The 126,140-nt window shown below is 44.6% G+C and overlaps 6 protein-coding genes and 1 long non-coding RNA gene across 8 annotated transcripts; 2 read left to right on the top strand and 5 right to left on the bottom strand.

Annotated features, from left to right (window-relative positions):
* Positions 1–5,632: 5,632 nt before the first annotated feature.
* stard9 (StAR-related lipid transfer (START) domain containing 9) lies at positions 5,633–43,897 on the bottom strand. Of its 2 annotated transcripts, none has more exons than XM_053433926.1 (32): positions 43,324–43,897; positions 40,570–40,639; positions 37,988–38,104; positions 29,134–29,250; positions 28,847–28,879; positions 28,666–28,727; positions 28,123–28,235; positions 26,066–26,208; positions 25,784–25,851; positions 25,500–25,597; positions 25,060–25,290; positions 24,503–24,600; positions 24,330–24,407; positions 23,973–24,050; positions 23,226–23,405; positions 22,303–22,354; positions 21,691–21,816; positions 21,151–21,233; positions 20,872–20,933; positions 20,187–20,380; positions 19,494–19,974; positions 12,777–19,349; positions 12,307–12,528; positions 12,019–12,205; positions 11,418–11,564; positions 11,135–11,234; positions 10,746–10,912; positions 10,536–10,600; positions 10,228–10,430; positions 9,316–9,395; positions 8,402–8,560; positions 5,633–7,673 (listed from the first exon to the last, which is right to left on the bottom strand). In XM_053433926.1, the coding sequence occupies exons 1-32, from the start codon at positions 43,368–43,370 to the stop codon at positions 7,572–7,574; spliced, it is 10,536 nt and encodes a 3,511-aa protein (XP_053289901.1). In that variant the 5' UTR covers positions 43,371–43,897; the 3' UTR covers positions 5,633–7,571. The 2 variants fall into 2 exon arrangements, with proteins under 2 accessions (XP_053289901.1, XP_053289902.1); XM_053433927.1 differs by having other exon boundaries at positions 23,973–24,047.
* A 1,142-nt stretch (positions 43,898–45,039) lies between these two features.
* On the bottom strand, positions 45,040–57,181 carry cdan1 (codanin 1). Its single transcript, XM_053435029.1, has 28 exons — positions 57,066–57,181; positions 54,527–55,251; positions 54,237–54,437; positions 53,938–54,128; positions 53,644–53,760; positions 53,473–53,551; positions 53,255–53,375; positions 52,974–53,083; positions 52,797–52,886; positions 52,609–52,684; positions 52,265–52,470; positions 51,989–52,121; positions 51,705–51,848; positions 51,369–51,535; positions 50,664–50,745; positions 50,488–50,577; positions 50,342–50,396; positions 50,065–50,201; positions 49,881–49,984; positions 49,359–49,508; positions 49,124–49,187; positions 48,871–48,949; positions 47,696–47,910; positions 47,482–47,589; positions 47,331–47,394; positions 46,495–46,706; positions 46,141–46,248; positions 45,040–46,010 (listed from the first exon to the last, which is right to left on the bottom strand). Exons 1-28 carry the CDS (start codon positions 57,141–57,143, stop codon positions 45,888–45,890), a joined length of 4,029 nt encoding a protein of 1,342 aa, XP_053291004.1. The 5' UTR covers positions 57,144–57,181; the 3' UTR covers positions 45,040–45,887.
* Positions 57,182–57,339: 158 nt separating this feature from the next.
* ttbk2a (tau tubulin kinase 2a) lies at positions 57,340–77,155 on the bottom strand. The gene is made up of 16 exons (XM_053434942.1): positions 76,918–77,155; positions 71,505–71,670; positions 69,743–69,890; positions 68,261–68,334; positions 67,450–67,590; positions 66,981–67,085; positions 66,540–66,605; positions 66,325–66,417; positions 66,100–66,225; positions 65,750–65,907; positions 65,448–65,655; positions 65,070–65,335; positions 64,425–64,977; positions 63,203–63,538; positions 61,466–62,436; positions 57,340–61,235 (listed from the first exon to the last, which is right to left on the bottom strand). Exons 2-16 carry the CDS (start codon positions 71,571–71,573, stop codon positions 60,788–60,790), a joined length of 3,762 nt encoding a protein of 1,253 aa, XP_053290917.1. The 5' UTR covers positions 71,574–71,670; positions 76,918–77,155; the 3' UTR covers positions 57,340–60,787.
* Positions 77,156–80,865: 3,710 nt separating this feature from the next.
* tmem62 (transmembrane protein 62) lies at positions 80,866–89,411 on the top strand. The gene is made up of 14 exons (XM_053434800.1): positions 80,866–80,903; positions 81,078–81,318; positions 81,668–81,779; positions 81,888–82,025; positions 82,927–82,972; positions 83,316–83,457; positions 84,079–84,203; positions 84,371–84,493; positions 84,596–84,751; positions 85,231–85,390; positions 85,653–85,851; positions 85,976–86,071; positions 86,265–86,383; positions 86,954–89,411. The coding sequence occupies exons 1-14, from the start codon at positions 80,866–80,868 to the stop codon at positions 87,272–87,274; spliced, it is 2,016 nt and encodes a 671-aa protein (XP_053290775.1). The 3' UTR covers positions 87,275–89,411.
* Positions 89,412–95,408: 5,997 nt separating this feature from the next.
* Positions 95,409–97,974, bottom strand: LOC128451229 (uncharacterized). Its single transcript, XR_008340085.1, has 3 exons — positions 96,851–97,974; positions 96,136–96,220; positions 95,409–96,023 (listed from the first exon to the last, which is right to left on the bottom strand). It is a non-coding gene; the product is annotated as an uncharacterized LOC128451229 (long non-coding RNA).
* Positions 97,975–99,990: 2,016 nt separating this feature from the next.
* ptgr2 (prostaglandin reductase 2) lies at positions 99,991–103,341 on the bottom strand. The gene is made up of 8 exons (XM_053434453.1): positions 102,993–103,341; positions 102,782–102,900; positions 101,992–102,183; positions 101,282–101,452; positions 100,969–101,178; positions 100,585–100,794; positions 100,460–100,499; positions 99,991–100,358 (listed from the first exon to the last, which is right to left on the bottom strand). The coding sequence occupies exons 1-8, from the start codon at positions 103,027–103,029 to the stop codon at positions 100,294–100,296; spliced, it is 1,044 nt and encodes a 347-aa protein (XP_053290428.1). The 5' UTR covers positions 103,030–103,341; the 3' UTR covers positions 99,991–100,293.
* Positions 102,859–125,639, top strand: mideasb (mitotic deacetylase associated SANT domain protein b). The gene is made up of 13 exons (XM_053434454.1): positions 102,859–103,845; positions 109,723–111,528; positions 113,597–113,869; positions 114,451–114,790; positions 114,997–115,063; positions 117,144–117,286; positions 117,750–117,853; positions 119,852–119,927; positions 120,963–121,051; positions 121,782–121,925; positions 122,614–122,733; positions 124,056–124,255; positions 125,191–125,639. Exons 2-13 carry the CDS (start codon positions 109,984–109,986, stop codon positions 125,432–125,434), a joined length of 3,345 nt encoding a protein of 1,114 aa, XP_053290429.1. The 5' UTR covers positions 102,859–103,845; positions 109,723–109,983; the 3' UTR covers positions 125,435–125,639.
* Positions 125,640–126,140: the final 501 nt, after the last annotated feature.

Here is a 126,140-nt window from a genome sequence, read left to right as displayed (position 1 = left end):
TGTGTGCGTCACTGTGCTTCGCCCCTGCAGTGTGTCTGTGTGTGTTCTTTGCGTGGAATGGCGGGCTGGAGGGTCGCCGCTCTGATAGCTCTATCTGGGTGCAGCATGGCTCTCTTATCGTGTCACACAGGGGAGGGCAACCCCCCCCCCCCCCCCCCCCACGCCCCCCCTTTGGGCCACGCAGGATGACGAGCGCGCCTTCGTTTGAATGATGTAGCTCACATGGTTCCAACTGTGTGTTTGTGCGTTACATGAGTAATCTATTACACACAACTCTGAGTTACTTAGAGGTATGTGACCCAATTAGGTTAAGTAAAGCAAGTTCATTCTTCTAAACAAATACTAAAAGGAACAGAATAACTTATTTTGAAAATGTATTAGGGACATCTGTACAGCTGCTGATTTACACAATTATCCAATCAGCCAATCATGTGTCAGGAGCTTCATCAGAAAAGGGGAACATGTGAGTTTTTGTAAAACAGCTAATTCCCTCAGAATGTTGTGAACATGAAAACCGTCCAGTGAGCAGCAGCAGCTCAGACGGAAACGCCTCGTTTCTGAGACGGGTCACAGGAGAAGGACCAGACTGGTTTGGGCACTGGTGACTCAGATAACCACTGTGTTCAACTGTGATGAGGTGGAAATCATCTCCGGCTGCAGAACAGCAGGAAACCACATCAGGGTTTAACTCCTGTCAGCCAGCAACAGAAATCTGAGGCTGTGTATTGTCCAGTTGAAAACTTAAAAACGATTTCTGCTCAGGCTGCAGATGGTGGAGTCAGAATTTGACATCAAGAGAAGGAATCAATGGACCCAACCGGCCTTGTACAGTCCAGCCTGGTGGTGGTGGGACATTTTCCTGGCACACGTTGGTCTCCTTATTACCAGTAAATCATGGTTTGAATGCCACAGCCTCAGTATTGTTCCTGACAATTTACCTTCTCTAGTGCATTGAGCTCTCTTGGCCACCAGACTACAGACAGTATTTGAGTAAATGTACTTTCTAAAACCTCAGGAAGTCAAAACACACATTCCCAATGCCCCCAGAGGCTGTGGTGCCAGTGCAGTGAGAGAGGAGGCCCACAGCCATGCACCATGATGTCCTACAGGTGTCCCTCCCCCCCCTGCGCAGTATCAGTCCTCTGCAGACGTCTGTTATCGGAGCAGCGACGCTCCACCCACCACCGGGGATCCCCTTATCACCTCGCACACACAGACACACACAACCCCAACAGAGCCGCAGCACAACACACTCTTACAGCGCTCAAAGCCCGTATCCACAAAGTGTCGGCTGAGAGACACTAATCGCGTCCGAGGACTGACTGAGGCCCGACTGAGCTGCCAAACACAAACTTCAGCAGTTCAAGAGCTGGAGCTGAGACATTTTACTCGGTGTCACGGCAGAAGGCTCCATTTAAAGCTTCTGTGTAGAAAGACAGGCCCTCCTGCTTATAGACGGTCCTGTGACACAAAGGTCACGGGTTCGAAACCTGCCCGCCACAGCAACTGAGAGCCTGTCAATGGAGAGGAATCCTCCGGTGGTGTCCTTGAACCCGAGGCAGGACGCTCACATGGCTGCTCACTCACAGCGGGTCACCCTGTCGGCTCCACGGCGCCGCAGCCGAGACTCAACTCCCCACAACTCCAGAGAAGAAGCTGATGGAGGGGACGGGGGGGGGGGGGGGGGGTGTAAAACTTGTTTCAAATTATAAAGTTCCAGCTGAAACTAAATCCTCAATCTACTGTGAACACTTCACAGATTCAGACCTTGAAATCAACAGGCTACAGAAAATAAACTGTTTCCATACACGCACTATTTAGTTTCGATAATTCTCAACTTGCTAATATCACAGGCTGTAAATAAACATCAGCCGAGGATAATGGGAATATGGTGGATTTTCTTACTGTTTAATAGTAAGCCACTATTTGACCTGATGGTGGCGCTACATGAAAAGATCAACAATCTATTAGGAGTCAAATCGTGAGAGTTTATATAGAGTTCAATAGATGTTGAGATATTTCACTGGTTCAATTAAAGATTCAACATGGGAAACAAAAGGAAAAATGTCTGTCCAAACCCACAAGTCTCATAGGAGCAATGATACATGATCTACTTTCATTATCAGTCATTAATGTTGCACTGGAGATGATGTGAGGTAGATTTATTACCTCGACTGAGGAGACAAATAAACTTTGACGCCACTTGAATCTCTTTCCCTCAGCTGCAGTAAGAAGTCGTCTGCACATGGTTCAGTAAAAACTATATTTCATAGCTGCACTGGGTCATTTCTCAAAAGCAGTGAAATGACGGATGATAGAATCGGTCTCTGGGATTTCTCCACACGTCGCTTTATAAAACTCATCATGTTTATTTGTGCAGGAAATTACAACGACGCCTCGAGGGAGTTTTTTTAAGTTTGGACGCAATTAATTTCCTTTGAATGTTTAAAAGGTGATACTGAAATTTTTACTCTTAAAGTCGTGGAGATGAAATTCTTTAAAGCCAAAAAACACAATTTATTGTTTATGACGGATGAAAAGAAGTTTGACGATGACCTTTCCTGCTTGTGATTGAAACTGTCGCTTTATTGTTAAAACTATGTGATGGAGAAAATTGAAATGTAAGAAACAAATTAACATCTGAGATGAATAATAATAAGATTATAGACTAATTTACTAATGATAATAACTATAAATATGAGAATTTGAAGTTCCCATTGTGTTTGAATAAGGAACAATTTCCAAAATACATTAGTTGATATGTGGCTTAGCTCAGATCTAATATGTAAACTAGGAATTACATAAATGTGCATCTTATATAAATTGAACCTGGATGTTTGACATATAATTGGCCCCTCTGTGTAAACTGAGGCCCCTTCCTGGCCCCTGATTTAGACAAATCCTAGGACCGCCTCTGCCTGGAGCCCATGCTCCCAGCTGAAGGTGAGCTGATGCCTGTATAGTGCACTTTCTGAAGTGAAACACATTAGCTGGATCACAGTGAACACATTACGGTGAGCAGCACAGAGCCGGATGGATGAAACAAGAGATGAGTGGAGTCGAGGCCTGTGGTCGGGCAGAGAGTAAATCTGAGACATAAACACAGGAGATCAATGTGTAGAGGAGGAGGAGGAGGAGGAGGAGGAAGAGGAGGAGGAGGAGGAGGAGGCTGTTACTCTGCAGCTTCTCCTCAAACAGGACGATTCAACACCGAACTAACTCAGACTCGTCTTTTAGTTTTAAAAACACAGATGATAATCAACACTGTGGAAAACTTCCTCTGTTGTGCTCGACACAGTTTGAACTGTAACACTGAGCAGCTATAAAGAATTGATAGTAAACTATTCCTGGAGTGTGTTTACACAAAAGTGCCTGCTCTCGTCCAGACACACACAAACACACGGACACACACACAAACACACTCACACTTGTCCTTTTAAGGGGAATAAAAGTTTTGTGTGGGGAAGTTTTCATTTCTGAGTTATTTTAAACCACAGTTTAGAACCGGTGGTGAAAGTATGAAAGAGCTTTAAGAGAGAAGAAGAAGAGAGGGAATATGCAAAAATGGTGAAGAGTACTTTGGATTATTATCTGTGGTGGAATGTAACTAAGTACATATACTCTAAGTATTGTACTTTGTTACTTTTACTCTACTTAACTCTGACTTTCAGGGGGAAATAGAAGATTTCCTTTTGAAATAAAGCTTAAATAATATTCATTATACTATTTATAGGCTACATTACCTTTTACTCAACAAGTAACAGACTTACTTTATATCAACTTTACAAATGAACATATCAACTTTTGATGAACTCTTATTTTTATTTGTCAAACTTCCCAAAAGTAGATAAATGGTAGTTTGACCTTCACAAGCTATTCAATTGTAAATAGCTTAATGCACTTTTTTCCCACTTTGAAGACTCTACTTTTACTTTCTAGCCAATTTAAAGATGAACATTCCTTATTCCAAAACATGCTGAGCTGTTATTTCTATATATTAAACTTGCAAAAAAGTAGCCTGAAGAAAAAATTAAGTAGCAGCAATTATAAACCAACAATATAAAACATACAATAGTCTAAATATCACATGGGACATTTTGGATTTCATAACTTTTATCTATGATTGCAAAAAGTTTGTTTAAGCACTTTAAAGAACCTGAAAACTTTCTCCACCGTTAGTTTCTCAGAGAAGCGACTTGCGCACTTTGGACACGCACCAACACGCGCAGTGGCGTCATTGCGCGCAGCTGCAGCCGCGGGCCTCACTGCGGCCTAACGCACAGATAACACTGAGAAGTCAGGACTTCACCAAAGTGTCGCTTCTTCTAAACAAATACCAACTTCTGTAAACAAAAGATTCAAACTGGAGTGAATCCACTGGGGGGGGGGGTTTCCATCGACGCCAGGACCAGGATCATGGCCGCCCTGCTCCAACAGGTGGTTCGGAGGGAAACTTGTAACAAACAAACAGACCCGAGGAGGGGGTGGGATTCGAGCATCTTCCAAAACGCGCAATACTTTCATTCCACACCGACACCATCCACTTTGCACTTACTCGCTTCTGGAAGTCGTCCCGTCTCCCGCGGTGTTTGTGCTGCGGCTGCCCCGTGCCAACAGACCAATTATAATCCCAACGGAAGCGCACCGGGGTCCGGGTGAGAGCGGGCCGAGGTGTCCAGGGCGCGGGGGGCGAGGGGCTGGAAGGCTGGAGCCGCCGTGCGCTCCAGGCTCATTCCCGACTGACCCACCCTGCGCGGTTAAAAATAACGTGGGTGCATCCAGTGCGTAATGGGTGCGCGCGGAGTGGGGGGGGGACGCACATTCCTGACCAGAGCTGGTGACTCCAAATGGCAGAGGAACACGCACACACACACACTCAAGGACACACACACTCCACCCAGCCTCTAATCGCACACATAACACCCCACCCACCCATTCAGAGCCTTTCAGAAATGTCACCCCTCCACTGCTGCCTGTCACTTACACGCAGGCTGGAGGAGGAGAGGATGTCAGACACACAACTGTGACACACAACTTCGACACTTTGCCATGTTTAGCCCTAGATAAACTGGAGATGAGATGCAAGGGAATCAGTTTGAACTTATTGTTGTTGATAAAGTCACTTTTTAAAACATGTATTTCAGATAAATATTGAAAAACATGTGTCGGTGACTTTGAATAAGATCAAACAGAGAACATCACTTCACCGGTGTCATTAAAACACAATATTTACAACTGTCTCTACAAATAAAATCTGAATTTGAAACAAGATATTTTTTAATTGACTCAGTTGGAAAGTTTTAAAAGTAAAAAGTAACTTCACTAAGTAAATGAATATGAAGACTGACCCAGTTTGAAACTAAATGTCAATATATTATTCTACAAAACACGGGTTCTTTGAAAGTAAGAAACTAAAAGCAATTAAAGTATAAAATTCAACATTAATTGGTTTTGCATCTATTTCGACTCTAAGGTTCAAACGCCCTGATCAAGATTAATTATTGATTCTGATCCGTCGACACGTCTTCACATAAACAGACGAGAGATCAGTTCCAAAAGTGGGGAAAATAACGATTCACTTATATAAAATATGATGTATTCATTCAAATAAAAACACACACGGGGGCAGATGACAACTTATTAGCAACAACAAGCGCGAGTGTTTATAATAAAATACATTGAACACACAATGTCAGAACATAAATAACAACGAATGAGCACTTTTCAAATACATAGAAAGACAAACAAAAGAAATCAGAACAGAAGTCCTTCTCGCTTCGTCTGTATATTTTTGTTTTTTCTTTGGTTGCCTCGAGAACGTCTGTCGTCTCAAACTTGAGGCGAAACAGTCGTAAACCTTCAGCTTGTGTAAATAATATGGCTTCATGTCTGGAAACAGCAGCTTGGACTGGGAGCAGTCCTGCTGGCCATCGGCTTCTGCATAGTTTTTTTTTAAAACATCGCACGACAACAACAAAAGAAGTACGTAACATTAATAAAATGCATAAGCTGCTCTGTGCAAGCAACTGTAAACGCAGAAGACAACTTTAACAAAACAAAAACACATTCAACAGTATTTCAAACTGTGGGCAGGAGGATGAAAATAAATAGAACACACGTCTGAAAGAGGAGAGAGCAAAACGAAAAGCCCTTAAAACTCAGCTTATGCAGATTTTGGGTACCATAAAGTACAGAGGGGAGGTCGGGGGGGGGGGTCAGGGTCAGGGAGCCACATGTCTGTTGGGTTGAACGTTGATCAGACGATTTGTCCCTTTGACTTATTTAATCCTTAAAATGTCCCGACTCGTCCTCTCACTGTTTTGCTACAGAACTGTTTCAGGATCAGATTTTCTGTAGAGTAAAAGGAGCTGCTAAGTGGTTACAAGTTGCAGTGCTTGTTCATATAATCATACGCTTAAAATAACAGTCTAAGACTAAATAAATAATCCTTCGTATTCCTTCAGTATTACCACTATTTCATCCCACACATAGATCAGGGACTGTGCAAATATTACTGGGTTCAGAACTTTATATTTTAACTTTCTTGCATCAAAATGAGTTTAAAATTGGTACAAATCATGTACCTGAATTTAAACCTTCCTCTAAATCTTAGTGGAACGTCCACCAATGTGCATATAGATCATAAAACTGCACTTTAATGAACCATGAAATCTTACAATTACTTCCCCAGTAATCTCTGCAAAGTCCTTAATATATCTGAAGGACATTTGAGGTTCAAACACGAATCAGGGCTGAACAATATTTGCAGATATTTCCTTCATATGTTGAATTCAGGTGTTTTTCATATAAAAAGAGAATTTCAAACTAAAGATTAAATAATTTCCTTCATAAATGTGCCTCAATGTTTCAGCTTTTGGAAAATGTCTCTTACCCTCAACACCAACAGGTTAAAATAAAGTATTTGCAGAAACTGCTCGAGCACAGATCTGGTACAAAGTGATGCTGCCCTCTGAAATGACTTGAAACTTCAAACCCGGCTGCATCTATCCATCATAGATAGATCAAAGTGATATGGACGGACACTTGTAATATATATCTATATCTAATTAACCATTTACTAACTCTAATGTGGTCTTGACCTCGACTTGAGCATATTTGGCTTTGGTTCCACGCTTCAATGTGGGAATAAAATGACACCTACAGCTAAAAGCTGGTGTTTATCTGGTTATAACAGAAATATGAAGCTATTTCATCAAATGAGTGATTCGATGAATCCGTCGAAACCTAAATGCAACACACTAAACGTGCCAATGTCAAACTGTCCCTTAAGACTTCAATCTTTGGTATAAAAAAAGTATTCGTAAAAAGCATTCATGTACAAATAGAAAAATACAGTTTAAATATCTTGTAAAAAAATTAACCTTCATAGAAAAAAAAAAGCTGCTTCAACTCGCGTAACTTGGAATCAACATAGAAACAGTGCTCATGGGAAAAAGTCAAGTAAATAAATCTCAGATTCTCAAACGCAGACTTATAATTCCGTGCTGGGGGGGGGGGGGAGCTCGGGCTAAGTGCTCACTGCTGGTTTGTCTTCATGCGTCGGGCCGGAGTCACGAAGCGAGGAACACGTCAAGATCGGCGATGACGGCCGCCTGGCGTCTGGCAACTGTGTTCAAGAGTCGGGGAGGGAAGGATGGAGTTCCCAGGTCGACCTGCAGGGGGCGAGGAAGAGTAAGAAAATAAATAATACGACAACGATTATTCACACAGAGCCGCCCAAAAGCACGACTAAAACGTCTTGTTCGCCCCCTAGTGGATGGATCGGGAATAAACTCCACCTCTTCAATGTGAGTGGACGGTACATGGGGCAAACTAAATTCTTCTTAGTGGGGTTGTTTATTTGAATCCATACGATTCTGCCTAACGCAGTTTCTTCTCTTTGTGGCGTTTAGCTGCTTCAACGATAAAAGTCAACTCTGGACTAAAACAAAAGAAAATGTAAAAATCTACATTAAATCACCTTCCAGCCAATTTCCCTAAGATCAAGCTGCCGGCCAACAGTGAACCATAAAGTTGAAGCAGAGTAGGTGTTGGCCGGCGGCCTGCAGTCATCACACTGGGGCACTCTAGTTTTACAATTGATTGAACTAATGACAATGCAAGAAATGATCATTAGATTCTAAATTAGATTTCCAGGTATTGACAGTTGGATTTAAATCCTTCATAATACTTTCGTGTCCATCTATGGTGAGGACAGATGTTTGGTCCACTGAGGTTCAGTTCACACAATCCACCTTTATCTGTGAGAGGATTCCTTTTGTTGTCCGTAATCAAACAGTTCGTACTTTTGCAGGCACTTGAAATGTGCTGGTGTTTTCTTAAGCACATCACGTACACATGTACTTCAGTCAGCTGATTAGTTTACAGCTGCCTTGCTCACCTGCAGCAGGTAGATGACCCTGGTGGATTCTTTTCCACCGCGTCTAATTGGCTGCAGGACCCAGCAACTGGGCATCATCTCCCCCCGCACAGCATCCACGCTGGGCCGAGGCAGAGACTGCTCGAACACCGACTGCATGGCAAGCACACACAGGCCACCCTGAGGCAGAGAGAGAGAGAGAGAGAGAGAGAGGGGAAAGACAAATCATCAATAAAACAGGCAGCTCAGCTTTTTGATCAGGCAAGAAACAACTGTGCACCGACATCCAGCTGACGACCAACAGCTGACACGGTTTCTTCCACAGCTGCTGCCTCTGGGTCGCTGTCATTTATGCTTTGTGTTGTTTTGGTGAGCATTAACACTAAATCTAAATATCGTGTGCTACATTTTGTGATGAAAAACTTCAAGACACAGTGCTTGTTGTGAAATCGGGCTATCTAATAATTCCAGAAATCTCAGTTAGTGGCTCACATTTATCCAGAACCGGCTTCACACCGGACGTGTGTGTTGTTTAGTGTCGGATTTGGTTCGATATGGAAACACTTGTTGATTCCCTTTGAATAAACAGGTGACCAGTGCCCTGTAGCTGAAGTGGCTGGGACTCAGGAATGTAGAAGATACTGTTCATCACAACAGCTTTTTTAGTTTTGGGTTCTGGGTATCGAGTCCAGCTTCACTGAACTCTGAATAAACAGGTGAACAGCTCTTTGTGCAGCTTCAGGGTTCTGTGGACTGAGTCCCACAACCGGACACTGCACTACTTGGTTCTAATTCCAGAAGACAGCACTGTCGGATTCTGGTTTCAATGCATGTAAATGAGAAAATGTATTTCGGTGCAAATGCTCATTGGACCCGACAGAAGAGCGACTGAGTAATCACGGGGAGCGGCTGGGCTCCTCTGCAGCTGTGCTTACCTGCTTGGACTCCGTGCTGATGCAGCAGAAGTCCCGCGGCTGACTCAGGTGGCACGTGGACGGATCTGTTAGAACGTAAACTACAGACACAGAGAAAAGAAATGCTGGATTGGTCAAACAATGGTTATTAAAAATATTTAAATTAAATTAAATACAAAGGAATTGAGGTGATGGAGCAGAACTTTACAGCCTGATAAGATTAAAAAGCCTTCTCACTCCAAAATAGACTAAAAAAATCATGAATTTATAACATGATATGATGAACTACTATAATAAACTATAAATCTGTATGGAAACAAACAAATAGACACAAAACAAACTTTGGTGAAAGTCTAAAAAGGTTTGAACGGCGCCGTGGAGACCAAGCAAGAGTCTGAGCAAAGAAATGAAATGCGTCACAGTGCAGGTGTGAATATAGAGTCATGGTAATAGAATATACTTGTCAGTGATGAATGAGTCTCTGTGTTGTACTGAAGATATCTACGGGCTATGGATGCATAATGTGAAGTGAATACATTTGCAGGCTCCAAGAAATGTAAACACTTCTGCAGCACAGACAAAAATATAAATATTTTACAGAGCGTGTGTTCTTGCAGATACAAAAAAACTGTACATCTCATAAAACTAATAATTTGACCAATGAGTAGATTTAATTTAATGTCTACTGCATACTGGCAACTGACTGCGACCATCAACTGGGATTTCTGACCAGTATCCACATCCTTCACTTCAGTTAAAGTGGAAATAAAACAATATAAAACCTGGTTAATCGGGAAAATGTAATCAGATGATGTTTAATGCCTAAAAACTGAAAAAAGTAAAGTAAAAAAAAAAAGTACCAGAACATACAACTGGTTTTCACTATGATAACTCAAGTGAAGCTCTATAGAGTAGGCAGAGAAGTTAACTCACCCAGCTGAGTGCTGTCATCTAGTGGTCGGGTCCACACAGAACGAACTGACTGGTTGTACACGTGGCTCTTGGACAGTTGGCAGATGACACTCCACACTCTGTCCACGGGTCGGTCCAGATCCACAGCCCCGAGGAACCCGTGGACGGACGGGCTGGAGGAGGGTTTGTAGTAGACCTGGATTCCACGCTCTTCTCCTTGGTACCTGAACAAACACACATTAACAATATGAGCGATCTGGAGTGATATTGAGATTATTTATAATCCCAAACCACAGGATCTACAAGTTATGGACAAAACAATAATTCACCTCCAGTCTGCTGTGGCCTTGCCCATCACCAGGTTGGTTAAATCTCTGGCTGAAGCTAATTGCACCTGTGCAGGAAAAAAACATTACTATTAAACCAGATAAAGATTTCTGAGAGAGATGATTATTGGAGTCATTATGATGAACAATCGATGAATTCCACGTTTAATGACTCGTCTGAAAGTTGGAGCCTTTAACTCCAGTCGGTTTTACCTCTGATAGAGCTTGCTGAAGGAGAATGGACGTGATGTCCTGATAGGTCCTGGAGATAGAAGAGGCGGAGCCAAAGGAGGCGGTGCGTTGGCGTGCACCAGTGGCGCCTGATGGAGATGAGGTCATCACGGGGTCAAAGGAGGTGATGGAAGCATCATGGCGGACATCTAATGAGACACATGGATTTGAGCAGAGTACGTTCAGCAAAGACATAATCAGTCACAGGCAAATTTAACTATTTTCTAAGTTATCTGGAATAATATTAAGTTCTGGACTATGTTTCTAAATCTAAAAGGATTCCATTCATCCTGTGTATTTGATACTTTGAGGACACATTAGATGCTTGTTCTGCCCACGTATCGTTGGCTTTAGTGAATCAGTGTTCTTACCCTGGGCCGACAGCCAGACTCTCTGTGTCTTCAGACTCGGGGGACCACATACAGGAGGACGTGTCCTGACCTTCAGCCCTTCATCCTGAAACCCTGTCGTCTGAACAGAAATAGTAACATTGACAGTTTCCCTCAGTTTTTCTCACTTTAAAAAGAACAGAGTATATTTTTTGTACAAATCATCCGGATCATTCATTTTTCCTTTCTTGGATTTTCTGCTGTATGTTCTTACATCTTGTGTATTTCATATGTTCCATCTGATGTGACATTAGTGTCAACTGACCTGTCCAGTCACAACTGGTCTGTTGCTGGTCTGTAGCTGAAGAGTGTTGCCACTGTTGTACCCTGAAGTGGGTCCAGAGGAAAGGCTGAGGCTCGACCCAGTGCACAAGGTACTGTTACTGATTCTGGTCCGATGCCTCAGGTCATCCTGCCGAGACACAGATGGAGAGGCCGGGGAAATTATTTTCAATAATGCAAAGTCACGAGTTTACTGAGAGACACTGAAAATACTGATTCACAATATGAATTCTTCATCGTTGTTATTTAATGTCAAACACAAGCCAATTTGTGTTTGCAAGAATTATTATATTTTAACCAATTTTTTTGGTAAATGATTTCCCAAAAATGAAAAATAGAAAAACATATTCTGTGATAACTAATACAAAATATCCAAAGAAATATCTATTGGAAATCAATTTAATTACTGGTTCAAACTTGTCAGATGTGAGAATTTGCCATTTTTCTCTCTTCTACATGATAAAAAAAATAAATAGCAAATAAAAAAAACTTTCTGACACTGGTCTAAACTAAAACTTTGGTCCGAACCGAAGTATTTGTGATACTTATAATAAAATAACATATATTATGAGCCATAAACTGACCTTTGCTTCCTGGGACAAGGCCTGCTGCTGCTGCAGCCTCCTCTTCTCCTGCTCAGTTCTCTCTCGCAGTCGCTCTCTCGCCCTCGCAATCTCTGACCTGGCTTCTTCTCGAGCTCGGCCGTAGTCACGCAACAGCTGCTCGATGTCAGACGGACACTGGCCCGCTCCTCTTGGAGGATTTGGTGTTCTGTCATATAATGAATACAGCAGAAGATTCAGTAAACATTACAATAAACTCAAAAACTACTATTCTGCTTTGTTATTCTTGTTAGAGAGCCAGTGTCTTACCTGGTGCTGTCTGTCCCCTCTGGGCGGAACTGTTGCAGGTGCTCATTAAGGCGACTGGGCGTGGCAGCAGACGCTCTGGAGGATGAGGCGGCCTCTGGAGGAGAGTAGCGAGGATGTTTGCTGGGACTCAGACTGCGAGCTCTCCGGTAAGTCTGGAGCCGCTGCTCCCTCTCCTCCCTCTCCTGCCTCTCCTGCCTCAAACCCTCAATACTCCTCCGATGTCTGAAGGGAAGGATTGTAGAGATAGAAATATAAACAGTGCGGAACAGGTCATTTTTCAACATTTATTATCTTGAAGTATGAATTATTTTTAAAAGTTTTTTTACGTAATGGATAAAATGTATTGCTTTAATAATGAACCCAAAGCTCAAGCTTCATATCGGCACAAGTATCATAATTTTTTCAACAATCCACAGGGCTATTTTTAATCACATCAGAATTAATGGTAATTGGATCGTGTGTTTTCTCACCGGTCGTACAGCTGCTGTTCAGTCGGAGCAGACGTCCGTGGTTCCAGCTCGTCTCTGCACCTCGGGGAGAGCATCTTCAGCAGCATGTCGGTTTCTCCCAGCCCATAATGCAGCTTGGCCTCCGTCAGCTCCACGGTTAGAGGTGTGGAGTTCATGCTCAGGTTGACCGTCACCTGCTCTCTCTCCTGTCGCAGCCTCTCTATCTCTCTGGCCCGTCGGTCGCTCTGCTCCACAGACTCCACGTTGGAACCGAAACTTCCCACTTCCCCCCATTCGGGACGGTTCCTGCTCCGGTCGCGGTCGCTGCCCCGCGATGTGTCCAACTTGTTCTTATGTTTGGATTGTTGCGGGTGGATGCCCGACCAGTTGTTGAACTTGTTGTGCACGGGCAGGTCTTCTGGGTCCATGTGGTAGTCATGAAGTTCAGACAGGCTGCTGAAAGGATTAATGCTCACCAGGATATCTGTGTTGCACTCACTGGGAGCCAGTGACACCACGTCGTCCTCTTGGAGCTGAACAGTCCCATTAATGACTGGTGACAAGTTGCAGGAATCGATGCAGTAATCCGAGTCAACGACAGGTCTTCTGTAGCCTGATGGTTTTCCATGTCTTGCTGTTACCTGCGGTTTCTGCTCAGTTTGTGTTATTATAGGTCGGATGTGATGCAAAGTTTGACCTTTTTTTAATGTATTTGCTTGAAGAGAGGTCATCTGCCCTTTCGAGCTGGCATGTGTGTCACCCTTGTCTTTACAGGTCTTCACATATCTACCCAGTGATGACCTGAGGCTTGCAGAGCAGTTCTCTGATCCTTTAGAACCCGAGCAGCTCAGTTCACTTCCCCTCTCAAGCCACACAGACTCTGACTGACTCGATGAAACATCACAATCCGATGAGGACATTTGCACATTGCCTGAGACAGATGAGCAGGTTGACTGTTTGCTGGAAGGCTCACTTCGTCCGTCTTCCTCTAAAGCGAGGCTTGTTTTTCCACCCACATGTTTCGAGGGACACGTTGTCGTTTGTTTTCCTCTCTGCTTCAAACCTAATCTCACTCCCACAGTCAGAATGGGCGATGATGCACGGTCTTTATACGTGGCCTGTTTCTTTGAACACGGTGAAGGATCATTTCTCACAGACGAACTGTGATTCTGTTGGTCTCTCGAGGATCCTCGGGGGATTTCAGAAGTTGCAGCACTTTTATGGCACGGAGCCTCAGGCCTGCTTTGCTTTGAGACTCGAGAAGAAGCCGATCTCACGCGTCTTTCAGCTGTAGTCTTCACAGGAGGCGTTTGAGGACCGATGCTGTCTGACTGTGAGGCAGCAGAGGCGTTAAACCTCAGGTCAGTCTGGCTCTTCCTCTTTTCTTCCATGATGGCTTTTGTTTTCACCACGCAGTGCACGTCCCTGTCCTGAGACACACTGACGGCCTCCGGACCGATCACTTTGACTATCACGTTGATCTCATGAGGTCTGGACCTTTCACTGGGCGTCTGATGGACGGCCACTTCCTTCTCTGCTGGTGTGGAAAGCCTTTCTGTCTGGATCCCAACATCTACAGCTGTTTGAGTTGACCAGTCTCTCGTGGTGCAGTCGACCGACTCACCACAGGAGCTGCTGAGGTTCGACAAGTTGAAGCTCCTCCTCGGACTGGACCTGCCGACTTCACCTGTCCTCATTTCCTGGACGTCTCCCAGCAGATCTGAGGTGCTGTCGATCAACTTGGAGAGGTGAGCGGACATGCTCTCCATGCTGACCCAGGTAGGAGACTCTTTAATGTCTGTCTTGGTTTTTCGTGTTGCAGGTTCATCGGTGTTGCTCCGTCTGTGACGATCTTTCCTCACTGGACCACTACTGCTTTTAATAAAATTCACTGTTTGAAGCCCACGCTCTGTTTGAGTGCCATGTTCGCTCGTCCTCGTCCTGTGGGCCTGTGTTTTCTTTACCTGGGATTCTTGCTCAGAGGAGTAAACGTACATGATTTCATCCACGTGACTGGAGTTGGTGCAAAAACCACCGGGAGCACCGCTGCTTGATGAACTGCTGCTCACTGTCAGATTGGCTAAATGACTGTGGATATCGATCTGTTGACCGGGTGCAGGCTGGGACGTTTGGTTTGCATGCTCCTTGTAGTCTTCTATGCTGCTCAGCGTACTGGAGAGCCCCCTGTTGGTGGCGTACGTGCTGAGGTGGGAATTGAAAGGAGAGTTCTGCCCGTTCAGACCGTTGTCCACACTGCAGCACCTTGTTATACGTTTCTCTGCACTGTTCAGAAGAGGAGATTTGCAGGACAGGTCCGCCGCGCTCCCGAATGAGGGGTTCTTGTAGCTGAGCTGGTCTGAGTCGTCGTCTGGCCACTGGTGAACAAAAGGGTTGATGTCACTTGAGGCGAAATGCATAGGGGAGTCCTGGGTTCTTTCTGCGTTTGTCTTTTGTGACATTGGAGGTAATGATTGTCTCTTTTGATTGTAGTCTCTATTCAATTTCACCTCACTTTTTCCCGGAGCTCCAGCAGAACAAGATTTCATTTTTGTTTTGCTTACTAATACAGACACAGAAGCATCTGGATTGTTGCTTCTAGGCTGTGAAACGTCTTGTTTACCAGGACTCTGTGTGGCAAGCTTCACCCATTTAGATGAGAGTCGGTTGTGATGCGCTCTGGTGGTTTTATCATCCTCCTCATCCTCATCTGACGACTTCAGCGAGGACTCAGAGGAAGAGGTAGCATGAGTCTGGGTCTTAGACCTTCGGAACCTCTTGGTCTTTTTGAATTGAAGGGCTGAGTCACATTGGGTACCACAGGATGTGTTTACATCAACATCTCTGGACACCAGAGATCCAGAGCCGTTTGTATTTTTGACAATATCTCCCTGTGGCCTTTTGAGCGGAGGCTGAATGGAGCCACAACTACTTTTGTCATGTTTGAATTCAGCAGAGATCTCTGGAACCGGTGCCTCAGACCGATTTTTCATCACACGGGTTCCTTTACTGTCGACTTCAGTATATTTATCACATTTGCTCTGTGGATTTGATAGATCGTGGTTCTGGTTGTGATTCTTTGTGCTCTCACAAGCTCGAGCCAAATGATCTGCACAGTTAAACTGATCCTGTGAGGGGACAGACAGTTTCCCTCCTGTTGTGGTGTCCGCTTCAATGTTTTCCTCCTGGCCAGGAGTAAGAGCAATCCCTTTGGTCGTGGCGTTCTCATCAAAGGATGTATTCTGGTCCCTGTTTGGATCGGGTGGTAGTAACAGAAGAAAACCTCCATCTCCAGATCTGTCGGGACTAAACAAGTGAGGCTTGCCAATCGCCTTTGATGAGCTTTGTTTGTAAGAATAATGATTTTTATCCTCGGCACTAGATGCACTTTCCAAACTGACAGCTTCCACATGGACAGATACACAGGCATCACTGATTATTGATGGTGTTTCATTGTGTATTTGTTGAAGTTGTTGGTTATCTGGATCCACAGTTGGAGCATCAGAGCAATGCTGAGAGTCCATTCTCTTCAAGTACACGTCACTCATGGGAGAACTGCGATGGGAAGTTACGTTTTGTTTACCGACATCATTCATTTCTTTAGATGGAGCAATTTCCTGTGGAGTGTGTCTGTGAAAATCAATATGTTTTCTTGCTGAAGGAGAATCATTCATCGAGGAAATGTTTTTTCCAAGGGGCTCAGCCTCCTCGTGGCTGGTAAGTGTCAGATGTGATTGGCTGTCGCTGCATTTGGGAGAGGCCTCCTTGTTTATTGGCTTATTTAAAGTCCCGTCAGGAAAGTTACGAGCTTGGACATTCTTTAGTGTCACTTTAGTGGATTTAAGCATCAAGCTCTTACTTCTCTCTCTCACTTCACCTGACAGATTTGATGCCAGGAGCTCGTTTCTGTCCAGGTCACTTGTGGTTTCCACTGATTCACGTTCACTGATATTTGTCTCTTTCCACTGATCCTTCTTTTCTTCTGTAACCGGTTTTTCAGTCGATGCATGTTCATCAACACAATTATCTACACATGACGCCAAGGCAGTCAGGCGTTGACTCCTGCTCGTTCTCTCACCATCACTACAAATCAATGACAACCTCACTCTCTCTTTTACCATTTCGGAGATTCTCAGGTCAATGGCACTACAAATAGCATCTGAATCATTGAATGCATGCTTTCTGTTAATCCCTCGTGTTTCTGCAACTACCTCCTCGATTCTTACGTTTCCTTTTTCGTCTTCCTTTTTGTCTCCCACTGAGAAACCGCTCTGGGAACTTTTGTCCTCACTTGTAAGACGACATTTAGAGTCTGCAAAGACGTGTCCAACTTTTCTGTTAATGGGCACAGAAACTGCAGATGCCCCTGAAGCCACTTTGTCTCTTCCCTCAGCACAAGCAGAATCACATTCAGTCTCCACCACAGACTGCTCCTCTTTAAAGTCATTAGCGTTGTTATTGTCATCGAGCAAAACATCTTCCGGACTGCAAACTGGTGTCGAGCAGAACGTTACCAGTTCGCTGCTGTTGCTCCTTTTTGGAATTTTCATGCTGCCAATAAAAGCATCCTGTTCCTCTTTGTTTCTCTTCCTGGAATTTTTACAAGTGGATTTAACAAGCTCCTGGTTTAGTGCAACATGCTGCTCAGATCCTTTGGTTTCATCCCTCCACAGTGATACATCTTTGGTATTCTCCGGTTCATAGTGCTGCACATCTTTAAACGTTTCTGTTCTATCCAGATTGAATAGTGAATCGTCTTCAGTGGAAGGTTTGAAGGAACTCAGAGCTTCAGACATCTTGTTCAGGTCTTGGCCTTTGCTAGTAGGATTTGTCAAGGGATTTGTTCGTGATTGAGAACACGAGAGGCTCAACTCACTGTCAGAAGACATAGTGACATCACCAGCTACCACAGCAGGTGCATCTGTAAACACCTGATGCATGTTCGACGCTTGTGCAGTGTGAAGAATCCCAGTGTGGGTCACAGAAGTGGTCCGATCTGAGGTGGGTAAGGTTGCTGGGCTCTCAGTATCCAAAACAGCCTTTTCCACATTTTCAGACTGTGGCCCTGCTCGCTCTTCTGTTGTTGTTTGAGACTCCACTGAAACCATTAGTCTGCATTTCTGCACTGTCACATTTACACCATCAGCTCTGGTGGACGTTGAGCTACAGCTTCTGGATCCGCTCTGAAAGTCTGACAGGTTCAAACTGGTCAGACTGGATCTTCTGCTGCTGTAGGTGCTGCTGCTGTTCTCCACTTGGGTGAACACCATTTTTCTTTGGGAAGGTAGGGAATCCTTTAGAATCCTGGGACTGTCTCCTGCATCAGTGGAGGACCAGGCGTCAGTGAGAAGCACGTTTTCAGGCTCCCTCACGCTGGAGCTGCTCAGTGAGCGCGGGCTGTCCGTCAAACTGGTCTCCATTTTACCAGAGTCTTCAGTCAGTTCATGCGTAGTGTCTTTGCCTCTGGAATCTGCAACCAATGGGGTTTTAGATGGAGGATGCCCTGCTGCTGATTTTGGGAACACCTCTACTGGGGTTACCTGGGGTTTCTGACCATTGTGCCAAGTCGGTAAAGCAGAAGAATCCGTGACCAGAGAGTAAGTTGGTGCCACTGTGCGGCTAAGTCTCTCCAGATTTCTCCCACTTCTCTCCACAGCCAAAGAGTCTTCAGACATCTGAGAGTCTTCACTCTCGGCTCCACTCTGAGCTTCCTCTTGTCTCAGCTGCTCCGCTAGAGCCGTCACGTAAGCAGAGGACAGCGAGTCGAGAGAGAAAATGCTCTCGCAGTCTGACGTTCCTTCATCCCTCTCTTCTTGCTCCTCATCCCATCCGATCAGGTCTTGCTCCCTTTCAACCCATCTGCACGTCTTTTTCCCCAGGGCCTCGGTGCTGTGCCATCGCCTTTGTCTGAAGCCATCAAACCGACTCCTCTGGTCAAGCTCCTCGCACGAGACGGCTGCTTTCATGGCACATTGGCCTCGGCTCATGTTGCCGTCTTTGAGGATCCCGTCTCTTTTTTGTCTCCAGTGAAATTTGCTTGCTATCCTCCCCAAAGGTTTGAGGCCTCGTCCTCCATTCGTACCCGTCGGTGGTTTTCTGAACACTTTGGACAGAGCTGTTTTTAACTTGGGCCCCACAGAGCCAGAGAAAGATTTCCTGATGGTGTCTGATCCACTGTTAGGTGTGTGGGACGGGGTTCTCCCAGTCATACAAGAGACAGTTTCAGAACTGGGTTTGTCCGTTGTGGATCCATGTATATTTTCTCTGCTGACTGGACCTGCAGTTCCAAGAGGTGACTTCAAGGAAACTGTTGCGCTCCGATCCGATCGGTTTTTAAAGGACAGATCTCGGTTCGGCAGCAGAGGTTTTCTCTCAGGCCGATCCCGACACGGCAGAGCTTGTGGTTCCTCACCGGAAGTTTGTCTGATGTTTTCAGAGGAGGTGAACAGACTCCGGCACGACGGACTATTTCCTGAGAAGATTGTTCCAGAGCAGCTTTGAGTTCTTTCTCGTGGAAGACACTCATCTGACAACCACTTCCTGCTGCCGATGGAATCTGAAGTCAGGTCTGCTGGTCGGTTTCTCTTTAGGAAATGTCTGTTGAGTAGAGAAAAGGAAAATATTTAAATACGGGGATGTTAATGCAACCAAAAGAGCCTGAGAATATCATTTCTGTATTAACCACTCATAGTTCAGCAGCAACTAACTCGACAGGTTTTCTATTTGACTCTACGTGCTCACCTGAAGATGGGGGTGTGTTGTGGGTAGAGCCGGGACAGGAGATCTTCTGAGAACGAGTGTCTCCGAGAAACAAAGTGTTGTCCCCTGAGGTTTGAGGGGGACACTTGCTCAAGAGACTCTAGACTGTCCGGTCCAGGAGGCAGAGCCTTCTCCAGCTGCTGCAGTTCCCTCTTAGCCTCCAATAGATGCTGCTTTCGGGCAATTCTCTCCAGCTGGTACTGCAGCCTTTTCCGACGGATTCGGCTTTCGGCACGACAAAGGGCGTGATGCTTTATTAGCTCCTCCTGCACCGCCCTCTTCCTGGCTTTCACCACCTGGCAGGGACGGTTCACTGTCGGCTCTTCCTGATCCTCGGGGGCCCGGCTTGTGAGCCGCCCCAGGAGAGATTCAGGGATGACGTCAGTTTGAACTCCAGATTCTTGGGTGACTCTCTGCGTGAAAGCTGTCAGACGTTGTTTCTCTTGTAGAATCCACTGCTGGACTATTGGGTAAAGAAACGTTGGAATGTTGAGCGGATGGAAAACATTTAAGCACACGTATTCATCAAATAAACTGAATTTCTAGTATTTTTTGTTGCACTTTAGGATTTGTTTTCTCTCTCTAGATTCTTTGCTTGGATTTTGAAACTTGATTGGTATCTACAAGCAGCCGGGGACAACTTCCTGCATGTGGATGCGTGTGTATAGCACTTACTCTCAGCGTGCTGCTGTCGAAGATGAGCCTGCTCCCTCTCCAGCCCTTCCTCCGCTCGTCTCTGTGCAGCCTGGATCTCTTCCCGCAAACCCTCCACGTAGCGCTGCTGCTCCTCCACCCGCTGCCTCACAGTCGGCTCCTCGCTGCAGGAGAGACAGGCACCCAGCTGCTCCTGGAGCTGCGCTTCCTCGACACTATAATCCAGCCACAAAGATACAGGATGAAACACAGACTGAGAAACTATGATGAAATAAGAGTTAAGAAAAGGAAATCATGAAAAAAGCATTGACGCCCATATTTGATGTTAGAACACAGCAGCTGGGTGATGGAGTGTTGGGTTTAAAGAAGAAGCTTCTGTTGTTTTCAGCTGAGCATCTGAGCAGTAACCAAGCAACTATTGTCCCTGTCCTGTACACAGCTAACTGGGATTGCTCAAGACGGTGGGGGCTAATGGAAACACATTGGTATCTGCACCAGCTGAAGGAAAACATGCAACGAAGCATGAAGCACTGCCCTATTTCTACAGCATGTCCCACTGTGCAACACATGTACCTCTGATCAAATATGTATGCGTTGAGTTGGCAGAATAAGGTCTCTGCACATCAAACACACACGCAGACACACAGCAGTCCTAAAACAACACTTGTATCGTTGTGCAACTTTATTTCTTGTTGACAGTATTTACCTGGGGTCAGGGGTCAAGGGGCAGAGGTCAATGTAGGTGCAGTTCATGCCAACTTCACTAGCCTGAGAACAACAGATAAGAGATGCACTGATTAAATTTAGCAGAAAATAAACAACCATCACCACAGAAAGTATTGTGAGAACAGATATTTCTTGTGTGTGTGTGTATTCATTTTGTGCGTGACTTGACGTTGTAGTATTGTCTTCACATCATTAACATCACAGTGATTGCCACCTCAACCAGGAGCATGACATTCACTTTCAGCTGAGCAGCACCTACCAGCCTGCGCTCCCGGAGGACGGCTGCCTCTGCCGGATGGTTGAAGCGGAACCTGTGCACTCCCCCCAAGGTGATCACCATCCCTGGAGACAGAGAGACACATTTGTTGGCACAAGTAAAGCTGCATCGATTTTCAAAGAAGACATCAGTGTTTCATCACGGCAAAAACAATTACTGAGAAGGTGATCAATAAATATGTCATTTTAAACTCTGTAGTCTCGTATTGTTAGAGACGCAATCAATTCAACCAGAAACTGAAATCGTACAAATTATTACTTTCTCTTTCAACTCTATCAAGTGTTGCCTCGGGGATAAACTTCTATAAACAATAGCAGTCTCCGAATGTTGAAATAAGAAAAGGTACGAGTTGTTTGTCAAATAAGTGCGACACAAAAATCGATAGAAGCTGGAATCAAATATTAAAACGTGCCCCGGTACACTCTGCTCTTTTTACTGTTCATTTCATTACAAACCATCCAATTTGTGTCTCGTGCAGGGTTAAAAAAAAATAAAATAAACATGCAGTGGACAGGAGCTGACCTTGAGCCAGTCGGCAGGGCTCGGTGATCTCTGTGTCGTTGAGCAGGCAGCAGCAGCCTGGCAGGGGTCTGAGCGTCACCACACCTCCACGGTTTTCAATCTCACAGCTCGCACTGCCCTGCAGAACTAGAGCCGGGAAACAGAAACACAATCACACATACTGATTTAGAAAGCTCTCCCGAGGCAGCTGCTGTACTGCTGAATATATTCAGTGCTCAATGCAGCATTAAATGCAAAGTTAACAAGCCATTTTCAGACATATGATGTTTTACTATGCACTCTCACTTCACTGTCACAACGCACTGCATTTCTTGTGCGTGACACGCAAGTTACTGACCTGAATCTTCTATTTTATCTTGTGTCTTTTGCTGCATGTATTGTCTAGAGCTGTCACATTTTGTTGCATGTTTACTCTGTGATAACACAGGCTTGTAAGAGGCTTTGAGGATTCCCACTCTTATACTGTATAACAGTTCACAACAAACAAAAAATCGCATTACACAGTCTGAAAGTGAATATTTGCAGCTGGATGAGGGAACATGGAGACGAAATGAACTTGTGTTGCACTCAAATCCTGCAAAAACAAACAAACGCAGTGCTGGTAGCTGTTACCTATCTGTGGCTCTTCACACTGGTTCTGAGGTCCCATGTGAGTGACTCCTTCCTACAACAACAAAAAGAAACATGGTGTAAATACAAAATCCACATGAACACAAAACATCAAAACAAAGCAAATTATGTACACTTATCTTTATTCAGTGTATCTTCAACACAAAAACAGCAGTAGATATAATGCCAAACATTTTACACAGTGGTCTTAAGAGAACTATTGTCCTTTCCCTTCTAATCCTCCACTTTTCTGACAGAAAAAACAAACAATTTGTTTACTGAAGTCTTATCGAATGCGATTAAAGGCTTTCTAATACGGTGTCAGGACCACATGTGCTCCCAGGTGGCCTCAGCTCTTCACGTGCAGGAGGCAGTGTAATTGTCAGGCCTGAGGGTACGCTTGTCATTGTCAGAATCAGGGCATCTCAAGCTCCCCCGAGTCCTAGCCTCAGAACTAAGAGCCTCTTATCCAACCCAGCTCCACGCATCGCAGAAGACATTCACACACAGACAGAGACGGGAGATTGACAGGACAGACGAAGAGTAAAAAGTTAAAAAGAAAGTAGGAAGTAGAAACACACCTTTTCTCAAGAGTTTGTTTTTTGTTTTTCTAGCAGAACAGAGAGAAATAGAAGGAGGAGAGGGAAGAACCTAGCAGACAAGAAAAGAAAGAGATTTTAGGCTTTAGTCAAGACAGCTGACAAACACAGAGACTTCAGAGTGGGGAAAGTAGAGCAAAGGAAAAAACATAGTTTGCGCGTCAAACTGCAGCAACATGAACACTACTAATATTAACATTAGCTCCAGAACCTTAACTTGTAATTCTAGCCCCTGAACCAGAATACACAAATGGCCAAAGAAGCCTAAAAAACAAAATAAAGACACTAGAATATGTTTATAAACGGACAAATCAGCTTCTCTCTTACCCTGAGGTGATAGAAGACGACCCCGGTGCTGAGGACATCTCGATCGAGGGTGACCAGGTGAGGTGCGAGGGAGTTGATGAGGAAGCCGGCCCGCTCCCTGTTGATGTCCACGCTGTATTTCTCCAGCAGCTCCTTCTTGTCTCCCCAGCTCTCAGACCAGTCCTTCGTCAGCTGCTGCACCTGAGGAGGAGACGAGGGTGAGAAGGATGAAGGGAGATGATGAAGAGCGGTGAATAGAGAGTGGCTCATTTCTGAGCAGCAAGCAACTAAATATTCGCCCCTTAAACTCCTGAGTGTCCCAACGTATAGAAGAAACCTGGTGACTTTAAGATAACGTGAAAAACACGGCTCTCTAGGTCCAGTGCCTGGTTTGTCTGTTCTGAGCTACTGTAGAAACATGGTGATGCAACTTAGCAGAACCCTGATGTACTTTGTAAGGGTTTGTAATAAAATGTAATATTCTATTTCTAGTGATTCACTGAGGATCTCAAAGTTTGATCCCAAAATCCCCACAATAGAACATTTTCAGTGCAGTACTTCGTGTGAATCTACATGTCATACTTCTGTCTCTGTATCTGTGACCCCATCTGGCAGTTCAACGTATTTGGAGATAAATCAGTCTATCAGGGTTTGATGCAACTTATTACACGGGGCCCTGAATCTCTGTCCTGTGAAATATCTGTCATAGAAAACATTCATCTGTATGAGAGCAGCCAGCTGCAGCCGTCTGTGTCGACCCTGCGTTACCTTCAGCTCGTTCTGAAGCACCATGTCAGAGAGATTTCCATCCCTCTCATCACTCAGGGACGGACTGGGATTGCGCTGCTGTCAGTCAAGAGGTAGGAAAGAAAAAAAAAAGATCAATCAGCATATTGTACAGAGGGAAAGTGTCACACGATACAATGTGTTTCGATCTTTACCATTCACTAAATGTCACAAAGTCACAAAGCACAGTATTAGGCCTTTAGTACCAAAACGTGTGTAATGTTCTAATCTCTTTTATTCAAAGCCTTTCAGTATCGAGAGAGCTTTCTTTTTATAGGGGAGCGGGACGTATCCCTGAGGGAGTCAGCGACATGCTCTAATGATAAAAGGTCACTGTACCATTTCAAAACTGAGCAGCATGCTCTTCAGCCTGTCAATCTCCTCTCTCAGCTCCCGGATCAGACGAACGTTGGCATCCTGCACAGAATTCAGAGCACACGCACATTAACCGACCGAAAAACATTTAGCTCAGACATTACATTTTGGCATCAGATCCATAATCCGCCACTGACCTCATTAACTCTGGGTTTATTGACAATATTCCTGGCATGGGCGGCGTAGCGCAGAGTGCTGAGGGTCTCATTGTAACTGTGAGCGGAGGGTGAAACCGCTGCAGAGCAGAAACGCACAGGAGAGGACACACACATACCGCAATTAACGAAAAGATCACATGAAGTAACAATGTCACGTTAGGAAGTGACACGACAGTGACACATAAGAAAGCACAGAGGTTTGGAGGCAAAGACACATTTCAGAGACTAAGAATTGATAAAGTTTTCCTTCAACTGCTTTTAGAAAACACCGAAAGACACTTACAACAGTTTATTTGTTGAGTAACACACAAAATCACAGCTGTATTCCCTTAAAGGGGCGCTCGCGTAGACTTTACACAACACAATCAGTCACCACTTTACTATCTGGGACATCGTTTACATAAATAAACAAATCTAGGATCCAATGTCACCTCTCAGCTCATTTACACATCCCTTCTGATCATAATTTAATGTTCTTTTACAGAGTTAGCCAAGCTTAAGGAAGTGCTATATTCAATCTCTGGAATTCCACTTACTTGCAACCATAATGGTCTTTGAGTTGCCGCCCAGGCTGTCTTTCAGCAGCCAGGTTAGGACTGAGTCTCTGTAGGGGATAAAGCAGTGCCTCCTCCCTCCTCCTGCTCCTGCTCCTCCTCCTCCTCCTCCTCCAGACAGGGAGCTGCTGTGACTACCCACCGTGCTGCCATCAGCCTCTGAGGCCATGCTGTTGATGCTCTGGCAGCTGCTCGACATCTGGGAGTTCTGGGCTGTGGAAGAGCACGATACAAGAGTTGTGAGATGTGCAGAGAAAGTAAAACGGAAAGGAAAGAGGAATCAGATGAAACGCGGCAGGAAAAACTTGAATTTGTGTAGCTGCATGCAAAATTTGATTTCCAATTTAAAAACAACTTTCTTCTACTTCGTCCCTCGAACTTCAAACTGTAATAATAACATTTTTAACAGTATCGTATTTTACCGAGAGCAGAAATGACGATGCCCAACGTGACCAGTGACTTGTTGATGTTGGAGCCTTCAGTCAGTCTGTCTCTGCAGTAGTGGGGGTCGGCTCGCTCACTGTCAAAAACAAATCACAACACAACATGAAACTTCAGGTCACGTCATTTGAAATAATGAAAATTTAGATGTGGGGAAAATGTGAGAATGGAGAGGCAGTAGCTAAGAGCCACTAGGGGGCAGCTTTGTCAATGAAGTTAAAGGATGTTGACAAAAAAGAGGGAAGAAGGAAAGAAGCTGTTTCACCTCCCGGCCAAATCCACCAGGTTAATCTTGCTGACAGTTTCTGAAGGACGGTCGTTTTCCAGGATTGCCTGTGTGGGGGGGGGAATTACAAGAGCAATCAGACTGGAATCTGCTAATGATAAGTGTTTCACATTAAAATAGATACTTGCCACATTAATCGAATGTCAGAAGGCAATGAGCCATTATTGGCCCCAAAAAATGTGACAGTGAATCATTTTCAGATTATGAAATAATAAGTGTGACTGTATAGTTAGCTCATCGGGTGGTGAGGGCAATGATGACCTGTGTGTACTGGATGGTGAAGATGGCGTGGGATCTGCTGCTGGCGTCATGGTTGTGCGTTGCTGCTGTGATGCGGTTGGCAATGCCTTCCTCCAAAAGGTCCATGGCCTGTTTGCAGTCTGAGACCACATGCTGAGACAGATCTGATCAGAGAGAAGCAGAGAAAAGATTAAAAAGCATGTAAACAAAGAGCAGTGATGAAAATGATAAAATGCTGGTTATTGATGGGAGTCTGGAGAAAGGTGATAAGGTCAGAGAGGGAAGAGAAACATCTGCTAGGCACAGGTTGGACCCTTTCTAAAACTGAAATGCAAAATTATTTATCTATTTATTAAAAACAAAGACAAATTGGATTTCATAAAACACCAGTACACTACATGATTGTAGCAGATGATTAATGAAAAAACTCCCATACAGATTTAGAGTTTTATTCATAAAAGACAATCTACTGTTTGAATAGGTCAGAGACGTTGCAATACTACTTAAGTAAAAATCTAAAATGATAGATAGATAGATAGATAGATAGATAGATGGATAGATGGATAGATGGATAGATGGATAGATGGATAGATGGATGGATAGATAGATAGATAGATAGATAGATAGATGGATGGATGGATGGATGGATTGATGGAAGGATGGATGGATGGAGGGATGGTTGAACACACTGATCACTGTATCCTCCAACGTTATATGACGAGGGGGATATTAACATTACACTGGTAAATTGATTAAAATGTAGAAGTGTGTAACACTGACAATGACACAAAGACACTTGTCACGAGAGTTAAACATCCAGAGAGATAGAAATGTGAACAAGAAACAAGCATCTTCCTGTTTGAGCTGTGATACTTTCCCCCGGAGCTTTTACTAACAGATCATCTGTGACCGTGCTCTACTTCCAGGCATGAATCACATCAACTTAAGCGTCTGTTAAACACGTGCACAGGAAACCACAAAGTCTCTCGTCGCTCGAACACATGGTTACGTCTTCTTTGTTTTCATTTATCCAGTAACACAATTCTCCGAAATCATTTCAAAAACAATAATAGTGAGAGTAAAATGCTGTCAGGTGGGACGTGTGCTGCTGGAAGAGAAACTGTATAAACTGTGAGTCTTCTAAACTTGCTCCGTGTGTGTACGGTGAAGTGTTCTCCCTGGAACCGAAAGGAAATGACTTCACTTCCTCTGGTCATCTGGGATTTCTCTTGATACAGACAATGAGTGGATGTCGGGCTTCAAACAGAGAGGGGCGGGCCAATGAGAGGAAGAGAAAGAAAAAGACGGAGGGAGGGAGGAAGGGCCAATTCTGGACCCGAGGAAAAGTTTAACAAGGGAAACAAATTCCACCAGTTACCACACACCACCATGATTTATAAACTAAATACGCAGGAGTGGAGTATTACTCAAAATACTGCAGTTACACATCCAAGACCATCATTTGACAAAACGATGTGTGTTACATGTGGAGACATATGATTCACTATGAGCGGCTGGGTACAAATTGTCACTTAACTCTTCTTGGAGGTCAAAGCCTGTGAGAGCAACTAATCATGAGACCATTCTATTGAAATGGATCCAGTCCCACTGCCAAGCTGAGACATGAGATTCCTGACAGTTGGTTGAAAAGAGCATTTTTGCAAAGCACAAACCCAAATATCATATGTAATCTGAGTGAAATTATCCGGGGAGGGTAATGAGAATTTGGAGCCTCTGGACCTCGAGTTAAGTATTTAATCAGTAAGATGGACAGAAAGAGACAAATGCTCCAAAGATCAGTTGGTTTTTTAGCACAATATTTTGTGCGATTCTATGTTCAGCTGTGCAGGAATATTGAGTTTGAATTATAATTAAGTTTGTCAATTTTCTTTGCTTTGTGTTTTGTGGTGTTTATAAAACTGCTTTGTGTTCTACTTCTCCTGCAGAGGTGTTATATGCTAGCAGCTGTAGGTTCCTGATTTTTTGTGCATGTATTTGGGGAATTATCTTTTACATATTATAACATAACACAATTTCTTTACTCAAGTAGGTATAGAGGCAGCTGCCCCAACACTCACCTTGAACGTAGGGTCCTTTCTCAGGATGTTCTCGGACCCTCAGTGAGGCTTTCTTCTTCTGCTCTCCTCCTCTCAGCAAGTCCCTCACACGCTCATTGTAGATCTCCAGGAAGCTGCAGGGACAGAGGAGCAGGACAACATCCAACTATGAAGACTCTAATACAACGTAAGGACTGGATCATTTCATGTTAATTGACCTATATAGTCACACTTACATGCTAGAGTCCTCTAATGTTAATTCCTTTTAGTTAGTATTTGGAAGTATGTGCAGGGCAGGGTTATATTCTTGAAACAAAACTTGCATTATTGCTTGTGCACAAGAGGTAAAGCATCATTTCTACTCTGTCAAAGTACTTATTATTATTATTACCACTATTCAGCATGTGGAGGAAATTGGTTTTCATTATTAGGGAACTCCTCTAACAATGAAAAGAACATATGCATTGTGTCGGTCATAATTCCAAAGCATAATTGTTCCATAAGTACTCGGCTAATTTCAATTTCAATGTTACTAAGAGAGTCGCACAATGATGAAAAACGTACCTGATCTCCACTCTGCTTGAATTTTGCCCGTCAGGAAAAGTGTCTTCAGACCTAAAGAGCCCCTGCAAGGAAAGAGAGGAATAAAATGTTCTTCACAGTTTATCACATATCAGATACACGAGCAGCAGCAGTATTATCAGTGTGTTCTCTTCATTCATGCTATTATAACAGACTATCCTACCTGGCAGATGCGAGGGGTTAAGCCAATGGAATCCTGACATGGTTCAAAACAAAAACAAAACACAGAATGAGACACAGAATGGATCAGAACTTAATGCTTCTTCTTTAGAGAGTGTTTTGCTTATTCTGCAGTGCAGCAGGGTTTCAATTTGTTTCCGTGTGTAAGCGCATTGATTCCTTCGTGTTTGTGGAGATCAGTTGAGGCCCCCGAAGGTTCAATTAAATCCACTCAAATAACATGTAATCCCATCCAGTGAGTCTGGCGCTTGCCCCGGCCCTCCTCCTCACCGGTGTCCCCATCATGGTGTACGTCTTTCCAGATCCTGTTTGGCCGTAAGCAAACAGACACACATTGTATCCCTCCGACGCCCCGGACAGCACCAACACACCCAGGTCCTGGAACACCTGAGGACAAGAACACATACGTCATGAATACATGGAGAAAGACCAGCTAGGGCTACATCCACACTTCTATTCTGTAGTTTTAAAACCCATCACTGAGTTTTTACTTCACGTTTACACCTGTCATGAGATTGTTATAATTTAAAAAACGCATTAGTATGGATGTAGCCAAAGAGATGTCTATAAACAACTGGGTGCAGCTCATCACCTAGATTTCACTCCTTTTCTTTCCAAAATATTTAGATGTTAAATAATGGATTTCTTTCAAGTAAAGAATGATTTCTGCAAACACATCTGAAAGCTTGTTTTACTCAAAGAGTAAACGCACTCGTAGATTGATGAGGTGTTTACAATGTAAGCCGATGCCCTTGACGTTAACTGTTTATTGTGTTTTTACAGCAGCGTAGATTTGCATCAAGGTTTCACCATCACAATGCAGTGGCTCCAGGCCAGAGGTGGGGAACTAATGCTGCATCCTGCCGAGGTGTTTGGGCAAGGGAGCAGCGAGGTCAGCTATCGCTCTGGGTAAACACTTCTGCAGAATGTGTATGTGATAGAAACAAATGCGAGGGTAAGAAGAAATCGGTGAGGAGTGACCAGGTCAGGAAAATAAACCTTCCCTAGAAGCGCAGTGGTGATACGGGAGAGTCCAACTCAAAACAATCAACTAGGGCCTCTTGTTTTCTTTCCCTCTGTGTGTCTGACTCTGGAGATTATTAGCATGAGGCCACATCACACAATTACTTTTTGTTAATTTGTCTTTCACTGGAAATAACTCCAGGTCATTAGAGATAAGCAAAAAGAAACTCCATCAGAACCTGCTCCCGGGTGACATGTGGCCTCATCAGCATCAACTCAGTCCAAACGCAACACTTGCCTTGAGGGGGGGGGGCAGCAACCTGATCCAGACCAGACCTGAGACACAGCACATTCCCCCACAGAACCATAACACACCCTGGGATCAGTGAGGGGGTCTCCTCCCCTGGCCCCCGGGATCAAGTCTGGACTACAGAGTCTGGCTTGTGAGTGTACTTAGAAGGGAGGAGGCTCTAAGATCTACAAAGATCTCCCAGGATCAAACACGGGAATACTGTCAACATGCCTCCCATGTACGTATGTGTGTGTGTGTGTGTGTGTGTGTGTGTGTGTGTGTGTGTGTGTGTGTGTGTGTGTGTGTGTGTGTGTGTGTGTGTGTGTGTGTGTGTGTGTGTGTGTGTGTGTGTGTGTGTGTGTGTGTGTGTGTGTGTGTGTGTGTGTGTGTGTGTGTGTGTGTGTGTATCACCATCAGGAGAAGCATGGACCTGGAGCTGAGCCTGTGTGTACTCTAGGCTTACAAAACGGTGGGAATAGGTTTAGGTTGGATGTGGTTGAAAGCTGTTGTGAAAAGCCCGGGCCTTGTGAAAGCTGCACTGGTCATCTGGTTGTTCTTAAGACGTGTAAATCTCTGTTAATATTCGACAGACTTGCGTTTTTCCAACACTGACACAGAGTCCAACGCCAGTGTAGGGCTACGACCTCACAACTAGAATTATTGATTAATCAGTTGTTTTCCAAATAATTTATTGGTTTTTAAGTCTACCAATTATCGAAAAATGCTATAAAAGGGACAATACAATTTCATACAAATGTTTAAATGTTTTGAATAAAATGTATACATTTGTCATTTAAATCATGCATCAAGCCAAAACGTCAAACATTCCTTATAGACCCAGATTCTCAGATGTGAGAATTTGCCTTCTTTTATCTTCATTACATCATTACAATTTTTATATAATTTAAATTTTCTGCTCAGTTTACATAAAGATAAATATTTATCAAAAAAGAGAGCTAATACAGATTCATAAATCCAGAAAGAAAACAAACAGCTGTGGCCTCGAACCCGACAGACAGTATTTCTCATTCTACAGTATTTCTCTGGAGCCTAACCAACCGTGTGCAGACAACAGACACGTGCAACTAGTAAAAGTTCTGCCCCCAACGGCTGTCTCACTCAATGACCCTATAAATCACCAGCAGGCGCCGTGGTACAAACCCTCATCATTCAAATGCATAGGAATCTAGTTTAACTTCTAATTTAAACTTTTCAAATAACCCCAAAAGATAAGGATACTTTCTAAATGAAGCTGTATATAACAATATATAGTAAACCAGTATATTTAAGTCTAGATACAGAAAAACGAATTACAAAGCAGAAACTACTCTTTTCTTTCATGCAAAGACATGGGTTGAGAATGAGTGGATTTCATTTACATGTTGCTCAACAAACAATCACAAAGTGTGCGGTCCACTGGAGCTCGGACCACCAAGTGCTGCCCCCTGCCTCTCGGCTGAATGGAGGCTTAAACACGGAGACACAAAGCAGCGCCGCCCCAGTCTTGTCCTCATCCCACTATTCAAAAAAACTGACAGAGACATCCTCTCCTCCCTCAAGCACGGAGAATCAACACGCCTCTTGTTAAAGTTGACCCTCTTACATTCACACTATGGGGCCTATGGCGGGACTGAGGGAGTCGACAGGCTTCGCACAAAGAGCAGGAACTTCACTCCGGCTATCTGATCCTTCTTTGAACCTGATTATCTCGTTATTTCTATACACTAATCCAGTTGTTTCCATTGTTTCTACTGGGTTTAGAATGTTTTTGTTTAAATGAAAGTCTGCGAAATACCTCAGTGACCTGCAAACAAAAACAAAACAAGGAGCATAAACTTATTTCAACCTCTTGCGATAATTATAATTAATATGTGTATGAGTTTGTCTAGACGGTCAACATTCAAACTAACCCGTTTGTCATCACTGTCAGATCAAATTAACTCAGAGGATCGTAATTTGTGCCATTGTTCTCTGGATGCCTAAATGAACACAATGACCCCTCTGTCACTTTCACAGCTTACAGCATCCTGCAACACCGGGGGGTATTTGGGGTGTAAACAAAGCAGGTGAGGCAAGAGACGGGTCCGGAGTGGAAATGTACTCCAGAAATCAAGTTGGAGGAAAACAGCCTGGAGATAAAGTGACAGGGCAAGAGCCACAGCAGGCGTGTAGGCAGGTCGGTCACCTCCAGATACACAGGGGACAGACTAAACACCTCCATTAGCAAGAAGCCAGTTGTCATCAACGGGCTGTTGCATGTGTGTGTGTGTTTGTGTGTGTGTTTGTGTGTGTGTGTCTGACCAGCTAAGCGACTGAGAGGAAGCAGCATCCACAACAAGTACGGAAGCTTCGGAGTTTGCTTCCTCCTCTGAGGGGAAAAATGTACAAACAATCGAACAATGAAAGTATAGTTATAGCAAAATATAGTTTTCATTCTTGTGCAGGAAATGCAGCTCAGCTTGATCGAGTCAACACAGAGTAAGGAAGGAAGAATAAAACAAGGGTTCGGGTTGAGCGGGGGGGGGGGGGCTGAGTGTCTAATTCGGTCTAGTTTTCCAGTTTCAAACCCTGTTGTTGACTTTTTGCACAGTTCAGCCATGATAACCCATATTTTGTTCCATGTCTACAAGATCAAGTTTCTAATAAAGTAGAAAAACTGGGGGAGCAGCCCTCAGAGAAAACAGGTGTGAGTTAAAACGCTACGAAATACAACTGGATCCTGGATTTCTCTGGTCTTTCACATATGAAGAACGCAGCTGTGAGCAATGTAATATCAGGAGATAAAGCAGATAAGACTGAAGACAGCTATAAATACTGCCACATGATATGTATGACGTCCACAAAGTGACAACATACAGAGAGATTGTGCAAAAAAGCCAACTCTCTCAGCTGGAATGTCAAATGTGCAGCGAGCTAAGTTGAACCAGAGCTCCCAGAAGAAAACTCCCCTGAAGGAACCAGCTGGGTTTCATGCAAGAGATCCGGACGATGATAAACACTACGTTCCCTGTTTGTTTTGAAACAAGGGAAATGGTCACTTTCTAAAGAGGGAGTCTGGTTTGTGGCCTTGTAACTTTGGAAAAAACTTGGAGGAAGGCGGTGAAGTGGGGGGGAAATGTTGAAAAGATGGTGGCGATGGTTTAAAGAGAAAGACATCAGGATAGGGACCGGCTGACAGGAGAGAAAAATGAAATGCTGTAATGTCTCTGTAATGAGTTCAGTCCTGTAATCACCGCCTGTGGAAAACACAGAATGCTCTCCTGGGTTTATGTGGCCTGCTCCATGCTGAACTCCGGAAAAGTATTTATGTGAGTGTGTGTGAATGTGTGTTAACTGTTGTCATGGGGGATGGCAGACGACCAAGTGAAGCCCTTTGCCACATTTAAAAACTCCAGCTTCTCTTTGCTTCTGCCAGGTTTGACGCAACCGAGAGGACCGCGATGAATTTTCCCCTCAGCGACTGCTCGTACTGGGAGGGTGTCTCCCAGCGTACTGGGAGGGTGTCTCTACACGCAGAGCAAACACACACGACTGCACGTGGTCTAACTAGAGCAAAAGGAGATGCAACTTTGTTTCCCACATGGGGTCAGTCAAATGAAGAACATTACGAAGTTCTCTCCGCCCTGCAGGAGTGGACAGCTGCAGGAGAAGAGAGCCTCACTTGGTTCCTGTCTCACGCTTTCCAACTGGATCACAAAAACACACCAGCTGGACCTGGAGCTATAACTAATTACTTCAGTTTAGACACGGGGAAATAGAAATGTCCTGAGAGATCCCAGTCCCCGACTTCCTGCGAGGATTCTGATTTGGAGAAACTGGGTTAAATGTGCCGAGGACCACAGGGAGGACGAGGACAGGGAGACAGAAGACAGAGAGAGAGGAAGCTGTTTAACTGGAGTTCAACAACGCTCTTGTTTGTCACACTTGGACAGAATTTGTAGGTCAAATTAGCATGGGAGGGCGGAGAGGCTGCAAGGGAGGGAGGAGGGAGAGATATGAAGGCCAAACAGACAGGCTGCTCTTCATTACTCGGGCCTCCCCACGCATGGGAATGAAGAACAGTGGGAAAAAAGAGGAGCAGGAGACAAGGGAAGCAAAACATTTTAAGGCAAAGGTCACTGGGGCTGTTCAACCCACTTTCCACCAGCATACGCTCTTACTGGGACGGAGGCCGGGGCAAAGGCTAGACTTAAAAACAAATAAACAGAACCATATCTGGAGAGGGTTGTGGAGTTGCAGCTCCTCCCCCATTCCTCATTAAAGAGGCCAGAGCACAACACTGTGGAGCAGAGCTGCAAAACACATCTCCAGCCTTCACACTGATAGGAGCTGTGTGACACCCATAGGGCTCAGTGGTACAGTATTGATTTCTTACCAGGTGGATAAAGTGGTGCAATATTACTAGAGTTGGACATGAATTCAAATATAAGACTGAGATACCTTCATCAAGCCTAACGCCCGATCTCACCATGTTTGATAAAGTGAAAATAGATTCCTGGATCTGCCCGTTTATCTGGATCCATCCCAAACATAAGGGTTTCTTCCCTGGGTCATGCCCCACCCCTCCACAAAATTGTAGGTAAATAGGTTCAGCTGTTTTGGGGAAATCCTGCTGACAGACACATAAACAGATAACCTGCTTGGCAGAGATAAACATGTGACTCTGATTGTGAGTGTTCTTGCCATGTGGTTCTATTTTCCTTGTCACACGAGGGAGAAACCTGGCGAGCAGGTTCAACGCCGAGGCTGCAAAGAATGCGTTCGGAACTTTTGTTTTACGTTGAAAAATCAAAATACCGCGTCCAGACGTGCCTGAAGGGGAAACACGCTGCAGCTGATTGGTGCTTGTGATTTGTTGTTTGAACAGCTGTGAGGGGAAAGACAAACAAGATGTTTGAGAAATCCTTGAAGCATTTACTCAAACATCTGATTTCAGTTTCACTCGGCCCTCGGTCGAACCCTCTGCTGATATCCTCAAAATGTGTTTCACATTCTATTTGTGAGGCCGATTAATCAATCATAGAAAATGTCAGTTGCCGCCATAGCAAGGTGTTTAAATTAACAAATAGTACAATTATTTTCTGTATTCTACACCTTAAAAATAGTTCCACTCTTTCTTGTCACATCTCCTTTAATTCTCGGCCTTGCTGTTAAAAAGCTCTAAGTCTATTCATAGATCACGTGAGCTTCTCCTGTATCCATATGGTCTAGATCTAATTTTTCTTCATTGACAGCTTATGGTTTATTTGCTGTCTTACTTGTAGTTAAATCAAACTCTCGTTCCAGCCATGTGCTGACGGGGGGGACGGGGGGATAGGGGGGGGGGGGGGGGGGTAAACGCTCACGTGTTTAAAGGATTCCTCAAGTCCAGAGAGAAACGATTCATCCCCCCCCCTCCCCCCGGCCTGCAGCACTACTGACACACAGACCTAGAAACACCGCGAGCAAAATCCAACCACGCACGGCACTGACCAAGGCACGAGGAGATAGAAGAAGAGGAGGAGAAAGAGGAGAGGGAGGAGGAAGAGGAGGAGGAGGGGGGGAAACCCTTAGCAAGCTGACTCCATTTGGCCATAAAAACTGCATTGTGCTCTGAGACAGATCCTTAGCGGTGACGTCTTAGCACTGAAATTTAACTGCAAAAAAATGACTTAGTGAGGCAGATGTGCGTTTGGCAGGCGAGGGCTGGGGGCTGCAGAGGCACAGAGGACCCCCAGCTCATTCCCCCCCCCCCCCGCCCCGCTCCCTCTCCACCCAAGGAATTTGCAATCCCACTTTCTCTAATCACTTTCTCTTGACTCTCCGTGCCTTTTTGCTTTCCACTCCCATGTTTCGTACCGTCAGAAGCAATAAACAAGCCGAGGGGTTTGTGTCAATAAATAGTGGGGAAAGCTATTTATTAGCTCAATATCTAGGCCTGATACAAAAGGCAGCGTTTAGACAAATAGTCACAGTTCTCTGGTGCGTTGACTTAACAGCTGGTTCCCATTACGGATTATGGTTTTCTTCCCAAAAATTCCTTCCTCTCCTCACCTGTTTTAGTCTTTTTCTTTCCTCTCTACTTAACTTGTTTCTTTTTCACCCAAATAACAACTTAATTACTAAACCTCCCACCATGTAAGACAAAGTTTGTTCTAGTCAGGGAGTCCTCAGCAGCAACTGACGCATGGACATGTACAGTCGACAGTGCAGAGGAGGAGTGGGGAGTGTGGGGGGGGTACTGGGAGGCCAGTCTCTCGGGGGGTGCTGGGTGTGGTTGGATGGTGCTGGAGTGGAGAGACCCTTGTCTCAGTCTCATGGAAACTAGAGTAAGATGAATTCAAAACAAGTCCCTTAGGGGTGAAGTGATTGCCTCCAAGTGAAAGTAGGTGACACAACAGAACATTGCTGCTGAATCTTGGTTGTAGATATAAAACAAAAGTACTCAACCGAGTGCTCACACAGGCTCTTTGCTGCTCTGGAATCTTTAAATGGGTAGAGGGGCTCTTAAGTTACGAGTCCACCTGCCACCACATGCTCCATTAATCTGGATTTCTGCATCGCAACACAAACACCTCCAGTCTTTCCCCCTCCGTCATACGCTCACTGTCTCTTCAGACGCACTATTTAAATAACCGCCCCGTGCTTTATTCAAATATTTTCAACCGTGATGCGATTAGTGACGCGATCATAAACCAGTTTTTTCCTTCAAGAGACAATGCTTCTGATTCTCATGCTGGTAAAAGGGGTCAGATTTAAATCCCGCAGCTCGGCCCTTTACTGCCGTCAGTCCGCCCGCCCACGGGTCAACAGAGGAATGTCTTGTCTCGACCAGGCCACTGTGACTGGACACAATTCTGCTGAGGATGGAGGCAGCCAAACCAAGAGTCAGAGAAATGGGGGAAAAGAAGAGAGGAAGAGGCTGTGTTATCTGCTGCTCAGTGCTCTGCGTAGGCCGCCATCACAGCCCTGTCTTTCTTAAACACACACAAAGGCAGCTCTGACAAGAAGACAGTCAGGCAGTGAGGCAGCGGTAGAGGCGGGACCCTGAGGACCGACTTGAGCTGTTCGGCTGAACAATGAAAACTATATGGAAATGCATTAATAACAAGACACGTGTATGTGTATGTGTTTCGGAGACTTCCACTGGATCTGGAGCCGTCTCACGTTCCGAGGACGCCCTCCAATCAAAGCAACACAAAGATATCTGGTTGCCCAATCACAGCTGCGACATGTAAAGCAAGCAGACTCAACCCAGGCCATGTCTGAGGCAGAGGGACTTCTGGGTAACAGATGGAGCTGATATGGATATCCCCGTCTCCGAGTGGCCACCAGTGCTACACACATTCAACACAACACTTCCGTCAGTGTTTCCTCTGGGCTCTGGGTTGGTACAGTGATGCTGTCTGTGGCAAAAGCTTGATCAGCACACATCGACCCACACAGGATAACGTGGCACAAAAACAAATCTGTAGGAAGCGGAAGCGCTGCACAAATACGTTGAACTATTTCTCACCTCCTGCATTAAAACAGACATATTCCAGTATTCAAGACAAGATCAGGAAATGTTTGTATAATAACAAATATGTTGATTGTAGGTGTTGGTTCTCCTTTCGGAATGTGCTGTCCTGTATGTAGGAGAAGTTTGAGTCATGATAGCAACATGATAGAAAGTTCAGCTCAAAGCTTGAACACTGGATTTAAACTCAGATGCTAAAACATATTGAAGAGAGACATTTGAGTTGTTATTTTGGACTCCTGCGTGCCCCATGGTGTGGGTATAAGAGTGTAGGAAAGCCTTAATTAGAATGACATCTCATTGAGGGAAAGGTCAAGAAGAGGGCTTTGTAGTTCATGTTAACACAGCCAGTTAGGAAGCTCGGTCCTTACCTCCTCCTGCGAGGCATAGTGAGGGTCTGCAGGGTCCACCGACCAGTAGCAGTAGTCAAAACCAAACTCCAGAAGCTTCTCCCTGGAATCCACAGCTCCGTCTGCACGTCCGTCCAGCTTCAGGCAGGGAAACAGAAGATTAAAACACACATTTTTTAATTTTGTACTTATTCATTAGACCTTCAATAAAGTAACTAATGCTTATCATCACACAGTAGCAATATCAGTGAATTTGTTTTAACAGCAAACACACACAACAACCTGTCACACACTTTTATGTGGATGAATGTGTTTGTGCATTTAATATCATGAAAAGTGAAGTTGAAAACTAAAAGGCCAGGTATTACAGTTTTTGTTTATGGGACTGCTGGGGTGTGGAATTGCAAGCCAGCCGTTTCCATTCATTAAGAATGCTTTCCCTCCTCCTGCAGCCTGTGATTCGCCTCGGTGCTTTAACACTAAACACCTTTCTGCTTACTGTGAGTGAATCCTCCGCTGAGGAACAACAACACAGCAGGATGAGGACCTCTCCAGACACCACAGCTACAATGGAAAACCGTCAAGCGTCTAAGCATTTCTTCTAAATCACTGCGTTCAACCTGGACAACCATTTCAGTTTAGTGATGTTCTGTGAATTCATTGAAGGTTTTTAATCTCTTAATTTCCTCTAAACACATGTATTTTCTTGAATCTCTATCTTCTGAGGAGAAAGGGACACCTGCAGCTGATCTGTACAGGATCTCTACAACTGATGATTGGATATTGACTGATTATAACACTTACATATATATATATATATATAGTTAAAAATAGATGTTGCTGCTCTCATGGCAAAGCCAGAATAAACAAATAAGCTTAATTTAAGCCTAAAGAGCCACTTCTTTTTAAATTATGATTTTGAATGAGAACAGGCCACATCGTTTGATTATGTTTTATATGTTTACCATCAAATTAGAGCTGAAACCATTTGTCGGTTAATGGATAAATAGAAAATACATTTTTATAATTGAGTAATCAACCTTTAAGCTCAAATACTAAAACATTGTCTGTTTCTAGCTCCTTAAATGTGAGGATTTTCTGATTTTAGTCAGGAAATGTGAAACTCATTTTTCTGTCAACAAAACAATTAACTAAACATTAGGCGGTGAGGTCAGGATCAGATGCACAAACTGCAACGTTGGACTTCCAGCTGTAGTCGTATTTCAAACTAAACTAGATCAATGATCAAATTAATGACTTTATCAAATCATCATTCCTCACTTTGCAGCATTGGGCAACACTAAGCTCTGGGTATCAATTTGCACAGGGCAATGTCCTCCCATAAAAGAGTTTCAGTTTAACCCCTCAGCACTTGAAATCCAACAATGGCCTCGTGGTGTGAGGGATTAGCAAAGAGCAACAGCGGCCACAGGAAGAATCTCCAGGAACAACAAAGCTCCCACCACCGACTAATGGTGTTAGGGAGAACTAAGTTATCTATTTAAGAAAGTTTCCTTTTATCTTGTTCTTGTTTCAAAAGTTTTAATTTAGTTCTGGGCCTTTATAGTTTGTATTACTTGCTGTTTTTGAACGTTATATTTATTATCCAGTAAAAATCCAGGCTGTTTTCTGTCTCGGTTCCCAAACTGTCCCACTTTCCATAAATAAATTATTCCCATGAGCCCCAGCAAGAGCCTCGGAGTCTTGATCCCTTTCCACGGCAGAGGGAAGCCATATGTGGTTTGTCTCTGTCACATCATTTTTAACCGGTTCACCAATCCCCCGCCAAACCCCCCCCCCCCCCCCCCCAAACCCAACTTCTCTCCATTCTTCTGCCTTTTAAAATCGAACCAAAGTAAAGTAAACAAAGTACCACATACACATGTGGCACGGAAGGACACAAACGTGGGTTGAGAAATTAGTTTCAAGCTGAACTTGAACTGAAACTTTTATCTTTTTGTGGTTTTCGGATCACTTGTAAACATCTGATGTGGGCGTTTGTGATATGATCTTTAACAGGGCTACAACGAGCTATCTACAAACTCTACCCTGCTTTTATCTTAGCTATTAACCAAAGCAAACATTCACATCAAAAACAGTGTGTAACATGTGCCAAACTGGAATTGTAGGGAGAGAACCACACTGTCTGCCCAGCCGTCTGACACAGCAGGTTGGTAACTTGGTGAAAGTATCATCTTACCAGACTTACACACAATAACAAAATGATTATTTCCAAATGTGCAAAAACCTCCTTGAAACCTACACTAATTCCTCAAACTAAAATCAAACCCCAAAATTAGCACTTTCAGTCAGAAAGAATAAACATAGAAAACTCTTGCCCGTTTTCACAAGTGTCCAGGCTTCATGTGTTTGACCCAACATGTGTGTGTGTGTGTGTGTGTGTGTGTATTTGTGAGCTCGATCAATAATAAACAGCACTGTCATCAAGCAGGAAACGGCTGATCAAAAAGCTGTAAACATCCTGTAGCTGTGATGTCCTCCCTCTGCACGCAAGTCCCAATTCACCCAGTCCGGCAAAAAACACTCCCCAACACATGACTCATTAGGAGTTATGTAGGATGCCTGTGTACAGAAGTACTCACCTTCCCATTTTGGATCCTCACAGATTTATCCTCCACCTGAACTGCAAGCTTTCCTCCATCCGCACCTTCCCTGTGAACGACAGAACAACCCATTTTTACCCCAGTCGACTTCAGTCAGTGGGAAACAATAGTGGAGAAGAGGAGATCTAATGGAAACAATCAGCATTGATCAGTGTCTCCCACTTCAAATGCAAACCAGACAGGAGATTTAACAATGGCTTCCCTTTGGGCTCAGATTCTCCCCCTCTACACGCAGATTCAAATTGGTTTAAAAAAACCTCTGTTGCTGCTGTTGATATAATCGGGAGCATGTCCTGATGCATTTATGCTAGTTCCACTTGACCGGAGGCCGTCACGTGACACTTACAACAATGATTCTTTGTGTGCTCGTGCATGGGATCCATGAAATTGTCACTTAGGAGTTGAACAGTCTCAGATTCAAATGAAAACAGACCCTCACGCTGCAGAGGAGATCATCTGATGAGACAGCCTGTGCCAGCTCCACAGAATCCACAGAGTGCACGAGTGTTATGTGTGTGTGTGTGGGACTGGGACCAGCGTGCCTCTTTGTATATGTGTGTGTGTGTGTGTGTGTGTGTGTGTGTGTGTGTGTGAGTAAAACAAGGTCAGTTGTCGGCTGTGTGTGCTTCAACAGCTGGACCAAGCACAACTGATGCAACACATGCAGAAGTGGAGGCAATCAAAACAAAGAGCGCTCACAGAGTTTAAATCTCCAGGAGCGATAATGATGGCAACTGTAGTGCAAATTCTCCATCTCTGTGGTGGGTTTAAAGGGGCAGGCAGGGGGCTGTTGTAATTGTCGGCTCCCCCCCCCCCCCCCCCCCCCCAGTGCCTCACCAATCGGGACTCATTTTGCCAACCCCAGCACCGAGGACCCAGCCCAAAACCACCAACAGTCAACCTCAGGCTCTACCCAGCATGGAGAAGTGGAGGCTGGGGGGTGGAAAATAGTCAACCTCATAAAAAAAACACACACTTTGATACGAACCCAAGACGAGAAATTTCACAACCGGGCTGACGTGTGTTTCTTACACATCTGGGGGGGGGGGGGCTGACTGATCTCTTGGGGGGGCACTGGATCCGACAGGGTAATAAAACAAAGAAACTACAAACTTCTATCTGTGCCTCAACTGTATGAGGGATGCACTTCAACCGGGCAGGTACTAACGTTATCTCTACCACGCAGCAGATCATTATTCTAATATAAACTTAAGGAAACACATCCTCCTCTTCACAATAGAAACGAGGACAGTGTGAGTGTCAGAGCCAGAAATCAGGAAGGACAGATTCGCAACAAGTGAACATTATGGATAAGAAATTCTTTTGTTATGCAAAACACCAGGAAGACCGGTTGAAAGAATCATTGTCCGGCGCTTCACAGCTTGAATAATTCTTTATATCACGGTGCCGCGGTGGACGTTAGATTCAGAACCGCTGCAGAAATGTCCTGCAGGAGGTAAATGCAATTTCATGTACCACTATATTATTTATAGGCTCTCTATGTGCAGACCCTGAAGACCTGTTATTCAACATGTTGCAGAGAAGAGAAAAAAACAACTTTACAACTTCCTCGTGTTTCTTTGCTGCTTCAACAGCAGATTTTACTTCACTGGAAAAATAAGGGTAACGTTTTTTTCTGTCCCATAAATGTGTCTCACTAAGCTGCTTAAAGTAAAATGAACATATGGGAATAAAGATATATATATATATATGAGTTAACAGATGATTGTTCAATCACCAGAAAAACAGAAAATGGGGCATATAAGATTAATTTTATGTTCCAAAGTGTGGTTTGAGTGAAATGAGTAATGTTAACGTCAGTGTAAAGTAATGCACAAGAATATTTCCATCTGATGGAGCCATATGCAGTCATTAAAACATGGAGATCATATGGCTTCAAGCACTGGGACAAACCAATGCAGCATGTGTATACGAACAGAATGCAATTATATTATTTTCCTGTCTGCAACTAATTGATGAATAGTTTAAATAATTCTGCAGAGCCATAGGTGAGAATAACATGTTTTTTTTAATGTAGTTATATAGATAGTTAGATAGTTTACTACTGGTAACAACAAATGTCAATTAAAAGTGTTGATTGATTGATTCACTTGATATTGATTCGACTGATCAGAACCAGGTTTAATTGCCAAGAAGGTTTTGCAAATACATAGAATTAGCTGTGATGTATATATATGAAAAATAGGAAACAAATACAATATAAAAAATACCACTTCTAATGATTTACTTCATTAAAGATACTTCAGGGGAAATGGGAGTTTAATGGGTTTATTATTGTGATTAGCTGGTTAATCAAAAACAATGGCAAAATCAAAGGTTTCCTGAATACACCACAATTCATTTCTAATAACAAACCCCATTAATTAGTTAAATATTAAAGAATATAAACACTTTACTACACAACCAGCTTCAGTGTCTGTACTCCACTCATCTGCCACAAAGTTTCACAGAAAGCTAACAAGCTAGCTTCTTCTCTGTTTGTGCACCAGAAAGCTAAACACAAATATATGAGCTCAAAACAAAAACACAATGCTGCTCGTGTTGTGTTTTTGTTTACAACATGCTAACTCCCCCCCCACCTGGTTAGCAGCACTAGCAGCAGCTCACACACACAAACAGACACACAGTAGAACAACACAACAGAGAGTGAACCCTGGTGAAGAAGCTCCATGAGTAGCAGATGTCAGAAGTTAGCTAACCCGGGCACCTTACCTCGCAGTGGGAGGACGCACCCGGATGGCAACTTTAACGTTTGCCATGATGTGTCCCGCTGGTTTCACTGGTTTCACTGGTTTCACTTGCACCGGAGAGCCGCCGTGGAATGACCTGTCCCCACGTGAGCATGTCGGGTTTGTGTCGGTCCGACAGGAGGGTGAGGCGGGAGGGAGCTGCCTCCTGCTGCCCGCTCAGCTCATCCTCTGCCCGGCTGCTGCTCCTGGATCCACCGCCTCTCCCGCCCTCCGCCTCACCGGTCCTCCTCCACAACTCCGAGCCGGAGACCGTGACTTCCTGCCGGACACAGAGGGAGGAGAGACGCCGCGGGACACTCCTCTTCTCACTCCTCCTCTTACTCCTCCTATTACTCCTCTTCTTACTCTTCCTCTTCTTACTCCTCCTTCACTCACTCCTCTTCCTCCTCCTCTCACTCCTCTTCTTCCTCCTCCTCCTCTTCTCACTCCTGTTTTTACTCTTCTTCTTACTCCTCCTCTTCCCACTCCTTTTCTCACTCTTACTACTCTTCTTACTCCTCCTCCTCCCACTCCTCCTCCTTCTCCTCCTCCTCCTCTTCTCACTCCTCTTACTCCTCTTCTTACTGCTCCTGTTTTTACACTTCTTCTTACTCCTCCTCCTCCCACTCCTCTTCCTCCTCCTCTTCCACTTCTTACTCCTCTTCTTACTCTTCTTCTTAGTCTGCTTACTCCTCCTCTTCCTCCTCCTCTTCCTCTTCCTCCTCTTCTTCTTAGTCTGCTTACTCCTCCTCTCACACCTCCTCTTACTCCTCCTACAAACATATTCAAATATTCCCTTTGCATGTCTGTTATTATTTAAATCCTCCTTATATGAGGTGGCTGTGCTTTTATCTGCTGTAATAATCAGATCCATATTCACAAAACTATAGAGTAGGAATAAACAAAGAAAGGAAAAAAAATCAAAACAAAAATGTTAATGATAAATATAAAAAAAAAAAAAAATGTGTTAGTTGTTTGTAAATTGTTAGTTGGCTAAATCAAAAGAGTCAAGAGTCTTGAATGTCTAAGTTGAAATTATAAGACAAAAGGTAAAAATGTTAACTTATGTCAAATTATGACAAAAAAGACTGAACATGGAAACAGTCATTATTTAGCTAATTCAAAATAAGGTTTTTCTTTATTAGCTAAAACTGTCAAAACTTTGACTAAGTCAAAATTATGAGGTCTAATTTTGAAATTGAGTCAATTATGGCTTTATCCCAGTCAAGTCAAACATTTGAGAATAAAAATCAAAGATTTAGACATCGCAAGATAAAAAGGCTTTATTGTACCTTATTTCCCAAAGGCCAGTTTTATGTTTTTATTCTATCTATAAAACTACCAAATCAGTTTTAACAATGCTAACGACCAGTGTTAGAAAGTATCCAAGATGTAGAATTACTCAAGAATTGAAATTGTACGTAACTATTTATATTTTACACAAAAATACCAAGTATTTGTTTTTCACTCCACTTCATTTATCTTTCTATATCTTTTCAGGAAGCTTCAACTCTCAAATGTTGCTTTAATTAATAACATAACTCAAAGGAACCTAGTACATTTACTTCTGATCCTTTAAATACATTTCACAGATAATACCCATGTTCCTTATATAATTAATGCAGAACATTTAATTGTTATCAAGAGATTTTGATTGTTGCTTCAAGTTTAGTAAAGATAACAACTTATGACAACACACTTAAACCAGAATACATCTTTATTATCACATGTTAAACTTTGTGGCAACATAAAAAATACTTTGTTTTAAAAGCAGCAGAAAACATGGCGCTCATACAACATGAACAAAAACCATCACAAATGCAGTCTCGCTTTCATGAGAGAAACATGCAATTCACGAGTAGTGACGGTCAAAGGCAGATTGTGAAAGTGCTACACTAAAATTAAGACGTTTATTGTCTCTGTTTGGTCTAAAATAAGGACTAAATTCATCTTCAGTCCATTTTCAGAAACGTTCTGATGAAATGTTTCTGGAATCTTTGCTGGAAACTTGGGTGTCAACACGAGAAATGCACAAAAACAGAAAAGTTGCTCGGTTTACATTCTCGGCTATACTCCCAAATACCCGTCCTTGTCTCTCTTCTCCTGTCTCCGCTAACACTCGGCTAGGCTCTCGACTGTTTGACAGGCTTGATCTCTGAGTATTTCCCCTCAGACACAAAACATTGTATACAGGTTTGCTTGCAGGAAGGTTCTAAGATCTAAAAGGTAAGAGCTGTTGAGGTTCCCCGCTACTACACCTGACTGGCAGGGCTCTCTGGTTCTCGCCAGCAACTCAGCAAAAGAGCAGAGGGATTCATGAAAGGCTGCTCGACACTTCACAACAAGGAGAAGAACAAAAGTCTGAAGTTCGCTGTGCAGGGGCTGACGGAGCCGCAGCTTTGATGGTCAACTGGAAAAGTGGTCAACGCCATGAATTCACCCAGAAGTGTCTCTTCCCCTTGAGCACCACGCTGACAGATGTGACTTGAAACACTGTGGTGATCACACAGGAGATGTCAGGGGGGACACGTGCTGGGGCTATCGTTGTCACGTAGCGCCCTCTACAGTCTGAGGCGAGACCTGCAGCATGTCCATGTGACTCGGTAACTCAGCCAGAGGCGAGGGGAGTTTAATTCTCTGAGACTGCAGCTGGAATTTCTCTATCAGCTCCTGAAATGAGACCGAAATGAGAGAACAAAGTGAGCAGAACGAAGCGGGGGAAAGAGTCAAAGAGGTCAAATCACCAGTGGAAGTAATAGCTCCTTTGGAATGTATGGTAATAGAAGCAGAGAGCGCTCACCGCCGGCAGGGCCAAGTTTGTAAGCTTCCTCCAATGAGATATGACCTCCTCCTCGCTCAGGATCCCTCTGTCGACCAGCTGTCTGACCAGGAACAGGTAGTTGTTCCACTGAAGACACAGAGACACTCATTATAACATGTTAAAGATCTCAGATAAAAGAATAAAATCAACATTCCTGTCAGACTCAGTGTAAACTATGGACACAAGGAAATAAACTACAGATCTAAAGGGAAATCCATTGACCCAAAAGTTCCTGGTTATCTGGTGGCTGACCGAAAAAAGAACAAAATATACAGGAGGAAAACTAAATCAAGATGCACACACAGTGTGTTGGTAGAGAGGTAGAGGATGTACCTCTGTGTCGTTGGCTTTCAGCACAGCAGAGACGGTGAGTGGGCTGAAGAGCAGGTGGAGCGGGGCGGAGGAGCAGCAGTCTCTCTCCCACAGCTCAGCGAGTTGCTCCAGTAGCGATCTGACAGGAGGCTCTGAACCTGCACTGGGAGCTGCGGTCTCTTCCCCCCCATCGCTGCACACGGACACAGGCAGCACGGGCAGCTCTGCAGAAACTGAGCGGGACACACACAGACACACAGACACACACACACACACACACACACACACACACACACACACACACACACACACACACACACACACACACACACACACACACACACACACACACACACACACACAGGTCTTGATGTAGATACGCGTTTTCACACCAGGGTCCAAAATCAAAGTTCATGTCAAGGTTCACTTAGTTAGTTTTGGTTTTACAATGAAATTTAGGGGCAAATTTGACTTGTATTCACTCACTGATTGTATTTGACTTGAGTAAATGAACAGCTTCAATTTGTTGAAATTTGTTGCCACTTTAATATCATTATGATAATACTACCAGCTAAATGAACATCCTTGTCTTTTAAATATATCCTCGAAGGTGACAAGCAATCCTGCTCGCCCGCTTGCACTTCTTTTTATTTGTTAAATGTTGTCTCATCTGCAAATGGTCTGAAATCCTTTGTTTTGAACTAATCTGAAAGTCTGAAGGTCGGGACCAAACAAGGTAAGTGTGAAATTGCCCTTAAGTTGCTTCCATTTCAGCAGCACGGGGCAATTAACTCAACAGACAGAAATCAGTTTGAATTTTAACAGGTCATAAAGAGATTGTTGTCATGGGGTCTTACCCAGTTTGCAGGCCAGCAGGACAGTCGTGTTCAGAAGCATCAGCTCTGACATCACAGTTGAAAACTAAGAGAGGAGATAAGGAGAGTGTGACCAGTGCTGACCAGGATTCAGTAAACCCAGTACAGAAGTATCACTTGTTGCCTCCTGTACCTTTCTGCAGGCCAGAGCCTCCCCCACTCTGTGCAGCAGTGATTTCAGCTGAGAGGCTGTTGGCAGCTCCCCGTCAGTCCTGGGCCCGACAGCGATGCTCAACAACTCCTGCATTAAAAAAAATAAAAATAAAAAGACATGAGAATAGAAATCCAGACAAATATGACCAAATAAGCCAACTGGTGGAATACTGCATCGGGATCTAGGAGCAAACCTTCATCTCAATGAGGATGTCCGAAGGCAGCAAAGCACTGTGGCTGCAGTGGGGGGGGCAGGAGATTACTCGCTCACTTCCTTGTTTTCTCTTGGGAGTTGTTGACTGCTCCTGGGCGACCAACTCCACCACGTCCCCCGAGTCTGGAGCCGCCGGGCTGCCCACAGCCTTCATCACACGATCATATCGGCTCTTCCACTCGCGCCTTATGAGCGCTGGGGGTGGGGAAACAGAAAGGAGATGTGAGATGTGATGTCCTCGGGGAACCTTTAACCACTGCCCTGGCTTCTTCATTTGATCTTCTACAGTTTAAATGTTCTGTAACAAGATCCGAGGAGGACACAGAGCTTTAACACTCGAGGCACAATCTCCGCATTAGGTATTCATGGCGTCTACGCCGCTGAACTGTTGCGGCTTATACACAAGCGTGTCCACAGCATCGGCTCAGCAGCAGACACACTGGCGTCAGCTCCGTCTTATGAAGCTGCAGTGAAAGGTGTCAGATTTGTGTAATCCTGCTGGTATGAGACCAAATAACCATCTACAGGTGACCGCACATATCACATGTGACAAACAGGCGAGGCGACGAAACTCGAGATGACACGAAACAGCAGCAGCAGCGAGGACAAAGGAACGAAAACCAAGATGTTTCAGTTCTATGGTGAATCATAGCAGTGTTTTCCCTGAATAACATGTACAGCAAGTAGGCCTGTAAACACAATTTAACCTTTTCCAAGGAGTTTATATTATTATTATTGTTTGTCTGTCAGAGGAAAAACTACAGAATCAATTTGATTGAAACCTGGTGACAGGATGAGGTCTGGGCCAAGGAGAACCCATTAGCTACAGGAATCCCTGGCCTCAGGTTGTCTTAGATAAAAAAAAATATGTCAGATACATATTCAGGGAAAGAAAGAGCACTAGTATCAGATTTCTACTTGTTTCACTTACATGCTTCATCACACTGAGGATTACAGCATGTCTGTGTTCAAATTACAAGTTACACATTTAAAATCAACCTGTACTGTATACAAATATCTACTAACTTTAATTTTCTTAAAGGATTGAAGCAGAAGCGTCTCCTGGAAAATAGCTGGAATTGCACGAGTGCACGTCACAGATGTTTAACAGAGTACAAACATGTAAAGACACAAGTACGCTGTGGACCCAGCTACCTGTGATGTTAGCAGAGAGCCAGCTGCAGGCCTTTTCTGTTGCAAGACGTTTGGTGATGTTCTCCGATGTGGTCAGGACCTGCAGAGAGACAGTCACAAGTTTTGACTGTGTTATAAAAATCTAATCTGCATTTAGAGACTGTTTATGAATTTTTAAATAACCGTGTCGAAGTCTCAGAGGCTTTGAGAAAGTTTTTTTTTTAAAATAACATCACATCATCCGTTTTACATGGTAATTCTCTAGGGGACTTACAGCAGGAGAGGTCTCATCCGGCAGCAGAATTCTTATGGCTTCAGGACTCTTCTCACAACAAAACCTGCAAATCACAGCAGACAGAGATTACCATAAAGATAGGATTACCCCACAGAAGTGAAATCCTCCCAAATAAGCAATCCTTTCTCCGACTATCAAATGTGAGGGCCATCAAATCGATGGACTTGACAGGAAGACAGTTTTGCTTGCTGCTCGTAATAAGAGGCTGTTGTACCTCGTGGCTCTCGGCAGGGCCTCCAATCCGGCAACACACAGCTGAGCGCAGATGGATTCATTCAGTTTGGACGGCTGTGAGTTGGGCACCTCCAGTCCGTCTCTCAGCATCTTCTCTCCTCTCTCCACCAACTCATTCACCAACGTAGCTCTGCAGAAAAAACCCAGTAATGAATGTCAAAACATAAACACACAGATTTTAAGTAAAGAAATCTAACTGAACAGAAAATAAGATAATTCTACAGCTTCACAGGGTGGTAAATTCCCATCAGCTGCCACCTAAGTGCTGGTAAATGTATGCTGTTGACCAGTGACTACCTTCTTAGGCAGGCAACCAACCACGTTTGCAGACAGATTACCTGCAGCTCTGAAAGTCCTTTTTCAATTCTAAAAAGTAATTTGGTGGAAAGCTCCTCAAAGTAGAATATAAACAGTGTGAAGGATACAGATGATTTAGAAACTCATGACTTGGAAATCTCTTGATCTGCTCACAGCGTGCACAGTGAAGCTCTGTGATACTCACTTCATGTGCTTGACGCCGTTGGATCCGATTCTCTCGGCCACGAACTCCACGGTGCGACGCAGCGAGGGAGGCTGGTTGTGGAAGAAGGCTTGTTCCAGGTCCACCTGTCACATTGAAATCGATTGTTTAAAAACCGTGATGTTCTTTGATGCCATGTCAAATTTCGACTGACAGCTTTACTCACGTGTAGTTTCTGATGTGAGCGGTTGGCAGCGGGCGTATCCCTGAGCTCAGCCGACGTGGGAGTGATCTTGCGGATAATTCCTCCGCTCTTGGCCGTGCTCCCGGACACGAAGGCTGCGAGGAGCTTACGAAACTCACCTGAAGCGATAAAACAAGGCAGGTAACATAAAACCTCTGGCTCCTGATTAACAGCATTCACCTCTTCTACAAATACACACTTGGAAAATGTGCCAATGATCCCTTAACACAATACATGAGGTCAACGAATTTCCACTCACCAAGAAACGGACAACATGTATAGAGGAGCTGCTGATCCACCAAGGGGATACAGTCCTGAAAATAACAAGAAGGCCCTCAGTATAAACAAAAACAAACAGTGGGTATTTTATGCAGAGGAACCTACAAGAATGAATGTTTCACTTACAAGTCCTGTGCTGCTTGTGTTGCCGTCCTCCAGCTTAGCGACCTCAGTGAACTCACTGGTGAAGAAGATGTCCTCAGGGATCACAGGGATCTGCACGAGGGAAACACAACAAGTTCAATCACATGTTACTGTTAATACAAAAGCTAACAATCATCAGGAGGGTGTGTGTGTGTCACCTGGAAGAGCCATCCTAACACAGACAGCATGAGCAGTTTGTTCAGGTAACACATTTCTCCACTTCCTCTCAGCAACATTCTCCTACAAGCACACAAAAGTCAGATCAAACCAAACTTTCTGAGAAGGACAACAGGCGGTCAAACCTCCACACAAACAAACAGGGGGGAAGAAAATATGGAAGAAAGAGATTTGATATGTTTTCATCAGCACTTGTTTGACTGTTGGTGCAGTTTCATTGAATTGAAGAGGCCTTGGAGAATGTGTTGGGCCTTGGAGGCAGTAAGTGCTCTGCTGAGGGCCAAGTTCAAGTTCTTCCTTTGTTTGTTTGAAGTTCTGTTCATGAGTTCTATTCATTTAGAAGTTGCTGAAATTCATGTTCTGCAAAATAATACATCTGAGATATTAATAGCAGATGTTACAGTGTACGAGTCTATCTGTGCAATAACTGGGTAAATAAACAAACAATACTAAAGGTAAGCATATGCCGCAATAATATATAATTCAAAATACAATTTTGGATTTTTGTTGTACTTAAGTTTTAGAAATTATATCCCAGGCAAAATTAAGTAATTGTTTCCTTAAATATTAATTAGAAATGTGAAAGTAGCTGTGACCATGACATGCTGCAGATTAACTAATCACTTTACGAACACTATTAAGATGTGGAAGACATGAATTATTATTATTATTAACAGGAGACCGACCTGTACAGGAGAAGCAGCGTGCCTAATGCTGTCCTGTAGCAGAGCAGCAGGGGCCCGGTAGAGTCCAACATGGAGAGGAACTCCACGAGCCAGGGGACCGTCAGGATGGTTCGCCCCCTTTTCACACTGTTACTCAGCACAGCACACACATCCAGCACTGGAACGCTCTGAAGCACCAAGACAGAGTTCATTTAAACTGCAGGAAAGGAAAATGTGACAGGTCTCCACTAAAGAGAGGAACATTCATGATATATCGATTTTACCTGCTCCATTTAAAAGGGTTCTCAGTGAATTACTTCATTAATTTATAAACATTCTTGATTTTGTTTTTCTCACCTTGCTGCGCAGTGCTATCGCAGTCTCTTGAATCTCTCTGGACGGTCTCTCAGACGTTTGGTAAGGAAGGAAAGAAATGAATCCTAGAAACTTAGCCAGAAGTCGAGCGAGGAGGAGCACGGAGGTGAAACGCTGCTTCTCGTCCTGATGGGAGAGAAGGAAAAGGTTTGCGTAATAGTTAACAGCTCATATGACAGAGTAGTCTTTTCTGAATCTGGCGTATTTAAAGACATAACAGGCTGCTGGCTTCCATAATGTTTGTTGGTCTGACTCTGAAAGTTCACCTGCTGCTCCATGTCTCCATCCCCCTCCTCCTCTCCCTCTGCAGTGGGAGCAGGGGGGCTCAGGATGGACACCTCGTCAAGCTGGAGGAGCTGCTGACACAGGCTGTCCTGCAGGTGCTGGTTCAGCTGGCAGCTGGTGCACAACAAGGAAGACAAGTGAGATCACACAGAGAAACGTCGAGGACAATGTGTTGAGTGAATCAAAAAGAAAAGTCTCTCCTGTGTCAATTTAACATTCTACTGGTACAGTTCAGCAACATGATATCTGCTTCTCACCAGCTCGCTGCCTGGAGAAAGTCACTGAAGAACTCCTGGTGGCCGGGGAAGGACGGAGGAGGACAAGGACCAACGACTCCGTGAGGCTGAATGAGACGCTCTTCAAGACGCTTCAGACGCCCCAAGCCGTCAGCTCCCAGCATGCCTAGCAAGTCATTGTCAGGGGCATCTCCGGGAGAGCTGTTCACACGGGGGCCTTTACACATCTGCAGAGAAATACAGATTTTATTTATTTACGGTGGGGTGTTCTATTTCTCTTACTATGTATTATTTTTCATCAGGGTGTATCTTATCATTTTAGATTAGTTAAGATGTATTATGTTAATGTAGATGACGTAAAGTACCTGAACAAGCTGCTTCAGGAACAGCCGCGCAAAGTGAGAATGGTTTCCAGCAGCGGTCAATTGATTCATCATTCCTCTAAAAAAAAAAAAGTAGACAAAAGATTGAAACACAGGAGCAAATGTAGAACAGATAAATGTATTACATATTTAACAGATTTTTTAATTACAGAATAAATCATTGAACTTGCCGTATTCTGTTTCCTAATGAAGAAGAAAAGTTCCATCCTGGTTCCGAGTGAAAATCCTCCCATTCTCGCAGGATTTCATAAAAAATATCTCTGAGAAATGGGTGAAAATATAAAATACAAATGTGTATCCAGGAACAGCAGTTACTTTAAATGCTCAAACTTTACTCAGCTATATACCTCTGTTTTTTAAAAGTGTGGAAGGCCTTGTCACTGCCGAAGTTGGACCTGTTGTCTGTGGCAGGACGGAACGGGACTGAGTGGATGAAAGTAGAAGCTGAGGGAGAGAGCTGGAAGAGAGGAGGAAAAAAACAAAAAACATATTTAAACGCAACAAATAGAACAGGACAGTTTTATTATGTTTTCTAAAGATAGTTAGAGACAGATTATGAACATATTCTAATAACATAACCCAATTACCCTTAGACTTAAACTTGCACAATAAAATACAAGCGCGTTACCTTTGCTATGCTTCTGTCCTGCGCTTGAGCGAGACGGTCCCTGAGATCCGGAGAGAAAGACACCGTCCTCTCGTTCTCTGCCAGCAGACGCAGCGTACACTTGTCCAGATGAGCCACCAACCTTACGTATGACAAAAGGAGAAGCATATGAATAAACTCTGAGATCAACAGGAGGAGTAGAGTCTCTTAAATGAAAAGAAAACAGGAAACAAACTCACTGAAACTGCTTCTCCAGAACCTTTACTGCGAAATACACACAGTTGTGTACTTGTCGTAGGTAACATCGCTCCAGAACATCTGAAAACATGAAAAAACGTGGCTCAATCTCAAAGTGGAGAAGTTGAATATCCTCAATATTATTCATGTGAAATTCAAAGCTAGCTGCGCACCTGCATTTACAGCAAACAAGCTTTCCTGTTCATCACTTTTGGGGGAGAGAGGCGACCGAGACGTCAACAACTGCATCACAAAGAAAAGCTCCAGGAAGATGTTTGGCACGAGGTTCTCTGTAACACAAACACATCATTAATCCTCATTTTAGTGACTTAACTGACATTTAAGACATTTAAAATGACTTAAAATTGGCGTGTTGGTCATTATTTATATAGCATTATATTTGAACATTATTTATTCCCTCCATTTATTTTAAATTAGCACAGTTATGACACCTAGTGGCCATTTACCAGAAATGCAGGTACAATACAGCTCTGCCAAGAGATCCAGCTCTGAGGAGAAGGTGACTTTGGACAGTTCAGGACTCGACGTCTGCTGATCCGGTGTAACTTTAGACCCGATCCTGAACCCGGCCTTGGTCGGGGTGCAAGGGTCCAGAGACGAGGGCAAAGGAGAAACGACCTGCTGCGCTCGCTTTGACCTAAAAACAAGAAAGTCCTCATCGTTAAAAACAGCAAAGTGATGCTGCAGACCAGAATATATATTGTCAGTACAATTCATTTACAAGTCATTCTGCATGTACACATACTTCTCCTTCTTCAGAAGCTCCCTCTCTTCCTGCAGGCTCAGCGGGCTGCCCACTGTCATCAGCCCCTGAAGAGCTACCATCCCCGGCGGGGGGGAAGTAGGCTTCGTGAATGGTGTGGAGGTGAAACAGGTCTTTGGTTTGGAGTGTGGCCGCTCTGCACTGACTGGTGTCGGGTTTATTCTCCTTGATGGTTTGGAAGCCCTGAGGAGGAATGCAACTGGTTAAGACAAATCTGAAAGTAAAAGGTGGAGTCAGTGTTGTTTTAGTTGAACTGAGAGTTGTGGACTCACGCTGGTGAAACCGGTGACGACCCAACAGGAGGGAAATCCTCCAAGTTGTTAAAGTTGAGCTGCCCCACAGACGGAGGTGAAACCTGCTCATTGGACCTACTGTACCCTCCTCCTCCTCCTCCTCCTCCTCCTCTACCTGACCTCTTCCCCCCACTGTCCCACCGTACATTCTCATCGCTGTGATGTCCTCCACGTCCTCCTCCCTGTCTTCCTTGTCCGGCCATGCCAGTCCCACTCTTCTTTCGGCCTTTCTGCATTTGCAGGTTTGGGCTGTGGTGTTGGTCCGGAGGGGAAACCATATAGTCCCCAAGACTGATCCTCTGGCTGGGCCGGCGCTCGGAGCCGGGCCTGGAGGCAGGGCTCCATGTCGGGGTAAATGATGGGCTGCTGAGGGCGCTGACCCCGCTGAGACAGTGGGACTCGGACTGAGCAGCCGCGTCACACTCAGTCCCCGGTGACACGGACGTGTTGGGCTGAGAAAACAGCTGGACCCGGCTGGCACTCCGCGACCCAGCTCCGTCATCAGCAGACCTGCAACCCCTCCTGTCGGTGACGCCCTGTGTGTGTGCAGCAGGCCTGTGGCGGCTGGGGGTCTTGGCCGGTGTGGTGGGGCCGTGGGTGAGTGCTTTGCTGCTCTGCTCTCTAAGGAAGTTCAAAAGGAAAGGGACAAACTCCTGCTTGTGAACCGTCTGCCCGGCTTTACTGAACGACAGCCTGTCATTCTCCTGTTGGAGAGAGACACATAGTCACGTTTGACATGTTTATAGAGCTGGAGTATCACATGTGACCTGTTAAATCTTATATCAATTAGAGACAGAGAGTAAATAGATGGAGTATCACATGTGATCTGATAAATCCAGTATCAATTAGAGACAGAGAGTAAATAGATGGAGTATCACATCTGATCTGATAAATCCAGTATCAGTTAGAGACAGAGAGTAAATAGATGGAGTATCACATATGATCTGATAAATCCAGTATCAGTTAGAGACAGAGAGTAAATAGATGGAGTATCACATATGATCTATGGTTATAAATCAAATATCAATTAGAGACAGAAAGTAAATAGATGGAGTATCACGTATTATCTGATAAATCCAGTATCAATTAGAGACAGAGAGTAAATAGAGGGAATATGATGATCTACACTAATAAAACCAATATCAATTAGAGACAGAGAGTAAATAGAGGGAATATCACATATGATCTATAGTTGTAAATCAAATATCAATTAGAGACAGAGAGTAAATAGATGGAGTATCACATATGATCTGATAAATCCAGTATCAATTAGAGACAGAGAGTAAATAGAGGGAATATGATGATCTACACTAATAAATCCAATATCAATTAGAGACAGAGAGTAAATAGAGGGAATATCACATATGATCTATAGTTGTAAATCAAATATCAATTAGAGACAGAGAGTAAATAGATGGAGTATCACATATGATCTGATAAATCCAGTATCAAATAGAGACAGAGAGTAAATAGAGGGAATATGATGATCTACACTAATAAATCCAATATCAATTAGAGACAGAGAGTAAATAGAGGGAATATATCATATGATCTATAGTTGTAAATCAAATATCAATTAGAGACAGAGAGTAAATAGATGGAATATGATGATCTACACTAATAAATCCAGTATCAATTAGAGACAGAGAATAATTAGATGCAGTATCACATATGATCTATGGTTATAAATCAAATATCAATTAGAGACAGAGAGTAAACAGATGGGATATGATGATTGACACTAATAAATCCAGTATCAATTAGAGACAGAGAGTAAATAGAGGGAATATCACATATGATCTATAGTTGTAAATCAAATATCAATTAGAGACAGAGAGTAAATAGATGGAGTATCACGTATTATCTGATAAATCCAGTATCAATTAGAGACAGAGAGTAAATAGAGGGAATATGATGATCTACACTAATAAATCCAGTATCAAATAGAGACAGAGAGTAAATAGAGGGAATATCACATACGATCTATAGTTGTAAATCAAATATCAATTAGAGACAGAGTAAATAGGAGTATCACATATGATCTGATAAATCCAGTATCAAATAAAGACAAAGAGTAAATAGATGGAATATGATGATCTACACTAATAAATCCAATATCAATTAGAGACAGAGTGAATATGTAAATAAATGATGAGCTGCTCAGCTTCAGGACATTTCAGCAGAAACAAGCTAGTGAACCTTGCTAACGACGTGCGGGCTAACACCTGCTAATCTGCGCAGCCCAGTTTAAATAACATTAACAATAAAACCAGTATGAAACGATGGTTAAATCTGATCTAACTTGACGGGGAACTCGTCTCCTGACTGGGAGGGAAGCGTCACGTCCACAGAGTCCTGACACCAGGCTGCGTTAGCCCGTTAGCTCCACGGCTAAAAGTTTTGTTTACACCGACTTGTGAGCGATGTCATCACGCAAATCACGCGTTATAAAAGTCACGCGTGTTTTCGGAGAGTGGCCCGTGCGGGGCCGTGCGGTATCGTGCGGTTCCACACTCACCTGCCGGTTCCTCAGCCAGGCGGTGACCGTGTTGATGTCCGCTTTCCTCGCCAGGACACTTTCCAAAAGAGCCGCCATTCTGCTGCGCGGCTGCAGAACTGAGGGGGAGGGGGCGGGGCCAGCGACCTCGCAGGCGCGTATTGCGGGTGACGTATGATAAACCACGTGTGCAACCGGAAGAGGGTGACAGCTCCCCCCCACCCCCCACCCCGCCTGGTCCCCATGTAAAAAGTATTAAAATCAAAGGAAGTAAAAGCTCCCACGAGATTCTGTCTGCATGCGGAATGAGTATTTTATTTATAACCAGTTTATAAAAATAAAATACAAAATAATTTCAAAACATAAAAAGAAAAGAAAAACACTGTACAAGGCATTGATATGATACAAATGATAGAGTGAACATAAATAATTACAGTTATATACAATGCAAAAACTCCCACTTGTTACATTCTTTCCTGGAGACTGTACAGTTACATTTCAAAACCAAGACGTACATTTACAACACAAAAAATATTGACCATTAACAAATCCCAACAATTAAAAGTAAAAAAAAAAAAAAAAGAGGATGGATGGGCGCATTAGCAAATGTCACAATAAATAATTTTCTGTCAAGTATTTATAAGTTATTAACAAGTTATCGGATGTTATGAGGTGAGAAGTGTACCGGGTGCACACCAAAGCTTTTGTTAGTTTCCTTCTCACATTTTGAAAATAAAACTAAAAACCAGCTGGGTTTGCTCTCGTCGGCCTATCGGGTATCTGTCACCACAAATACCAGTACGCCCACTACATTAATATGACACCGTCAACATCAGGCCACTTGCAAAAGTGACGACAATAATCTCACCTGGAGGGAAACACCAGGTCTACAGCTACACACCACTTATGTGCATTAAAAATAACCTTAGAGAAACATGAGAAGAAATTCAGCTGCACTGTTTCGTGTCTGTTCCTCCCTTTCACTGAAGCTCGTTAGCGTATAAGTTATGGTTTTACAATAATGATTTCATTTAAATAACTATTTGAATATCATACAGGTATATATTAAAAGTCTTGCACAACGGGGTTCTGAACTTTGAAAAGCCTGAGGCTGAAAATTAAGACGAGGGAGGATTCGATGATCGATGTAGAAACTGCACGCCCCTGTTTGAGCGGTGATCGCACGGACAGACACACACTGATACTGCAACCTGAAATGTTTTCATTCCAGCCGGTCAATCGATAATTGGCCCATGCAAGCTCACAGAGAGAACAAACAGGGTTATGCACTGACCTCAGAGGTGACCAGGCATTAACAGACGAGAGATAAGGGACAGGGAAAGGCTCGGGCCCTTTACTAGTGGGACGATCACCAACACAGACAAGGCTCAGTCATCCCTCGCTATGCACAGAGGGGGCAGAGAAGAGACGTTAAGGCGGCTGACTGACTGAACGCTGTCTGCCGTCAGGATGAGTCATCGAAGCTGCTCTGTGAGGCCGGTGTAGGCTCCTGCACGAGTCGAACCCAAACAGCACGTCTACCAAGCAGCGTGCCAACTCCTTACACTTGTATCACATATCAGGATGAACCACATCTGCTAAATCTATCAAAATATTTGGCAATGTCTGCTCATACATGCAGCTGGGTCCTATAGAGGCTGCTGTTTACCTTTCAACTCTGTGGTGGTTTTTATCCTACAATACAAAGTCTGTTCTCCTTTTTTAATTTCGCGCATCAGTTCCTATATTTGCACTAATAAAAATACAGTCTCCTCATTATCCAGCAACACAATCGTCCCGAGTCAGTGCAGGAAGCGCAGACACACTAGTGTCACACATTAGGAAGATGGAGGAAAAAGAGACACACAGGTCATGAAGATCTTCACGAGATAAATGCCCTGTGACGGGAGGTGTTATGCAGCTTTATACTCTGTAAAGAGTCCGATTTTTCTTTTTATATTCCCGTCTTTTCTCTGTCGAACATGCAAAGAGCAGCGCTGGAAGGAAGCCGAAGTTATTTTACAGTATCTTACAAGCAGAGGAGTGGGGAGAGGAGTATGAGTGAGGAATCTGGACTCAAATAAAAACACAAACATTACTCTGCCTCCTTCGCCCGGAGCACAAACATAGTGTACGTCGCTTTATAAAAAAAGACATTCTCCGGCGCAGGAGGAAAACCAAAGAAACCCAAAAAAAAAACATTCTTCATCATATTTGTGTGAGAAATATATTTATATACATATATATACACACATATGGCCTCTGTTTTCAGTAACATTTGACAAAAATGTTGTTTGAGGTCTGAAATTCACATTTGTTCAAAGTGTCGTCTCAAACACCGACCTGGTGCACACAGGACAGCTGCAAGTGGGTTTTTGAAATTTGAAATATCTTTATAAATAACAACCACTCTGCACTCAAGTAAACCGTTGTTCAAATTGTGTCGGATTTACAAACAGTTGTGTTGCTACCTCTTCTACATTAGGAGAATACTGGTGGAACTGGCACGCGTCAGATTTTGGCTTCTAATCCCAGACACACCAGAGTGAATCCTCAAGTTGCCCCAAAGTGCCAAGGCACACGCTGGGACAAATCTATCAGAACATTACTCACATTGTGATGTACCTTGTGTTCTTTAAGCTCCCCACTGCTACTACAACTACAGCTAACACACGATGCCTTCACATCTAAAAAGGGAGTTCCCCTATAACAACCTTTAATCCCCTCAGATCACTTCACAGCAACACAGTAGGCACAATAAGGTGTGTATCCTCACACACGGTACATGATTGATTGTATAAAGGATCACTTCGGCGATTGAGCGTGTAAAACTAATCCGGGCGACACAAACCCGCACGTCCACCATCGCACAGAAGAGGGAACAGGAGTCGTAGGCATCGCTAAGCATGAAAATAAATATCTCAATAAATACAGCTGTACACAAAACTCTGGCTTTATGCATTCACACGTAGCATAAAGTAAATATTATACCCTGCCTGCTCCACAAGTCAGAGGAGACAACGGAGTCAACCCCGGGGTTAATATTTAACAAAGCTGGGATGTGCTGCACTGATATTCAATCAGTGCATTGTTACTGGGGGGATAAATAAGTTACTATATATTGTTGTGCATGATGGTTTGGAGTTAAATAAGCTGATTTATTTATGTGTCTACTGGCTCAACTAACTTTTGATTCATGTATCGTAGAACTTCCTGCGTTGAGAAAGAACTTTTACATTTTGCAGCTACACTACTTTGCTTCTACCACATTTTAACAAATAATAAACGAGGACCCTGATCCAGAATACAGTAGTTTGTCTTATGAATTGTCAGAAAGTGGCACCGGAACAATTTCATTTTGCTCATATCAAGGAGTCAGGTAAATGTGAGAAGAAGCTTTTGGTGCCAGGACATTTTGACCTCTGATGCACAGATTTTGACCTTTGTTCCTGAAACCTGTGTCGACTATGTCCCACGACTTTACAGAAATTCAATACTAAGTCACTGGAGTTCCCCTTTAAAGCTAAGCATGTAATTGAATGACAAACGCTGGGTGCAAATAGAAGGAGTGAAAACACTGGGAAGCGAAGGGGGAACTGTAAGGTTCAGACTGACAGGAAAAAAAAAAACTGTGAAAGAAGATTTTTTTTAAAAATCTTATTAAAGAGGAAGACTCAGGTTCTTCTCCTGACTGATGTCTATCAGAGTTTGGAGTCTTCCCATCCTCGGCTGTGTCAGTGCAACTATCTGCTCAGCTTGCTGGAGCACTTGCCCTCTCGGCTGCAGCCTTTACCCCTGGACAGGTATAAGGGGCTGGTGCGGGCCTGGCGGCTGCAGCAAGTCTCCTGGTGATGGGAGTAGAAGCGGCGGGGGGGTGGGGAGCCCGAGAAGCTGGGGGGCGAGCGGCTGCGGCCGAGGCAGCCCCCTCCCCCGCCGCCACGGGGCTCATGGCGGGAGGGCGAGGAGCTCACGGAGCGCTGCAGGGAGGAGGAGCTGCGCGGCGAGGCGCTGGAGCTGCGGTGGTGGTGCGGCGAGCTGGTCAGGCTGCAGACGCCCATCCTGGAGCCCCCGTGCTGGGCTGAGGAGCGGTGGTGGACGGGGGAGCCGCGGGAGCCATGCATCAGCTGAGCGAGGCATGTGAGGAGGTCAGAGTCACTGGTGCTGCTCGCTCGGATGCGGTAACGCCTTAGCCTGAGTCGGCACAAAAAGCAGGGAAGGGTGTGAGTAACAGGCAAATCATATATTTCACATTTAAATAGGGAACAGAGGGATAAATATATATTCATATTTATATAGAAAGGACCATTGTTTGCTTTTAATTCCCATCTACAAACAGACATGACAAATTCTTCTATCGATCCCAATAATAAACAGGCATCATAATGGTTGTATTCATTATTGGATTCAGATGAACAAATTACCTGCCCTCCACTGTGGAGCGACTAGGTGGCTTCCCAGGCGGTGGGCGTGGCAGGTAGTGGGCAGCCAGCTGCTCAGCAGAAGAGACCGGATGAACGGGACGAGGGATCCTGCTCTTGCGGGACAGAGGGCTAGAAGAGGAGGAGAGGGACGGGCCATCGTCCCCCTGGCGGTCGGAGCGGGAGCCCATGAGAGAGTCCTCGTCCTGCGAGCGGTCAGAGGCGGAGGACAGCGGGTCTCTTGCGAGGGCCACCATGGCACTGCGCCTATCAGAGAGGGAGGGTGAGGCGGTGGGAGAGGGGACCGGGCCCTGGTGACTGGCTTTCTTCTTTAGGAGTTTCTCCTTGGCCGACCCTGGAGTAGGGAGCTCCAGCAGGCTGCAGGGCTCCAGGACCGGGATGCGACTATGCCTGCGGCTGGGGTCCTTGCGCGGGGCAACCCGGGAGGAGGACACCGGGCTGCTAGTCGGCTCTTTGGCCTGGATCACCTCTCCACCCTCCTCCCCTCTCAGCTGAGACTCTGTGGCACAGGGAGCGAGGCCGGAATCATTCTCATAGTCTCTCAGCTTGGGGTAAGCGCCGTTACTTAAATCCTTTTGGCCAGAGCCATGGGGGGAGAAGGGGCCATTTGAAAAAAACGGACTTCGAGGAGAGCGAGGAGAATGTGGGGAGCGAGGGGAGTGCGGGGAGGAGGGCGAGCGGGGAGGAGGTGAGCGGGGAGAACGCGGGGAAGACACGCGACTTGGCACCGGGCTTGGAGCTTTGGTGTTGCTGTCTCCATTGATCAGCATTTCAGCCAGAGGGTCTGTGGGTGTCCCTGGATGGGTGAGCACATGGTCCTGTGGGGAGGTGATGTCCACCGTGTGATCCTGGACCTGCAGAGCCTCAGATTCTCCACGCATCTCCAGGAGGAGGCACTGTGGAGCACTGTCCGATCCTGACTGGGACAGCCCGGAGGGACGCTGAGCTGTCAACTGAAGAGGGGGGAGGTGAAGACACACGGGACACAAGAGAAAGACACACACAAGTGTTATTCAATAATCAACCAGACTTAAGTTGGGAATATTATACGAATTGTCAAGGGCCTGTTGCTGATAGACTACAACATGTCGAGTTGTGCTGTAGTGCTGTAGCAAGTGCCTGGTGCAGGTGTGTGAAAAGAGAAGAAGTGTATAATATGGGGTAATAAATGGTGATTAGTTTTGGCAACAGCATGCAGTACCATAGCTACCATTATCAGACCAAAACACACAAGTGCTATGGCAGTGTCAGTCAAGCTGTGAGTACTAAACCGGCAAGTAGGACAGGAAAGGTTCACGCAACTTCGCAGGGGGCTTCAGCGAAGAGAGGGTGAGGAACAAATACAGGGAGAGAGAGAGGAAGAGAAAAATAGCGAGGACAAAGACGATCTGAAACAAAAGAGATCATGCAACCGGTAGTCATGACTCGACATTCCAAACACACATGCCACAATCAGACAAACACACAACCCCTATTCAGATCACAAGAACACATGTCCAGACACGAGGACACACATCTGACCCATGCTCTGCCTGGCCTGCACAAAGCCCCTCATGGTCCCTGGAGAGAGCCACACAGTAAGCAAGCCAACGGAAAACAAAGAAGCCAAAACAAGCAACGTAAAAAGAAAAAAGAAAATGAAACAAACAAAAGTGTTGACAGCTACTGACGGAGAGGAGGCTGAATGGATGCCTGTTTTTATTGTGATGAGCTCATCACCTGCTGAAGTTGGGCTCGTGTGATGCGTATGACGGAGGGAAACTTGGCGTTGGCGGCGCCCGCTGGGATGGCGGGCAGCTTCCTACGACTGGGCGAGCGGGTGCCGGGGGCGGGGTTTGGTGGTAGTGGAAGGGAGGCATGGCAGGAGGAGGACGAGGAGACGCGGTCCTGCTGCTGGTCGGCCGACTGGCTGCGCCTGATGCCCGGCGGGTGGCGCAGGTGCAGCGGGTCCGACAGGGTGGTCAGGAGAGTGTGAGGACTGGGAGAGCGCAGTGGGATGGGGCTGCATGTCCGCACCGCCACTTCCTCAGGCAGGGACGGAGGAGAGGTGGGGAACTAAGAGAGGAGGGCGAGAGAAGTGGGAGGTGGAGAGAGGAGGGGTGGTGAGATCGGTGATGGAGTGAGAAGATGGAGGAGGTATGGAGGGAGCTCTGTGAGGCAGGATGAGCAGGCGGACACGACACAGAGCCGTGTTTGTCCACAGGTTAAGCGATGGTGGGATTTATAAAGATAACTGGGAGGATGGTTTCAGGTTTAAGGAAGAGGAAGGAGACGAGGAGGGTGGTTCCTGGGAGAGATGGTTTAACTTTTCAACTTGGAGGTTCAAGTTCTGGTCGGATGAGAGTTAGGGGACAGTTACTCCTCTTGTGGTGAAAAAAAGGAAACTCTGCAATTTGAGTAAAAGCGGTTTGTGCTGAACTTGCAGAGTGAGCAGGGTTTTGGGCACAATGGGCTGGTGGAAGGTTATATGAACAGCAAAGGAGCAAAAAATAAAATAAAATAAAATAACTAAGCAAATCAAAGTATTTTCTGGAAAAGAAATCATTTGCTTTGTAAAATAAATAAGAACAAATCAACATATTGCAAATGTCGGCAAATAAGATAAAAGTTATGCATGATATCTAAAGCAAATCAAAGGATATTTCGAAAAACCATAAGCTCTCCCCTTCCCCCATGCTGTGATGTGATCAAAGCTCTGCAGTTGTGTCACTAATATCTTCTACTAACAGATACACATGTGGAGAAGCGGGCAAACGTAAAGCCGTAACACTTAGCTTCAAACTACAGCAAGATGCAGCTGGTGGAGCTTACATGGTTTTAGCATTACAGTTCTAGAGCTAGAACTCTGACTCTGTGCAGCTTTTTAACTCGGTAAAACGCTGAGTAGGGTCAGTCTCATGAATGCCATGTTGTGAGGTGGCCTTCAAAAGAAAGCGCTTACCTGCGTGAGGACTCCCTCAGCCAGAGCTTCAGCTGGGCTGGTGGGGGTGACGGGAGGCAGATTCCCGACAGGCCCCACGCTGAGCTCCAACTTGTCCACTTTGGTGCTTCCTTTGGAGGAAGCCGTGCTCTCCTGTTTAGCTTTTCCAGAGCTCGGGCCTGGGCTGCCTCTACCCCACCCAGGAGTCCGTTGCCCTGGCTGGAGCACCTCTGGCTCCTCGTCCTCCTCTGAAGGGCTGTTGGTAAGCTTGGTTCCCGGGGAGCCACTGGGCCGCTCCACCATCACCCACTCCCTTGAGTCAATGTCCTGCCTTCCAGAGCTCAGATTGAGGGCCACAAAGCCCCCGCTGCTGGCCGCCCCCTCTCCCTGCTCCAGAGATCCAGGGGACGCAGGTTTAGGAGAACCACAGCCCGACAGGAACTCCTCGTCATAGTGCCAGACCCGATCGGGACGCTCCCCGCCAGGTACGGTTTGACCCTGAGTTACTGGGATGATTGCAGCTCCATTTGCCTCCTTCTCCTGGTGTGGGGTGCCGGTCTGCTGCTGAGGCGAGCTGAACAGGCACAAGACAGATGCAAACAATCAGGCCTCTACTAGGGAAATAAAGATTTTATCAAAGATTTCCCAGTTACTTGATGAACCTACCAGGTCTCCAGGAAGCGCTCTGGACTGGGCTTTGACTCTAGGCCGAGCCTCCTCTCCAGCTCGAAGCTGTGGATGTTGCGGAGCTTCCTCAGCAGAGGGCCTTCTCGGTCTGAAGCCATCGCCTCAGAGTGTTTGACTGGAGAACCCAGACTCGGCCCGGCGTAGGGGCTCTGGTGTCCCTGGTGTCCCTGGTTCCCCTGGTTTCCCTGGTTTCCTTGGTTTCCCTGGTTTCCCTGGTTGTTGCTGTGTTCCTCCTCCGTCGCCGCCTGTGGGAACCAGTCGGTTTATTTAAATGCATTTACCAAAGAAATAAGTAATTTTCCCCTGCAGTGCTGAACTCCTATAAAGCCCAGGTCTGTGTGTTCACACGGGATCTACCTTCCAGACTGCCGTCCTGATGCGGTTTCGGTTGCGGTCCAGCTCCTCCCACACGTCAGCCTCCTGGTTGCGGTGGGGGTGCAGGGGAGAGCCAGGCAGGCGGTCAGGGGCGGGGTTGTTCTCCACGTCACTGAGCTGCTCATCCTGCAAAACCTCATCTGTGTTTTCCCTCAGGTGGTCCCCAGGTATCAGGGAGGCATTCGCCATCCTGGGACAACATAGAGTTCACACATTATTTCATATTGAGGCTGCAAAAATCCCAAATCTATCTGAGTCAACTTGATAAGTTCGAGCACACAAACCCCATAAGTGCCGGAGTGAGCCGGGTGTGATGCTGTGGTGTTGTGGCGCTGGCGCTGATCGTCAAGGTGCCATCGGTGCCGGTCCGCTCCCAGTCGTAGGGGTCGTTCTCCACCACGTTGTAGGTTTTCATGCTGTTGTCGAACACTGACATCAGCAGCTGTAACACACACCGTTAAAATGTTTATTCAGGAGAATCTCACAGAACAGCATGCTCTCTCTGGTGTATCATCTTTAAAAGATCCTTCTTGACCTGCACACATTTGCTTTTTATCAGAAAGAGTATGGACCATATGTTATCACCTCCTAAAACCAGCCCTCTTTATTAAACCCAAGTAAATCCCCGGTGTACCTGGTAGTCAGGCTTGGTGAAGTAGTCCAGGCTGGAGACGTGTTCCAAAAACACACCAAACTCTGCCGGCAGATGTTTGAGCATGAGACGGTGATCATAGGTGTCCTTCAGCTTCCCCACATGTTCCTGGGAATCAACAAACAAACGTCACATCCCATCACTCACAGCAGCATGGACACAACTGTTCAGTCCCAAGGAAGGACAACAATCTTCACTTGTCCTTACTTTGTCCTTGATCTTCCTCCACGGCAGCTGACCGACCAGGAACTCCACCAGCATGTAGAAGAGGGACCAGAGGTCATCATGGCGACCCATCTCCTGCAGGATTACGTCACGTTTGAGTTGACATTTATCAACAACATGGGGGGGTCACCGGTCAGGGTTTAACTAATAAACTATAACACTTTGTGGGACAGAGTCACAGCTCACAGGATACTCACCTTATTCTTGTGTGCGTTGACAGATGCATAACGGACTGTTCCCCTGAACCCTGCCACCGGACGAGGCTGATGGATAGAGACAGATACAGACATCAAACACTAACATAGACACCAGCTGACATGTTCTCTGAAATTCTATTACATGTTCTCTGAAATCCAATAGGATTCTAGTCATAAATAAACACAAACTGCATGTATTTGTAGCTTTCTTCAGTCTGATTCTTAAACTTAACCCTTGATCGACGTTTTAAACAGTGTTAGATTATGTTAAACATGTATTTATAGATTTGTTTAAGCAAACAGTTCATTTGGAACTTGCAGAGTTGGGAGATAATGCTCTAAAAGTGACGTCCTTCATGACAGACACGGTTTGATCCATTGTTCATATGAATGATGTTGATATGAGCAGTTTTAAAATCATTAACTGAAGAGGGCACTCACCGGTCGGACCTCCTGGCATGAGTTGGTGAACTGGCGAGCCAAACCAAAGTCCAGCATGTAGCAGGTTCGACAAGTGCTGGGGAAGCGACCCATGGCGAAATTGGACTAAATGGGGTAAGGAGTTAAAGGTTAAAAAGAAGGGGAAATAAAATTGATTAGGTGTGATATGCAATCCCCAAAATATTTACATTATGCAAATACAGAGGAATAAATGTCTTCCTATGGTTGGAATAGAATTTAATGCAGCAGATCAGAAGACAGAATATTTCTGGGCATTTGGCCAAAACTCGTATCGAGACAAATTACTGTAAGTGCAACAGTCAAAAAAGAAAAATACTAAATCAGCAAGAACTCAAGCAATAGAACTATAAAAAAGATTCCCCTGTGCCAGGAATATATAGGAGGGTCATGAAATAAAAAACAGGCATAGACAATCTTCTGCTGCAGCCCCCCCGGTCCTGAGACCCACCGGTTTGATGTCTCGATGCAGGAAGCCGACCGAGTGGATGCTCTCTATGGATTCCAGGATCTGCCGACCCAGCCGCAGGGTGGTGCTGATGCTGAACGTGCCCCGGGTCATACTCCTCCTCAGGTCGGCCAGATTACGACCCTGAGAGACCAAGAACAAGATCTGTTAATCCAAAAGCCTGAGATGGAGTCCCGTCTATAACACAACCGATTGCTTTGCCACCAGGCAAAAACCAAATAAAGAGGTGACAGTCAAATGTGTGCTTAGTGGAGAGGGAGAGAAATATACAAATACAGCTGCAGGGATCCTTTGTGTTTAAACAGTTGAATAAACTACAACCTGACCATCTCTCATCAAGTGCAGAGAATACATTTGTGAACTTGTGTTGTATCCCCCGCCTCAGGTGCTGGATGCAACGACTGAAACTAATTTGACGCCTCTGTAGTTCACAGCAGGTGAAATCTCATGTGAACAGCGAACACTAGTTCAGCCTGAATCTCTGCTCTCAGAGTAAAGCTGCTATAAGCTTCATCCTTTATTCAACCTGATTCTTACAAATGAAGAGATTCTTTTGTTAAATGGGTAAATTTTGATTATTTTTAAAAGGTAAAACACAAAGATCCTTCATTTCCTATCATATAAAAGAGTGGAAAGTGGGAAAATCTTCCTTTGAGAACTAAATGTTTGGCATTTTTGCTTGAGGAATGATTCCAGTGACTCATTTGGCCATTAAAACTGTTCTGCGCTCATTATTTCAGCTCAGGCTTGATGTGTCACATTGAGCCATCACGTCTCCTGCATCCAGACCAACCTGAAGCTCCATCACCACGTAGTTGAAGCGGTCGTTGCGGCCACATCCCACGAAGCGACACACGTGGTCCTTACCTGGGAGATAAAAGAGGAAAAGAGCATTTCAAGATATTTTCACGAGGGAAGATGAGATCACTTCTGAGCCACTTGACGTCAGCTGCAGCATTTGAGTGTTAGATGCCGGCCACTGAATCATGATGTGTTCTCATATTTCCCTGCCCTTCCCTCTCCGAGCACTAAAACTCTATAGTTCCTGTATAACAACCCTGCTGATTTACATACAACAGCGCACAACACTATGTCTACATATGTGCATGCATGTCTTGTGGGTGAGGGAATTTGTGTGTGTATGTATGTGTGTGTGTGTTTGTGTGTGTGTAAGTGAGCGAGAGCTGAGTGTGTGTATTCTCTGGTCTCAAAGGACATTGCTGCACTGGCAGCTTGACTGCGGCCACACCCCGAAGCCCTTCAGCACGCACTGAATGCAAACGCTCACACAAACAAAGCCTCCCTGGTAAAAACACAGCTTTTAAGAATTCTCTCCACCCCCCCCCCCCCCTATTCTTACACAATGAATCAAGAACAATCCGACTAAGAAAAAGGTCCAAACAGAAAAACACAACAGACTATTATTAGCTGGATAGGATCCATTAGTGCTCTTATGAGGCCACGGGTCGATGTTTACTCTGTCAGCTGGGGGTTGGGGTGGGGGGGGGGGGGGTTGGGGGGTGGGGGGGGTCAGCTGTGTTTGTGGAGGCTGGAGTTCAGCCCATCTCAAGTTACATGCAGTACCATGAGGCCCCAGCCTGCAGCCATTAGACAGCAAACATGATCCCGGCCCATTGATTTTTACCCTCAGAGAAGAGCAGGAGAAAAAGCCAAGGTTGGTTAAAAAGGCAGGAAGGACGAGGGGAGGGAAAAGACAGAAAGAGAGAAAAGAGTAAAACTATACAACCCCCCCCCCCACCCCCCAGAGGAGCTTGCTTGTGTTGATCCTGTTTCTCTGCTGTGAGAGCGTCCAGTCGAAAATATACAAAAATACACACTTCCTGTTGCATGAACCCTGTCCCCTCTACGACTGTCACCTGAAACGTTTACATTAAAACCTCCAGGAAAACGAAAAACACGAGAACACTGCTTCCTCTGCTGAAGGACAGAGAGAGACTCACACAAATGGCTGAACTCTGGGCCAAGCTGTGTTTTCAGACGAGTCAGATGATCTATATCTGAAGGAGAGATTCTTCCACGCTGCCTTCAAACTCTACATCCCCTCCCTGCACACTCTACAATCACAACACATCCCAGACTCCTCGGCTTCTCCTCAGATCTTCAGTTAATGTCAACCCAGGAGAAATTAATCGACAGAAACGTTTCGCCGGTGACCCACAGAGTATCGTCTTCTGGAGCGACTCGATAGGTCAGCGTGGCCACGGAGGATCAATCGATTCCAGAAATGTAATCCGCTGAATCCATGTCGACTCACCCTGCAGCTTCTTCAGCACGGCCACCTCCATCTTGAGCACCTGCTTGGGCTGCTGGGCCGACTCCACCTTCAGAGCCACGCTGACCCGCGTCAGCAGGTCCAGCGCCTCGTAGATCTCGCCGAACCCTCCACCCCCGATCTTCTTCGCCTGGAACAAGACGAGGAATGGTAAGAACTTTATATTACCCAGAATGCATGTGCATGGACGCTTGCACCCGCTTGTGGGAAGGAAGGGCAAGATCAGCAACAAATCAGCCTCCATGGAGTTGGCGTGGACTCTTCAGGAACAAGTAGTTCAGCGATAAAAAACACAACATTTCATAATAAGAAATGTATTTTCTTTACATGGTTGTTTCAGTGAGTTTTAGTTTGATAGCAGCAGCAACGTGCAGTTAAATCACTGAGACTTTGGGATGTGGGCGTGAAGGAGACGACAATGACGACAAGATTTTCTCAAGTCTAATGTTTAACAGGTTCCATAGAACTGTAGATGTTAAAATCCTAACATGTAGGTCTCCAAAAGTGAAGCCAAAACACATCGATCGCCCCCTGGTGGTCGCCTGCAGTTTAGGTCATAAACTCAGCGGCCTCCACGTTAGCAGATTGGACACAGAACAAACTAACTCATTTCAGGTTAGCGCTTATCACACCCACGTATCCTCAACTGCTCCTTTATCCGCCAAGTTTGGTTTTTAATTAGTTATTTGATGCTATAGGGTGAAACATCCTGATTGACAGCTGAGACGGACTCATGATTGGTCAAGTGGATGTAGAACCAGGATATTCTGGATTCATTTTTGTACAGCGAAAAGAGATTGTCCATCTTAATTTACAGCCCATGGTTAAAAACCCTACAAAAACATGGCGTCATTTCTCTTTGTGTTCAGTTTATATTCATCACAGGGGTCTATTACTCCAAACTGGTTTGGACAGAGCTCGTCCCAGAACAGCCAGTAAACAATAAGCAGGTTTAACAGGTTCCTGCATATGGGGAAATCTACAAAAACTGCCTGGGAACATTCTGTTATGAAGCAGTTTTGAATATTTTACACTGTCAACAGACGTGTTCTTGTTTCTGATGTAGAACAACAAGGTCAGTATTTATGCAACATACTTTTTTAATTACCGGCAGGAATATATGTGGACAATGAACTTAGCTCTGTTGTTTTTAACTAAGCTCTCTCTCTAGTTTGCTCTTTCAAATTTCCTCCAACACTCATCTCTCTCACTACCCACTACCAGAGCTTTAATTTCCCCCTAAGCTCCCACTTGCCCTTCACTGTCCTCCCTGCACTAACCCTCCATAAAAGTCCTGTGTCGCACTCGGAGCTGAAGTCGTGGGATTATCTGCAGCGTTCTTATGTAACTCTGCTCCGTGGAAGACAGGAAGTGGTGCCAGGCGGCCAGTAAGGAATCACAGCCTCACATGGCGCCCAGTGAGAGACGTGGGCCCTCAGGGGAGCACTGCCACGGCCGCCTATAGCACGCTGCACTGCCCCGAATAGATAGGGAGAGCTATTTCTGGATCTCCCACACTGCTGCAGCACTATACCTGGACCGAGGGACACGACCCCGAGCTGTTCGAGCCACAGGTGAGACACTTTCAGAAGAAGAGAGAGAGGGACTCGCTGGCAGGGCAGAGCATTGTGTGAGGAACAAAGTGTTGTTGTTTTGTGGGTCGGAGCGTGAGCGAAGGGGACAGGCGGCGACGGGACTCAACACACACACTGTGTCCCTTGTTTTTAAATGACATGTCACTCACCACTTTCCATCGTTCCTTGACCAGGGACAGCACGCTCAGGATGTCAACTTGCTCCGCTCCCCCGCTCATTGCGCCTGTGGACCGGAGACGCTGTCCTCACTGCTTCTCCCTCCCGCGAGCCGCTGCCTCACACTGGGCCGGGCATTTGGACCTTGATGGGAGAACCCTGCAGAAATCCAAGAGAGACATAAAACTGTCAGAAGCTGATGGATGAGTCCTGGTGATTCTGGAGAAGTTGCACAACATTATAACTTAAGAAACTTAAAGTCCTGTTCTTGGGTGTTGAACAAGGAGGCGTCATTGTGTGGTTTTCTTTTAGGCCTGGTTGAAATTCATGTGAAAAAAGTGAGCGTCTCCCCAGTTGTGAGACGAAGTTAAACCCGGAGCTTAATGTCTGGAGCTTTTCTGATACTTGACCGAGGCTGCAGCTGCCACACCTGCTGCCAGCAGCTGTCTTTCTGGACCGACTCATGCCAGCAGCTCCCAGGCGAACGTCCCGCATCTTACATTTCAAAAGGTCTCGGCTCAGTGTCATTTTTCCCTGTCATATATCTTCATTATGAGACTGCCATGGAGCAGACATGTAAATACCTCTCATCAGATATGAGACACTTTTAAATCTGCCTCAGTTTGGATTGGAATTTCACTATTTAGATCTGGCTGAGTAAAGCTGTGTTAAGTTTTATAAAAAAAAAGAAAAAGCCAACAAATGTATAAATCACAATATGAATGAAACCGAAACTTTTTTAAGTATTAGGTTAACTGTTTTAATTATTGATGGTTAGTAATTATTAAGTAATCAGAGTACTCTTGTTTTTCGCTTGTGAAAAATCCCCTGGCTTTTGTTTTTGTCTTTTGTCAATAATAGATTATTGTCTAATAATACTTACAGTTAAATCACTTTGCTGTTTCAGGTTGCAACTAATTGTTTCCTCCACCAAGGAGTTCATGTTTTCATCTGCGTTTGTCTGTTATTCAGGCAGAATTTAAAAAAAAAACAGATTTCCATGAAATGCAGTGGGGGGGGTGGAGCTTGACCAAAGGAAGGATAAACAGGATAAACTGGATCCAGTGATTTTTTTTTTTTTTTTCCCGTTTTAAACATTACATGATAGGATCTCCCTTAGTGTCTTTCTAGTTTCCATCATCAAATAACCTAAAAACTAAACTATGAAATGAAATTATGAAACATCTGTCCAAACCCGAAGATTTTCAGTTGACGGCCGAGATTAAAGACAACTTGCACATAGATTATTGGAGAAGCTGACATTAGCATATTGTTGATATTTGACTTAAAATATGAATCAATCGTGAATGATCTCCTAATTTATTCATTTATAATCATTAATGAATTAATGACGATCATTGTCCTGCTTAATGGAAATTCATATTTATGATGTATAACAGATTAATTAAATGTTACTATTAAATATTACTAAATTATTTGTTAACAATCAACAAATCAATCTGTGACAACATTCAAAGCTGTAATGAAAGCAGGTCTATTATAAAATGGTACTTTTACATCTATCGCCCTGTGGCACAAGTCTCTTTTACACAGAAAGTAGGTTTCCTGTCAAATCTGCATCTTTCTCTGGTGTTACACAACATCCGTGTCAAAGATAAGATTCCTCAGCAGAGCCGCTAACTTCCTCTAGCCTGGCTTCAAAGAATCAGAGCCCAGCCGACTTTGATTCATCAGCGCTGCACACGGCGTTCTGGCATCTGCCGTTATGCAACGGGCCTTCAGAACACTATTTGGTAACGGGACATGATGCCGACATCAAGGAGCCAATCAATCCCACCATGCACCGGGATGAGGTCGAGAGATGGAAGAGGGCAAAGCGTGGTCCGACTCAATAACAGCTGAATGACGAGCGTGAAATGTGACCCGGGGTTAGAGGACTCAGGAGCCAGTGGCCTTGGTGCAGAGGCAGCGTTTCAACACACGGACCAAACCAGACGAGATGGTTCAGGATAATAACAGACTATTTACATTTAGCAGACTTTGAGCTGTCCTCACTCTGTGTAGTAGTTTGTTTGCATCGTCTGTTACAATGTGGGGAAGTTATTCAAGGACGGACACAAACAATTTGACATGAGTTTCTTTCTCCTATAATTGAGAAACATTTAGAAATATGAAGTACATTACAGTATATATACTGAAATGTAAACATAGATTGTGTTTTAGTTTAGAAAACGACAGCTGTAAATGTTAAAACGCTTTTATATAGCTCAATTAACAACACAGTCAGAAAAACCTGAAAGTTGAATTGATTATCTGACTAATCAATTAGTTTATGATCAGAAGAATCAATGAGAAACTACTGAAAATGGTCTCAGTCATTAGTGAGGCAACACCAGCAAACAGCTGCTGGTTTCAGCAACTGGTAAAGTGAATATCTTCTTTACGATTAGAATGATAAATCAAGAAAATAATGGGCAGTTGGCCACACTAATCAATAACAGATAAATACATCAAGCCCTAATCTATATCTTATATATACATAATATATCATATTTGGTAATTATAATAATAAGACATATTATGTGCCATTGATTGCATTTGACTGTCTAGTGTTTCGTGGTTGTTACACATGAGTTTTATCCAATTACTTCCCTTATTTCACTCGTTACAAAACAATAAAAACAATATTATTGACGTACAGTGGCTTAATGTTACTATCATAAAGTTTTAGATGGGACCAAAACGACAATAAGTATTTTGTTAACCGGTATAGAACTATAATAGATACAGAGAAAATATTCTTTAAAAATAGTTTTATCCTTTTGAATCTAAAGTGTAGATGGAATGTTTAAGAGAACACAGCCGTGCTACAGTGTTTATACACAGCTGTGCTAAGAGCTAAATGCTAATATCAAATATTAACGGATGCTGAGCAGATTAGTTAGTGACCTTTATAATGCTTAAGCTCAAAGTACAGATGGGGTCAGTGTGACAATTTGCTGGTTTTAACATATGAGCCGAATCACAGAGAGAATTAAAGTGCAGTTATGACCTGATGGTGGCGCTAGATTAAAGTCAAATGATCTCCCAAGTCAAAATCATCCTCTGGGGACGATGAATATCTGAACCACATGAAAGCAACAGTTACTGAGACATTAGTGTCTGGACCAACACCGACACCGAAACTGTGTCGCTTACTTAAAACCCTGAAGGATTAACTCATCTGCATCAAAAACACAAACAAGTAAACAAGAGGAACAGACGCCAACACATCTGAACAAATCCACACAAACTAAACCGTGAGCCTATTAATGGATTTTTCTGGCAACAATTTGTGTTGACGTCAGCCACTGAAACCAGAATTTCCTGCCTCACGTGTTTGGAATCTGTGGGTGGGTGGGGGGGGGGGGGGGGGGGGGCTGAGAGCTTCTGTAGACACAGAGAGTCAGAGTCTGAACTTTGTGTTTGAAGGCATCACTTGAATCCTTCTCATTGTACTAACGACAGCACGGCATCGAACCCACAGAAGAAACGGGACGTACACAGAAACACGCTTTGAGCCTCGAGAGATAAACAAACCGACTGAACGCTGAGATTTAAATGACCTCGGCCGTGTGTCACTCCAAGGTCACATGTCGTCCTGGTGTTTCCCCTTTTTAAGAAAAACACTCTTATCACTGAGGCATCGAGCAGAACGATTTGGTCATTTTGTTCAAAATTCAATCAAGGGAGGGAAGGATGTGCTGTTCTTTGATTTCTGAGTATTTTCTAATCTTTAGGGTAAAGACACAGGAAGTGACCGAGACATCATTATCCCCCATAAACAGCGTAGGCCCCCCCGATCAATCTGTCACACTCCACACAACCAACTTATTAGACCCACACACACACACTTGTGTACAAGCCAGGCCGCCTCACACTGTGACTAATCTCACACCTCACACGGAGGCACGGCTCTGCTCCTCTTCTTCTTCCTCCTCCTCCTCGTCCTCCTCCGTACAAATCACCGCCAGAGAAGAACAAGAGAAGTAAACAACTCGAGGGACAGAACGACAATAACAATAAAACAATCTGTGACAGCCGGCTCTTGTGTCACCATGAATCACACGCTACCTGACCCCGGCCTCTCCATGGGGACGATGGTGCAGTGCCATGTTTCCCGTTGCTGACTGCATTGTGTCGTCTCCTCTGCCCTTTTCTCAGCCGGCTGCACGTTTACAGCAACGCAAAGCGAGGCATTGTGGGATTATATGTCAGTGACGTGTCTCTACAGAGGAAACACTCACTCTGCTACTCGTCCTGAAACTGTAAAACCTCACAAGACAAATGAACTGGGACCCTGGAAGCCGGCGAGTGCATGGACGTGTGACAACATGTGGTCCCGGCGATGATAACCACACTGACACTGAATGAGTTGGGATCGTTTCTCATTCTACTGGAAGCTAAAAGTTTACAGCTACACAAACAAAATCATACTTGTAAAACCAGTGCTGCTCCCAGTATGGCTACACCAAACCATTAGGGCAGAACTTGAACTCTAACTGTGCAAAATTCATTATTTCTGTGCAATACAATGGTTCTGTGCAAACCATTTGGTCAGTTTTTTTGTTACATTCAAATTTTTCCATACTTTAAGTGTTATTATCCGGACACTTAAGTATTGCATGTTACTTATTATTACTCACTGAGGCCTGTTTCTGATTCTTGCTGTTGTAATACTGCAAATGTCCCCATAGTGGGACTAGAACAGGATTATTATCTTATCTTATCTTATCTTATCTTATGAGTGATACCACAACAGACGAGACACACCCACTGCTCCTCGTCCTTTAAAAAACACACAAAACAAATTAAACTCTGACACCATCAGTGCAACAACACATTGCTCGAGTGAGAATAACCAGACTGACAATGACTGCCGGGCCTGGGTGGACAGCAGGACTGGGAGGACTGGGAGGAGTGGGAGCTGCTGGAGCTGCTGGAGCTGCTGGAGAGGAGCCAGCATGGGGAGGCCCCTCCACACTCTGGAGCCATTCAGCATGGATGGATGCTACTGATCAGTGAAGTGTGTTTTTATGGAGCACACCTAAGTCTACTGTCATACACAATCCTTCAAAATAAGAGTGTGTGTGTCCGTGCAGAATCAGTGTTAACCATCCCGAGGACTGGTGAGCTGAGCTGTTCTCAATGAGATCTGACAGGCAGCAGAAATAAAAGCATGACACCCATCCTCCAGTTCCCTGCAGTGGGCTGACTGTTGCATCGCGAGTGTCCACAGCAGATTTACAGGCCACGCAGGCTCGTCCCCTGTCAGCTCCGAAGACATGAAGCCGACACATGCACGCAGCTGCAGGCGGCACACGCACGGTGAGGGAGGACGGGTGGGTGGGTGTTTTAAATCCCCGGGCCGGAGGGGCCTCGGCCTGCGGGACCGTGGAGCCTTACCTCGGGTCTGCTGGATCCACGGAGGAGGCGCCGGGTGTGGTTACAGACGATCCTCTGCGTTCGGAGGCGGCGGGGACGACGCGGAGCAGGAGCCCATAGCGAGGGGAGCGTCCGCCGGGCAGGAGGCGGAGGCGACCACCGGCGAGTGGAAGCGAACAAAGCGGCGGAGAAGGAGGAAATGTGTCCGGGCGGCGGTGTCTCCTCTGCGGCTTCACCTCAGCATCTCTGTCGCTGCGGCGGATCCGCGACGTGACGGTGATCAGCAGCCCGCCTGCGTGCGCGGCCCCGATTCCATCGCCCCTCGCAACAGCTCGGCCGCGCGCAGCAGAGTCTTTAAAAAGCTCGTTCGCGGTTGAGCCGGGGACGCGCGCTTTGCACACGAAGGTGCCAGATTCGATGAAATCAAAACAAAGTTGGGAAATATGTAAAAACATCCCCATTGATGACGATGATGATGATGATGAGGAGGATGATGATGAGGATTATCATTATTATTGTTTAGTTTAGTTTAGTTTTCTTCTTATTCTTATTCTTAATCGTATTCATATTCATATTCATATTCATATTCATATTCTTGTTCTTATTCTTATTTTTATTCTCAATCGTATTCATATTCTTGTTCTTATTCTTATTCTTATTCTTGTTATCTCTCTGTGTGCGTGTGTTTGGTTTTCTTGTTTTTTGTATTGCCTTGTGTATGTATGTATGTGCTCTCTGCGGGTAATTTGCATGTATTTTGTATATATAAAAAACATACAAACAAAAAAGTCGTTGCTCATTTCATTAGCTGGTAACTTTTATAAACAATAGAAAGACTAGTTCAGCCGCAGATTCAGTGATTTACCAATTGAAGAGCCATTTTAGGCAAATATTTGTTTACCTTTAGCTAAACTAAAACACTTCACCAGTAGCAGTCCTTGTTTGTTATCTACTATTATTTACACTGTCAATAAATAATATTGATACTGAAGTAAACTTAACAACACAAATATTGTCAAGCAAGTTCTGTTTGTGGACTGTTTGTGGAACTTAACTTCAAAGATAAATTGATTGAATAAATAGAAAACATTGTATTAAGAATCAGCCCAGATTATAATAACAACCTGAACAAATAACATGTACTTACCCTAAAAGGCGGAAAGGCTGACTAACCTGGCAACACATTCTAAACAGAATCACTACATCTGTTTTCCTTGTTTATTCTTTTGAGCTGAAACATCTGGTCGCTGCGAAATCAAAAACCTCACAGAGATATAAAGATTTAAAAAGCAGAAGGTGCGATAAATGAATATAATTTCAGATAAGGTTATCTGTGCGGTGTCTAAGGACACTTCTATTTGGTTTGGAACGCGGCCACATCAGAGTCACTTCTCGCACAGACCACAGAGAGGCGGCAAAGATCGCGATAACTGCGAGGGACGAAAACAACAAACTCTACTACTGTGAGTTCAAATTGACAATTTCCTGCAAAGCTTCATCGTTCCCTGTTAAATGCATCTGACTTATAGATGTACTGGAGTAAAAGCAACTGGTAGAACTACCCCAGCAGGAATCAGCACTTGAGTGAATGTACTTTCCACCAGTTGAGTTCTGCATGAACCCCAACAAGCACTATATATAAAAATATTAAGAGCAAACTACATTAGAAGTATCAAGAGTATTCTGTCAAGTTTTTACTATACAAAATACCTTGTGTCAAGAGAACATCTATTCTTTTTTGTATTGACCTTTAACGCTGCTATATTTGCAAAAATAAAATGGTAACATTTGCCCCTAGTGTAATTATTGTTGCCCTGTATTATAGTCATACAAAACTGAGGTAACCATCTGTAACTTATGTTGAAACCCACAAAAAATACAGATGGTACAACAAAGTATCCCTTTGATGGATCGGTTTATATTCACAACACATCTGGAACAAATTCCCAGAAACCCTGAGGTCTGTTCTGTCTTTCAGCTCTTGGTAAATGAAGTCTTCACACTTTTCTGTCTTTTGTCAAATTACAGTTTAGTCGCTCATTTCTCTGACCAACACTGTAACTGAATTTTTTGTATTTATTCTGTTACGATCCATTTCAGCCTTGTTATCATGTTTTAAAACATGTAATGCATTAATTTGAAGGTTACATTTTCTGTCTGGCTGTGTTGAAACTGTTTTAAGGAAGTGTTGATAAAAGCTTTATGGTCAATTTGAACTGTAATGACAGTCGTCTCTGTTTTATTTTCCACCTCATTTACATCAGGAAAGGTAGGAAATAACAGAAACACTTCTATATATTATTTAGTACAGTTAAACAACAACACAAACTATGTTCTCCACGATAAACACCGACACTGACTGCATTTATCTAAGATTAATGAAACACTAGTACTACCACTACTATCAATACAACCACTGCTAATACTACTTATACAAATAATAGTAATAAAACCTGTGTGCAGCATGTGTTTATACTATGACTCTCGTCCACATTTTTCAAGACTTGTTTCCCTTTTTCACCACCTCAGAAACTGTTAAATGTGTGAATGTTTATTGTATTTTGTTAGTTGTTGCTATTTGTATTGATCTTTTGTTTAAATTAGTATCTTGATTCACCCAATGGCTCTTACACAATGTGTTTTGTTTCAGCTCAGCCGTCCTTGAGTTTGCTGAATGGCCATGTTTCACTCCCAGGACACTGTTATTAGCACTAGACATTGTTATTGGTACGGTGTGTTAGTACACTGAGAGCCTCTGAGTTCCTTATATGAGCACATATAGCACTCAGTTGTCAGTTTAATCAGGAACACCCAGATAAAATAACCCAGCTGAATACAACAGGCCTGTAATAAACCTTGTTTCATGGAGGTATGACATTTATATTGCCGGTGTTGGTTGAAAGCGTTTTGAAGAGGTTATTTCATAAGGACCATTCAGGGTCTGCAATTTGTGCTGCTGTACAAGGAGGTGTCTGTTGTTTAGCCTGATTAGAATGGGGCTGATTTGAATCAACATAAAAACAGAACAAGTTGCAGCCTCCAAATGAGCAAACGTATGAATCACCACCTCTGTCAGCATAGTTTTAGTGTTATCTAATAATGTTAACCTTCAATAAATGAGGATTTAATGCAGGATTGTTGTGTGTTATTATTTGATCGTAACAAACTACTAACTGAGAGTAAGATAAGATAAGATAAGATAAGATAATATAAGATAAGATAGGATAAGATAAAGCAGCAGAATAGACAAGAGAATAGAATCCATAAACAAGTGAGGATTTCATGCAGTGTTGTTGTGTCAGACCGACTTAGTGTTGTGTTATTATTTGATCGTTATAAACTGCTAACTGAGTGTAAGATAATATAAGATAAGATAAGATAAGATAAGATAAGATAAGATAAGATAAGATAAAATAAAAAAGATTAGATTAGATATGATAAAGCAGCAGAATAGTCTTTAATATAAATATAGGATTTGTACGTAATATTCATCTCTCTTTGGATATATTGCTTGTATATGTAGTTGATGTATACAAAATGAATATGAGTATTAAATGCTATAAATATATATATTTATATGTGGGTGAAAACAGTAGTCATACATGTGGAATAACCTATTTCTATATATACCATATAATAAAATATAAAGTGCAGAATGACATTGTCGTGATAAGCAGCGGTGTCAAGAGAACAAACTGCAGTATCTGTAGTACCAGTACTGGTCACGTGTCCCACACTGGCAATTGACCAGTAACACTCGCGCCGGACTGCGGTGCTCGGTAAACAGAGTCAGAGTGAGACCTCCTCCTCTCCACACACTCTCTCCGAACGTGACGTCGCCCTCCTGCAGCCGGTCGGTGTCTGTCAGTGTCAGTGTGTTGCTGCTGCTGCTGCTGAGCCGTCGGTAGCTGTGGTCGGGAGTTAGCCGCGGAGCTAGCCTGCAGCCGAGCCGCGCTGACCCGCACCTCCATGCATCCCCCGCGGCCGCGATGGCAGCGACGGACCCGGTCTGAGTCGTAGCTCCTCCGCCATGAGGCGAACCGCCGCGGCTCTGTGTGTAGTCACCGTCAGCGTGATTTAGCTACCCCCCCCCCCCCTCACCTCTCACCCACCGGTAGCTAGCTTCTTTATTTCTTATTCATCTCCCCCCCCCCCCCCCCCCTCCTGTGTGTCCGGGACAGACGGCGGCAGCTAGCCCGCCTCCCTCGCCCCTCCGGGAGGATGCTGAAGCTGTTCGGAGCGCTGGTGCTCCTCGGACTGGCCCTGGCGTGCATCACCTCCTGGGTGCTGGACAGCTACGACACGGCTTGGCACCCGAAGCGGAGCGTCCAGCACCCGGCGGCCGGCGACGGAGCCGGGTCCAAGGGCAGCTCTCCACCGTTCCCCGGCGGCGAACTGGACGGGATCTTCTGGTTCTTACAGGTGGGTTGTTGCGTGTGATCCGGTAGCTAGCTCGGCTCGGTCCTAACCAGCCTCATCGAGCCTCATCAAACCTCATCAGACCTCATCGAACATCTCCAGCTGCTTGTTATTATCTCATTTCATTCTAAACCTCTGTAGATGATCTGCTGTGTTGTCATGTGGAGCTTGAGCTCTGAGAGATTTGAGTGAACGGGGTCACTGACTGTCACAAGTGTGTCACTGCTTGATAAACATGAAGTTCAGCCACACAGGAAGTTGTGGTTGGACTTTGCACCTTCCACCTCTTTCACTCACAATCCCAAGCACAAGCCTTTCAGTGTTAATCTCACTTTGTCCCCCCATGTTCCAGGTGTCAGACATCCACATCAGCCGGTTCCACGACCCAAGGCGCATTCCTGACTTTGAGAAGTTCTGCACCGACACCGTGGAAGTGATCAAGCCGGATCTGGTGCTTGCAACAGGTGCTGTCCCACCCTCGGCCCGTCCTCCTGTATGTGTGAGACAAGGTGTGGTCCCCTTGTGTCCCTGAAGACGTCTCACACACTTTCCCCCCCCTCTCGCCTCCACAGGAGACCTGACGGACGCCAAAACCGAGAGCAAGGTGGGCTCCCTGCAGCACGAGGTGGAGTGGCAGGCCTACCACAACATCCTGAAGAGGTCCCGGGTGATGGAGCGCACGCGGTGGATAGACATCCGGGGAAATCACGGTGATTAACCGCAGCATCGTTAGTCTCTAAGTGGAGAATCCTAGATGGAGCCCGGCCGAGTAGAATCAGCCGATATGAGCCTTTCACAGTTATTTTGAAATCTGAGTTTATGTTTCCTTATATTAAAAAACCTTTATTTGACAGAACAATGGAGAACAGATGTGCATGTGAAGCCCCTTTCCCACTGCTAGCATCTGGCTTTTGTATGCAATGGATCCCAGCAGTAAAAATGGGTTTTAATGTTGCTCCCATTGGCAGTGATGGAAGTGGGTGAACGAGCTATCTGGCAAAAGACAGAGAGGAGAGAGAGAGAGAGTCTCAGTTGTAGGTGCGTTCACGACATCGAACATGATGCACCTTCTTCTACTGAAGAAATGAAATCACCCTTTTACCCTTGTTCAAAAGAAACACAAATTTTTTCAATATATTTTGATTGTTTCATTTATTGCCTTCCCCCTAAACAACAATATCAGTTTTGCTCTAATCTTTGAGTTTCCAGAAGAATCCATTAACTGTGGTTCATTCTAGCATCTTACAGGAAGTCGTTCCTACCCCCCCCTCCTCCTCACCGCCTATTTCTCTTGTTATTTGATCTCAAGCTATTAGATGTGAAACAAGATATCTCCTCTCCTGATCCATTGGAACTGTTAAAATGCAGACAGCTATTTACTGGATGTGGAGTGTCTCTTGACAGATACATTCTGCTGTCAGTTGTTTATGTGTGACCCGTCAGTTCAGTTTCCTGGAGTCTATAATAAACAGATATTGTTCGATATCCTCCTGTAGTCACGAGGGAATCTGACTCCTCTGTTAAAGACGTGTGTGTCTTCTTTACATGTCCTGGCCTCTTGTGAGCTCTGTACGGTTCCTAATCTCACCATCATTTCATTTCTCCTGACAGATGCCTTCAACATCATGTCACTGGACAGCGTCAACAACTATTACCGGTCAGTATGAGAAGCCAGCACCACTTAGAGCTCACTCCTGCATGTCTGTAGAGTGTGAAGCCCGTCAGACTTCAATGGCTGTGAAACACAAAACACAAGGTGCACTGCAGACCTAGTTTATCGTGTTCCTGACGCCCGAAATAGAATCAACGCTGACTGATCTTTTAACTCCCTTGTTCTCTTAATGTTGTCGTCTGTCTCCTGAGCGAAGCCTAATTTATTTATTTAAAATGCATTAAACGTTCTCTGCCCTGTGCTCCTGGTTGGAGCTGCTGGCTCCGGCCCAGGCTGCCACACAGCACTGTTTGTTTCTCACGTTGGCTTTTCTCCATTTTTTCTCTAGGAAATACTCGGCTAATCAGAAAGTCGGCTCTTTCCACTACGTTCACAAAACTCCCTTCGGCAACTACTCCTTCGTCTGTGCCGATGCCACCCTGACCCCGGGACCCAAGAGGCCGTACAACTTCTTCGGTATCCTCAACCAGGTATTCCTGTCCAACAACCTCCAATTACTCAATTTGTGCAAACACTGGTTCATTTATTCACTGGAATTTATTAATCATAAGAACGATTTCAATTATTTAACGGCATATTCATCTCAGTAAATGAGGCTGCTGAATAAGTAAATCCAGGTTTTAATTATTGAAAAGAATTAGCAAATAGAAGGTTCTACTAACACAATGAACAGACAGTTACAGTACTACAACATATACAGTATACTCATAGTTGAATGAAATAAAGGGTAAACAGTGCTATTAATGTACATTTTAAATTAGAATGGCTCTCAGTAGAGTGTTAACCTCCACCAAGGCCCAACAGTCCCCTTATGACACCACATTTAAATTCAATAAATCCATATTTCTACTGCACATACTCATAAATAACACTCCCTTAAATATGACAGATGTTTTTCCTTCAAGACCCATGAGTTATTCTCTGAGAAGTCAACAACAGTAGTTTGTGTATAATCCTGCTAGCTTAACAAAACTCTTATGAAAACATAAACGTGTATTCACTTTCTTTAGAGTAATAAACAAAGGATGCACACGCAGTAGGAACTGAATATAATAGAACTATAACTGATACGTGGCTCTTTTGTGTGACAGACTCAGATGGACTTGCTGGACACGTTCAGAGTTGAGAGTCTGGAAAGCAACCAGTCGATCTGGTTTGGCCACTACACCACTTCCACTGTCGTCTCCCCGTCTCCGGGAGTCCGGGACATAATGAGGTAGGAAAATCCTGGAAGTTAAACCGTTTTTTTAGAAATAGTTGGGAGAAATATTACATTTTAATGTTATCACTGAATCTTAGACATGAATTTTAATATTAAATCATTGACATATTATTATCATATCCTATTTATAGTTTTTACATTTGGACTTGTTGTGTTTTAAGATCTGCAGTAGCATATCTCTGTGGCCACCTGCACACACTGGGCGGCCTGATGCCGGTCCTCCACAGCCGCCACCCTCAGGGCACCCTGGAGCTGGAGCTGGGCGACTGGATGGACAACCGCAGGTCTGCCCCGCAACGTGATCCCACAATATTCTCAACTCCATGTTCATTACCTCTCTTCCTCTGCGGTGAAGTGAACTCCTCTCCTCCCGCCTGTGTCTCCAGGTACAGGGTTCTGGCCTTCGACCACGACCTGCTGAGCTTCTCTGACTTGAAGTTTGAGCAGTGGCCTGCGGTGCTCATCACCAACCCCAAGGACGCCCAGTACCTGCATCCCGGAGTGGAGCCGCTGGGTCGGATACGAAGATCCACACACATCAGGTGCCTGTCGACTGTTTACAGAACCATAAAGCCCTCCACTGGCGCTGCTGTACATGGTTGTGCAATACTCGGTTTCTCTGATGTCACATGTTTAAACGGATCCTTTGCCTGTGATAACAAACCTTGGCAACAGATTCCTGTGTGATGTGTCAGAGTGTTAGGTCATAGGTTAGTTAGCTAGATCTGGATCTATGAATCTTTCAAATGACTTGTTAACGTCAGGAAACAAAGCATCTGTAAACATTGTGGCCATTTTGAAGGAATTTGTCCTGTTACTTGAATCAAAATTACAAAATGTAGCTTCTTTTAAATATCTGTAGTAACTTTTATTATGATGCAAAAAGTACAAATTGAAGCGAATCGTTGTAGATTGCACAAGTTATAGTTGTAGTTGTTCCATTGTGGATCGGGTGAACACTGTGAAACGGCCTCAGGCTATTTTCCTACATTAAATCATTCATTTTCTTTGTCTTCCACAGGATCTTGGCCTTCTCAGAGGCTTCCATCACAGCGGTGCATGTGAGCGTGGATGGGGAACCTCTGGGGAAAGGCAGCTCGGCTGGAGGACCTCTGTATGTGCTCCTGTGGGATCCATCTCTCTACCTCACTGGACTGCACACAATCCGAGTCAAAGTGGAGGTCAGCACAGCTTTCACTTATCTTCTGCTTGAAGACATGAGAGTTTGGAGGGAATTTAATTGGTCTTGATTAGTTTTGGAAGTTTTCCTTGCCCTGAGTTAAAGTATGATTCATTAGAAGCTGTGTTAGAACTGCTGTCTGAGCTTTTAGCTGCTTTTCCAACTCTTCCCAGTATCGATACCTTCTGCAGTTTTTAAAGTCCACTGACCTGAATTTGCATTTTCTTCCTTTCTCATCATTTTGTGTGCGTGCCGCGTGTCAGGACTCGGCTGGGCGGACCACAGAGCGGGAGCAGCACTTCACTCTGGAGGAAGACCTGACTCCCAGCTTTGGTTTCGTGCAGTCCTTCATCCTCCTCACAGACCACTACATCCTGGCCCGAGCAGCCTTCATATTCATGATGCTGCTGAATGTCGGTGTGCTGCTGGCCTTCAGGTTCCTCAGTGTTCCCTCTGGCAGAGGTAGGATTCAATAAATATATCATCATGATGTCATTTGAATTCTAAGCGGGTGAAGTGCAGTTACACTGACATTAGAGTCTGTGCTGTAGATCTTACATATTTGTTGTTTCTTCTTCATCTTCAGGTTTGACGTCTCAAGCTTGTATGTCTCTGCACCTGGTCAGTAAGATGGACCTTTTCTACTACTCTCTGCTGCTGTTCAACCTGTGTACAGCCTTAGGTGGGTCCACTGCTGTTCTTATACCTCAGGCTGAACATGCCTCTACTTCCAATATAATAGTGCATCTAAAATCTATACAAATTGTGTTAATATTTAACTCAAACACCTGCCACTCCTGTGTTTGCTCTTGTATCACGTAACTCAACCATGTTCATAATGATCTGTGCTTTCTCCCCCCCCCCCCCGCCCACAGGTCCGTGGTTCGTAGGAGAATTGATAGACGGCCATCTTGGCGCCTGCTTCGCCTTTGGGGTTTTCATCGACGGATACTTCCTGGAGGGCAGCCTCACTTATGTTATTGGAGTGGTTCAAGTAAGACAATTACACTTTCAACCCATCTGCCTCACAGCTGAATTGGCTAGTTGAAAAATCAGTTTTTGATCAACTACTTTGATCAATAAATTATCTCTAGTAAAAATGTTTTGGGTACAGTAGCAATTATGAGAATGTGATGCTTTCATTTGTCTTATCTGAGAGTAAACACTGTCTTACGATTTTGATTTTAATAGGACAAAACAAGGTAATTGTATTAAATATTAAAAAAAACTAATATTATGAAAACAATAATCAGATGATTTGCTCATGACAAACGTTAGATGCTGCCCTAGTTTGCTCTACGTCTCAGTGATGTCTCTATTTCTAAAACTATATTTAACTGCAGCCTTTAACATCATGTAGCTTCATTTTTCTCCTGCACATATCTTTAAATTGACATTTAAAACTTTGTTTTGTTTATGGCAGATTATCATATTAATCTTCATTTGGCCTAATAGAATCTACAGACGCTCTTTTACTTCTCGCTCTTTGCCATTTGTCAGTGCTTCATCTAATTTCCCGGACCGAGGAACTGCACTAATCACATTTAACTGAACTCATTTCCAGATGCTGTTCTTCAACATGCCCCTCACCTCCTACCTCTGCTGGAGCCTCCACCACCGCTCCAGAGGCAACACCTTCCGATCCCAGTTCCTGCGGCCGGGCTGCCGCTGGCGGAGTCTGGTGGTGCACCTCTTCATGCTGCTGCTGCTCACCTGGCAGGCCCACTCCTGCTACTTCCTCCTGGAGACCTACGGCCTCATGGCCTGTTTCCTGTCTCCTGTCCGCACGTGGGCGTTCGGGCTCAGTCTGCTATTGGTCCACCGCGCCTGGACAGGCCCCGCCCCTTTCATCCGTGACAACAGCAAGAGCGTCTCTCCCTCTTGACAGTAATTGCACTGTACCACCGCCACCACCACCACGATTTCCATTGAGCCTGACTCACAGATATATTTTCCAGTCTCTATCCACCTTGAAAGCCTCAATTTCCCCCCCCACACGACAGCCTCTTCCGTTTCTTTCTCTCCTTCCATAGCATCCTCCCAGTACACCACTCACTACCCTGTTTCTAGAGTATTTACTTGATATGCATGTTATTGTAAAGCACCGGTGAGCACATTTCTGGCCATATTCATAGCAATGTGTACAGTGTTAAGAAACTAAATCACCCTGGATAAGAATGAAATAGCCTATTCGAGGACTAGTTTGACGAATCCTGCAGATGACAGTGTACTAGCTGTATCCTGCTGTGGTTAAAGCTGACTCACTAACTTGAGCTTTAGCACTTTTTGGAAGTGGTGCCTTGGCTCGATGCCACCTCACCACTGCCAAAGGATGAATAAGAAAGATTTCACCTTTTATTCTCCCCCCCCCTGAAAGCTGTTTTCATTCGCTAATGAAAGCCGCATGTGCCAAACCAATCCCTGTGTTTACCTCCCGACAAACAAATCAAGTGGATAATAAAAGGTGTATGCCTCATTTTATATACTGTAAGCTTTCCCTAATGTCCCGCGGGCTGATGGAAAGTGGAAGTAACTTCGGTGGAAATTACGAACTGCAGATGATGCAACCTGCACGACCAGATTCTCAAGTTTATTCTACATTTAATTACAGGCAATGAAAGGAAGGGGAATTATAAATGGGTCGAGTACTGTCGCTGATCCGTCAACGTGTTTTTAAACTTACATGAATTCCACTGCACACAACTGCCAATGTAAAAAACTTCGTAATATTCGCTCTGGAATATTCATATCAAACACTTCGATGCCACTTTTCACCGCGACACAGAGACGCCGGCCTGACTCTCCATGCTCCTTCAAACGGGCCTACAGAGAGCAGCTGTTTGTTTCTCAGGAATGTGAGCACTTGAACAATAGGCCGGCCCCGGTAGTATTTCAGGACAATGTTTTTTATACGGCATAGTAGCTCAGTGAATTCAAAAAACTATGTTGGGGAAGAAGAAAAAAATCCAGATGTGTGGTGGCAAAAAAAAAAACTTGTATTGTGGGATTTCTTTCATTTTATTTTTTCTCTCATGTTATAGAACTGCACTGGAAATGGTTATTTTTCACCTCCCTTCCATCGAGTGTGGGCTGGAAGATGCAGAATTGAATGTTGATCCCTTTTTTGTGAAGGTGCGAGAGCATTGAACTGGGTTTGTGTCACACTAATCCAGTCCAGTACCCAGTAGTGGCAGCTGCCTGGATTCCACAAGAACTAACTGGTCTAAGAATGTACAGAAAATGGGAGAATACGTTATTTATCGTGTCCTTTCATGGAAGGCAATGTTCCAGCGGCGTCAGATCCTCGTATATTTTCCAAATCCATACCCAGCGTTGGTACAGAATCGTTCCTCAGTGCTGTTATAAGACATGCGCTCTAATATTTAAACACCTGCCAGGTACTGAGAAAAATTGATTTATGTGCAATCGTGCTGGCAGTGGTTTAATAACTTCCTTCCTCTCTGCATCGACGGGTCTTACACGTTTGTACAGGAGCACCACTAAGTGTTTAATTCCAGGATGAAGACTGATATTTTAAATGTATTGACTTGTGTTATTGGAGATGATGTCTCTCAGTATCTCTCTCAAGCTCTGGGACCTGTCCACAAGGAGGCAGTATAGAATGGACACAGAGGGTTATGATTTATTACTGGGCTGCATTTCACTTCCATCCCCAAATTCTGCATGATTCATTTTTTTGTCTTTTTGCAGAAAATCACTCACCGATTATGGTTTAATATAAATCTGGGGGTGATTTTTTTTGTACTGTGCATCCAATTAACAGAAAACAGACATCATTACATGTCTGAGAAGGAATACACTGTAAAAAGAATGTACTGGTTTTCACTTATTCTACATTCCCCCTCTTATGTTCAAATACTGATGCATACGAATGAAGATGATGATTTCCCCCCCGGCCAAATATTATTTTTTCTTGTGACAACTGAACTTGGAGCCAGCCACAACTTTTATTTTGTTAATGGTTTATAGTGCTGTGGAATAAAAATGTTCATTACAGTAAATTCCGTGCTTTGTTTACTTTTACCAAGGAACCCCCCACACTGACAAATGCAGTACAATAAAATCTATGAATCAAAAGAAAATATTTTTAATATATTATTTAAAGATAAAGTGTGAAAAAAAGAAAAGAAAACTGACAATATTATTGCAGTATAAACCCACACACTAGCTAAAGTACTTTAGCCGGTAAGCTAATGCAAACAAAATTAGCAAATGCTGCTTTGTTTAATTTTGGAGAAATGAGACAGGAATTAAATCTACACAATGTCCAAGAGAACAAAATAAAGTCCCATGGTTTATTTACAGTTAGTGTGATATAAAAAATCTTATGTTTAAATCAAATAATATCAACGCCATAACAATGAAGACCAAAGGCAATGCTGGATGTGGTGCTAGCAAGCTAATTGTTATTTGCTTGTCGGCCAAAACACACAGTAATGCTATAGCGGTATTACACCAGCATATGAACGATTCATAGCATAAAATGCAGCAAAAAGCTTATGTAATTTTATGTAGCTAGGTAGCGCTCTGAAAAGGCCGGTGCTTTGTCCTCGTTCCATTACTCAGAACGATGTCACACCCTATGAACCCGGGCTGATGGCGTTTCCAGTTGCACAGGAAAATGTTTATATTTGCCAGATACAGGTGTATCATTACCAGAAAAACGAAAAAGTCTTTAGGTGCAATTGGAAAAACGACTTAATCGTCAAATCAACAATTTGAAAATAAAATCACTAAATACATCAAATATATATGATTTAATGAGAATCAAATGTATTTATAGTTAGACCACCACATCCATACTGTAATATAATTTATATAATTAATTTACAAATTGATTATATAAATTAAATAATTTTACATTGACTTCAGTGCCATGAACCTGTCTTCTGATCTGATATTGACCTGAACCATAAATAAATTGAAATAAATGTGTATAAATACAGTAAATATATAAATGATAATGACTTTTGTGTGTGTGCGTGCATGTGTGTGTATGTGTGTACGTGTATGTGTGTGTGTGTGTGTGTGTGCGTGAGTGTGTGTGCGTGTCAGATGGGCGCGGTCAGTGTGATGGGTGGGCCCTCAGATGAGATGATAGTATTATTATTGTATTGTTGTCATAATTAATATATAGATTTGACCAAATGTAAAAAAAGTTAAGAAACATTGTTTGTCTATACTCTGCTGTGTTCGTATGAATAGTAGCAAACTAAATGAATCATACTGATTTGTTTCACTTAATTGATCAATGAATCCTGTATCTATATTCAGAAAGACAGAGGTAAATGTTACTGTACTAGTTATTTTTTATTCAAAAAGTTTAACATATTTACAACACATCATTAGATCATTTCAAATATGTACAAAGGGGGACAGGGGAGGGGTTTGTTTTGAGGAGTAGAAAAAGGGTGAGGGCGGGGGCTTCTCCACCTCTTCTCTCTCCTCCAGCTCATCTCGGCCTCCTCCGTTCTGTAGCTCAGTCCCATAGTTGGAGTTTTCTCCTGCTGCAGTTTCATCTCCTTTCGGCCCTGAAGCAAGCACCTTCTCGTTCTCCTTCTCCATGTTGACCTCCACCTCACTGCTCACTTGTGCAGACTTGCTTCCAGAATTTTAGCCTTGGCCTGACAGTCAGTGAGCTCGGCCAAGCAGTCAACATAGGCCCTGAGGCGAGCATGCCCTTTCTCTACCTCCTTCGTTATGACAACATCTTTGTCTTTCAGCTGGTTTTCCAGCTGCTCCACCTTCTCCGTCAGGGCCTGGATCTCATTCTCCTTCTCGGTCTCAGTCTCAATCTTAATCTCCCTCTCCTTCTCCTTCTCCTTCTCCTCCTCCTTCTCCTTCTCCACCGCCATCTTTATGATATCATCTCTGTCTTTAAGATGGTTTTCCAGCCGCCACACCTCCTCCTTAAGAATCAAAATGTTCCTGTTGGCTCGGAGGATTTCGACATTGTAGATCGTCACAAGTTTCTCCTTCTCCTTGTCCTTCTCCTTGTCCTTGTACTTCTCCTTCTCTTTCTCCTTCTCTTTCTCTTTCTCTTTCTCTTTCTCCTTCTCCTTCTCTTTCTCCTTCTCTTTCTCTTTCTCTTTCTCCTTCTCTTTCTCCTTCTCTTTCTCCTTCTCCTTCTCCTTCTCCTTCTCTTTCTCCTTCTCCTTCTCTTTCTCCTTCTCTTTCTCCTTCTCCTTCTCTTTCTCCTTCTCTTTCTCCTTCTCCTTCTCTTTCTCCTTCTTCTCCTCTTTCTCCTTCTCCTTCTCCTTCTCCTTCTCCTTCTCCACCTCCACCTCACTGCTACATCCTGTATCAGGCTGGGGTGGCTCCTGGTGCAGCCTTGCTTCCATCAGCTTAACCTTGGCCTGACAGTCAGTTAGCTCAGCAAGGCAGTCCAGATAGGCCCTGAGGCGAGCGCGCCGTTTCTTCACCTCCTTCGCTATGACAACATCTTTCTCTTTCAGCTGGTTTTCCAGCTGCTCCACCTTCTCCGTCAGGGCCTGGATCTCATTCTCCTTCTCGGTCTCGGTCTCAATGTCCTTCCTCTTCTCCTTCTCCTTCTCCTTCTCTTTCTCCTTCTCTTTCTCCTTCTCTTTCTCCTTCTCCTTCTCCTTCTCCTTCTCCACCGCCATCTTTATGAACTCATCTCTGTCTTGAAGCTGGTCTTGCAGCTGCCACACCTCCTCCTTAAGAGCATTGATCTTCCTGTAGGCTGTGAGGAGTTCGTCATTGAGGATCTTCAGAATATCTGGTTTCTCCATGGTTCACCACAGAGAGTAGATGTATCTTTTGAAGAAGCTGTTGGATGAGTTGATGCACTGTTTTCCGAAGAAGTTTCTGCTCTTGTCTGGAACTTGAAGTCAAAAGGCTTTATGTCTGCAAGTGACAGGATGAAATAGTGTGTAAGGTTTAGGTGAATTTGATCAATCAAACATTCAATATAAAACAATTGACACAGATAGAGAGACACACGCAGAGAGAATGAGAGAGAGAGAGAGAGAGAGAGACAGACTGGCTGGTTTAAGCGAGAGATTGAGATTGAGAGAGAGAGAGAGAGAGAGAGAGAGAGAGAGAGAGAGACTCCCCTTCTGCTACTTGTGTATCTGGTTGCCATGGAAACTCACATTAACCCAAAAAATCACCAGTAAATTTTTGGGGGAAATAAAACTTCCCTCATCAATCACCATGGCACCAAGCCCCTTTGATTTGAATTTGAATCTGAATTTGATTGGCAGTGATGGAAGCTGTTGTTTTTTTACTTTATCTTAAATACTAAAGTTAAACACCAAGGTTAATCTTCCCAATGTTACAAAACACATCGTTTGGTAGAATAAGATCCTTCCAGAAAAGTTTTCTCTGAAATAACATTAGACCCAATGGAGAGGGATTGTTTTTTTCCTTAAAGGAGCTACACACCTCATGTAACGTGCTCCTAGCATTAACTTAAGCTTCCGTCAACTTGTCCTTCAACACATTCAAACTACACATTAACCAAAAAATCACCAGTAAACTTCCCTCATCAATCACCATGGCACCAAGCCCCTTTGATTTGAATTTGAATCTGAATTTGATTGGCAGTGATGGAAGCTGTCTTAAATACTAAAGTTAAACACCAAGGTTAATCTTCCCAATGTTACAAAACACATCGTTTGGTAGAATAAGATGTGAAATGGGAACATTTCCTGGTGCTACAGGTGTTTTGTCCACAATGCCTCGCTCTGCCTGGCCTCGGTGACCTAACGCTACTTAGCATCACGTTAACACATATCACTCATTAAGATAAGCAGCAGAAAACACAAAAGAAGCCAGCAACAATATTTTCACATTTGTCATAAAAGCAACAGAAAACCGCACATTATCAACATGTAACAGCAGAAGCTTCATATTATACAGTGGTTTAATTTCAAACTTGAATAATGAGCCTGAATTGTATTGGTTAGCATGCTGGGTAAACACAGAGAGAGAGAGAGACAGACTGGCTGGTTTAAGCGAGAGATTGAGAGAGAGAGAGAGAGAGAGAGAGAGAGAGAGAGAGAGAGAGAGAGAGAGAGAGAGAGAGAGAGAGAGAGAGAGAGGGAGAGAGAGACTCCCCTCCTGCTACGTGTGTATCTGGTTTCCATGGAAACTCAACTGAATGCAACTGCTCTCTCCTCACTGGGAAGAGAGAAATCTAAACTCTGAGTGCACCACTCAAACAACTATAATTCACAAACTATAAGTCCTATCTGTGAAATAAAGACATCGGGAGAATTCCAAGACTTTGCCGGACACACAGATATATTTGAAATTTGTGAGAGTAAAAAAATGGGGCCGTGTGAGCAAGTTATGGGAGTTGATGCTCCTTCCAGAAAAGTTTTCTCTGAAATAACATTAGACCCAATGGAGAGGGATTGTTTTTTTCCTTAAAAGGAGCTACACACCTCATGTCATGTGCTCCTAGCATTAGCTTAAGCTTCCGTCAACTTGTCCTTCAACACATTCAAACTACACATTAACCAAAAAATCACCAGTAAACTTCCCTCATCAATCACCATGGCACCAAGCCCCTTTGATTTGAATTTGAATCTGAATTTGATTGGCAGTGATGGAAGCTGTTGTTTTTTTAACTTGTCTTAAATACTAAAGTTAAACACCAAGGTTAATCTTCCCAATGTTACAAAACACATCGTTTGGTAGAATAAGATGTGAAATGGGAACATTTCCTGGTGCTACAGGTGTTTTGTCCACAATGCCTCGCTCTGCCTGGCCTCGGTGACCTAACGCTACTTAGCATCACGTTAACACATATCACTCATTAAGATAAGCAGCAGAAAACACAAAAGAAGCCAGCTACAATATTTTCACATTTGTCATAAAAGCAACAGAAAACAGCACATTATCAACATGTAACAGCAGAAGCTTCATATTATACAGTGGTTTCATTTCAAACTTGAATAATGAGCCTGAATTGTATTGGTTAGCATGCTGGGTAAACACAGAGAGAGGGTGAGACATGACTTACCTCAGTCAAGGTCAGAGTGCAATAGCAACTGTCTTAAACTTGAACAGTATTTAAAGCAATCAACAGCCAATCAGAGGTCTCCTATCAAAATACCAACTTTGATGCTGCTCATCAAAGCATCAAAGGAGGTATTGAGAGAGTGTCCCTGTCAATCAAAATAATCTTCTATTTAAAATCTTAGCATCTGGTTGCTATGGTGATAGAACCACCTACTGATGAGGAAGTTTTGCGATCATTTATTTCGGTAAATAAAAACAGGACGTTTCATTTTGGTGGACTTTTAATTGCGTCATTCTTGCAGCATCTGATCTTTAATTTTTGAATGGCTCCTGTCTTATCACCTTCTTGTCTTAGTGTTAATATATATATATATATACTTACATATATGTTTATATACATATACATATGCATGTATACATACATACACATACACATTGTGTGATGGTAGAAAATGTATTTTGTTTCATTTCATTCTCTATTGTTCATTTTGTCGTGTATCTCTTAGACGCAGTATTTCATCACAAACGAACATGTGAACATTATACAACCCAGGATATTTCCAAACTAAATTCAGACTTAAATAGTTTAAATTTATTTTACCAAGAGGTTCATGTCACACTGTACGGAGAACATTTAAGAAAAGACGATTTTCTACAACCACAAATTCCGAAGTAAATTGTGAAATTTTAAAAATCTATTTTACTCAATCAGCTGAATGGAAATATATTATCAGGTGCATGTAGAATATAAATGTAGAGTATTTCTTTCTTTCTCTCTCTTTCTACATTTCTTGTCTGTTTGTTGTACTTTTGTGTGTCTCTCTGTAGCCATTTTGTGCCACTTCAGACTTGTGTTGTGTCTCTTTGTCTTTTTTTGTCTGTTTGCAGTGGATTTGTGTCAAATTGTATTTGTTTGGTTAATCTTTATAGTTATTTTCAGTTTCTTGTTAGTTGTTTGTTCTGCCTTAAAAGATATAAAACAAGCACGAAGATTTCCATGACTTTTATAACTTCAGACGACAAGAAATAGCAAATAATGATTCAAAGGGAGCAAACAACATGGAACCTCGAACAAACACAGGAGAAATGATACATGTAAAATGATTTAGAACAGTCAATTATATTAATGATTAGATAATAAGATATAACAAATACGATTCTTAGTTTCAAAATGTACTCAAAGGAGAGACGTTTAAATGTGCAAAAGTATTGACATTGACAAATGTGACAACTGAAACAATAACATTTGTATTGGAAGCCATCAAATCTGCACCATCAGCAAATGTAGTCATCCTTATAAATCCTAAACATCTCATTTAATTCAATTCAAAAATATATCAGGTAGCACTATTTTGACATGTGACCATCAAATACTACAAATTGCAGCACTGACTGAGCTTTCTCATAGGTTTGACCCAATAGTTAACACTTTCTCTGGGCTTCAGAAGAGAGTTTCCCTTTAAGTGCCACAATAAGAATCCTTTTCCAACAGGTTGGACATCTCCATCCACGACAGGTCCCACTGCACCTCCGTCACATCCAACTTGGTGGCAGGAAGCACCCCTGCTGGAACTTCCTGTTTGGAAACTGGCCAGCAGCTCCAAGTGCAGAACTTCTGGTACCTTCAGGAAAATACAACAGGCAGTGAATCATTTACTTCACCACCTGTTGGGCTTGTCGTTCATGTAGTAGAAAGTAGAAGTTAAGACGGATGAAGATTTTATAAATACTAACCTGTAGTGACAAACGAGCCAAACAGTCAAAGGAATGACGATCAGAAGTAGAACCCCACATGAAGCAATGATCCATTTCCAGGAACCTGATCAAGACGACATAATACTTGTTTAAATAAATAAAACTGTTATAATAACAACAACAATTGGATTTCCAATCAACTTGGCAGACAGATGTAGTAAGTGTCAGGAAAGGGCCCACTGTATTTTGGTATTAAGCTGATCCAGTCATTTTTTAACTCTTTCTTTAACATTGTGCTTTTAAAACGTTTTCCCAGGGAATCATTCTTGGACCTTAATAAAAAAAACTCTGCCGTATGTAGAGGACTGATATCTATGAGTGTGTGAAATTTGGTGCAGCTTGATTGTATTTAAGGGGACTGCTGGGCCTTGTTGAATATGCGCTCTACTGAGTCCTATTGTAGTTTCTTTCATCTCATTAGATCCTGAGGGATCTTCCTGATGAAATTAGACCTTGATGAAAAGACAGAGCAGGAGGAGAACCAGACAACCAAAAGGCTTCACTCAATAATGGAAAATGTGTTGACTAATATTGAGTATTTCCTCCAAAACAAGTAGATGTATATAAATAAGAAAAATACCAGTGGAGGCTGGAGTCTCCTCTGATGGGAAGTTTCCTAAAAGAAACAACAGTTGATATGTGACACTGATCCACTTCTATAGAACACACAGCAGAGTGATGATGTTCAGCTGACCTCTGTCCGGTCTCACTGATAACCAGCTCTCTGGACTCTGCAGCTGTCTGACGCACACCTGTAGAAGCCTTCATCTTCCCGTGTCACATTCTTAAGAGTCATCTTTATGACTCGGTCTGAACCGGACGAACTGTTAGAGTCAATCAATGCTCCGTTTTTAAAGAAGCTAGAAGGCAAGATTTAACTCCTACTTCTTTTATGTTACCTTTGTATTAAATACAGTCCTATTTAATCATCAGTGCTACACAGAAGTCGGTGGTTTCTTCCTGAGTTTGTCCTGAAACTTCTCTGTTACACAAGACTCACAGCTTAGTGTAAGGTTGACTGCGTTGCTGCGGCCCCTGGCGCCCCCACACCAGTACACTCCACTGGTCCCACTGGCAGCAGTGAACACAAATACTTCAGACTTGTAACGGCTCATGCTACCTCCTGGCAGTGAAGAGTGAACGGTGAGGTTTGAGGTACCTGCTTTTAGGTCAGGAGAGAAAAGCACCAGCTTCCACCCTGAGGAGTTCCCCACTGAACATCTGTCTGGTGTCAGGAGTCAGAGAGAGCGAGCAACTCTAGGACAGAGGTTGATAGAGAGAAAAAGACAAGGGGAGAGAAGATGAGAGAAGCAACAGAAACAGTCTGAGATTGAGGCTTTTCAGACTTATCCTGGTTTGACGTTTGGTCAATCTGTAATGGACATAACTGAAACAGCCACAAATCTTGACAAAATGTCAACACAAAAACAGAGATGTGTTTGGCATAGTCAGAAAGTTTGGACAACCAATCAGGGATGAGTAAAGTCATCTGAAAGCAATCCATCGATGTGTCTGCCATTGTTACCTCTGCCGAGGTCAGAGGTCATGTTTTCACCCCTGTCTGTTTGTTTGTAAGGAAAATAACACAAGAACAATTTGGTTTGAGTCATAGAAGAAGCCATTATATTTGGATCTTCCTGTGACATTTTGAGATTCTACGTTTTTCAACACTTTCACCATTTTCCAAGGGAGCAATCTTGAAGAAAAAAGATCTGGCACATTTATGGAACTAATATCTATAAGTGAGTTTAGCAGCTTGATTGAATTTAAGGGGACTGATGGGCCTTGGCGGAGGTGCGCTCCACCGAATGCCCTTCTAGTTTTAACTCAAAATCTCTGCTGTCTGTGAAACTTGTGCTCTCACTTAATGTGATTTGCCTAATCTCTAAAATCACCTGTGCTTACACTTCACTAACAATTATACATTTAGGAAACACCCTTCTCATGTGATAATCTGTCAAACCCAGTCAACATGAATTTCTCCAGTAGGGGTCAGATTGCCTATTTAATAATTGCCGATTTTATAATAATGAGACATATTAGCATTGAGTAATAAAAGGGTGTAAAATATGATGACTTGCTCTTATAATAACCTTGCTGGTGCAAAGACACTAATACTTTTAAAGGTAATGGTAGATGGCTCTCTGATTGGTTTATTGCATGTTATGCCCAAAACACACCTCTGAATAGTAAAGAGACAAAACAAATCTTGTGTCGAGTGCAGCAACATTTTGTAGAACTACACCTGAAACACAGAGAAATTATTTTACACAAACACAACTCATATCATCACTATTGTTGTTTGTACAGTGCACCAACCACACCAAGTCAATTTCCTCTTTGTCTTTGTACAAGAAACTGTTGGGGTCGACTTCTACTGATAAGGAAGAAGAAACCTGATAATCTTTGTCTGGAATATATTGCATTCAGAAGTGTAAAGGAATAAAATCAATAAATATATCTGTATTAATTTTATTTATCTATAAATATTTATAACTATATGTTATTGAGTATGTGAAGCAATGCAGCCACCAATTTCTCTTCACTTACTTCTGCTTCTTCTTCTTCTTCTTCTTCTTCTTTTTTACGGCTTACTGATCATCCTCGGGCTCTGCAGAGGTCGACTGTCTCCAGGTAATTAAAAAGGTATTTAGGCATATTTCACTGCCAGTCTGCCAGGATTGTTCACCAGCAACAACAATGCACTCAAATGTCTCTAATGCCAGAGGAAGACAACAATCTGCAGAGAACGACATGCTTTCAAAAGTCCTTTGAAAGAAAGCACTGGTTTCTATGAGGTATTATTGTTAAAATCCCATCACGCACCCAGAACCGGTCGGCAGTGTGTCACAGGGCCGACATACAGAGACAAACAACACTCTTCACACTTAAATCTTTACAAACTATTTAAATGGGAGGATTTTTCAATTTTCATGTTTAGCTGAAAATACTCACTCAAGCACACTAATGTGATCAATTATTTATTTATCAAATTGGTTTCCTCAAACATCTTAACGTTGACATCTACCGACAGTGACGATGATGCAGATGAGTCCAAAGGGCTCATTCACCCTTCAAAACAACATCCTGCGAAAAAAGACTATTAACCTGAAATCAATACATTTTCTCTGAGGACTAAATGGGCAGTTTACCTGTCAGTGATAATAAAAACTCGCTGTTGGTTTAACTACATTTTGAATTAAAAGTCTTTAAATTAATATTGTTTAAAACAGTTTGATGAGTTGGACATCATTTGATATCACACATCACAAATAAAGGTGTGAATATTTGAAATGAGATGGACGCTTCTTTCCTCCTCATTATCCCAAAATATTGCAACGAACGCTACATAGTGTGAATGCTATGAAGTGCAACATTTAAACTGGCATATAAATATGGATATTTAGAGCCCGAGCACTGACAGTGGGAGGCCCTATTGAAATTGTAATAATTATTATTATTATTATTATTCAGGCAAATTAATTGGCTTTTTGAGGGCTTTAACACGCTCAAATTCTTACCAAAATTTGCAGAAAGTTAGAAAGTGGTGAAAAATTACGTATTCTGGAGGAATTTACAATGGGCGTCGCAAAATGGCTCAATGGTGCCCCCCGAGCCCCCCGGAACGTGTTCACATTGACCGATCTTCACAAAAATCAATACACAGGTGCAGGGGCGTCGTTAGGCCTGTTTTAGGCTAAGCCCCCCCTTTCTTTCGATCCTACAAACGCCCCTGCAGCTAACCATTGTAAGTAAAACCAGACCATGATACCCAATTACACGGTAGTTCACACATACCAACCCTAGTACCAACAGACAGTAATTTGACAGTACTATGTGTACATCACATTTAATTACAGTAGCGCTAATAAACAGTACAAACTGTTATTTCTGAAAAACAAAAATTAAAAAGTTTTAATATTCAATACCAGGTTCTCAAACACTTTTTTCATTTAACTTTTCACAATATCATAAAGAGAAAACCTGATGTGATTTTTTTCATTTCTGGTTTGTAATTGCAATCAACTGGCATCCGCTAAGCGAGGCAATGTCTCACTCGAGTTCATTACTTTAATGAGTTCATTTCTCGAGGTGTCTGGTGAGAGTATTAGATACTGGGAACTGTGGTGATTATCTTCACTCTGATATCTTTATAATTTGTTTGCCAATGTTTCCCCCTTTCATCATAGAGCAAAATGCATCTGCAAGAAAATAGAACAAAATCAACTCTGTAACTGTGAAGGCAACAAAGAAGCAAGAATCATCAAATCGCAGATAAATGGCAGGATTAAAACTCACATACCTCCCATGTTTTCAATGCCATCCACCACAGTTTCTAGCACCTGCAGGATGAAAGTACAAAATGATGCAAAACCACAATCAGGGAAGAGGACAAACAAACACACATTGATACCACTTCCTCCTTACCTTGATCTGGCCTGATTTAATACACTGGCTGAGTTCACAGAGGGCAGCTTCTGCTTTGCTCATGTACTCAAGCACCATGAATCTCTCTCTGGTGATGCTCTTGCTTTGCAGAGCTTCCCGTGTCTCCTCGCTCAAAGGTGGAGGATACGGCACATCCTTGTTGTACTGAGAGATCTGCCCACACAGGATCACATGGCTGCCGCTGTTCATCTGAGGAAGAGAGAGGCGGAGGTCAACGTGTCGGATTCACTGTGGAAGAAAACCCTCACTGTTGAGGATAAGGCATAAGGGCTGCGGAATCCACAAGCCACCACATTTGAATTTTGCAAATGTTGGGAAAGTGTGGCTGAATAAATAACGCAAGAAAAACATCATTAACAGTACCTGTGCTATGACAGTATCACTGATGGGTCCTCCCACATTGTCAAAGTAAACATCTACTCCATCAGGGCAGCACTCCTTCAGTCGGGCCGGTACATCCTCCTGTCGGTAGTTGATGGCAGCGGAGAAGCCCAGATCGTCCACTAAAGCTCTGCACTTCTCTTCAGATCCACAGATCCCCACAACCCTCACACAGCCGTCCAGCCGGCCAATCTGGAGGAGGCAATCAGGAAGCAATGACTAAATCAGCCTGGTCTGATCTAAGCTGTGTTTATGTTATCGATTGATATCAAAATCCAGGGTTTGCTGTATTTACCTGTCCAGCTATGGAGCCACAGGCACCAGCAGCCCCACTGACCACCATGGTCTGACTGGCCCCTTTGGTGACGTGACCCTTCTCCCTCACACCCAGCAGGGCAGTGAGGCCTGTCAGGCCCACTGCACCCAGCAAGTAGGATAAGTGCCCGTCAGCCAACTGGGGATCAACCTGCAGTAGAGAGAAGTTTGTGTTGACTAATGTAACACAGCGTCCATGTCACATGCAGCTTGCTTTAAAAAGGTCTAGTGTGATAGATTTAGTTGAAAGGGATCTAACGGCAGAAATTGAATATAAAATATGCCTAGTAATGATTTCACTAATCATCTAATTTGTACAAATCTTTGTTTTCTTTACCCCAGAATGGCCCATTTTATATTTAAATACTTTATAATTATATCGGGAGCGGGTCCTCTCTATGGAGGCCGCCATGTTTTTTATTAGAGTCATCCAAACTGGACAAACTAAATATCTTTTGAGTTTTTATGACAACTGAAGCTACCACAGGTTCTTTTTTTGTATGTTCCTAAGGGGAGGGGGAGGTGAGGGATGTTCAGCTGCATCATACAACCTCACCACTAGATGTCACTAAACTCTCCACACTGAACCTTTAAACCTTACATAACAGATTCACATTCAACCCCACGTAAGACCCAGTCTACCTGTCACCGTGACAAATAAGCCACGGCTGTAACAGGTATGTGCCGCACCTTCTGTAAGACGCTTCCTTTCATAACAGCGTGGGTCTGCCACAGCCAGTTGAAGGAAGTGACCACATCTCCCACAGAGAAAGAGCTGCAGCGGCTGGACTCGACCACGCCGATGCCTACGCCATCCACGCACGCAGACAGCTGCCATGGAGTCAGGTATTCAGCCCCGGTGTCCTCGTTCATCCTGCAGCGCTGTGAGGGTGAAGACAGACAGATAGAGAGTCCTGGAGATGGGGAATGTTTGCCTGTTGATTTTATTGTTAAGCCTTTGACACTGTTGGAGGGATAGTTCACCCAAAAAAAGAAAATTGACTCATTATCTGCTTACAAGTATGCCATTTGAGTGGAAACCTTGTTTTTAGCCTAAATGTCCTCTGTGATCCTCGTCTGGAGCCACGTTCACACAAGCTCTCGCCCATGGGTGCATGGAAGCATCACTAGTTCTTACATGTTTCTTTCTGTTTTGTTTTTTTTAACATTTGAAGAGGTGGTTGCCAGTTACTTCAGTTATATCATATTTGGCTGCAACGCTGTTTACCCCTGAAACTCCAAAAGTGTTTTTTGTGGACTCAAACCTTTCACCCACCACCAATATTGCCATAGTTGGGAATAGATAATGAGTTATTTTCATTTACTGGCGAACTGTCAACTAACTTTAACCTTGCTATGATAACTCAGGTGTGCTGGTTGACTGCATGATGTGGATTGAGTTGTTTAAATGCAGATGTCATGACAGGTCAGACTCTAAACCCACTCAAATGACCTGAAGCCATCCTGACTGCATGTTTACCATGTAGGGGTCGACTGAAAGGTAGAGCGTCCGAAGCAGGGCCTCCTCCTCCTTCAGGTCAGGCGCTAAAGTGGACTCCTCCAGGCGGAAGTTTTCAGGACCTGGCACCCCATTTTTACCTTCACGTAAATAAGAAAACAATCACACACACGCATACAACAAAACTCTCGGTGCGATTAAAGAAATGACAAAACTTGACAAAGCCTCCAACCTGGACGTGAGTTGAGAACGACTCTCTGCACGTGCATCCTCAAAGCAACAAAAGACAAAAGTGCGGGTCTTTACGTGCAACGTGTTGACGAGTGCAACAGGAGTGTTGTCATACGGTTAGCACTAGGCTAGGCTAAGCTAACAGGCTGTACCTCACAGTTTGTTGACATTAGCTAACCTGTGTTTTCTGCTTGTTCCTGCACGGTGCAAGATGCTTCCCTGTTAGCCACTTCCGGCCGCGCTTAAAACCCGGAAGCCAGTTATGGAAGATCGTTTGCTTTAAGACTCATATCTATTTAGCACGTCTTATCTGATTCTGTGTTTATGGTTAAAATATATTTAACGAAACGTCAATCAAGCGAGAGCCACGTGACATGCTCGCGGGGAATGCGAGGCGGTTTGACGAAAGTGCGACACCGTGTCCGCAGAGTTCCGGTGCCGCGGGGGTTCACCATCTCTTCATGTAGGTTCCATGGAGCCGGCAAGGCAGCTCCGGTGAATCAGAAACGGAACGCGGCCCCCTTCCAGCAGCACCATTTTTTTTTTGTTGTGTATTATTCTTTTTTTTTTAATTCTTATTAATCCAGCTCGTCCACACAAACCGCTACCGGACACCTCCCGCTGCTCCGGGGGTTGTCACCGCATCTGCAGCCGGGAATGCACTCGGTATCAAAGAGGATACACGCGGGCTGCAGCGCTGGTGGTTACTAGCAGAAAAGTTCCGCCTTGTGGAGGAATCTGGGAAATAAAAGGAAAGTTTACGAGGCTTCATGAGGAAAGTGAAGCTGGTCGAGACTCCCCCGCTGGAGGAGATGGTGAAGGCCCGTGTGGGTCATGGAGGAGCAGAGTTCACTGTGAGTACTCGCATCTTTGTTTTTGATCCATGCAAACTCGTGGGGGTGTTGTGTGTTAACCTGGAGGATTTGTGGCTTTGGTGCATCGTGATCAGCTGCATGTCTGTGTGGTAATAAGATTGTGACACTTCTCCCCCCCCCCCCCCCCCCTCCTTCAGTGAAGTTAAGTATATCTCCTCCTGCTGTGCTCTGGAGTCTGTGTGCGTGTGTGTACACATTCAAGTCAGTGTGAGTTGGCTGCAACTAGAGATTGTTATCATTGTACATGAATCTCTATAAATTAGGATTAAGTTGTCAGAGTACTTGTGTTCACATTGCTCACGTCTGCCAAGTCCAAACCCCCCCCCCCCCCCCCCCCCTAGATATTCAGGATTGAAATATTTGCATCAGTAGAGCAGCAAAATCCTCCCATGTTGGAAACTGACAGCATCAAATCAAATGTGTGGCATTTTTGTGGCTTTAAAATGTGTGTAAATAATGAAATTGCTGTCAAAATAAGTGCCTATTAATTAGTAAATGTTAAATCAACTAATTGATAAAGGTATCTTCTTTGAAAACACTATTTTATATATACACACACACACACACGCACACACACAGAGTCGTAACTAGGACTTTAGAGTACATTATATCGATTTCCTGGAGATGTACTCTAACCTTAACCATAGTTACTACTATTATTACTATTACTACCGACGCTAACATTAACCAGGACCACAGAAAATGCGTTTTACTTCATTAGGTGCTTTCTTTGTTCCCCATGGGGTCTATTGGTCCTGACAAGGTAGGTCAGTGTGTATGCTGGCAAAGATGAGTACACACACACACACACACACACACACACACACACACTCAAAACCCTGATTCCCAGCACAGTGACAGTGTCATCGGAGGCAGCCATGTCAGCCTGACTCGGCTTCTTGTCAACTGCGTGAATGTGTTCAGGCTTTGCACGTTATTTTAAGGGCCAGAGAGGAGAGCGAGCCCAGCAGAGCCACTACAGCTGTGCACCATCTGACTGGCACATGCTTGGTCATGTCCACTGACACATGATATTTTCGGGTTTTCCTAAACTATTGTCTCATTTGACTTGTAACAGTCGGATAAACATACGTGTTTTAACAGAGTTAATGGACGGTGTGTTTCTGCTTCCTCCCAATGTTCAAAACTGAAGCCAAAAGACCCCGGATGGACAAATCCTGAGTCATGGTCAGCTGTCGTTAAATAACAGATAACAACACTCTGTTGTGTTTGTGTCGTCAGGTGGATTTAAAGCAGCCTAGAAAGTGTATAATAAGAACAAGTACGTGTCCATGGTGCCTGTGTGCACAGCCCCAAGGGAGGATAATTGAGGCCTAGCATTAGCCTGAGTCAGCATGCACAGGGCAGCTAAAAGGAATGCAGCCATCATTGATTTCACTACATGCACCTTTTGTGGCTTGTCCACCTCAGCAGTCCAGAGATGAACGCTTCTATGAGCAGACACTGCTGAACATATTTGGGGAGGAAGTTAACCAATTGTTTCAGCTTTATCAATATAGAAGAATTTTGGTACTGATCATGTTATTTAAACAGATGGTTGTTTGCCCCATCGAGGTCTTTTTGAAATGTATGTGCTGGTTTTATCTGTTTGACACCATATCATCGGGCAGGCCACAGATCAGTTTGCAATATCCTGGCCTGGTTAAGTGTTCACACACTTTTATATCATCCTGAGTGAAACTCATGTGAACACGGGTACAAACCGAAACTCAACACTTAGACTGATTATAGCAGTATCACATGTGGCTTGTCTTCAGCAACAGAAGCTCGCTGAACTTTTTCCACAATGGCCCTTGAGAGCTCAATGCACTGAAGCTTAAGAAAACATGTGCAAATAGACTTAAACAAGGAAATTAAGAGAAGGTAGACTCAACACAAGACATATCTGGTTTCTTCTCTAACAAGTCGACTGCGGGACCTTCAGTTATGTCACAAATTGAACAATGAACTGGTCACAGCCATCTTTTTTTGTTGTGTCTCGTCAAATTTGGCCAGTTTAACACTGGGATTATTCTCTTTGGGAATATCTTGACTGACACTCTGTCCTTCTAACTGTGATTCAACAATATTCTAGTATTATCTTAATCATTTTGAATTGATAATCTGATAATCTGTTGTTCGAGGTGAGGATTTGTGTCTTTACTTTGTTGTCTATCATTTTAAGTAAAGTAGTGTTGACATTTAAGGACACTCTTGGGTAAAAGGTGAGGATTTGAGAGGCTCCTCCCTTTCTCCATTGGTCCGTCTCAGTATTAATGTATGAACACTGGCTGCTGGTTGGACTGAACAAGTAAATATTTGTGTTTTAACTCCCTAAACTTTGCAATACTCATTCTGTCTGTTCATGTGCCATCTCTTCACTGCACATATTCTCACACTGCACATCTTTACACTGTATATATTGGTTTTATTCCCTTCACATTTTTCTATATCTTTTATATTCCTTACACCTTAAGTTGTGCATGTCTCTCATTATTACTTACTGATGCCTATTTTGGACTCCTGCTGCTGTAATATTGGAAATTCCCCAACAGTGGAAATAAAGGATATTATCTTATCTGAAATCAGGATCTGTCGGTGTGTAATGAACTTGTTTATTACAGTTATAGACAGTTATTAGGAAAGAATGAATTCACAAGAAAAGATGAGTTAAGATAAGATAAACCATTATCTCTGTAGCAACATGTCCCACAATGGGGAAACACACTGTTACAGTACAGGGGATTCCAAGGATAGAGAAAAGTTAAATTAAAGAGCAATTCAAACATGAGGAGATTTAAAGATAGTGATGAATTATACACTGTAAACAGGATACATACACTGTAAACAGGATATAGACACTGTAAACAGGAATGCACATGGACAGAATAGCAAATTGAAAGATATTGAAAATGCACAAATAAAAAATACAACTGAACAAAATTAAACTCTGACATAAACAAAAAATATATTTTTAAACTTCTCCAAGAATTTGACACAGTTTGTGGATCACGTGAAGACGCAATTGAAACTGAAAACGAATTTCATAATTTTTAAAAAACCCAGATGTGAAGGTGAAAGGAAAGTGAATGTTGAAACCCCCCCTTTATTCCCCCCCCCATCCCCGCGGTCCTCCCATGTGTGCAGGAATTTCCCGCATGGACTGACGGGGACTTTGCTCCGTAAATTACAGCGCGTTGCGTGTCATAGGAAGACCTTATATGGACATGGAAGTGGGTGTGGCCTGCGAGCTTGTGGCTTGTGGAAGTGGGTTTGGTGTGGGGGGGAGAGAGAGAGAGGAGGAGTGGGGGGGGGTCACAAGACAAGCAGAGACACGGACCGAGTCGCACGTCGATAAGGCCGCATCGCCCAGTGAGTGTGCGTGTGTTTTTTTTGTTGTGTTGCTTTTTTTTTTTTAAATTATCGTGCAACCCTCGTGCAATAATGCGCAGCGGACACTGGCGGCATTGCGTCCGCGCTCGTGCACACTAGCGCCGCGGCTCCTGTTTACGTCGACCCCCTTTTTTTTTTTGAGGACTTCCAGGAGGAGGTGGAGGGGGGGGGGGAGAAAAAGTAACCCAGCAGCGATGAGTGAGGTCAGCGGCACAGCATGAGTCAACCTTGGGGATGTGATGCATGCAGTCATCGTCGCGGGTCGCTCGGTTTTGTGCGGGCCTGTGCAGCAGCTGCTGGCCGCGGCGGAGGAGGGTGCGATCCTGCGGGGCTCGAGCTGCTTCCATGACGGTAAGTACGGGGGACGCGGAGGGGCTGGAGCCGCGGTGGTGATGCCCTGCCTGCCTGCCTGCTGCCTGCCTGGCGGCGGTGTTGGTCTCGTGCTCCGCGGGGTGTGCACGCTCCGCTGGCCGCAACTGACACTGACCCCACAAAAAGAAAAAGTTTTGTTTACCCCGCAGAGACACAACCGGGCGACGACCCGGAGCCTCCGCGCGGGGGGCTCGAGTCTCGTCCCCGGGCATGTGACGTGTTGTTTAAATCGTGTGTTTACAAGCGGGAATCGATCCGCGGTTGTTTTGTTTACGAGCCCCATGCAGCCGCCACACTTGCGCCATGCATCGTGCACCGTCGGCTCGCTGCACGGGGACAGGGTATTAGTGACCGGGTAATCCTGTCCCCTGCAACAAAGGCGGTCTCGTAAATAGCGCTGAGCTGGCTGCTCCACGGAAAGTGATGTGGAGGAGAGGGAGGAGGAGGAGGAGGAGGAGGGGGGGTCCGGGAAGAGTCCTCCTCATCGGGCATGTTGTCTCCTTCTCCTCCTTCTTGTCTGTTCATCGTGCAGCCAGGCCGCATGCACGTCAGGCTGCTGCTCGAGCCTCACACACACACACACACACACACTGTTTTTTAAATTAGGATTCGGCGACGGATTAGTGCGGCTAATGGCGCTCGACGTTTATTTTTAAGACAATCGAACGTGTCAGTGTGATTACAGCGCCAAAGCCCGGGCTTGTGTAGGGTTGCACTAGTGATGCGTCACGATGATCCCTCGCACATCATGGTCGCCCCTGTAATAAGCACCAGTGTGTGTGTGTGTTTTTGTGTTGTTGTTGTTGTTGCTGCTCCCAAGCGGTGCAAGAAAAAGTGGTTTCCCTCCGTGCACCGTTTCCACAGAGGGTGTCTTTCCCTGCGATCTGGCAACACAGATCAATGCATGTGCAACGTCACATGGCGCTGCTGATGCACACAAACACACACACACAGCTCGAACCTCGCATGCATGGGGCCCATTCCGTCCCCCCCCACCACCCCTCAGTCTGTGCTTCCCCCTGAGCCCCTGCACGATCTGAACAGCTGCAGCCGTCTATTTTAAGAAGCTTGTGTTTTACTAGGCCACCAGAGCGAAGGGGTGACAGTTGTCAGTCACTTTCCAGGTTGTCTGAGCTGTAGATTAATTCATGCAATCATCTGGAGAAACCCCTTTCAATCCTTTCATGTGAATCTTGAAAAACTAAGTCTCTGTTCAGGTTGTTGACGGCTGCAAAAAAAGAGTGGTGAGGTTGTTCTCTTCCCCGCAGATGGACCAAAGGGTTTGCAATTTTCAAACAGAAACTGTGGCAATCTGTGTGCGTCTTTGACTTTGGCACGCGGCACCGAGTCCAAATCTGCTGCAACACCTGCCCCCTGTTAAATCATAATTTTTTCATAATCACAAGGGGGTTACCATGGCAATTGTTAGGTTCTCAATGCGAGCTCATCGAAGCCTTTAAGGCCATTTTAACTCCCCCCCCCCCCCCCCTTGCATAGATCCTTTCAGCATGACTCACGCTTGCTCACTCTCAGTTGCCCTTCCTTCTCGCTGTGTGCAGCCACGGTTCAAAGGGCACGATTTCCCTTTCTCCTCGCTCATGAGTCATGTAGTTGTTAAATAGAAGAAGAAGAAAAAAAAAAAGGTTTCTATCACGTCTGAGTTTGTGTGGCGGGAACGAGGATTCCTCTCCGTGAGGCTAAACGAGAAACATGTTCTCTGTGTTCTCAGCAGTGATTTCATGGCCCCGGCATTAAACCTGGTGCAGCTCCATCCTCAAGTGACATCCCCGGGCACTATTGATTTATCTATCTTCATGAACTCCCCTCCCTAAAGGAGGGTTGTTGTACGTGTTGGCCGGCGTGCAGGACCTTATCCCCCCCGTGTCATGTGAGCTTAGTGAATGACACCGCTTAGACCTGCCCCTCCCCTCTATTCTCACACTTGATACCTTTTCAGTGCAGGACTATTGTTGAAAAAGCAGACAGCAGGTTTTTACATGGCTGCAGCAGGGAGGACAATGACAGCCCCCTGTGGTTACTCCCTGTAGTCTGACGGCTGAATGCTTGACCTCTGCCATTTTCTCCACACAGGGTGTTGCCCGTGAATGAGAGAAACTCGCAGACCTCCTCAGATCTACTCGCCCCAGGCCGACGTCCTCTGGATGGGTCACAAAGAAACTTCAGCGGGGAGGAGAAGATTATGTTGGCTGACCCGGCCTCTGCTCACACTGATGTCAACATAGTTTTACAGCTCTAATTTACTTTGGCTACCTATTGAGTTTTTTTTGATTCTCTGGATATATTCAAGTGACACTCGGTGGAGCGATAGTAGTTGTCTTGCTCGGCTTCTTCATGCCCGTCATGAGTGTACCTGCCCAGCAGAAACCCAGCGCCAAGAGGACGGGCAAACGCATCACATTTTTCAACGAACAAAGCGTAGCAATGAAGGAGACGTCTCAGCACCCTGAAGGGTCCTACTATGTCCCAGGGGCCACCGCCTCAGACCCCGGACAGAGCGAGGCCGCCAGTACCGTGACCTCCAACCCAGAGGGCCCTCACATGTTCCTCAACTCCGTCATCTTCAGCCCAGACAAAGGTGACCAGAGCAGGGGTCACTATCAACAGACTGTTCCGATGAAGTGGGCCCAACAGGAGCCCAATCAGCAGCAGCCCTCGCTGTCCCAGCAGCAGAGAGCTGCCTCCTGGAACCCCATAAGTAACTGGGGTCAAAACTTTTCAAATTACATGGGAGGAGTTAACGTAACGGACTCAAGGACTCAGAATGCGTTCGCAAAGTCGATGCACGAGACCTCGGGCATGCAGCCGCATCAACAGCCCGCTAACAGGGCTACAGACAAGCAGCCTCTAGGAGCCCCAGATGCCTACAGGGATGCAGTCAAGGCTCAGGGCATGGAGTGGGAGCAGCAGCAGCAGTCCCAGGCCTTTCAGGAATCTTTAAAACCCGGGGCACTGAACCCCACACAGTCCCTCCAAGGAGGAAGCTCAGTTTTGCAGCCCTTCCAGTTGGCCTTTGGTCAGCCCAAGCAGCACCTGCCAGCCTACTACCAGTCCTTTCAGGGCAACAGGACAACCCTACCCAACCCACCTAACTACTCAACGCAGGCTAAACCCCCACAACAGCTACAGCAGCTGCAGAAGCAGGAGCAGATACAGCGCCAGCAGCATCACATCATCCAGCAACAGATTCAGCAGCAGCAGCATCAACATCAAATGCAGCAGCAACAAATCATTCAGCATCAACAGCATGTGCAGCAACATCTACAGCAGCAGCAGCAGATACAGCACGAGCAGCAGCAACAAAAGATGCAGCAACATCAACAGCAGCAAATGCAACAACAGCAACAGCAGCTGCATATTCAGCAGCAAATGCAACATCAGCAGTTGCAACAACAAAACCCTCATGTGCTTGACTATTATTCTGCTGCTCGAAATGCACACCCGCAGCCCCATCCCCAGCCTGTGGTGGTACACTCCCAGGAGTCCTCTGCTCCCGCTCCCCCAAAGATCCAGGAACCAGCCATCCAGGACATCACCCCTGAACCCCAGCAGTCGCCCGACCCCCTGCAGCCCCCTCTCCCCTCCGTGCCCCTGCCCCAGCCCCAGACACAGACTCAATCCCAAACGCAGCTCCGTAGATCGCGGCGGCTCTCGAAGGAAGGAGGAGCGCCGTCCGACAACCCTTTCCTCTCGGCCTCTGCGGATCAGGCGGCCACGGGGCTGCAGGTCTCTCAGAACGGGGGCCGAGACATCCAGGCAGCCCCGACGGGCGTCATCCAGAGCACACGCAGGAAACGTAGGGTGTCCCAGGAGGTCAACCTGGAGACTCTCGCTCAGAAGGCCTCAGAAATGGAGTCTCTACCACCACATGTTCTCAAGGTAAAGGCTCATTTTTTTATAAAATGTCAGCCATTTTCCCTTTTATCGCTTTGTATAACTGTACTCGGTTATTTCCTCCTAAAGCTAAACAGCCGAACAAACCACCTTAAATAGAAAAAGGACTAATGATCTTAGTCTCAATCACTACAAGGGCATTTTTATCGAAACGTGTCGCTCTAGCTGGAGGCCTTAATTGAGAACATCTCGGCGAGAGCTAGAAATCTATTTCTCTAGTGTTATCTCAGGGTATAATTGCATCGGGACTGAAGCTCCCCGAACAAGAGCGGGAGCTGAAACAAACACCCATAACGCAGCTGCCAAGAAAATTCTGCCAAAACTTGTGTTGTTAGTGATTAACATGTTGCTGGAAGAGACGCCGAGTGTAATCAACGCCCAGTGAAGTGTGCGCCACGGAGAACTGAGCTGCTCAGCTCGGCCTTGTGAGGGGAAAGTCTGTGGCTGGAGAAGTCTTTTAACATGGGGAATGTTGTCCCAGGGTGAATGTAAACTTTATAAACTGCTTCATATGCCGAGTTTCCGCCCTCAGAAAACAAACCACTTAATAAATTATGCCCAACTCGGCCTCGTGGCGTCATGTACTTGTGTGTTTATCTGCTGAAGGTCTCGATTGTGCAACAAGTCCTGTTTCCAAACAGCACTGAGTCAGTGTGTCTGCAGTTCAGCGCCCTGGATTTGCCTCATGGGTAGCTGATCATACAGACACTGTGTTTGGTTACATGCCTGCACACCTCCCCCCCATCCCATCAAAGGAGAGAAACACCAGCCTGGCCTTGTCTGCCCCCCCCTCCCTCTCCCTCCTCTCTCGCTCTCCATACAGGGAGGGGTGTGGGGTTGCCCCTGCGTGCAGTGCTCAGCAGAATATCTGTCCTCCACCACACTGGTGCAGGGGGGCTGGAGTTTTCCACCAGTAATAATGAGCCCAGATCCAGCACAGCCCCACTGCTGCACGGCTCCCGGCCCCGTGTAGATGTGCAGCGGCAGAATGCATCTGTCTTCTTCTGCTGGGCTCTGATGTGGTGGTTGCACTTTGAAGCTGCTCCGGAGTTGATCGTTGTTTCCTCGTGCCCACCCGCTGTGGTTTCTAAAAGAAAGAAATGTGAAGAGTCATCTCTGAAGCGGTTTCTCTGTAACGTCCGAGCTGCACCTAGCAGTGCAATCTGAGGCATGAGGGGGTTTCAAAATGTGTTTTAAAAACATTCTACTGCAGCTCATTTTCTGTGTATGGATTCTGTCGGGGTTCATCTCAGGCGTTTGATGACAAATTGACTTATTTGTCAACACCCCAAGTTTGAGTATTGACTTAATTTTCACTACGCATTAAGATTTTGTGTCAGATGAGGAACAAGGTGTCAGAGTTTCCAAATTATTCTATTGACTTAAATTTGGCCTCTTGCCCCAGATGAATTAACCTCCACCCAGATTGATTTATTGAGTTATTGAACCATATTGACCTGCTTTGACTTCAAGTTGTTGAATCACAACCTCTACACATGTTGCTTTGTGCTCTGAATCATCTACACAAGTTTTGAGATTTGAGTAGTTTTTGAATTTGTGTGCCCTAAAAAGCTGAGGAGGAACTTTGTGCGAGCTGCAGTTTCGAGTGGTGTCACATTGAGGAACAACAGGATGAAGCAGACTTCGATTTTTGTTTCAGTTCAGTCTTTGACGGTGACAACATCCAAGTTTGATGAGTCACCCGTCCCCTCTAGGAGCTGGAAGGATGTAATATTGTTCCTTAGTTCAGGGCTGCTTCCGTAATCATTATCTTTTATGAAAGAAACACAGTGTTACTCTCTGGCTTAATCATTTAGTCAATTAAACATCAGATAATTACACATCCTAAAAGCCTAGGAAAATAAATCTGGAACCTTAGGCTTTTATGACTTTTAATCTAGCTTTAAAGTCGTAAAAAAAAACCAATTACACACAGATTACTTGGAATTAATGTTTCAGATTAAACCCGCCATTTCCTACACTTGCAGGGTTATTTTAATGCATTTGTTCTTATTTTAAATCCATTTCAAAATATCTTTCTCCCTCCATGCAGGACCCCCACCGGCCGTGGAGCCCCACCGCCTCAGAGGGCCTGCACGCCAAGCGGCAGCGAGACGACAACCTTCTGCCGCTCGTCATCCCCGTGTCGGTTCCGGTGCGGCGGCCGGAGCCCTCGTCCCCGGACAGAGATGAAGCGGCCCTGGCTTCAGGCTGGCCCCCCAGGCCCTCCCACCCCCAGGACCTCGGCCGTGCAGACCACCAACCCTCGGTCATTGTCACACGGAGACGCTCACTCAGGAACTCCTTGTCAGAGAGCTCAGAGCAGGTCGGTGCACATTTGTCCCTGGTCGCTGTTTATTTTATTTTCCAGCAGTGCCAGCAGGTTTTGGAATATAATTGTTTTTGGCAGACCTTATTTACGAAAGAACAGATAATTGAGGGTTATAGTCTGCTGCTCCTCTGTCCTCTTCACTCTCCTTCCTTCCTGTCTGAACTCGAGCAATCAAATCCTTGCATTAATGCCCCATCACCCCACCAGCACACTGCCCCTTCCCCCCACCATGCTCAATGTCTCCCCTGCCCCCATTTCACTCGTCCACACATTTCTGGCTCTCCGTCTTTCAGTTGGTGGTGGTGCGGGGGGGCTTTGGTGAACTGTTGGCCCTGTCCCAGATCAGGCAGATTATCAGGATTTAGCATTGCAATACTGTACATTATGTACGGTACAGATGAGAGCCGGGTTTACTTGTTTCTTCTTGCCCACTTTCTCTGTGATGGCCCGAGCCAACTGTTGTTGATGGTATTTGTGTGTGTGTGTGTGTGTGTGTATGTGTTTGTGTATTAAAAATAACTGTGCACACAAAGACCTGTGTGGTAAATTCACCCACGATTATCTTCTCCCACCAGAATGGCGGCACAGAGGGGGAGAAAGAGGACGACGGCAAAAAGTCCAAACGGCGTCCCCGGCCCGAGCCCCTCTTCATCCCCCCGCCCAAACCGGGCTTATTCATTGCTCCGACCCCCTACTGCAGCATCACACCTTACCAGAGCCACCTGCGCTCGCCTGTGCGGCTGGCCGACAACCCCCTCACCATGCCCCCTTACACACCTCCGCCGATCCTCAGCCCCGTCCGCGAGGGCTCGGGCCTCTACTTCTCCACCTTCCTGTCCTCGGCTGCAGCCGGCAGCCAGGGCCTGCCGCCGCCTGTCACGCCCAAGTCGGCCACACGCAGCCTGTTACGTTCCAGTAAGTAGAGAAATAAAGTTCAGACAACTTCCCTGAATTATCCACATGACACCTTGACTATGTAAATTCAAACATTTCGCAATAGACATCTGGTGAATGAACTATGAAAGTTGCTGTAATAACTTTTGCGATGTGGTCCTGTGATTATGAAGAAACCCCTTTTTCATAATGTCACTGATTGGATGTTGTGTTGCTGCCTCTTGCAGACAGCTGTGACATCACACCCCCGGTTCTGTCTGCGATGTGCGAGGCCACTCCGGTCAGCATCGAGCCGTGAGTATTTTTTTCCCCTCTCCACGTCCCCAAAAAAACTAAAATCCTCATCTTCCGCTGGGTTCGGGGGGGCTGTTTGTCAGTTTCAGATAAATGATATGGCCACTCCAGCTGCACGCAGCATTATCGTAGCGGGAGTAGTAGCTCTGCGATCAATTATTCAAACCCAAACACCGGGCTGACTCATGACATGTCTTGAAAGAGAGCGCAGACATCTTGAAATACTAAACCCCTCCTTTAAAGTGGTCCCTTCCCCTTCGCCGCTGTTACCACTGGAATCTTCTGCCCTGTCATCCGAGGCCAGATTTAGTGGCAGCATCCCCCCCCCCCCCCCCCAAATCTGACGACTCTGCCTAATGTCCCTCTGCAAAATGCCTCCTGTCATAACAACGCCTTACTGCCCGTCAGGTGGAGAGCCTTAAAGCTTCCTTTAAACACAGATGGACACTGATTAGAATGGACCCGAATCTTAAACATGTGGCTTTTGTTGACGTTGAACATTCAGTATTTAAGATGGAGGACGCCCACAGTTTAACACGAGTTGAGCTTCACCCGGGCAGAATTACAGAAGAGTTTTGGGTGTAGCCCAAAATATTGACTTTGTGTTAATCCACTGAAATCTAGGTGGAACCTTCTATGGCTTCAAACTGCTGCTAGTCCACATGCATGGGCCCGTCTTTTGTTTTTAACACAAATGACCCTCAAAATATTCTATAATTCATTTCATTTTATTATGAGCTAGGGCAGTGCCTGTTGTAACCCTGCCTGTTTGCATTGGGCTGTTGGTTTGGCCTGTGGTGATGCTGGGTGCAGCTTTCTTTCTGAACCTATCTGACCTGCAGTGATTGATCAGCTGTAACTAAAGATCAGCTGCAGGACTCAGTCTGTAGAGCCCAGAACTGGAGAATCAGTTGTCGTGGCCGTCGTCTTGCTCGTTTATGACTAAGCAAAAAGTATTAATATTGAACATGTCATGTGTCGATGAGATGAGCAGTTCTTTAAATACTCATTCCACCCTCAGACAGAGATTTATGGAATTAGTAGATAACTTGGAGGCAGAGCAAACCTGTAGAACTATAGAGTGGTTCCTGTGGCCATGACCGACTGCATGCGTGCATGGTTTCTGCTGAATCCCTCATTCTAACTGGAGGTGAACTCCACCACTGACAATAACAGCCAGCGTACAGAGATGTAATCTGAATACATCAAATGGATGTGGCAGAAACTCGATGCAGAGTCTACAACAAAGTCATGTAAACAACCCCAAAAGCAAATAAAGACATTAAGTGGCACAGTCTTCATAAACGTAAACACTACCCTCGATAGCTTGAATGTTTATGAGTGCAGCAGAGAAAAGGGCAGTTTTAATGACATGGATATTTGTATATTCTTTAAGGTGCACAGTTTATGGGGGTTTGTTGTGCAAGCTGCTTCCTGAGCGGTGCCAGCTGCTCAGCGGTCAGCCGGGGACGAGCCGCTGAGGTTTCCCATTAATCATGGCTTCAGCTGGTTCTGGTGTACTCCCAAACAAACGGGAGGCATCACAGTTCCAGCTCTTAGTAGCCCGTCTTCCCTTGGGGAGGATGCCAGAACACACACACACACACACACACACACACACACACTCGCTCAGCTGGAAACACTGCAGGCCCACTGGAAGTGCAGGGGAGGGACGAGACGTGCTCGAAAGGGATTTTCACAACTAAATCCCGGTGATATCTGGTTTCAGCCCCTCGAGACATGTCTTTGATACTTTCTCTATAGGATGCTTTTACTTTTATTGGATTTGAGAAGCTCACTTGGTTCGAATCTACATTTTATTCATCGGGCCGAGAGCCGAAGTGAGCTGTGTAACGAGCTCCAATTCAAAACCGTGCAAGAATTGCCAGAGAAGCCTCCACAATCTCCCCGGGACTATTTAAAGATCACGGCAGAAAGAAGAAGCTCGGAAACCAGAACATGATCTCGGGAATTAAATCGAGAGCTTTACTTGATATTTATACACAGTGTCTTTTTTTGATTGAATCCAAATTGAGTCGTGTCCAGTGCCCTGTCGCTCACACTGATGTCCTGTTTCCAGACGGATCAACATTGGGTCGCGGTACCAGGCAGAGGTTCCGGAGCTGAGGCAGCGGTCAGGTGTCGAGCTCGATCCCCATCGAGCCGATCTGGTTTGGTCTCCGTTGAACGAGCTGCAGGAAAAACCGGACTTCCATCAGAAAGGTAAGAGTAGCTAACGCAGTGTTTCACAAGCGTTACATCACCGGATACAAGGGGGGGGGGGGGCAGTCATTTGGTTGCGCAGTTTCGAATTTATTTACTTTATTGATTTTAATATCACGTGGTAGTAGTTAAAAACAAAGTGTCAGTTTCAACTCAGTTTGAGACACAAGTCGGTTATTTCCTTGTTTTCAAAATACAGAAGTATCTCTGTTATCACATCTGAGATGGTGTTTTCAACAGTTTATGATCGAGCTGATGCACAGTCAGCAATTTAAAAAATGAAAACCCACAGAAACACTGTCAAGAGAGGTTGTAGGTCTGGACAGGACCTGATCAAATCCCATAAAACTTCACATTTATTCCGTTAAATATCGTTATAATCTTCATTTTCTCTCTTACAAACATTTTCACCGTCGTGTGCAACATAATAACCAAGGTCAACATTGATCTGTGTCTCTTTCAGTGGAAGATCTCATGCACCTGGCCTGCTCCAGTGTTCTGTGTGGAGGGGGCACCAACCAGGAGCTGGCTCACCATTGTCTGTACGAGTGCAAAGGCGACATAATGGTGAGTGCGACAGAACAATCCTCATTGAGCGGCCGGGGGGGGGGGGGGGGGGGCGCAGGGAGTCGCGTTATTATCAAGAAAAATTAACACAAAAAAAGCAAGTCATTTAAATAAATAAATTATAGTACTTTTGGATTATATTGTGTTTGTTTTTTGTGAGGCCTAATGCACACTTCACTCATGATTATATTTGTTATGTACGTGACAGTTCATAGAGTTCAATGTCTTTGCTTTGCACCTGGACAGAAGCTCACTGCTGCAGTGGAGCCGGGTTCTGCTTTGCTTTCTGCACAAGTGTCCGTGTGTGTTTGCAGGAGCTGGTTTCTACAGGCGGGTTGAGGGATCACAGAAATCTACGACCACAGCTTGATTTCTGTCGGTGAAACCTGATATCTTGATTTCCTGGGACAGGAACCAGGACAAAAACAAAAAAAATGTGACAAGGCGTTGCTTCAAATTTCTCACGGGAAAACATGCAAGTGAAAATAAAAAAAGAAAAACGACACGTGGGAGAGGAGACAGAACGATGACTGACCGGCTGGATGTAAACGCAGAGTTGAATGTGATCAGGCTGATGCAGTGCACATGCCTCTGACTTCCTGCCTGAACCCGGCTGCCTCTCAGGTTACCTTATCTGAGCTCTGAGTGATTAGAGAACAGCGGTGACTGATGTGTAGGATTTCACTTTGCTCTGCCCTGAAACTCTGTGGCGGCCTGAGATGACTGGGACGGTGAGACGGTTTGAATATGTAGCCGGAGGCAGAGAGAAGCTGCAGCGTGTGGAGCAGAGGAGCTGCACAGGCTGCAGGAGAGCAGAGTGAGGAGGCAGGTTCACTCACTGTCAGGAAATCATTTTGAAATTGATCTGTAGTTAAATTCATCTGTGAAGCCAAAAAAGCTCTAAATTCTGAAGTTAAAGCTTCTTAGTTGTGAGGATCATCTGCTTCTCTTTGTTCTCTGTTGAATTTAACTTTAAATATTTTTCTACTCTGGAAGGATTGAAGATGTCAACCCAGGTTTTTGTCCACCTTGTTATGAGATGTCTTCATCTTTAAAATGATGAAGACAAGAGAACAATTTAAATTAAATAACAGAGACATATAAGCAAATAATTGATATAAAACTACAGAGAACACATAATGCACCTTTCATTACAGACGGAAATATTATCTGTGAGACACTTACTAGAGTAAAGTGCTGAGGCCCAGGACGACTGCACACGGATGTTTACTGCACTTGTGCATTATTTATAAGGACATATTGACATATTTATGTATTTATAGACTTGTTGTAGGTTTTTAGGCTAGTATGGTTAACGGTATGAGTATAGTTATATATCATTTATACCACTAACCTGATGAGGGAAATGTTTTCTACTCTCTGGATTCCAGGTGAAATCCCCAGCACTGTGCAGCAGATTGTTTTTGCTGCAACTGTACTTTGGTTTTCATGCATGTGGTCGAGTTCTGCACGTATTCCTCAGCTGCATTGGAAAGCAGCAAGATTTCAGGCCCTAGCAACCAGCACTGGTCCAGCGTTGTCAAGGAAACCACGAGGGGGTGGGGGGGTGTGTGTGTGTGTGTGGGGGGGGGGGGGGGGGGGGGGGCTGTCAAAGCACCCACTCTCTGCAGCGGTCCGACTCTGACTGCTGCCTTTTCAACATTCACACTCTGTTTCTTCTCAAACACCTCAAAGTCTTTTTTTCCTTGGTGATGCCAGATGGCGAATCATCATCATCATCATCATAATAATCATATGCACCCTGGAAATTGATACTTGCAGGAAAATGAGAGCGATGGTTATCTCTCTTCCCCGGTGACCTGTGAGATTCACGGCTCAGTGTTTTTTCATCTCTAGGTGTATGAAGCACAATCAGATCCCCAGTCAGCTGGTTTGGCAGCGGCCTCCTGTTGTATAAAGGCTCAGAGGAATCACTGTGTGTAAAGTTTACCTCATTTGAAATTCACATTTTAAATATTGTTTTTTGTTTTCTTTCAGGCTGCTCTGTCGCTCCTGATGCTGAGGAATCCAATTTTCCCAAAGTCTCATCGTCTGACAGACTTCCACTACTCAGGTAAGTCTTATGAAAACACAACTAATGGGTTTTAACATGTTTTTTTTACCTAATATAACTGGATGAGATTTAATTTGCAGCTGAAACAAGTTGCAAGTTATTGATTTAACTAAATAGCAAATACTCCCAAATTCAAGTTTTTCTTAAAATATTATGTTTGTTATTGTTCCTTTTCAGTATTTTTCACATGCTTTATCGACATAGTCAGCTGACCCATTGATATGATTGCACTTGTGAATTAAAGCTCTACATTAACATCTTGTTGTCGTTACTTTGAGACCAGTACATTTCCAGTAACAGAAGGTTCACTGGAATTTGTCAGTGTCGGAACATTTCTCTGCATCCTTATCTCCTTAACTGATAAACTCCACCCGGCTGGCGCTCCAACGAAGTTCAGAGCAAACGAAAACAAACACTTTCCAAACCGAGTTAAACTCCGTGTTTGTGTTTTTTTATATTTGCGCCTCACGTTCTTAATCCGAGAGAGAGCCTTTCTGACTTATAGAGACCAAACAGTGATGATTTATCTAAGCTGCTGCCTCTGAGCTGTGGCAGCTGCAGGAGAGAGAGTGAGGCGTGGGTGGTGGTGGGGGTGGTGGTGGGGGGGGGGGGAGAGGAGACTGTGGAGGATTGTCAGGGTCAGCATGATGAGGCAAGGAGGGGAACAGGGAGGGGCTTTACTGTATGTGGTTAATCCAGAGCAGAAGACAGGAGAACCATTGTTAATCAAGTGATTTGAGTGAATGTGTGTGTGTGTGTGTGGATTTAAGGGGGGGTTGGACTGAACTTGTCTCCACACACACAAACAGAGACACACTCACACTCACAGAGACACACTCAGTCTCACACACACAGAGTAAAGCAGGATACTTGTGTAATTAAACTGGTCACTAACACACTGCATCTCTCTCCTCCTCTGTCCTCCTCTGTCCTCTTCTGTCCTCTTCGTCTCCTCCTCTGTCCCTCCTCTGTCCCTCCTCTGTCCCTCCTCTGTCCTCCTCTGTCCTCCTCTGTCCTCCTCGTCTCCTCCCTCAGGATCCGACAGCTGGACGGCAGCTGAGAGACGCCAGTTCAACAAAGGCATCACCGCGTACAAGAAGGATTTCTTCATGGTGCAGAAACAGGTACGAGTGAAGCTTTCAGACAAAAGGTCGGCAAAAATAGCAAGTACTGATTCGAGTCATGTTAACGACTCTGAAACGCCCAAGTTTAACGGTGTCCTCCCCCCCCTCTGGCGGGGGCAGGGGGGGGGGGGAGGAGTACAGTCACTCTGGAACAATGTTTCCTTCCCATTTAATCATTCGCTGTGTCACAGTCAATTACCGCTTCTCCACAACAGAGGAAAACTATTTCGTGTTCTTATCCGAAACCACTTCACCGAACAAGGACGCGGCCAAATTAAATCAGTGTTAGTTTCACGGTCTTCTACCAAATCAGAGACTTTAAAGTTTTGACTCGTGAATCAGCTTGAGGCCTTCGTCGTTTGAGAAACTGTAATTAGATATTTTCTAAAGAGTAAGAGAAGTAATTGATAAATAGATCAATAGAAGAGATCCGGTGTTTTGATAAGTGATTTAAAGTGCTGTCACATTTTATGATTTCACATTTTCAAATGTAAGAATTTTATGCTTTTATCTTTAAGTAAACTGATGATCCTACGTATATTTCAAAGATGAGACAAAATAATCTGCACATTATATTATAACTGATAATCTGCATCCCGTTGCAATTAAGGGACTTTGTGCATGTATTTTTCTGCTGCTCACTGTTTACTTATCCACAGAATGTGGTTGTAGCATCTTAAAACTCCAGTAACATTGTGTGTGTTTGTGTGTTTGTGTTTGTTTCTGATAGGTGACCACGAAGACAGTAGCACAGTGTGTGGAGTTTTACTACACGTACAAGAAACACGTGAAGATCGGCCGCAGCGGGGCGCTGATGTACGGGGAGGCGGAGCCGCTGGACAGCAGGAGCACAGAGGAGGAGACGGACCAGAAGGTCAGTGACACTCAGTGATCTCCTGCTGCAGTGTGACACTGTGAAGACATTTACATTGTGTAGCACTGCTCTAGTGTTCAGCACCACTCCACACGTCACATTCTCACACTGGGGCAACTTGGGGTTAAGTGTCTGGCCCAAGCACACTTAGACACGTGAACTGGAGGAACTGGGAATTGAACCACCGACTCTCTATTGCAGAGAGAATCTTACAAGATGTGAAACAACTGCGTTTTCATGAAGATGTGAAACTGCTCGGTGTCGTTTCATTTATCAAAAAAAAAAAACACACACACACTCTCACCATTTTGTATCTAGGGGAATAGAACTGATGCAGATATTTCTTTCCACCACAGAAACATTGCAGGTACAGTTAGTTTCCAGCTACGTGCACATATAGTAACAAGATTGAAACTTTCTCACACCTTTCAACGACCCACTTCTCTCGCAGCATTCACTGCATATAATTAAAAAAGCACAAATACTTTAAAGCCAATTTTCACAGAGGCAGCAGCAGTGTGAAGGGTCACATGTATAACACACATCTATAACACATCTATAACACATCTATAACACTCTCCAGAGTCCTATATGTATCTTATATATATAACGGCTCCAGAGCTTTATAAATGAGCACGCTGCCGTCAGCTTCTCTCCCAGAGTCTTATCACCTCATTCCTCCCTGCAGGTCTCTCACAGGCTGGAGCCCCAGCGGGAGGAGGACAGCAGGAAGTGGGAAGGGTCAGCTGACAGGAAACAGGATGTGGGCTCCACCAGAGTGTCGCAGCCGCTGCAGCCCACCGAGAAAGTGAGTGAGAAATTTATCGTCACAAAATGATGCAGAGGAACCAAAACTAAATATTCTGGAATATTCTTTCATTCATGCACGAGTTGGGAAATAGAAAGAAGCTGCAGCTCTGATTGTTGTTGTCAGAGGGGAACTGAGTTTGTGTGTGTTTGTGTGTGCGTGTGTGTATTAACGCAACATTCTCACGCACTCCTCTGCCTGAAGCCGTTGAACTGATTCTATTCAGACGTTTTCATTTTCTCACAACGTCACGTTTGTCTCTCCAGCTCCTCCTCATGTCACGTTCACTGACCACAGTTATTCTGAGCTGCACAGATTATTTGTTTGCTCCCCGGTCTGTTTGTGCAGTGAAGATGTTGCAAGAGGCTTCTGACTGGTTCTCCTCCCTTGGCAGCAGATCATTGTTTCACAAGCGTCAACAAACTATCACAGACACTTTTTTTTTTTTATGAAGGCTGAATAGCTAGTCTGCAAACAACTGACATGGCACCAGACACACTCTACAGACGTCATTACATGTTGTAAAGGAGTATTTAATTGTGTGAGTATTTAAATTTTGAATACAACACAACCCACACTCTACAAATGTCCTCATAAATTTGTACAAACTTGTTCTATAGTACTTGGCTACTTATAAGCCAAGTACTTTAGTGTTGGCTTATGAACTACTATTATAAAAGAGACATTAGAGACATGAGGTCATTCGTATAATGTTTAAACACAAACTCACACTTTCATTGTCAGATAAACATATTTTGAAAAGTCTGTGCAGGACAAAACAAACGTTCCAAAGCAACAACAGCAAAGTAAACAATGAAAAACAAAGGAGTTTTTTTTTAGGACCAGCGTGACTTGACCCTTGAGAGAAACCTCAGTTGTCCTCGTCCCACTTTTGTCCTTTTGAACTCTGCCCTACTTGTCCCGCTGGACGTGTGTTGGATTTGCTGCCCCCTGCTGGATGGTCGAGAGTAGAGAACTTTGTCAGCTTCTCTGGATTGTGCAACTCCCCATTATATCTGTCAGTAAACAGTGACTCAGCGAAAAGTGCTTCTCCTCTGTAGTTTCCACTGCTTCTCCCCGTTCCGTGCCCCCGTGTTGTTGTTGTTGTTGTTGTTGTCCAGGCGTTTATCTGTGTTTACTTAAACCCTGCGTCCATGTGTTTGTTTCCTGGCACACGCTCACATGCCAGTGTAACGCTACCCGACATGAGAGCAGATCGTAAAGCAGCTCCGGGCTCATTGTCTTCCTCCTAATTGCTCTCAGTGTTAAACCTGAGCTGTTGTTGTTGTTGTTGTTGTTAACGGCTCCTCTCTGCTTTGCAGCCCGGGACCGTCCTGATCATGAAGGGCCAGGAGGACGCCGGGAGGGAGAAGCCTCCGCCCCGGGTCGTCCACCCCCCCCACCCGCCTGCACCCGCCTCCAAGCCGAGCCGCGAGGACAGCGCCCGGCGGACGAGCCCCGCGGCGCCCGCCAAAGTCCCCGCGGCTCCGGAGGGAGAGTTCCCCTGCAAGAAGTGTGGCAGGTCGGTGAAGAGACGCCATGACTCTGTTTACTTAGTGGAAAGAAGACGGCTCTTACTTCAGTTCCATAAGCAGCTGAACATTGAACTATCTAGATGTAAAATAACATGACATGAGGAGAACTAAACACTCTCTTTTAAATACCCCCCCCCCCACACCCCCGGCTCAAAGCGTGCTAGTTATAGATCTACCATCTCTAGAGTCTGATGAGTAACGATACAGGAAGTCCAGTCAGGCTCATCAGTCACTGGCAGATATCACAGGGTTCAGATGGAAGAGAAGAGTTTGTCCAAGTTCACGTGGCTGCAGACGCATCATGTTAATGATCCGAGTCTCTTTTCTCTAATAACTGTAAACTAAATATCTCCAGGTTCTGAACTGTGGCTCAGGCAGAATTTATAATTCATGTCCATCATAATGGAAACTTATATTTCACCCCCAAAACAATTCTGTGACTCCATCAAATAGTACTAAAGACAGGGTTCCTACGGTCATGAAAAACCTGGGAAAGTCATGAAAAAGAATAAAATCCCAAATGTTTTGGAAAAGTCATGGAAATTTGTTATATTCATATTTCCATGTCGTTCATTTACGCTGAGTTTTAAATAATTAATATGCTTTTAAAGAAATACGCTCAAAATATAAGCAGGCATACTTGGGTTTGTGTCATTTAAGGTTTACTGTATGCCTTGGAATTCTCATTGTTAAATTAAATACCACATTATGTCACTTTTTCGCGTATACACCGAGATTTCACAAAATGTTCGGTCATGGAAATTTGGTTTAAAGTTATTGAACAGTCATGAAAATCCATTGGTCAGAATGTGTATGAAGCCTGTAAAGATGGAGACCTTTGTTTCTTTTTCTTTTCTTTCTCTCTCTGCTCCTCGTGATGTCCCTCCCGACCCCTCTGACCTTCTCCTTCTTCCTCCTGCAGGATCTTCTTCAAGGTGAAGAGCCGCAGCGCCCACATGAAGAGCCACGCCGAGCAGGAGAAGAAGGCGGCGGCTCTGCGGCAGAAAGAGGCCGACGAGCGAGCGGCGGCGGCGAAGGCGGCGGCCGACGCGGCGGCTGCTCTGGCGGCTCGGCAGCACAACGGGACCCGGCAGCTGGGCGGGGGGGACAGCACCAACGACGACTCGTCGGACAGGGACGACGAGGACGACGCGGACTGGCAGTGAGAGGACGGACACACACTCTGACTGTTGATTGGCTGGTTCTCTGGGAAGCGGACGAGGACGGATCCCCCCCGGTGGACAGATCGCTGAGCAAGACGACTTCCGTTGCTCTGCACATTCAGGGACAGACTTCCCTCCTGCGTACGTGACTGAGTGGGAATGTGTGGAGTGAGTGAGTGAGTGAGTGTGTGTGTGTGAGTGTGTACTGTGTGTGCGTGTGTGTGTGTACTGTGTGTGTGTGAGTGTGTTTCTCACCAACGCCCCTTTACTCTGCTTGAAAAGCTTTTCAGGAGTTACCTCTCTTGGTCACAGGGCTCAGTCAAATCAAAGCCATGCCGCCCCCCCCCGCTCGGCACTGTCCTGCCCGCCACGCCCACTCCCACGCCCACCCCCAGGCCACGCCCACCCCCAGGCCACGCCCAGGCCCAGGCCCAGGCTGCGGCCCTCCTCAGCACTTTGAGTCTCGCCCCGCTTCGTTTGTCCGGCGTGAAACTTGTCCCTCCTCCTCCTCCTCTTCCTCCTCCTCCTCCTCCTCCTCCTCCTTTTTCAAACCCTTGGATGAGCCACGGCGCGTCTGCTCGAGCTGCCCCCCCGACTGTCATCGAGTTTTGACTTTCTGAACCTTTGGAATCTGACAGCTGGAGGTGGCGAGGCCAATCAGAGGAGGCTCTCGCTGTCGGTTTCTCTGCACTAAGACGGACAGACTGAC

The sequence above is a fragment of the Pleuronectes platessa genome, chromosome 11, assembly GCF_947347685.1.
Source record: "Pleuronectes platessa chromosome 11, fPlePla1.1, whole genome shotgun sequence".
NCBI lineage: Eukaryota > Metazoa > Chordata > Actinopteri > Pleuronectiformes > Pleuronectidae > Pleuronectes > Pleuronectes platessa.
This window is presented reverse-complemented; position numbering and strand designations above follow the sequence as displayed.

Excerpts from the sequence above, each read along its gene's own strand:
- ptgr2 (XM_053434453.1), bottom strand. The coding sequence starts at position 103,029 with ATGCACGTGCAGAGAGTCGTTCTCAACTCACGTCCAG. Across the intron at positions 102,901-102,992 it reads CGTTCTCAACTCACGTCCAG|GTAAAAATGGGGTGCCAGGT; the intron begins GTTGGAGGCTTT and ends ATTTACGTGAAG. Across the intron at positions 100,795-100,968 it reads GTGATACTGTCATAGCACAG|ATGAACAGCGGCAGCCATGT; the intron begins GTACTGTTAATG and ends TCTCTTCCTCAG.
- tmem62 (XM_053434800.1), top strand. The coding sequence starts at position 80,866 with ATGCATCCCCCGCGGCCGCGATGGCAGCGACGGACCCG. Across the intron at positions 81,780-81,887 it reads GGATCTGGTGCTTGCAACAG|GAGACCTGACGGACGCCAAA; the intron begins GTGCTGTCCCAC and ends TCGCCTCCACAG. Across the intron at positions 85,391-85,652 it reads CAATCCGAGTCAAAGTGGAG|GACTCGGCTGGGCGGACCAC; the intron begins GTCAGCACAGCT and ends GCCGCGTGTCAG.
- cdan1 (XM_053435029.1), bottom strand. The coding sequence starts at position 57,143 with ATGGCGGCTCTTTTGGAAAGTGTCCTGGCGAGGAAAGCGGACATCAAC. Across the intron at positions 55,252-57,065 it reads CCTGGCTGAGGAACCGGCAG|GAGAATGACAGGCTGTCGTT; the intron begins GTGAGTGTGGAA and ends TCTCTCCAACAG. Across the intron at positions 47,395-47,481 it reads AGGCTCTGGCCTGCAGAAAG|TTTTCAACTGTGATGTCAGA; the intron begins GTACAGGAGGCA and ends CTCCTCTCTTAG.
- ttbk2a (XM_053434942.1), bottom strand. The coding sequence starts at position 71,573 with ATGAGCGGGGGAGCGGAGCAAGTTGACATCCTGAGCGTGCTGTCCCTG. Across the intron at positions 62,437-63,202 it reads CACGAGCCCAACTTCAGCAG|TTGACAGCTCAGCGTCCCTC; the intron begins GTGATGAGCTCA and ends CCCCCTCTTCAG. Across the intron at positions 61,236-61,465 it reads CGCTCCACAGTGGAGGGCAG|GCTAAGGCGTTACCGCATCC; the intron begins GTAATTTGTTCA and ends GTGCCGACTCAG.
- mideasb (XM_053434454.1), top strand. The coding sequence starts at position 109,984 with ATGCCCGTCATGAGTGTACCTGCCCAGCAGAAACCCAGCGCCAAGAGG. Across the intron at positions 121,052-121,781 it reads TCTTCATGGTGCAGAAACAG|GTGACCACGAAGACAGTAGC; the intron begins GTACGAGTGAAG and ends TGTTTCTGATAG. Across the intron at positions 124,256-125,190 it reads CCCTGCAAGAAGTGTGGCAG|GATCTTCTTCAAGGTGAAGA; the intron begins GTCGGTGAAGAG and ends TTCCTCCTGCAG.
- stard9 (XM_053433926.1), bottom strand. The coding sequence starts at position 43,370 with ATGGCAAACGTTAAAGTTGCCATCCGGGTGCGTCCTCCCACTGCGAG. Across the intron at positions 24,051-24,329 it reads TGCTGCTCAGTTTTGAAATG|CAGCGCAATCCCAGTCCGTC; the intron begins GTACAGTGACCT and ends CTTGACTGACAG. Across the intron at positions 7,674-8,401 it reads GGGTCATCTACCTGCTGCAG|GTCGACCTGGGAACTCCATC; the intron begins GTGAGCAAGGCA and ends CGCCCCCTGCAG.